The sequence below is a fragment of the Halichoeres trimaculatus genome, unplaced genomic scaffold (assembly GCF_033239565.1).
Source record: "Halichoeres trimaculatus isolate MK-OKI-2021-1 unplaced genomic scaffold, fHalTri1.1 fHalTri1_scaffold_17, whole genome shotgun sequence".
NCBI lineage: Eukaryota > Metazoa > Chordata > Actinopteri > Labriformes > Labridae > Halichoeres > Halichoeres trimaculatus.
Window position 1 is genome coordinate 23,233,082 of NW_027437195.1, and position 123,274 is coordinate 23,356,355.

The window sequence follows — 123,274 nt, forward strand, 5'->3', positions numbered from 1 at the left end:
TGTGTTCAGAAGATGTATTGTCTCGATCTACAAGTCATCCAGTAAGGGTGTTCTTAAGCTTTCAGCCGGCAACCTCCAAAATAGCAATTCCAGAGACCAGAGACCCATATCTTTTCAACACTAGATGAAATATGCAATGGTAAGTAGTAGGAGGGTAATGGTACATGTATCCGTGCCGAACCGCTCTATAAGGCCGTTCGGTTTGGTACGGTGCTGTATTTGAATGAGAGCAATAAGTTTACGTTAACTGCTGCACATGGCTCTCTAATATTTACCTGAGTACTCGTCTATGATTGGCTGAGCAGGAAAGGCGTTTTAATATTCAGGAGGAAAATGGTCTGTGATTCGTGCTTTGCGATCATGTGAAAATCATGTGGACGTGACGTCTCACGGTGAGCCAATCAGAAGATGAATATCAAAGAGCTTCCGTAGCCACAGGAGCTTGTGTCTGAATTGTGCATCATGGCTGCTGCTAACGACCAATCGGAGCTTGGAGAGCCTCCCCCCTCATTGTATAATGGCAAGTTTTTGGTTTAATAAACATGCTAAACAAGAAAATGGTTTTGCGTTGTTCCATACTGTACCGAAAATGTACCGAACCGTGAACCTAAAACCAAGGTACGTACCGAACCAAGATTTTTGTGTACCGTTACACCCCTAGTAAGTAGCCTTGGACTGTAGATGGTATCTTTCGACCCCCACCTTGGGGACCACCAGTCCAGTGTGTGGTCAGCCTCACTTGTTGTGAATATCAAGTATTTGAACTTTAATGGTGCAGGTGAACAACCGTTCAACCTTTTGATGTTTTAAGATGCTTTTGCTCTTGATGTTAAGCTAGGCTAACTCCCCCTTGATTCAGCCTCCATAGTTACAGCCTTTAAACAGCCAAACATGCTCTGTCTGGCAGGTGTCTTTAAGATAATAATAACTTCAAGTATGAGTCAAGGTTGGCCCTGTCAATGGTTAACTCAGCTTAAAGGAGGGGCTACCACACACACTGTCACAGGTCTCCACTGAGAATCTGGAAACTGCTTCTGCAGAAACCCACTGATCTGAGAGGCCGGCCTCATCCGGAGCTCCTAACGGGCAATTTTCATCACACAGCGGTTTTCTTTTGATTCTTTTAAAAGCTGCATGGTTGGTTTCCATCTGAGCTGAAACTAGACTTTAAATCCAGATTATTGTGAGCAATCACTGACCAGTGGAGCTTTAAATAGTTACAGTTTGATCCTGTAAATGACACAGAAATCCCACTTTAATCAATCATGGGACTAATGATTCACAAAGAGCTCCAAAATTACACGCTTGTATTTTTCCTTCTCCTCGTAAGTCATACAAAGGAAAGGCTGCAGGAACATTTACCAGTGACAGACTGTAAATTTCATTTAATACCTGGTGGAGTTATTAGATGATAAAAACTTGTGTTATTCTTTATCCAGGCTTTAATTTTACACCAGAAGATTTATATCACAAGGAATGGAAACTATCCAGCAGATGGATGTATTTATGGATGTTTTGTTTTGATTCTGATAATCAGGAAACACATCTGGAGCAGTGTGATGTACTCAAAGGCTAATGAAGCAGCTGTGTTTGCAGTAACACACATTATTAAAGCTATAAATGGTACTTAACTCTGTCAAACTTTACCCCAAAGGTATGAGATTTTTAACTCTCTACTGTGAGAGAATATTTACTGACGCACGCTTTTGTTAGATTTGCAGTTGTTAGTCCACAGCGCTAACCAATACACCACAGCAGGATTAGTCATTTCATTAGTTTAACACACTGAAAAGTCCACTTCATACTTTAATTAGTTTACTGAGTTATATGTAGTAACCAAAGATAAATAACTGAGGTCACAAAATTAAGAATTTTCCTTAATTTCACAATTTGGATTGAGTCAGTTTAAGATGACGACTGTAATAAAATGTATGGCCCAAATGTATACTTAAAAAAAAAAAAATTCATGAATTGAAATTCAGCCATGAACCTCCTTGCAAAGATAAACCTACAAATGCTTGGTATGCAAACACCACACAAAGAAACACCGCTCGGGCTCTTTAGCTTGTCTGTGTTTCTGGATCTAGTGTCTCTCATCTTCCTTTCAACAATACTTCAGAGATTCTCAGAGCGATCATTAAACCAGCTTTTAGGAATTTTGGTAGTGTCGGCAGGTGCGAAGTCCTGCTGGGAAGAAGATCAGCTTCTCCAAAGAAAGTGCTCTGAAATTTACAGGTACTTTTTTTTAAGTTTGCTGAAATAATATCATGATGCAGACAGAATGCTTGTTGTTACTCTTCGTACAGACTATTTTTTCCAGGGACCAGGAACTTTCTGACTATCAGGCAACAGCATTAACAACTGTACTATCACCTACACAGTGTTAGTTCACCAAAACAGTCCCCTTGGTACCTTCATTCATTTCACTACGTTTAAAAATGGTAACAAAAAGTATGTCTGTCTTTTTTTTGCATTAATTGTAAAACATCTCACAGTACATATTGTAAAAAAATAAAATTGATTAAGTGAGATGCATAAGTGACATATACACATATGAACCTTTAAAGCAGTAGAAACAGAAGGGATGCAACCACCCCTTGTAAGAAAATATGAATAAAATAAATTAAATAGCATGAAAAAAATGGAAACACAGTAAAGTGAATACCAGCTGCTGGATGTTTTTTGTGTTTTTATTATTATTATTATTATTATTATTATTATTATTATTATTATTATTATTATTATTTATTTATTTATTTATTTATTTATTTATTTATTTTCTGGTATATTTCTAGACTTAAAAATGTTTTGATCAAGTTTAAGAAGTCCCAGCAAAAGGAAATCAAACATTAAGATCAATGTTTGAATAAAACTTTATTTACCTGATTAAATCAAATCTGTCAAAGTTTTAATGGCGAGGACACATGTGAGACACTTCTCCATTAGTTGGAGAGCTGTGGCTCAGTGGTAGAGTTGGTGTCTTTCAGAGGGTTGTGGGTTTGAACCCAGTTCCTGAAGTCACATTCTGACATTTTCTTGAGCAAGACAAGATCTGTGGATTAATCCTGTATTCATGGCGGACACTGGAGCTGGACTGGAACAAAGAAAAGAAGAGTTAAAAAAAAAAAAAGATCTCCATTCATTTGCTTCAGAGACAAACACACACCGTAAAAAATAACATACTTATGACATGGTGTCTTTTTATTCTTTGAAAAACTCTACCAATTACGGCCACAAGTATCACAGCAATCAACACCAAACAGAGGGTCCTCAGAGCACCTTTAACATCAGTGGATGAAAGATCTCTCGTGATATTTTCATCCCCTCAATGTTAGAAAAAATAACTTTTTGCCTTTAGTTTAAGTGTACAACTGTCAGTGACAGTCAAATCCCAGCAAGTTAAGGTCTGTGTTTCCATAAACCCCCATGGAGTTTGTTAATCAACAAAAAATATGATGCCGTGTAGAGTTGGCCACAGCTGAAGAGTTGAAACTGTCTAAATGTAAGAATTAAGTTATGTAACAAAATAATGGAAACATGGAGTTTTATGTGTCTTTGTCTCTTGTGCACCATCTTATTTCAAATCCATAAACATTAATCCACGTATTTGCTGTTTTTATGTATCTCTAATCCTACGAGTTACACACAGTCACATGTAATTCACAGAAACTTGACGTTGGTTGTGTGAATTTTGTGCCAGATTTAAATCTCTGTGGTTTTCAGTGTATGTTTGCTGTTCTGTTCACCCTGGCTAAAGTAAATCAAGACAAGGTATGAATTGTGTGTGCAGTAATTCAAAACATTCACGCAAGAAGCAAAGCGTTGCTCTAAAACCTCCCAGCAGAAAGCATCTGTGAGTCCTGGAGTGTGTTTATTTGGTTGTCAAGGCTCGAGCGTTTGGTTATTGTTCTGACAGCACGCAGACGAGAGGAGCTCACCTCAGGAGAACCTTTCCCTGCTCCTTTGATTCGATTACATTCAGCTCCATTTGGATAAAGGTGGCACGAAAACTGTTCTGTAATGTAGTTGTGCCATGTTTGATGTGATCCACATGCAGCAGGTCACAGAGGCCCAGTGTGTGTGTGTGTGTGTGTGTGTGTGTGTGTGTGTGTGTGTGTGTGTGTGTGTGTGTGTGTGTGTGTGTGTGTGTGTGTGTGTGTTGTGTATCATAGTGAAGGATCTGGATGTTGAACAGGGCACAAGTTAATGAGAGGTGTTTTGAAGTGGGTATCAAACGGATCTTTTCATCGTGGCGTGTTCTTGTTCTTTAAATGTTCCGGAAACTATACCTCTAATGTGCCTTTTAGAATATGTGACATAATCACTCACATCTGGGGGCTCTTTTAGAGCTGCTGAGTTTGCTACTACTGCTGAGTGGACCTGTCACTATGGAGGAGTAAGTTACACCAACGGTGTATTAGTAAGGCCCACACTCCATATCCAACCACTGTAAAAAGTGGAGCCCAAAAACAGCCTCGATGAACCTTGGCAGATTGTGCTGGTGAAGTTAACCTGAAGCCAAGTCATGCACATAAGTGAAATTGCTGTTGGAGTCACAGAATTGACGTCATACCTCTCCTGCTTCCCAAAGCACGCTTTCAACTGACTCATATAAAGCCATGGATCCCTCAGGTGGGTCCAGTCCACAGTCTTCTCTTGAGAACTTCACCTCACTCCTCCCTCACTTAACCAGGCGTGAATAAAAAAAAAAAAAACCCTCTTAATTAAAGCATGTATTTGCACACCAGAATTGAACATCTTTCCTTGCTTAATTTTGTGTTAATAACTCATGAGAGGGGAGAGGTTTCCATTCCAGCCTGCTGTCATCCAACAAGGTTGGGCTTAACTACATTGTCAATAAATAAAAAACATTTTTGTGTATTATGTCAGTTTAACATCTATGCTCAAGGAAAAAAAAAATGTTCCAGGTGTATTTAAGGTGACTGCAGCCAGCCAGCAGGGGGAGCTCTAGGAGTAAAGACCTCACTTCCCAGGAGCTGTTTTGCTGGTCATGTTTGTATGGGGATTGTAGGGTTATTTTATTAATGGCTGCAACTGCTGATTTTCTGTTGAAATGGATACCACAAGGGTTCACTGACAAACAATAACGATACATAACATTACCTCATCATTTTGCATTCAAAAAAGTGTAAAATATGTGTGTATATATATATATATATATATATATATATATATATATATATATATATATATATATATATATATATATATACATATATAAAAATATTTGATGCTCTGTGTCTTAATGGCCTGACAGATTTCAGAGTCAGATGGATCCTCCATGTCTGTGACTGTGATGTTCTCTGGTTCTTTCCTGGGCTCAATATGGCTGCATGAAGGCGACTCCTCTACAATACCTGAGTGAGTTGTGGTGTAAAGGATATATATATATATATATATATATATATATATATATATATATATATATATATATATATATATATATATATATATATATATATATATATATCTTCAACCCAAAAAATAGTGTTGGATGCACTTTGCTTGCAAAACAAACACAAGCCATGTCAAGAGTCTTGACATCCTCATGGAAAACAGTGCCTTTTTATTCTTTGAAAAACACTACCAATGCCGTCCACGTGTATTTGAAAGCAAAACCAAACAAATAGTCCTGGCAACAACATTGGTATATTAAAGGGGGAGCTCTGGGGGTTAAGGCTTTACTTTCTGGGAGCTGTTGTGCTGTTCATGTTTTGTGTTGTATTTTTGCTGTTTATTTTTGGTTGTTTGTATTATTTTGTTTTTTGTTTGTAAGGTATTTGATTTATGGTTGTAAACATTGCCTTTATGTTAAGTGTATATCATAAGTGTTTGACTGTGAAGGCACAACACTTAGAGCTCCCCCTGCTGACTGGCTACAGTATAGGTCATAAACCCTTCTTCCAATGCTGACTTAGTTAGCTCTTATCATTTTCATCATTGATTTTCTTTTTTGAGTTTTATGTATTTATTTATATTGTCACAACCATTTGTTTGTCTGTGGACCCACCTCAGAGTTTTTCAACATTGGACTTTGTAGTTCAGCTACACTAATTCAATATTTCAAAGCCCATATAGAGGTTGTTTTTTTTTGTTTGTTTTTTTTGGATATACATATCATAGCGGGTAGAAAAGACAGGCAAGTTGTCCATGCTACAAACATTCAATGGTTCTGAGTAACAGAGTTTATCTATCTGAAAGGAACATTGCTATCAGATTTAGCTTCAGATGTAGCTAGCCTAAAGAGGCACTTTCACATAGCTACTTTAATTAATTTAATTTTGTGAAGCTAACTAACATTTTAAAACCATAAAGAAATGCTGGCTGTTGCTAATCTAACTTCTTAGCTGTATCTAGCTAGTAAATTAAGCTAACGTTTACATATGTGGGTTTAAAATGCTAATATCAAGCAGCTAGTAAGCTGTAAACAAGACATTTGAGGAGTAACCCTTCTGCCCTCATCAGTGTTTAAAATTAAGAGACCTATTTTGTAAGGCTATTGGATGCACAAGCTAATTGTTGGGCATGCTAACATTTCAGGCTTATAAAGAACAGTTACAAATACAGTTTGATGTTTTTCATACATTTCTGCTCTGAAAAATAATACTTCAAGCTAGTTTTAACTTGAATGGCCTCAGCTTGTTGCATGTTGAGCTTTGGCCATATTGGGAAAATTTTGCTCCCCAGCTACAACACAGTTTATACGACGTATTTAAAGCCAATTTATAAAATCTGATCAGACACACTTATCATCACAACCTCTGTCCAGAGGGAAAACACTGCACTGTACTTTCCCTCTGGACAACCCTCTGTTTTGGATGGAACAGCAGAAATCAAGTGGTTTTGGGAAAAAAAAAAAAAAAAGAGTCTTCTTGGACTCGACTGCAAAAAATATTTTGTGGAATGGGAATTTTTGGACCACCACACTGTGCCGAGCTTGTTTAACCACAAGACAGTGAATGATCACAAATAAATGATATGTTACTTTCATATGAAGTATGAACCTTCAGACATATTTGCATCCAAAGAAGGATATATTCTCATCTTTACTCTTCCTCCTGCACTTCCCACACAACCACTAAGTATATAATAATGACATTTTTTAATTTCCGCTCTAAGATCAGCTTAATGCTAAAAAAAAAAAGGGTTCAACCAATCATAGAAAAAGTGTGAGTTGTTAGAAATAACTTGGAATGTGGCTCGTCTGAGAAACTCTGTGGTCCCTAGCAACAGCCTCACCATAACACAAACATGCTTCAGGCCAGGCAAATAAAAGGCAAACGCAGAAAAAATGTTTTCTCAAGTGATAGTCTCCGGAGGGTCCCTGTGGTGGGCTTTCTCTATGTGGGAACACTCGACCGCTGAAGAGGTCTGTGAAATATTATCAGAGTAACAGCTGGCATCTTTTTCCGTCAAAGTATTCAGAGCTCAGATCCTGTTTGGAGACTTTTTTTGTCTCATATTAACTGTGGTATATTTCCATCTGCTGTTTTGTGTATTGGAAGTTCACTGGCATGTAGAGCATGAGAAACACAAGTGTGCGAGATGTTAAGTTTCTGGAACTGCAACTATTCTTCAATTTACTGTTCTTCTTTTGGAAGACTATTAACCTTTCTATCAAACCCTGTGACAAAGTTTTTCTGCTCTGTTGAACACGTCTTACTCCTGATGGACAGATTAGAGACCGTCTTCTGGTACTGGATTACACTGACAAACGTCTTGCGTCAAGTTTGACAGCTTGTTCCATGATTTTTTTGTTGTTGTTGTCATTGTCGTCTTCCTCCTACCCATCATCTCCTCATCATTAACATTCCTGCCATCTCCTCCTCCTCCTCCTCTTCCTCCTCCAGTGACTACAAACTGCTTACAACACTCCAGCTCAGCGCCCCTCCTCGCTTGTTTTCCATCTCCGTGCTGCCGTATGCACACTGAGTCCATTGTGTACAGTGGCACTTTGTCAATTTACTGCACAATGAGAAGCTGCAGCGACGTCAGCAGGTGTGGTCTTGGATACAAACAGAGGAGGGTGTCTGTTTTATGCTACAAGAGCAGGAAATAAACCTGAAATGTCAAGTTTCATATTTTGCTTTAAAGGTGCCAGGAATATTACAAGTATTTTTTACAGATTATCAGCTTAATATGGGCTTCCTGGTCCCTGTTGTTTGACAGTCAACCATTTTTCTGGGTGTGTTTGTGCACACAGTGGCTCCAGGCTCAGTATTAGGTCATTGTTTTTATATCTGAGCTCAATTACTGATAAGAATTAGGTGGAGCAATTCATGACTTGGCACTACATTCATAGACATTCACAGACATTCGATAGTGCTTACTCTTGAGTCATTAAATGAAGTCTTAATAGACGATTTCCATCCAAATTTGAGGATTAAAGATGTTACTTTGTCTCTTTTTAAATTCAATTTTAGCCAAGGGTGAAATAGTCTGAATATAATTCAGTCATACTCAACTCAATGGCTTATTGATCTTTCTTTTGGTAATTCAAGTGTGAATGCAATAGAATAGAATAGAATAGAATAGAATAGAATAGAATAGAATAGAATAGAATAGAATAGAAATTCTCCCATTCAGCCAACCTCCACCTCCACAGGGTCCAGGACTGAGCTTCTTCTGCAGTCTGTTCAGTCTCTGTCTCCTGGATCCTGTCTGCTCACAGCAGGTGAAGCTCTTCCAATGTGGCGTTGATGTCTGATGTTAGCTCTGTTAGCCATGTCTGTGAATAGCATGATGCTACTCTGCCTTCTGGTATTCCCTCTGTTGCTGGGTTAGCACAGCTAGCTTGTTCATCCTATTGGAGATACATCTTACATTCCCAATAACGATTACCTCCTTCTCCTCACCTTGTGGGAAACATCAGGCCTTGCACCAGTTAGCACTGACATGCTACAGGCTACTAACAGCTGATTTTACATGTAAACAATGCGGCCACTTTGAGAGGGGGAGTAGAATATTCACTCTCTTTTTACCTCTTGTTTTGGTCTCTCCCAATTAGTAAGATATCATCTAGCAAATTGGTCTTTATAAAAAAACTTTTACCACAGTGCCAAATCTACCATTAGGGTTGAAATTACGCAACCATTCTATTCATTTGTTTGTTGTTTCCTTTCCTCTTGATGACAGACCTGCTAACAGTACCATTTAGTGTTCATAGTCTATCTATTTACGCAATTGTAGGACCTGTTATTGGTGGGTAAAAATCAAGAAAACACATTTCTTTAATGGGTTTATATTGTTTAAAACCCTGCTGCCCTGACCGACACCTGCTGATACTCGAAACCGAAGAACAAGTGCTGTCCTTTGGGATCTGCTGGAACGAGTTATGGCTTGTCACATTACCAATAGAAACTCAGCACCAAAAACAAAATTTTGGCAGGAAATTCTTTTTAAAGACCTGAATTACTGAAAAGTTGGCATCATTTCTGACAGTTAATTATCACCTTTCAGCATCACAGTGATTGCTGATGAGTCCCAGGATTGGGTTTCCACCAATCCCTAAGAAAAGAAACATCCTCTAAAGTCAATGATTACTACTCACCTTCAGCATTTCAACCTTTTCTTTCAGCTAATAAAACTCAAACTATGGCCTAAAACTGGCTCAATACTTTTCTGGTCTCTCACATAAGTTGGACGAATCTTGAAATAAAAACATAAATCAAAGCAGCTGTAATTGTTCCATCCAAACATCTACTGGACAGACTTTATATGGATTAGTTTTGGATAGTTTTGGGGTTTGGATAGCCCAGAGCGGCTTCTACCGTAATTTACAACGGCTGTCTCCTGAGATGTTAATGGATTTTCTATGCTTCCGACAACAATGAGAGTAATACGTCCAAACATTTTCCCCGTCCCACAGGTATTTCCTCTCTGTCATCTATTTTTAAAATTTACATTTCGCATGAGGATGACAGGTCAAACTTCTGCTGGAGCCGGAGTGTGAGGAGGTCGCCAAAATTCCTTTAAAAGACATGAAAACCAAAGTCACTCTTCAATATGAATCGTTTTCATCCAACGCCCTGACCCTGAATGACCCTGAATGACCTTCTGTAGATCCTGTAACTCTTTACTCCATATCAAATATACACAATGGAAACCTGCAGAAAAGAGCAGGAAAACAGGAAAAGGTGACAAAAGAGGGAAAAGACTCGGGACAGACGTGATGATTAAGGATAGCGATCGCTCCAGCAGCTGCTTCCTGTCCGTCTGAAGGGTGTGGCTGGACATTATGTAAGCAATCTGACATCACTCAGCACGCAAAAGTGCATTTTGAGGGGTCAGACAGATCTGGGATGTGGTTCTGACTTCTATTCACCTCAGGCATTTGGCAACATGGTGAATTCAAGCAAAGACGTTCCAGACAAATAAGTTCAGCCAGAACTTGAAAAGCAGACTTTGAATGTCTAAACTAAGTAGATCCCCAGATTCTGCAGCGACAGGGTTTTTGTAATGGTACTGTAAGTTCTATCTGGAGATACCAGACTTATTTTTCATGAGCTGAATCATGAAATTAACATTTTGTTCCTTTTCTCCCAGATCACTTACAATCGAAACCACTTTATCAAGCGTCTCCTCTAACCAAAAAGAAGCAGTTTTTCCATCAGAGCTCACCGCCTGATAAATATGTAAACTTCTCTTCTCTACTTCTCTCGGCTGTGAGTACGCGGTATAATTTCCAATAGAAAATAGTCAATCATTTTTGCATTACACTGCTCTTTTATGTAGATACAGCATTTTGAGGACTTTTGGAAACAGGTTTCTTTGTGTTTTGTGATGTTTGTTTGCACTAAGCTTCAAAACCTTTTTCAACCAACTTTACTCCAAAAGAAATCTGATTTCTTATCCAAGTAATTTATTATTTGCATTAAATATGGCTCTGTTTTGGGAGATCCTTGCCCTTCCACAAGCCTATGTGGAATGCCAAAGCCTGAAGTAGGCAGAGTGGACCTCCCCTTTCATGGCGTGGTGCCGTGCCGCACTCAAGCACATATGACCCCCTGCGGCCCTATTCCCCACTGGCTAGTATGATAGTTGTCACACTACAAGTAAGAACCAGACTTGAGCACAGTTGTCTATTGTACACATTTTTAAATATTTAAATGCAACACACACATGGCCTGCCTACGTCATCATTAAGCATATGTTTGTAAGAAGCGTGGCCTCATCAGAGTCAGTGAACAGACAACTTGGAGAACATGGTTACAACTAAAGCGACTTTTGGGCTTATGTTAAGTCATGTAGGTCCAACACAGCCTTCCAACAGTCCAACACACACACCCTTATGCAACGTGGATTATATGTCATGTCTTTCAAGGAAGTGCCTTAGCACAGTATGGACTGGTTAAACTGGCCAAACAAACTGGACTTTAGGGTTGAAGCTGGCTGGGGCACAGCACAGGTGGCCAGTTTGACCATGCCCTCAGTCAATCTTTTTTTTTTTCAAAGTTTTTTTTGGGCTTTTGTACCTTTAATCAGATAGTCAAGAGGACAGTACATAGAGCAGGAAACAGGCCAAGAGTAGGGAGTGACATGTGAGTGAGTGACACAGGAAAGAAGCCTCAGGCTAGATTCGAACCTCATGGAGTGGGTTCTTAATCACTAGGCCATCTGTGCCCTGCCCTCAGTCAATCTACATTATAATGCCAAATCACAACAAATGTTATATCAAGACACTTATAGTATTATAACATCATCATCCTCTCTCTTTCAGTTGTATACATGAAAATCTAAGGCAGAGAGAGCATCAGCAAAGACCCCAGATGTACAGAACACAGCGAGAATCAGTAACACTGTGTATGAAACCAGACACAGCATCAAAGGAAGATGTGGGTAGAGGTGGTTAGTAAAGAGGTTTGTAAATGGGCAGAACACAGTCATCAAAACTTCTGTCCTCACAGGTTCTTCTCCAAAAGTGACTCAAAGTATGCCTGGTGCTCCCAGCCCAGTGCGGCTCCAAATCTCTAGCCAGACTCTTCTCCTCTATTGTTCCCAAATGGTGAAATGAGTGGAATGGTGGAATCTGAAAACTCATCTCTTCAGGGAACAATTAGTCTCTTAATCTGACCCTTCTCCTCTTTGTCCTCAGGGGGTAGAATGAGTCAGAAGGTCTCAGACCCAGCTCTGAGTGAATTTTCAGCGCTAATTTCTGAATGTTGTTGAAGGTTGTCGTACATTGTTGCAGCAATTGATTGTGGTTAGTTGGCTCGATTATTCTACATTATTTGGGAAAAAAAATCCAGCTGCTAATTAACTTATAGCACTTTGTTGCACTAACTAATCCCTTCTGTTTAAATTCTTGTTTGTGTTATACGTCGCTTTGGACAAAAGTGTCTGCTAAATGAAACTGTGGAACTGTAAATTGTCAGCTGATTGTCAGCCTCAGTTTTATCTTTTTTTCCTGACTATGTTGACCACATCAGTGAACGCTGGCCCTGTTGTTTTTGGATTTCCAATCAAAGGGGCCACTTCTGCGTACCTTGTAAGCCTATCTGTGAAATGTTTTGGCTAGCTTTAACGGGTTGAGCCAAAACAAAGCTCACCCTTACTGTCTATGTCACTGGCCTCTGACTACCCCTACCATGTGTGATCACACCTCCCAAGGCAGCTGGTCTCTTGGAGTTACCGATATCTGCTTGCTTTACCGAAAGCATGATAAAACTCTCTTCATCATGGGCTGGGCGGGCCCTGAGGGAGCGGTGGGAGACAGGCATACAGAGGATTCAGAGCGTAGGAGATGAGAGAAGGGGAGGTCTTGGCTAGAGGCCCAAACGGTGGCAGCTTGCCAGGGTTTTGTGTCTGTTCAATGTGAAACAGCAGACGGCCCACCTGTGTGGAGGGATTGTTCATGCGGGATGGAGAGACAGAATGTGAGAGGGAGCGTTTGGGCTGTTGGGGTAGCAAGGAGGTCCTGGGGTTCAACATATCATCTTGATCCTTATGGAAAGCTGCAGTGTCATCTAGATTACATTCTTGAGGCTTGTCTGACTCTGTTCAGACGGAGACAGAGAGGATGTTAGGAGGACAAGGAGGAAGAGGCTGCTGCAGAGTCATTGCTAACCATCATAGCACGACCTCATGATTATCAATATTTGTTTTTCTTTGTGTCCATTTTCATTTGTATCCGGCTGTAGTATACAAATATGGGACTAGTTCTTTCCTTTTCTTGATATTGTATCTTTAAATATGACAACACTGAGTCTAGACCTAATTGCTGGATGAATAAGGATTTATTGGTTGCTTGTAATACTTGATTTTTGATTGGTCAAAACACAAAAGTGATCACTTTTCATAGAAAGAAGCAATCATAGCCTTTGGTTTTAGCCTGTTACCAACAAAATTGAGCTATCAGAAACAAGTGACCTCCAAAAATTGCAGAAAAAAAGAAGAAGAAAAAAAAGACCATTAGCATTCGTAATTTAGCCAATTGCCACAAAACTACACTACCTAGATAAACAAAATATTGTGCTCTCTGAATTAATCTCCTGCAAATGAAACTGTTGTTAACCTGGTTTAGTCACTTTAGGAGTATTGTGACAACTGTGAACTGAAATAAAAAAAGATATTAAAAAATAAATCAATTAATCAATAAATTAATAAATCAATAAATAGATGAATAAATAAATAAAAATGAAAGCTTCAAAGATTTTATTTTTTATCTATTTTCATGGTTTTATTAAAAAAAAAATCTTTTTTTTTTCATATTTTTACAATAATTAATGAAATATGCAATTGTGTATAGTTTTTGATTTTGAAATTATTGCAAGACCCCTATAAGTATTTTTGAGACCTCCACTTTAAAAACCACTGACCAAGCCCATTGCAACACTGCCTGTTGACACTGTGGCAAAACTGGTCCTGATGGTGGACTCAGAATCTCTGAAACTGTGAAACTGTGCACCAAAAAAGAAAAAAAAGTGTAATTGCTCACTTTATATGAGTGCATTTAAATGATGATATATTTTGTGTTTACTCGCTCACTCCAGTGTTGTGTCAGTATCGTCTGGTTATCGAGACTGAGTTTGAATCACTAGAAGCACTTCTGTTTCCTTGTTTAAAAAAATATCTTTAAGGTGTTTTGCACTTCAGGGCCACCTTAAACTACAGATGCCGGGAGTTTCCTCATTTGTCTGTGAGCCTTGGGTCTCCACTGAAATATTAAAGGATACAAGTCTAAGTCCGTTCTGTGTATGTTGAGTGTCATGAGATAACTCATGATGTCATGGAGCATAAATGTGTTTAATCAACTGACATTTACATCACTGAAGTGACCACAGAGACATATACAACGGGTGAAAAGGTCATTTCTGAGGTTGGACAGCAGCTGCATGTTTGGGAAAACCATTGAGGAAAATTTGAATGGGAAGGATACAGATGGCTTTGTCTCTGTGATGAAGAGGACAATGCTTTTAAAGCCCCAGACACCATTTTCCAATAGGCAGGATCTGATGTAACTGTACTGTTAAACCAGACTTATTTAAAAACGAGGCTCGTGACGACATATGTGATTTACGTCCAACGGGAACCTCCTCTTAGCTGTTGGAAAAATCATAACCATAATGGCAGGGTAATGTTCTTAGGCCTGGTAATCACTGCAGATCAACGAGTGCCCTAAAAACGCTAATTGAATTAACGAACGGCGCCTCAATAATTCATTTAGCTAAGTTAATAACAGAAGGGGAAACAGGACAGGGATCCCCTGGCTGTCCCCCACTTATTCAGCTGCCGAGGAGATCCAGAGCTCAGAGAGCCCCGTACAGCTGCTTCTGGGCATCAGAGTCAGATTATCTATTTTTTAAAATGTGGTATTATATACGCTGAAACAAAATGATACAGTTAATTTAAAGACTTCGGAAACATTTTTCTCAGTCCGGCTTTTAAGATAGGATAAAGCAGGGGTGGCCAACCTGTGGCCCGCGAGCCGAATTTGGCCCTTTGCCTTTGGGTGTGTGGCTCTTCGATCCATTCCTAAAAAAAAATACAGAAATATAAATAGTTATGAGTAGTGGTGTGCTGATCAATCTAAAATTGATATATTTATGCCTACGTTGGGATCAGTATTGATCAATACATAGGTGATGAGATTGATACTCAAGTTTCAGTTTCTCTTCTCTACATGTGATCCTCTCAATCGCTCGAGCTCATAGCTATCTAGACAGATAGATAGATAGATAGATAGATAGATAGATAGATAGATAGATAGATAGATAGATAGATAGATAGATAGATAGATAGATAGATAGATAGATAGATAGATAGATAGAAATGTATTACTTTTCATTTTATGTCATTTTGTTTATGTCTGACCACATGTGTGATGTGGCTCTTTGTTGTATCGGTAATTTTTGTGGCTCTGGGTCTCTGACTGGTTGGCCACCCCTGGGATAGAGGGTGTAAAATGAACAAATCCAGAACGCTATTATTTTTGTTCGCATGAAGATATTTGATCCTTAAGTGTTGAAGTTGGCAGGGTTCATTCAGGAAAAGTCTGGATTTAACATTTTTAGAAAAATATCTGATAACGTTTGGTTTATTTCGTCTTAAGGTGCCAAGATTTTGTCACTGAAATGCTATCAAACAGCAGTTTCAAAGTTTTAGATGTTTGCTTTTGTTTCGATGAGACCATGTGACCTGGTAACTCACTGTATGTGTTGTCTGCTAGTTTTGCAAATGGTTGTGTTTGAATACAATATTTGCATAGTGCAAAAACAAATTGGCTCTATAGTGTCAGTGTAAAGCTTTGTAAATAAGGTGTACACTGACACCAGCATTTGTGTTTGGGTTGGGCTGTCTTGAAAATGGTTAAATGACAAGGTCTGGAATGGTTGATTGTCTCTCTAGATGATCCTTACAAGTTACTCATAAAACTCCATTTTTAAAAAAAATCTGAACTGCCCCTTTAAACGTTGCATATTGAGTCTTTAATATTTAATGAAAGAGACATACATTTTAAAGGTTGTGAAAGAACGTAACTGTGACATTATATACATGCATAGGTCATGAAGCCAAAGCCCTTTAGGGAATGGGAAGGGACTTCCTCCCAAAGACCAGCATACCACAGTAAGTGACAGAGACGTCCCCAGAGGCTCATCCTGATTCCATCAAAGTGACCTCTGCACTCCCTCTATTAATACATGTCTGGTTTGGTCACTCTACTAAAGCGTTAGGACATCTGGTAAATAGTTTGACTCCATGGAAATGTTCACAGCCCTCTTATGAAAAATCTATTCAGGGAATAACTGTAGAAGGTGGAAATATTGTTTTATGAAGTGAGACAAAGTCCTCCTCCCCTCGCTGTAGAGGAAATGGTCCAAATGAAAAGAGACACGGGGAGGAATTGATATTCTTTTATTGGAAAAGTAGTTATGAAAGACATTACATAAAAAGAGGATGGTTCCATACCTCACAGATTTAATGCAGAACATCACCTCATCTTTTAGCTTACACGTGTTTCACAAGAGAAAGTTTCAGATGTGGGTGAAGCACTTTAACATGTTCCTAGAGCAGTGTTTCCTTTAACTTTTCTCCTTAGTGAAAAAGTGTTGACTTGTGATGTCTCTTTGCAAACATAATGTATGAGCCGATAAACTATGGAGGGATTTCTCTTTCTACAAAAGCATAGTAGGTATAAATCTTGTTCTTGTGCCTGTAGATAGCAATGAAGCCAAGTGTTGATGCTAGCATGCTAACATATTTCATTGAGTCATCCTTTTACCTGTCTGTTTAGATAGATAAATGTACTGACAGAAAGTTTCTTATAATGAGTTGGTAATATTTACATTGACACAATCTCAGTGCTCATGTTAGCATGCTAACATGCTAATATGAAAACAGTAACAGCTTGTAATGTGAAAGTAAACCAGCATATCTTATTATGTTGATCATGATGTGTATAAAGACAAGCTAACAGAATTTGATTAATGCACTTTTTGATTTTTCTCTGCTTTTCAGGGGTTAGGTCGCAGAAGCAGCATGCTAGGCTGGCTATCCCAGATGTTTACCTGGAGGGTTGAAATAATGCTGCCATTAAATTCTGTAAATCTTCTCAGAGTTATCACAGATATCTTATCCTCGTGTTTCTCAGTATTGATAAACCAAGGGCTAACTATGTAGCCAATTCTGGAAACCTTTAGCATAGCATGGCTAAAACAAACCTGGGCTAATATCTGATGTGTAGCTTTTATTTTCAAATTAGGTGCAGATGTAGGATCTTCAACTGGTCGTTGTCACTGTTGTTAATGTTGTCTGTGGAAAAACAACAACAATAATAATAACAACAACAAAAACATGGCTATGAACTTGCTGTGCTAGCATAGCCATAAAGAACTTCAGTTTTCAGTTTCAATTTTACTTAACAGAACCACTTTTTCTTTTTCAACATTACATGTAAACACAATTTGAACACCAGTTTACAGCTGAAATTTCTTATTCTCAGGAATTAGCCTGAAAGCTGAAGCATGCTAACACAATAATTGTTGGTCTGTATTAAATGATTGGGTATTTCAAATTTTGAGCAACTCTAGCTGTTTAGCTAGCATCAAAAAATGACAATAAGCTTTAAGAAATGTGGTAACTACAGTTTTCAGTTATAAACAACCAAAGTAAGACCTGAAGAAGCTAAAGGCTAGCTTAAAAAAAGATTCAGGCTTCAGCAATCAATATAAAACTCTTGTCATTTCCCTTACGAAATAAAAATATATATACCAACATATTTTTTGAAATGTATTGTAATGTATTGTAATATATTATTTTTCCAATATATTATATATTTGATATACATGGAATAATATATTGAGGGCACATATACAACATATATATATTCATAAAATATATTGCAATATATTGCAAAATATACAAATGATTGAACCTATCATATATTGCAATATATTGGAAAATATAAATACTAAATCTCATATATGGGAATATATTACCTAATATATGATGTGATATTTTCCAATATGCTGCAATATATTTTTCTTTCGTAAGGGTTATAACCTGACAAACAGATCATACAAATAGATTCGGACACAAAGAAATTCAGAAGCTAAGACTGAGTGGACCTGACATAAAGCTGTGAGCATTTCAGTCTGGAGGTCAAAACATCACACAGGTGCTGACATCTGTATCCTCTGTAAGTCCTGCGTGACTAATTAAGTCTGTGACACATGGTTTCATTTGGCACTCTCTATTACAGGAGTCCAAGGTTTGTTTGGCTCCTCACTACTGACGTGGAAACAATAAAGAGTGCACATTGTAGGCGGCTGTGTGACGTGATATACACTGACATCTGTTTGGTTTCTAAGCAACATACTGGAGCAGCCCAAGTACAACGGTCAGAGACGTTTCCACTGTGAAATTAGAAGTGACCAAATGTGGGAAAAATTGTGATTCACTTCCTGATTCTGCGATTAAATGATGAAACAGTGGTGCAACTGTTAAGCCTTCATGTGAGTGAGAAATACTACTGTAATACTGTATCTGTAATACACTGAAACTTTCATACATGTTTAAAAACTGATGTAAGACTGAAACTGTGAGACAGGGTGAAGCTTGTCTTCCTGCTGTCAGTCAGTACGTTGGATAGGAGTGTTAACTGAGGATTAGTGTTTCCTCATGAGGCTTATACCCTCCAGTCATTTCAAACATGTTAAAGTGTCACTTTAAACCTCAAGCAATGCAGGACAATCCTGTTTTAAAGACCTGTCATTGTTGTCTGCTACCTGGTTTACCTCGTCTGTAGGACACAAGGTGCTTTAAGGAGAGACAGTTGTAGAAATATACACTTCTTGCAGCTGAACAAGAGCTCCATGCCTTTCCACATGCCTGTGTGGAATGCCAAATCAGTGATAATGCATATGAAAAAATTACAATATTGCATTATTTGCAGATTTTATTCGCATCAGGCTCCAGCTCACCTTATCAGGATTCCAATATGCATAACCCCTTCAAAAGCTTTGGTTCCTTATCCAGTGCACTTCAGTATGAGCTGTACAATTATAGTAGATGTTCGTGTTGCACACAAGTATCTACTAAAGGTTGAAGTATGTTGTTTTTCTGTACACTTTGAAGCATGACATCATTATTTTGCTTTCCACCCTGCCTTGGAGTACTTTATTTTTCTATCTCACATCGTTTACCAAAAACAGATAACATCAAGCTTTGAAACAGCTGTTAAACACCTGACTACAATAATTAGGAACACCTCGTATAACTTTATTCCCCCTCATGCACCACAGATTATGTAACAGTGCTTTCTGAGCCATAAAACATGCTGCAATAGTTGTGTCAGCTCAGACTTGACCTGAGATAAAGAGCGAAGTGATTTATCTATGAGATAGGAACCAAAGATAAAAATGTTGAAAAACAAAAAACAAAAACAACATCACGGCACAGGTGAAGAGTTTCAGCAATATTTATTTAACTGGGATTAAAAAGACGAATGCAGCAGGGCTGAAGTGCAGCGTTGTGAGCCCTGCAGTGTCTACAAAGCCCTACGATGATGTACGACAGGTCATAAACAAACACAGTAACAGTCTCACAATAATGATACTAGGATGCACATTCTGACAGAATGACTTGTCTGCAGTGTTTCTACGAGCTAAGCTACGGTTTCCTGCTATAATATAATACTTCAGACAGAAAACGTCATCTTTCGGAAAAATAACAGCAGGATTATTTATCTGAAAATATCAATAAAAATCTTGATCGTAGAGATTTGTACAGCTTATATTGCCATGTTTAACCTCCAACATAATCAGCCCCATTGAGGGAAGTAGTACAATGTCTGATGAAATGTAAAGGCTTTGAATTAGCGTCATAAATACCTCATTTTAAAAAATTGTAATCGTGTCATTGGTTAGCAAATTATACCTCATCAAGACTTTTGACCAGATATTTACAAATGCTCATAAACAAACTCATGCAGACTCATGGAGGTCTTGAAAAATCATGTAACAGTCATTTTTTTAACAATATGAGGACATTGTTGTACATTTTTTGTCAGGCAGCCAAACTTTATGGCATTACTAGTACACAGATTTTATGGCAACGTGCTCCTGAGCAGCACCTGTGCGTGCATCGAACATTCCTCTCTGCTTTTCAACAAGCTGCAGCTGAACCAACCCACAATGCACCTTTCCACACCTGAGGATGACTTTCATCACTTTTTTTCAGGGTGCGTGTTGAAATATAACACCTTTTTTTTATACTTGTGGTGACATTAAATGTGTTGACATACATTTATTCATGTGGAAACATGACAAAGTAGGTTGACATTATTTAAATGGTGGTTAATAGACTTAGTTTTTTTATGCTGGATGTGTCTGAGGATGTACGCACAACACATGTTAAGATTGAAAATGGTTCCTCATGGTGCTAGAAGCAGGTGAAGGTGAAGAAGGGGAGAAGGATCCGGTTGGTTGTCTCAGGTATGATCGCACAGGTGAAGGAGGAGAGAAAAAAAAACGCTATGGCTAATACTGCGGTCGATGTGGTCAGTGTTGTGTTGAGCGGAGGGATGAGGCTGAAGGGAGGGGGTCAAAGGTTCAGGGCTGGGTCACAGCACTGGGCTCCTTCTCATAGATATAGCTGCCCACACCACCAGTGTTCACGCCTGGAAGAACCACAGGGACAGCAGCAGCAGCGAGGGGTCAAAGGGTGGTAGGGTTAGCAGAGAGGAGGGGGGATAAAAAACAAGGTTCAACTTGAGCAGGAGAGGTTGCAAAACATTTCCTGTACAGGCTACAGAAGCTGCTGTTTTGTTAAGTTATGTTATGTTATGATGAAATGACTCTTGGGTAATAAAAACCGTTGAGTGCAGAGTGCAGCATGGATCTAATGCTCAGACAAATGACATTCTGTTTCAAGTGTAGCTGATAATCGGTGGGTTGACAGCACCCCCTAGCGGTTACCTTTGGGCCCAAAGAGGACGGCATAGCATGGTTTGTGGCAGTAGGGCTGGCCGTCATGCTGGTGAAGCAGAAAATAAAACATTAACATGATAGACGCTTTTCTCATTGAAGATGGGTGAGGCAAAGAAGATCCTTTGTTAGGTTACAGGTAATTAAATGACAAAGATATTTCCCCCATTTTCCCCTGAAGGATGTAGAAAAACTATTTCAGATGTAGGTAGGGATAGGTACCTTTCACATTTTAAATGATGCTGTATGGATGCCCAGTGGTAACAATTTTCTGTACTTTTTTGTTTATGTGGTTAAAAAAAATTTAGTTTGTTTAATAATAATAAAACATCTTTTTTTTTCAATTTAACATACTTATTCTTCAATATAGAACCTTACAATGCTGTGTTCATGTCCAGCCTACACTTCCGCTCCCTCACAGCCACAAGGATGCATTTAGGTACTTAAACATGGTACCTTTCACTTTTATGCAACAGAATTTGGTGGGTACCTATAAAAGTACCCCAAGTACCCATCACTAGATATAGGTATCAGTTTTGGAACAGTTCCATTTCTTTTCCTGTACTTCACTAGCTTTAAAATCATTGAAACGTTTTTATCCTATCAAAAAAGGGAAAAATTAAAGTGTTGCATTAGTAAAACAAACACAAATCACAGAAAATATCAGAATAAACATCTAAAAAGCTTAAGTCAAAAATGGATCCCTAATTGGACTTCATTTAAAACTGTCATATAAAAAACATTCAATGCAAAAAAATCAAACAAAAATGAAAAATAATCATTATAGTATCTACCTCTGCTTTCACAAGATATGAATGAAACAAACGTATGATACAACATTAGATTCTCATCCTGTTCAGTATTTCTTCATCCTCTCACCTCTGCGTGGCTGCCAGGAGCCAGAGTCTTGCTGCACCTCTCACAGCGCAGGCAGGGCCGATGCCAGTCTTTCCCCAGTGATGTCACCTTCTCAGCTTTTGTCACACAAACACAAACACACTTGTGAGACTTTATGGGAACCACTTTACAGGTTCACACCTTTTCCCCTTCGCTTTATTTCCAAGAGGTGTGGAACTTCTTACCAAAATACACCTTCTTGTTGCATCGGGGACACAGGTTAGCCTCTCCGGAAAAGGTGGTGATGCTGCCAGCTGTCGACACAGAGCAGACGCATTTTAATACTGGAAATGCTGAAAACACGGCACAAGGAATGTTCCAGTAAATGACTTTTCAATCTTTCCAGGAAGTTGTAAAACTCACAAACATACAATGTTGGTGTAGAGACTTGAGGTAAAACTTATTTTTTATTTTTTGAAGGGAACGTCCCAATAATTAGATGGAAGTCAGTGGATTTTAAAAGTGTTCGTACTGCACTGCTTTGAACTGCAGGTGGCGCCAAAATGCAAAGGTCATGGAATATGTCCCATACCAAGGAAAGCAAGCAAGATGTAATACGAATATGTTTGTTTTGTGTGAAGCTAAAACGTGATAGAGGAAAAAATCCAAAAGGATAACTCTTTAGAAACTGAAAATCTCAAATAACTGAACTCTCTGGCTTTAACATCTAAATCAGTGGCAAACGACTACACTCTGAAAACTGCAGAGCAAAGACAAATCGACAGAAAACATCCATTTGTTTCTGCTGACTGTGACATCCACAGACAAACACGCCTGATCTGACATTTGCGAGAAATTCCTCCCAAAGTCCCAGAAGACGTTTGACTATTGAGTCAGCAGCAGTTTTCCTTCCTACTCACAGCTTACACATGAAAAAACACAAATGTCCAGATTAAGTACACCCTGGTTCAGCACACCACTCTCAAGTTTCTGATGTACCTTTGGATGCTGGTTTTGGTGCAAACACTTTCTTCTCCTCAGTTTTGGGGACTGAATCCACGGTGGTCGAAGGCGCGTTGTTGTTGGCTGGAGTGTCGTATATGTAGGAGCCGGCTCCACCGATGTTCACACCTGAGAGCGGTAAGAGAAAGAGATAAAACATGAGGATGAGAATGCCAAAATGATTTGGAAAAAACAGGAAGTATTGATTGTCTGTGTGGTTTATGTCTTTATTCTTAACACTTTTTAAAAACCAACATGTTTCAATTATGATTATAATAACTGATAGGAATTATGTAGCGCTTCTCCAGGGTTGATTTCTATAACAAACATTTTCCAGCAATGAAACGGGACGATAGGGAGCTGAAAAAAATCAGATAAAAACTCAGATTAACGCAGCTTTTGTTTTTGTTAACAAGATGTAAATGTTTGTGGCTGACTGTCAGACATTGCCCTAATTTGTGACTAATCTGTCAAAAAAAAGGGATGATTTTCTGTCTATCAGACACATTCATTAAAACTGTGTGTCCAATTTGCACCTGTTGCAGTCAATGTATTGTCTCCATCGCAATTTTCTAACCTAGAAATTAGAGAGAATCAAAAATAGAGCCAACGTGTCCACAGAAATAATTTGTCTTGGAGCGAAGATGTTTTTATAATTCTATTTCTATCTGTGTGTAATGATTTAAACTCTCTCTAGTGGATCAGCAGCAATGCTCGGCGCGGTGGATGGAAAAGGTCAAAGCTGAAAAGTTCAAATTTTAGTTGAATAATAAAAAATCCATCGGAGGAGTGGATAAGAGCATTGTTGTGTGCAAATTATGCAACAAAGAGTTTGCACGTCACTGGAGCAAATCCAGCCTCTTGTATCACCTCAATGCTACAGACTGTATATGGTGGTGGTGAGCATGGTCGCCAGAGCTGCTCAGAGTACAAGCATGTGGCGCGGCTAACCTACACTCAAGTTTACGAAAAGTCTTTAAAACTTGAGGGTTTTTTAGCTATGTCTAAGGAACAGATCAGAAACAATGCCCACTCAAAATGCAGCAATATTCCTGAAAGTGGATTTTACACTCAAAAGGATTTTTGATTGAAAGTGAGGGTAGAAGACTAAGCGTATGTATGTGTCTAATCATTGGCTAGCTTATCATGTCAAATGTGTGATTGAAATGCAACTAATGAATCAACTAGAAAAGCACTCAGAAAGCGCAGACCTCACGCAACACTTTCGACCTACTTTAATGTTATACTCCCTTTCAGCAGACTGTCTGCTACAATTTGGTGTAAGTTGCAGGTTTGTAAAATAATTTGTTACCTGACTGTTGAAAATTATGATGACCCAGTACATATTTTATATTCCAGATCTTAGTATTCAGAATACTGATCTGGATCGTACTTTTACATCTGTCAGGAACTAGGGTGGCCTTGTCTTGTGTTGTTTTGCAAAGCAATCCGACCATTTATTGTTGTGAGTTATATACACATGGTGAAAACGGCTCTACCACACTATGATAAAGAATCCTTTAAAAAAGTCCTGGATCCAGATGGTGATCCAGATCACCTCCAAAATTTAATCACTTCTTCCTTATCCCATTTTGAACATTTCCTGAAAATTTCATCAAGATCTGTTTGTTACTTTTTGAGTTATGTTGTTCACAGACAAACAGACAAACTCTCCCAAAAACATTCATTCTGATCGTAAAGTGAAGAACTCCTGTCAGCGAGGAGGATGTTTGATTTAGGCTACTGTTTAATTATCTGTGAAGACGTGTGAAGCTGGAAGTTTCTGATTTTACTTTTCGGGTTGTGTAATGAGAGAAAACCATTTGTTGGCACAGCTTATTTACAAACAAAAGCTTATATGACTGAATCACATTTCTGTAAAGGTTTAATGTCTGTGAAGAAACGTCAAAAATACAACACATTCAGTCAGTCTACAACAACAGAACATCAAAGATGTTCACTTAAGAGGCTTAAGGATTCAGCTCACAAGACCATCTCAAATTTGGTAATTGAATTTTAAAGAAGTAGTTGATGTTGAAAATAACAGTTTGTACTTCACCTTTTGGCCCAAAGAGGGCAGCGTAGCACGGCTTGTGACAGTAGGGCCTTCCATCGTGCTGTGGATGAGACACAAAAACACCATGACACACAGACACAACAGAACGACTCAAAAAGCATTAAAGGATTTAAAAACACCAGTGACGCAAACTGAGACACATGATGGGAAGTCCTACTTCCCACGCTGTTTGTGACATCATGTATTTTGGGTATGAGCTGCTTTGTGGTTGGAAGAAGGGATTAAGTCCAAAAAGGAAGAGAAACCTCTTTTTCCATCTCAAGAGACGATAATGACACCAGCTGTATCCAAGAGACCAGACTCTGGGTCTACACACTCATGACTGTCTGACACTTGAGGTTGAGATGAGACATAGATGGCCTGTCCCTGATGCATGCTGGGAATGTGATGCTGGTTTCAGGAGCATGTGATCAGGTTTGGGATCAGAGCTGAGGGTCAGGATGTCCACTGGTCCAGAGCTTAATGCCCATAGAAGAGAAGAATGAAGCGAATGCCGCAGGCGAGACGCCAGGCCCGGGGAGGTAAGGAAAAAAGAAGGGACCAACTACCCACAATCCCTTCTGTTTGGCCACATGAGCTCAGGAGATGCTGTGACAGAAAAAAGGATTCTTCTCTCACCTTTAATAATGCATTAACTGAGACGGGATCAGCTACTGTCGAAGCAGCAGCGCACCTCTTTCACACTCCCTGCTTGACATTTATGAGATCCGTGAAGGTCCGGACGCTGATGCCAAGCTGTGACTGAGCACTGTGGGCTTTCTCAGGACACACACACACACACGCACACACACAGGGCTTCTTTGTAAAGTGAACTGAGTGCTCTGAGAACAGTCAGCTGTACAGTTACTCTGAGGCAGAGAGACCCTAAAAATGGATTATCCATCGCTGAGCGGCCCACTCTCTTCCCACATCCTGGCTCTAAAATCTGTCTCCTCCATCTATACGTCTTTCTCTTCTTTCCTCCTCTGGAGCTCTTCTCCTGCTTTCACTTTTTTTCCACTGCTTTTCACGGACCACAATGAAGATAAATAGCTTTGAACACTTGCGTGTTTTTGTTTTGCTTTCTACATCTTTTATTTACAGCAGAGTCTCCACATAATTAAGAGACTGTACTGACATGCGAGGGCCTAGTGCTCTACATGCTTTTAGCTTTAATGATTACATTTCCAAGCCTTTTTTGCAAGTGTCCTGGTCGATTTTAAAAAGAATCCTAATACCAATATTCACTCTCTTTTCTCAGCAGTAGTCCTTGGGAACTTCAAAACCATTACCAAATTTACACCAATTAATCCGAACATAGCTAACGGCTAACTGAGGCTACATCCTATTTCCCTAATGAGGCATGATCCTTGTGTTTTAATTAGGGTGAGATGTTGAAATAAATTGAATTGTATGTTACAAAAAACTCATCAAACTGTTAAAACTTGCTTTGAGTAAGAACAGTATTCAGTTGTTAGACTCTGACTCTGTACCCGAGTTTGAAACAAGCCTAAATCTAGTTTCATGAGGCAACAGTTCATGAGATTTCTTCACTGGCATATTTATGCTAAAGAGCCAAAAACTTAAATTTAAGATCTGAAAACGGTTTCATCTTAAAGCCCATTTTTGGTTAAGCAGCTGCTTCACTGTAGTCTCAAGAATCAATAAGGGCCTGTGTCCACTGACTGCATTTGTTGATGTCAGTAGTTGTTTCTTACACAAAACCAATACAGCTCCTGATTTTCAGTGTTGAGCTTTTATATAACTGCAAAAAACTGAAATCTTATCAAGTGTTTTTGTCTTATTTTCAGTAAAAATGCCTTTTTAGACTTGATATGAGCCAAATTTCTTATTTCAAGTTTTTCAAAGACAAAAATGAGGTCTAAATTGCCTGTTACAAGTATATAAATCTGCCAGTGGGGTAAGAGAAATGTGTTTGTATTAAGACGTTATTCTAATCTTCACAAACACGTTCCTCTTACCCCACAGGCAGATTTTTTTTAACTTGTTATATGCAGTTTAGACTTCATTTTTTGTCTTTGTCAGGTGAAAGAGGCTCATATCAAGTCTAAGAGGACATTTTTTATTGAAAACAAGAGAAAAACACTTGATGAGATTTCAGTTTTGAAGTGTTGTCACTATGCTTTAAATGCTCTGAGCTAGCTTGCACACTTCAGCATGTGGACTGCAGAACCTGGAATCAAATCTCACTTCTTCTCACTGAAATACGATCTTACCTTATCAATCAATCAATCATAATCAAGAGTGGGAGGGACTTCTGGTATTAAATTAGTCAAGAAAGTACACAAGGTTATCTTCTATCTACTATTTTTTGTTGTGTTGTTTGTGTTGGGGTGCTGCTTGTGCTAGGACATGGTTACGTTCAACAAGTTTTAATTTAAAACTCTAAATTTAATAAATCATCAAAATCAAACATTAAACATAAAGAGAAATGTAAAACAGACTTATCATGGGAAGCAGAAGTGGCTGGGGACAACTTTTGTGACACAGAAGTGCTATTAAGTTGATGTCACAAAAATGCTGTTAGTGGACACATGCCCTCAAAGGCCCTGTGAGGAACTCTCAGTTTGTTTGTATGGAAATTTTAAATTGTTCACAGGAGATTTTAAGTGTTTAGAAGTATTGTAAATTTTCCTGGTTTGGATTAATTCATAGAGATAACATTCAAGTGCAATGTCTGACTACAAGAAAACAGTATATCATGTCTGACTCAAACTGTGCTAATCTTGTGCTATGGGTAAACACACTCCTGATCTTACGGGGTCAAATTTGACTCGACACTTTGTCTTTTTAAGCTCAGCAGCCACAACAGTTCACAGAGGGCTTCATCTGTCCCTCCTTTTAAAGAAGCCTCAAGCGAGTGCTGCTCCGAGGGTCAGAACCCTCACATACCAGGCCTGCAATGACACCAAACATCCTTCCCAATAAAGCCCCAGTGTCTTGACATGCTTTAATTTTTTTTAAAAATATAACATCTCTCACTCTAGTTTCCATGACGATGATGAAGTATTGAGTTTTTGCCTACTAAAGTTGACATGGCGCTGCAGCCTAGGGCAGGATACAGAAGGCGTGCGTGGTGAGAGGGAGTATAAAAAGGAGGGAGAAGAGGAGGGTGGGCCTCAGAGCCTGTGTGACTGCATTACTGTAATCATGCAGAAATTAAACAGCAGAAGAGCATCCTTTGAGCTCTGCAGGGAAACTGTGTTTGTATACAAGGACGCTGAGATCACATCCCCTCTATGTTGAGAGCTGCAGACTCAGACAGGTGATATTCACTGAAGCACAAGGAGTGCAAGAGGGTGAGAACTGCTGTGGCTGGGTCATGAAAGGAAAAATGAAGAGAGGCATGATAAGAAAATCCCCGGGGTGGAGGTGCCAGATAGTGAGCAGCACGCACAGTAAGGGGAAATCATAAGTCCTGATAGACTGCAGTGTGATTATATAACAGACAGAGGAAGAAAGACAAGTTTTCTTGTTTCCCTGAGGGGGGTTAAAAACCCCACAAGGACGACTCAAACTGACAGACACAACCAGAATCACAACAAGGTAGGACGAGAGGCATGTACTCAGCAATTTCCTGAACCAAACACAGGATCTTTGGTGGAAATGAAAGGAAAGAACATCCTATCTTTCCTGAATGAAAACATTTGGTAAAGACCTGCTGCTGGTGTAAAGACCAGGTCATACAAGCTATGGTCAGTCAAAAACACTGGTTTCAACTGACCACAATTAAACTACAGCTCTTTCTTTCGTTTGTCTTTTTACATTATATGTCGCCAAAGGCACCCCAATCTATATCTACTTTTATTACAAACATTCTTTTATTTTGAAAGGACACAAATATTGTCAGATTCATTTAGTCAAACTAAGTGCCCCATGAAACCTTATTTAATTTATGATTCTATCTATGGATATGCTTTCCATCCTTCTTTCAATTTTCAACACACACACACAACTAAAGTTAATTAAATAACTCTAAAATGGTACAGATCTTTTGGCATCACACCAAGCTGTGGTTTATGTGTGGGACACACTCGTCGTAACGCCACTATGAGGGTCACAATAATGTCAAACAAGATGACTCAAACGCAGATAGCTATCTTTAATGTTAAAAAAAGGGTATACTGATTCATCAAACTTCTTGTCATTTTGAATAGTCACTTAAGTGTTCGAGTTTCTTTTGACTGCTTTGTGAGTTATTTCTGCATCCCTACAGGAAAGACTTTGTCAAAAGAACAACAAAAAGTTAAATTTAAGTGAAAAAAAAAGTCATTTAAGTGAACCCCCCCCCCCCCCCCCCCCCCCCCCCCCCCACATATTTGATCACCCATTAGCTACGCTGAGATAACAACAAATGCTAGCATCAAGCAACTTACCAGACAGTGACACAGGTAGCTAGGGAGGCTGATGGCAAATCCCTATTTATAAATTTCACAGGATTGCATAACACATACTTGATTTTCGAGCTAACATGACTTTAGATTGAAAAAAAAAAAGATCAAAATATTAGCAACTAGTGCTTGAAAGGTAACATTAACTGTTCTCTAAATATAGCTTATGAGCTATCAAAGCAATTGTTTTACTTTTTGAAAAATCACAAAATTTCTCTGTTTCAATTGTATTTTCAGTAAGTTTGTGCTTTTAATCCAACACTGCTTAAATAAAAAGCATTATCGGGACAGGTGCTATTAGCCCAAATATCACCGACACATTTTTACGTAGATGATGTTTTTGAATGTTGATGATTTTCAAGTCAACACAACACTGAGCACAGGAGGGGTCAAGGGAAGGGATATTGCCCCTTAATTGACTGCACATGGGGTTATTTTTTAGGATAATAGTAAAATGAATTTAAATGATTTAAAAGAATTCTTCCAGGAATTGTGTTTACAAGAAAGAACAAAGAAGAGCCAGAACAAAATGTTCTTTCCAAGAAATCAAGATGTCCCTGAGAAATTGACCTTAGTCTACTCCTCACTTCATCGTTTTATCCTTTCAGACATATGAATAGGAAGTCCCCTTTGGGCGATCCTTGGATATTTTATTTGCAAGAATGGGCCAAACAGATGTACAGACTCAGTACAAACAACCACAAAAATTGTGCCCTTGGTAAACCATTTCATTAAAACACATTAAAAAACCTGGAATAGTACCGTAGCAAACTTATGCCATTTTCCAAGACAGTTAGCATGCAAGCTAGCTAGCTGAACTAACCTATAATGAAACGGCATGCAACCTACTCCAAAATCTCCCGTACATTACTGAATTACTTCATAATTGTTAAACTCAAACAACCCAGCAGCCCTACAGGGCGAAAACATACTGGTGGACATATTTCATGGAGGAAATGCTGTCGAGACAAGTCAATAAGTCAATACACAACCAGGCAGCTCTGGCTTCCCCCTTTTTGGATCTCACAACAGCAGTCAATGTACTACAAAAAAAGTGTGAAGGTTTTGACCTTTGGCCCCAATTGACATCAAAATAACTTTCAAGAATGGGTTTTCAGAGAAAAGCCCATAAAGTCAATTTATGAAGCATCACATGAGCCATTTGGTGGACACTGTTAAAGAGCATCACTGAGCGCATACAACGAGCAGCATGAATGGTCTCAGTGGGGAGTCAACTCCCAACACCAGAGGCAATGTTAGTGACCTGCTACATGCACACAGCTATGTAGGCTACAAATAGTCTATATCACTGCCCCAGTTTTAAAGTTCAAACACAGAGAGTGGCCGTGGTGTGTCAGCAGTGATTCACATTGTTTTAACGTAGACTTACAGAGGATATGTCTGAACCAGAGTCAAACAAAATGTATACAAAGTAGAAAAAAAAATCATTCTTGAAACAAATACAAATCACCTTAAGGTTTTTGAAACTCATAATGGCACCAGTACTGAGTCTGCTTAATAAACCACTTGGAGTGCAAATGTGTTACTTGTGTATTTTCACTGACCTCAGCATGGCCTCCTGCATTCAGCAGCTTGTTGCATCGGTCGCACTTCAGACACAACTTGTGCCAGTCCTTTCCCAGCGATGACACCTTTTCAGCTGCACATCAACACAAAAGACAGAGACAGAAGGACGAGAGTGAGCGCCAGCATCCACATAAAGCAGCATTTGTGTTTATTCCTGCAAACAACAGATTTATTCAGGCTTTGTATCTGTTATAATGTGTCGTTCAATCAGTCAGCGCAGAGAGAAATGACGTCCCTCATTGCTTCACTCTGCAGAATAAAGATCAATTTGTCCTGTGTCTCCAGGACGGTGCCCTGGGGAAAGTCCTGTGCCAAGTGAGTGATTGTCTGTGGATGGGGCGGGGCTTTGGTGGTTGTAGGGGGATACTGGGAATGCCTGTGTGCCACACAGGATGCTGTTATGATGTCATCTCAGGATGGACAGAAAGTGGCGTGAGTCCCAGCCCAGCTGGAGCAGTGGGGGGTGCCCGCATCTAACCCAAATCCTTTGTGTTCGCCCTCCAAATATACACACACGCCCCTCCCCCCAGTTTACTGTATACCCATCCTGCTGCAGACGGCCCTTCAACCCCATTTCCGTGCCCCTTTATTCGCCTCTCTCCCAGACTGCCCACCCCTCCAGACAAGCTAGGGACCCTAATTATACCCTTTCCAATAATAAATCCCTGCTGCTCTCACACAATGGACCCTAAGGAGTCGTGGAGGCAGCAGAGGAAACACCTTCTCTTATCAAGGCAGGGCACAAATGGCAGGAAACTCAAGTCTGTTTCCTACATACCCTAGGTCAAAAAACGCACACAAACTCAGGCACATGCACACAAAAACACTGCATATATGCAGACGACTACTTCCTTTTATATTTCCGAGCTTTAGTAGCTTTCCCACTTTTACCACAACCGACACAAGAAGTGTGGAAGTGGAACAAATAAAATCTTAAGCAGACTTAAGAGTTTAGTGTTGAACAGCTCTAAGGAACAAAAACAAAGCGATAAAAGAGGCTATAACTTCACATAGATATCACAAAAGGCTGACACACAACCAGAACTTATAAGCTCATAAATGTATCAGACCTGTTCAAGCCAACCAACAGTTTTTGCTTTAAACAGTCATAACAGCACCTAGCATGAAAAGAATTTCAAAACACACAAGATGTTCACCTTTCACGGGGGTTTCCTCTAACTGATGCCAAACTGATTTAACAATTTCTGCTAAGAATCAGATTAGAGGTTTGTGAGTACCCCACTGCATTTACCGTCAGCTCTCTCTTTCAATTACGACTAATTGGAAACAACAGGGCCTTTGAGAATACCTTGGGACGGGGTGAGGGACAGAGGAGACCTCCCATGAGCACTTGAGAGCAGAGGAATGCTGACTTGGAAGAAGAAGACTCCCGGAAATGTTAAATCACCCCTAAAAGGTCTAGTTTGTAGGAGCTGAACAGTCTGTGATAAATCACTCTTTGAATCAATAACCTGCACTCCAATCAGAGGACAGTCACAATACCTCCAGACACAAACACTGGAGTTAAAAGAAATGAACAAATTGGATGAGCATGATTTGTCCTTTTTAAATTTCTTCAGCTTCCCATGAAACTCTTGTGCAAAGTGCTGATTGTTCTGACGTGTTTACTTGTCTGCTGTAAGATGGAACTAGAGAAGGGATTATCTCAAATACTGGATGACATTTACAGCAGCAAACTGTGCTGAAAGTGAGAATATTAGCACCGTCTCAATGGCTTGTTTGGTTAGATATTTGCACAAAGGAGACACATATGAAAAACCTACAACATTTATTTTGATGTATTAAAAAAAAGTGACTCCAACACTGACACTGAACTTAAGTTTGAGTCCAACCTGCTGCCTCTTACCCCCATGTCATCCCCATGTACTGTGAATTATAAGAACATAGTCTCTATGATGTCACCCATCTGTTTTTGATAAGGAATTTTGAAGCCTATCGTTGGGGAGATTATATTGGAAATGAGGCGGGCTTTAAGCTTCCTCACTAACAGCTACAGGGTGCTCATCTGTCCGTCAAGTGAGCTGTGTCTCTGATTGGGTAAACTTGTGATATTAAAACCTTCTAAACTGCAGAGTTATAAAGCAATTCACCCACCGTACAGTGTATGTGGAAAGAGAAATAGGCCAATTAGGACAAAGTCATCTTTGAACCAAGCAGTAAACCAGGAATGGGTGCCTTTCATATTTGTGAAATGATACGGTACAGATGCCCGGTACCTGGCAATCAGTATCTGTACTCAAGAGTACCAATTTTTGGTACTTTTTTGTGTTTATGTTGCAAAAAAATATTAATTTCTTTAATAATAAAATGGTTTTTTTTTTCAATTTAACATGGCTATTCTTCAATATATAACCTCTTCCACTCCCTCCCAGTCACTAGGATGCATTTAGGTACCTAAACATGCTACCTCTTGATTTTACATGAATCGATACCCGGTACTTTTGACAGAATTCAGTCAGTACCTATCAAAGTTCCTAACTCCGTACCCATCCCTACTGTAAACACTTTCATTTATGCTGCAAAAATCATCTTTTTTGGTTTGATGTGTATTTGGTTTCTGGTACTTCTGGAGCCAGCTTTAAAGGGACACTCAACAAACTACAGTTTAGTGCTTCTACCATTTCTTCATTCCTCACAGCTGGAAGTTACAACTTAGTCACTCCTAAACCCTGTTTTAAGCTGCAATCATTGTCCTGTCCTCTCTAGTGAAAAAAAGCATAAAAGTCCCAGGAAGAACAACTAACAATCCAACTGTGTGCAGTGTTGAATAAACTACTGCATGAAAACACAAAACCTGAAGCCACAGGACTGGATATGGGAATTGTTCTAATCATCTTTGTTGTTTTCTGTTTTACATAAGCTACGTCCATTTGGGAGGCGAAATGAGTGAAACGATGAGGTGTAATTATTTTGCTTTGATTACTCTGACTGGCTAACAATCCCCCTTTAGATTTAGTTTCCAAACACCAAATCCATCTTGCTTATCAAGTTGCTAGTTGGGCTTTAATCACAGGCAACACATGCAAAAGGAAGTCTTGGCCGGAAGTCTGTTACGATTAACTTCTGGTTACACCAAAAGTGTTGTACAATGGGACATGTCCCCAAGAGGCTACAATGCTGTCAGATTATAGCCAAATGCTTTCATAAGAGCAGAAGAACAGATTTTGGCTCCTAAACTTCAAAACTTGAAACTTCCTAACTCTGCCATTTTTAATTCTGGTTATAGGGTTGGTTGATGAAAACTCCCTCCTTAAAAAGTAAGAAAACTTGGGCTTCTCTTTATAAATTTAGCCTTTTCTAGTTTCTGCAAACCTCTAAACACTTTCAGAAATACTTAAAGAGATTATAAATAGAATCAGCAGGGGCTTAAGCTGACTCCTATCGAGGATAAGTGAGTGTGATTTATTTCCCACTAAATTGAAGGACACCCATAAACTTCCTGACACCTCCAGAGTGTTAAACATACAATCAGTGTGTCCTCAATGTGTCATGTTTAATGTGCCGGTGACTGACTCACGCCTCATGCACACACCTCAGGACTGGTTTGAATGAAACCAGACGTCAGAGTCTTGCTGGTACGTCCTCATTCCTGCGCACGTGTCTGTGTCTGTGTGCGGTAACAAAGTCCACTGTTTAACGGCTCGCTCTTTAAAGGACTGTGTTATTGTAAGAGGGGTGAGCCTGTCTGTCTGTATTATGTGTTGTTGGAGTTATAGAGTGGGGGAAGGTGGAGGGGGATCTGCTCCTGGCCCAGATGTTTATATCCCCAGCTTCAAGCCTCTATCCCTATTATCCGTTATATATCCCCAGCCTCTGAAAAAATAAAAAATAAAGCCAGAAAATGTGCACCTACATTGACATTTTACAAAAAATAAAGCAGAACAGATCGAAATGATGTAAAGGCTGCACCAATGTGCTGATGTCTCCGAAAATAGCTGACGTGTAGGCACGAATGATTCTGCTTAAGTGCCACCAAGTCCTCCTGTACCTCATTATAGCAACAACCCCAGGGTAAACGCACCCACTCGTGTAAACAAACAAGCCCCCGTTCGCAGGAAGGTCTATCCGGAAATTTACTTCGACATTGTCAACATCAGCGAGGATGTGCCAAATCCTTTTTTAGTTAATCTGTTTTCTCTCGCGACAGTCTGCAATTTCCTCTCACCGAAGAGCAGACAACAAAAGATTCCTCTGTGATTGGATGTAAACAGAGAGCCAGCTTTGGGAAACCACTGTTGAAGAGTTAAATTACATGTTACCTGACATTTGTGTTTGTTACTGTTGTATTTTCTCTTGAAAAATAACTGTTTACAGATTTGAAGTGTTGCAGCTGAAGTCAGGAGAAGTCTGTTTGAGTTTAGTCATTTGGAGCTTTTGAATTGCTAACACTTAACTGTTAGATGTTACAGTCAGCCTATATCAAAGAGCTCCTCTAACTGTCCACTATCTGAGCCCCTCTTAGCTACGCAAAACAACACAACACAACCTAAATTTTGAAGAGGATTAAATTCCTGCAATAATGCTTGCCTTATGTTTTTTGCCCTCAAGACCCATAACCTAAATCTTTTAATGTTTCATGTGGTGTTTTTACAGGGGAGATTTATCTATTTTAATTCCAGGGCTTACCACCCTATGTGCAAATATTCCACCAAGACACAAATTTGACAGCCTACCTCTGCTGCATCACAGCTTGAAGATAATTGAGATTGGTTTAAAGTAGGAACAAAAAAGCATGTTTTTATCCCCCAGTGATGGCTCAGCTCTCGTGAAAACAGTAGAACCATCAGTTTGAATGTAAAAGATATCAGTGTTTGAGTTACAACTGAAATAGTAGACGAGAAAGATGCTGAAAGGTGAGTTGATGAAACTGCTAAACTGTAAAATGTAATTAGCTGAGCTGGAGTTCAGGCTTTGAAAGGCTTTGAAGTGTCTTTTAAGTTTACACATGAAAGCATATAGTTTCTGTCCCCTGTAAAAAAAAAAAAACACACAAAAAACTCCAAAATTCCTGAAGCATTTAAAAACTAGCGGTGCAACGATCACAATTTTCTGGCTTGACCTACCGATACCGATTTGTATTTATTATAACTGTTTAACCTTTAATGTTCCAAACTTATTTTTTTTAAATCACTGAACAATATCTGTAAAACAATCAAATCTTTATGTTTTAACTTAAACAACCAATAAAGTGTCCTAAGTTTTTGGTCTCAGAGCAAAAAGCAAGGAAATGTCTAATAAGAACTATTTCACTCATATACTTACTTTAAAATAAACACAGGACTGTGCTTTGACATATACAAGACCCAAAATGAAACCACTATATCTATGTAGTCATACATAGATCATGTAACATTTCAGATGGACTTAAGTGTATAGCTGGAAACAGCCAAACCTTGTAACAGCCATACATGTCTTAATATTGGTTATTACGAACCCTGAGTCTCCTAATATAATTTCCATAGGTGGGTTAGCAATTGATAGCAGACGGGTAAATATCCTTATCAATGCTTTTTCCTGTGATTACACCCTGAAATCATGATAACCTAAAGGCCGGTAGACCGATTCTGACATGCACTCATCAGCTCGAGGAAATCACACCATTTCTGTCTTTGTTGCAAGAAACTATGCATTTTTTCCCGTAAAAACTAGTACATTACAAAGTGTACCCGACACAAATTTCCCCTCCTGGTAGGGAAAGACAGCAGAATGAAGTAGGCGTTTTATTTAGCTAACGTAATAAAATGTCTTTCCACTGGTCACTTAGGCCCCCAGCAATGACAGTGGCCGGGGGGAGACTGGACAGACTATATACCACAGAAAGTCAAATTCACTAAAAGTGGAGAAACTTTTTTTAATTGGACAGCAACAAGATGTAGTTTGTTTTAATTTGTGAGCAATGTAAAAATGACTTCCAAAACAGAAAAGTTGGTTTTGCAGTGTGCAGCCATTAAATTGGACTTCAACCTACCCACTGCAAGCTGTTTTGGACATTTACAGAGCAGAAATTGTCACTATTAATTTTGATTTGTTTCCAAAAAAACCTGTAAACTTCTCTAAATAGCTTTAAAGTGTGCAGGCAGATGAATGTTTCAAGAAGTGAAAAGCTTAAAGTTTGAATATTGGATGAATCCAGTCTTGATGCTGAAAGTGAGAGCAAAAAGTCACATCTCTTTAAGGTTTTATGATAAAAATGAAGTACTTATGAGATTTTTATTACAGTAAAATATCCTGATCTTTGGAAAATGTAGGGGCTGCAGTGGTCCAGAAAAACTCCTAACTTATTAAACTCACTTCAGAGTGAGAAAATATTGAGAATAACTTTCTGTATCAATTTCATTTCTGACTGTGTTACTGCAGAAACTCTGAGCTTCCAGCAGGTTGGAGGTCATGATCACACCCATATGATACCTGCACAAGTAAGCCGCTTAACTTCGTTTGTAAATTCCTGCTCTAAGCTCTTCCGTCTGCTCGTGTGCGCTCTGATTGCATTGTCAATATGGTTTAAATCACAGAGACAGCCGGCTGATGACTCTTCTTCTCGCTGATTTAGCCTCAGTGTTTTACAAGTGCTCACTTTCACTGATGCTGCTGAATATTAACACAGGAGAGGAGGCGCGACTCAACATGCTTGAAAAGTGTTCTTGTGATTATGCAGAGGTTTTTTTCTGCAAGACTGTCAAAATAAACTACAAATACCGCGGTTAGCTCTTGTAAGATTTGGAAACACATTATCACAGTATTATGTAAATGTAGCTGCAGAGTCTGTTTTCTGCTCTAACCTGACATGAATAAACACAACCTCGGCTGGGGCACTCCACCCACTGAGGAGTGAAGGTAATGTGGAGCCAGGAACTTACCAAACAGGCTCAAAAGTATTAAAATTGATTTCACACCCAACATTATAACAATATAAGTGCCACCATTTGATTTTAAGCAGTGTCATTGAAACACAATAGACTTCTCCGTTCAGAGAAACGAGTGAGTGACTTTAGTTCTTTTGCCTCAATCAATGAAAAGTCTGGATAGCTCCCTGATCAAGTACTACAGATTTGACCTAAGTTTATGATATCTTCATTGTCCCCAAAGGAAAATTTGTACATAATACATAAACAACCCAACCAAATCATCCACAACATGTGCATAAGTACATACGTGTCTTTTTTTTTCTTTTCTGGCTCATTTATTGGCCATGGACACTAAATTGGTTACATCTGTGGTGGTATTTTTTCTGTTTTTGTTCCTCTGTGTGTCAGGGATCCTTTGTGTAACCATGGTTGCATTGTTTACACACAAGATCAGCTGTTAGCAGCCTGTAGCAGGTCAAGGCTACCTGGTGCTAGACCGGATGTCCCAAGCGAGCTAAAGAGAAGGAGACAAGACCAACAGGCCGGTGCTCTGGTGTAAGTTTAGAAGAGACAATATCAACCTGTTTTTACATCCTTTGTTATGAGGAAGGTAAGATCAATCTTCAATAAGATGGATGAGCTAGTGGTGCTAACCCATCACCAGAGAGAATACAGGCACAGAGCTAAAACCAGACACGAACGCCACACTGGAAGGATTTTACCTTCTGTGGGCAAACTGGACGAAGGACAGCGAGACTAAACAGACTGATGAAGAAGACCATGTCTGTCTTAAGGCTGCCCTCTGGACCCTGTGGGCCCTCTGGCCTTATTGTAGTCTTATTTTTTTTCCTTTGTTACTCATATTATATTATTCGTCTCTTAATATTCCAATTGCAATGTTTACACTATACATGTTCTTGTTTGCTACTGTAACGGTAAATTTCCGTGTTGTGGGATTCCATTTTGAATTTTACTCTTTTACATAAGATAATCCACACTAACCAACACTAGAGCTTTCAGCAGGTTCAGCGTAAGTCCTTGATTAGAGGAAACTTGCACTGGTGATCAAGCCTGAGTTTATTTCTGGTCAATTGGAGTCACACAACGATAGAATGCAAAGCATAAAATGGACTGACTCGTGATCTTCCAGTCGGTAACAGCATCAGTTCAGCTCGCTGACGGATGGAGCTACATCAGAGAACTTTTATCGAACCATAACTGCATTTATTTAGTTTGTTCTGTAGCTTGATCCAATTACTTCAGATCATATTAAGAGTGAAACCAATCATGCTGTGTGTACAGACAGTCTGTAAGAAAAGCAGCATGGGAGCGGGCTTGAAACAAAAAGGCCCACAAACACACGGTAATTGGACGGGAGATTAAGCAACACAAGTTTAACAAGGGGTCTTCAGAGGGAAAACATTAACAGCCCATTTCCCCAAATCACTTAATTACGGTTGTTTCATCATGAACAGTGACGGGGCAGCTGTGGCTAAACACAAGTTGATGATGGATGGAGATTCACCTCGAGTCAGGAGGAAATCAGTCTCCTCTGTCTAAACGAAAACCTAAAAAGTCACAGGAGGTAAACAAGTGCTGAATAACATTTGTACAGCTGAATACCCAGCATGCAGCACAGCAGGAATGTCTCGCCAAGGGGCTGGGCAGCAGCATCGTGTATGGGTGCTCTCTTATTGCTCAATAATTCAGTCAGGATGGGGATGAATTAGAGGCTGCCACGGATGCTGTTTGGCGTGCTGCAGGGGGGTTAAAGTTAGAAGAACTTCAAAGGCTGCTTGTATGAAGCAGAGAGGTTAAAAACAATCGATATAGACCTCTTTTCATATGGTTTATGGTTATATTCTCCACCACATTGTCACAGATAATAAGGATATTAACAATCTAATCTGAAACGTGTAAACAGCTTCATAATGCTCATGATGTAACCACTGTTATTGTAAACATCTCTAAATCACAGTTGGCTGCCTTCTGCTCTGTTACACCCTCTGGTTATATGTGAACCCATCTGTTCAGCTCTTCCTACAATAAAGTCATCCAAAACACACAAATTCACACACACTGCCCGCCCTCCATGCTTGTTCTCTTTCCCTTCATGTAACACTGACAGCTGAGTCCATGCGGGTGTTTTCTGTGACAGCAGAGATAACAGCACGTCCTAATACACTCCATACACACCTGACTGACTTTGGGCCCAAATGGCAAGGCGGGAACAGAAGAGTACATTCAGGTAAAAAAGAGAAACTCAAGAATGTAGGAAAGGAAAAAACAAGCAGCCTGTGTTTCCTTCTCTGCATCCTCTTATGATTCTGATCTCTGGAGTACAAACACCCTCAAGGACTTGTGACCTTTTTACTTCACTTACACACAATGGCCATTGAAGCGGGCACACAAGGTCATTCAACCTCATAGAAGGAAATGACTTTGGCAGAGTTTTAAAGCTGAGGGAGAACTAACTTCTTCATTACACATCTGAATGCAACACTGTTTATTCTTAAAATGTCAAATTAGTTATCCCAATACGCTATATCTATCAAATTTTTACTCTGATGAGCTGGGAGTTCCTAAAGTCCTGAAAGTTATGGACTCAAAGAGCAAAATAGGATCAAATTACCTTCCCAGCATTACAGTTTCCATTCTGTTCAGCAAATCCTGCAATGTGCAGTTTCTGTGCAGCTGTGTAGCCCTTTGTTGTACCATCTGTTTACCATCTGCAATCCTGTCAGCTAACAGTAATGTTGTTAAACTCAGCCAATTGTTACTCTTAATAGTTACAAGGTGCAGACTTGAGATGTTCCAAAGCAACTCATTTACTAGCTGGCGAGGCTGGAGGCAAAGTAACGTCACGTAATGTCACACATACAGAGTATGAAGGCTAATCATGGCATACTGAAACCTCCTGTTAAAAATTTGGAATATACTATATTGGTTAATAAATTACTTAAGAACAACTTATTTTAGTTTATTATAATTTCATGTCCTTATTTTCTTTTTTTTGTCTCTCTAAAAGTAAATAAACTAATGTTCTATCATTGTCAGTACATGATGCAATCTCATTCCCACAAGTAAAGTTACTAAGGATGTCCTGAGACAGATTTTTTTACTTCTCATCCATCCCAATTTTTTCATATGTGATATGATACTGACTCAATACTGATCCGATACTGATCCGATACAGATACCTTTCTCTGACTAATCCTGTACTCTGTTGTAAATGATGAATCATATTTGTTGTATTACAGTGAGCCCTGTTGGTAACTCCTCGAGGAACACTCACTTTACAGATGTTGAAAGACGCTGTTTTACTATCATTGCTTTCCAAAGAGAAATAGTCCCACACAGTGGACATGTTTGCAACGTAGTTTGATTTACAGCAGCTGTAAAGCGTGACAGTGCTAAAAACATGTGAAAACTGGATCAGTACCGATCACGCAACAAAATCCGATACGATCCAATCCTCCAAAAATAGCCATATCAGGCGATCAGTGTATCGGATCAGGACATCCCAAGAAGCAACACAACAATCATTCCAGATCACTGGGTTAACAAATCATTGAAGAATTACTAGCTATAGACAAAGTTTGGTGTCACTGTCTGATTTTTTTGAACACTTTTGTGCTTTAATTTTCATTCAGCTAATATTTTTGCTGTTGAAGATGCTGCAAAGGCTGTCTTTTAGCGTTGATTGCAGCGACACCTGTGGCCAGAATTGGTTGCATTTTTGCAGGATTTTATCAAAACATCAACTACATCTCAACAAAATAAATTCAACAAATAGTTTTCTTCGGTAAAAGGAAAGATCCTGTTTTTCAATTGGTCTACGCAGCTTAACTTGTCCTGCTGGTGTTGTGTCATCAAAGGGACTTCTGGTCTACTTGCTGTGAGTTGATTAGTGTTCTCCTGGGAAAATAAGACCTGACCACTAATGCTATGAAACAGCATTTAGAAATAAATAAATTATGGTGCTGATAATTTCATTTTGAATTGGAGATTATGAAAAGACCAATTTATGGAAGTTAGACATGACTCAAAAGTTCTCAAAGTGCCTTAGTAATCCAATCTTTCTTTGATAAGTTTTGTAAAGAACTTCAAGACATTTGATTGAGTTTACGTACAAAAGTTTCCAAAAATCCCCTCCTGTCCTGGTTCTGTGAGTTGACCCTGGCAGCGGTGTGTTAAACATTAGATCTGATTTGTCCACTGTCATGTCTCTGTGCTGAGTCTGTGCGCTGCTTCCCATGACTGTGCAGGGAGGAGTCGATGCCTGAAGAGAAACTAGAAAACATGGAGTTGGATCTTGCTGTGGCTGATGCAACCCAGAGGCAAAACTTTGCTCTGGAGGTCGTCTGTCGCCTCAGCCAAGGCGAGGTTTCCTCCCCAGGCTCTCTCCTCTTTCCCTCTCCCTTTCCCTCTGTGAATAAAAGAGTGTGGCCTCGTGAATCTGCCCAGCTGACGTAAATGGGCTGCAGTTAACTCGCATCCTGTCTACGCTGGTCAGAGGAGCCGCAGGCAGAGCGCTGCTGCTCCACAGTCCCTGCCTCAGTGACACGCTCGCCCTCCATGAACCCTCGGGACTGCTTGCCCCACAATGCACCTCATCCTGAGCCTGTTTGTACACCGTGTCCCGACTACAGGGACTTCAAAAAGATCTATTCTGCATGGCCGCTTACAGATAAGTGGACTGTCTTCAAAAGAGGACGAAGGGCTGTATTGGTAGCATAGCACCTTCAGAAGTAGCCACTGGTAATTAGATCATCGGCCCCAGAGGGCAGACATCATATGACTGAAGCAAAAAGGTACACACGCAAGTTGACTTTGAGTGAAATCATCTGAGTCTCATCAAGCGCCATGTCAAGATAAAAGAATGGGTGAGGAAAGCAGTTTCCCCTGAAGTTGTCCAGAAATTGTTCAGCATTCAGAGGAGCTTCTATTTATATGTTCTGACACATAGTGACAATGACTTATTGTGCATTCATAAAGCCCCGTTTCATCTCTTCTTTGACTTGATTACAGAGTCTCTGTATCCAAGCTTCAAGGAAGTTCTGTCTGAATGGGATTGCATCACTCAGTCCTAAAGAATGCAGTGGCTCCGGGAAATCCTCATTCTCAACAATCATTGTACACTTGCACGTGAAAAAACAACCAAAGAATAAAAACAATGAAGTGGCAGCTTTGATACACATTCTTTCATTTTTCCTTGGGTGCACTTTATAGGTAAAGAGTCAAAGTGTGAAAGTGTCAAAGAACATAAGTGAATAATGCCAACAAAAGCCAGTGGTGTTCCCTGAATAACTCAGAACTATGGATGTTGTATCTTTTGCAATCAAAACTATAATTTTGATTTAAATTAACTGTTAAGGTGAGAAGTAAGAAAACAATCATGAGAACAGACAATTTAACATAGCCAAATGTAGGACCACATGGCTTACGGTAAAGTGATATCAAACTTCTTTGCTGCGTGAGGCCAAGGTTAGAGAAGCTAGCACCACCAGCCTTTAGTCCTCTGTACAGATTAACATCTGCATGTCTTTGCTGGCACTTCAAGTTATATCACAACTTAAACTTAAACTGATAGAGCTAACATAAGACCTTGTCTCCATTATCTGGGTCAAAATATTGCTAAACTGTGCCATGCTATGTGTGATATACACTACACTACACTACTTGTGATACGCTACGTGTGATACGCTATGTGTGATACGCTACGTGTGATACGCTGCGTGTGACAAGCTACGTGTGACAAGCTACGTGTGACAACCTACATGTGACAACTACGTGTGACAAGCTACATCATCTGTTTACATCCAGGTAGTAGAGCATCGTAGCTTTATGGTAGAATTCTTCAAGAGGAGCCAAAACCCCTAGTTAATGGTGGGTGACTGTGCAAAAGCTAAAACCAGAGGTTTCCAATCTCAACAGCTCCATTTTCAAACCCCAAAAATAGCATCCCTACTCACCAACCACCCTCTACTGTGGGAATAAACTATTAGTCTGATTAAAAAAAATGGATGAAAAATGAAAAAACAATGCTTAATTTAGCTGGTGGGCAGAAAACTATATTACCTATGTGCTCATACCTGTACAATATTGGATAAAATATGCAATTTAAAATAGTTTTTGACTGAGGAAAGCATTCCACAACCACCCTATCAGTGTTTTGCAACTCCTACTTTGTAAACAACTGGTTTAGAAAACATGTTCAGCATTAAATTATGGACCTGAAACATTGAAATGTGAATAAATCCTTTAAAGGATTAATAGTTCTTGTTCCAACTACCAAGAGTGATAGTATGTTGCATCTAATTTGAACACAGTCTTAATGACAACAGTGTTGACCAGGTGTCTAGAATTGAAAATATCAGCACCTTTCTAATTAGAGTTTAAAATTACAGGCATATCTTGAAGATGAGAATGTAAATTAATTTTATTAACATGCATCTCTTTAAATAAATCAATGGGAACGTAGGCTCTGTTTACATGACAACATTTCATCTGAAAACGCTAAAACGCAGTGAAAACTCAAGTGAAAAAAATCTGTGTTAACACGGAAACGCTGATGGACTGAAAACGCTATAGTGAGCATCCCAGGCCTATAGGTGATGCTATAACTGTCTTGTCCAGAAGCCGCTTTTGTGGGATCTCCACCGAAGTAGAGTTGAGCCAGTCATCTGGTGTGTTGGGGAATACTAAGATAAAAAGTGGAGCAACAGATGCAGATTTTGTTGAAAGACAGACAGCAGATACAGCAGATTGAGCAGCACAAGCATAACACAGTAGTTCGTGACGATCGTACCAATGGTACTGTTGTCCTGTTGTATGCACGCGCGAGGCAGACTGTGACCACAGCGTTTCCACTGAAAACGCCAGCTTACTGTTTACACGGCAACTGTGTAGGGAGCGTTTCAGAAAAATCCCACTCTGGAGGCCATTTTCAAAAGTTTGCATTTTAGGTCGGCTGAAACGCTGTTTCCGTGTAAATGCGAGGTTGAAACTAGTGCTGCACGATTTGGGGAAAAGGTGCGATTTGCGATTAGGTGGACAATATTGCGATTGCGATTGTGCTTGCGATTTAATAAAAAAAGTTGTGTCATGATGAGTCTACAGACTTCCTTGGTTATCATGGAGGAAAAATCTGAATTGCATGTGCTGACATTGCGATTGCGATATCCTCTTTTGCGATTACGTAATTGCATGTGCTGACATTGCGATTGCGATTGCGATTGCGATAATTGTGCAGCCCTAGTTGAAACGCAACAAAACGTTTGCATTTCACCCTAAAACCGTTGTCGTGTAAACGGCCCCTTAATTCTTAATCAGTCCAAAGCCAGTGATGTGTCTCTAATAAGAACTTTCATTCAATACAGATCACAGAATCACTTTTCAATTGAAACCTTCAACCCAAAAAGCAAGCAAACCTGGAATAACTTCCCTTCCAAGAAACAGAACATAAGAATAAAAACTTTTGTGCTCACTTACCCATGGAAAGCTAAGAGAATACATCATGTCGTATTGTTTTAATAAAAAAATCAAATTAAATCAGAATCAGGAAGATTGAATGTTGATACTCAACTGATGTTATTGCACATGAAATGCGTGCATGTCATAGCTTTCTGTCCACTGCATCACATCCTGTACATGCGGGCATTGTTCCCCAAGCATCTTTTGTGCATGTGATTTAAAATTCATCCATTTATTAATACAAAAAAAGCCCTCTGGACTTCTTCTACCTCATGTTTTTCTGATTTGTAGTTAAAAACTATTGGAAATGTGACTAGGTTGCTGCAGAGGCTGTTTACATGTACAACAATGAAGTTTTCATGTAATGAATAAAGCAGAAGAAGCCAGTGTTGGAAAATGTTAGTAGTTATGTAATTTAAATGCTAAAAATGTCATGAAGTGTAGCAATAAAGTGTTGGTCATTTCAATAGGGAGTGCGTTTTGTCCCTTTGTTCTACTTGCGATTATGTAACAGGTCATTCTCTCCAAGGTAGACCAGTTTCACCTGTGTTTTGGGGAAAGGGGACGGCCTTCCTTTCAGCACCAACTGTAATGCCATCTCCATTAAGGGATCATATTAGTGCCTCAAAAAGGCAGAGAAAGAGGACCCTTATTGAGTGGCGCACAGTAGCTGGCAGGTTATGCAATGGCAGCGAGCAGGAGGCAACGACTCAAGAAATGATGTTACATAACGAACGAGGCACATTCACACAACCCACCGGGCAGCCAAGTGGAAAACAGGGTACTCTAACGTTGACAGAGGAGAGGGGTAAAGAAAATACAGGTTTTGTGTGGAGGATGTTTGGGGGTGAGAAAGAGGTGTGTGGGAAACATCATCCGGCTGAGAGGAGGGAGCTACTCTGTCTCTGCAGAAGGACAAACGTACATGGAGACAGAAAGAGCTTTTGTGTGGATAGAGATGTCGTTTCTCATTATAATGCATGAGGCACTTTGGGAGTCTCTGCAGGAATAAAAGGAGAGCCATCTTACCCCAGTTCCCCTGGTCCTTGTGGTTAAAAAACTAAAAAATCAGAAGAAGAAGGGCCCGAGGCAAGAGAGCAAGTGATTGAAGAGGAGGAAAGAGAGAACTGCTGAATGAAAGAAAGAGAAACTCACAGCAGAGCACCATTAGTTCCCATTAAGTTGTCGCTTATTCACTTTGCTGCACAAAGATGCATCGCTGCAGTTTGGCGTGCTGCGTGGTAGCTGTTGCTGGTTCGCTTGGCTGAATTTGGGTCTAGAGCTGGGAGCCGTGCTGAGCTGTGCTGAGCACATGCTAACGTTGAATTTCCACTCAGGCCTGGTCACATGTCAGCCAGTCGTCCCCAGTGTATTCTAAGCATCTCTGTACCACTGGAACTGACAGATGCAAGGCCATAATGCGCATGTTGGGTTTACGAGTTCACTTAACCCTACAATTAAAAAAGCAACATGTTCACATTCTTTTTACACCAGCAATAAGAAACCGTTTTCTGTGGGTTGCAAAAACGCCACCAGCAGGCTTACAGTCACTGTTGGTGGCGAAATTTAACCATCGCTACCACAGAGCAGCTGTTCATTAAGGAAACTTACGGAAAATAATAAAAAGAAAAAAAATCCACAAAACCAAAAAAATTTCAACCCCAGACTGCGGCTCACATCACTCTTTTGAAATGCGTCTCCTCACTGAGGGAGCAGAGTCAAGTGTTTAGGAGCCGCTCCATGCCAAATCCAATATTAGGCACCAGCTGTAGGAGCAGATGCAGAGCGCGCCAATCACTGCTCTATATAGCACACCATCAACCACCACAAGAAGCAAAAGAGGGAGCAGAACGGGGCAGGAAACAGACAATTTTCTCTATCAATAACACATGTCCTGGCATAGATCAGAAGCGAAGGATATTTTTTCACTTTACACTCTCAATCCAGCGACTCAAACTTTTCTGCAGACCTGAAAAATCACCTTAGCAGACGGTTCCTTGAAACTGAGAGGAGTGGGTAAGTGGGTGGATCATCAGTACTGTACTTTTCTCCAACTTTGATCTATCTGAGACTGAGACAGTTATATTCTTCAGTGATAAATGTTGGTCCATTAGCTGTTTTCACAATCAACCCATAAGATATTGATGGCTTAAATTTTCTAGCAGCATCCACTAATATGTTGAGAGCTGAATAAGTGTCGCCACATCAGAGGAAAGGTGAAATGTCTTCATAACTTCTACCAAATACAGCTGCCTTCTTTAGATCAAGCTCAGAATTACCATGACCTAGACCAATGAGAACCTTTAGAGACAACCAATTTAAAACAAGCATCAAGAATTTAAAAAAAATTGTTTTAAGTGCTCTGGAAGACCAGTCCAAAACCCAGGCAAACTTAATTTACTGTCATCAGTTTCAAACAAAGCAGTCAATCTTCACAAGAGCTACTTCAACACCAATATAAGTGGGGTTTCATTATCAGTGACATTATTGATATCAACATCTGCTAGTTGTCATCTATCCTTCTATTTCAAAAAATGATCCAAGAAAAGCTACATTTTCATACGAGAATAAGAAAGAACAAAAGTCAAAGTAAACCTTTCAATTGTTAAGTCTTTGTATTGAAATTGGTGTTGTTGTCAATATCTAGCTGATAAGATTTTATTCCCTCCTGAAAATTTGGTGGTTTAATAGCATCATGTGAGAAATAACACATGAATCGATACCACTATAAACCAAACCAAAATGTCGAAGAGTTCTCATCAGTATCCCTGCAACATATCGATGCCTTTTCTTTGGGCTATTATAAATCCTAAGTAATCTTCATTGATCATCCCAGGTATCAAACAAAGCAGAAAATTGTCGCCACAGTTACTTTGCTTTTAATATCACTATAAGTAACAAGTATTTGTGTCTGAATCTGTAGCTTAACTATCGTCTAAGGGTATGAAACAAATAGTCTAAAATCAAGCTACCATTTGTTTGGACAATCCATATCATAACTCAAATTTCCTAGCTATGTCTCGAACTAACTTTTGTTCCAGTGTCTGTATCGGTATTGATATTGGGCTGATTAGCTGTATTATCTCTACTCAAAATCATCCGGTGTCTTGACTTGACTCCTAATACCAACAAGGTACCTTGGCTTTGTTATTGACTGATACTATACTGACCCATAATCAATCTCTATTACTTCATATGAGGACAAGACTGAGATTTAGGGATGAACCTATATAAAAGTTTTGGCCTACACCGATATTCGATATCTGATAATGATATTGCTGTCATGGCCGATAACCAATATTTACCGATAGCAACATAGGTGAAAAGAAAAGAAAAGAAAAAAAAACAATCTGAGATGATATGTCAAGGTAGTTCAGAGAGAAAAAGCGGTGCGATCATGAGAACAGATGACTATGGAGAGGATCAAAGGATGGAGCGCCTGAGATGAACGTGATCAAAAAGTGTTTACATAGTCATAGAAAACAATATTATTTGGGTCTTGAAAGATTGTCCAGATGCCCTGAAAATGGCTGGCAGGTTCTGAGTAAACATCAGCCCACTTTTACACATCAGCCAATTCCGACATGTTAGAAAAATGACCAACACTGATATTGATACCTGATATATCCTGCAACCCTACTAAGAATTGTGTTTTGGTGACTTTAAGCTTTTCAAACTTGAGTTAACAAGATGAGCCTGATCTGCCCAATGGATTGCTTTGAAGCTGAAATTTAATCTACATTTTTGAGTCTTGGAGCATTGGAACAGTACACAATACTCAGATCAGATGGGTGCATTTCTAGCCTGAACCTGTTAGTCAGAGCTGAATGTCAGCAGTTGATGTTGCCCCAGTAATATTTTGGATATTTTAAATCACATGGGAACTAGCACTGAATTGGTATTCGCAAAGAGCTAAGTCTAGGTATTGGGTGAAAATGATACAGAAAATCTCCAATTCCAAATAATTGCCTCAAAACCTAAAGAACCAATTGAACGACTAATTGTCAATTAGTTTCTTTTTGGTCAACCAAATTATTACTGCAACTCTAGACCTCTCCTTATCTGTCTCGTACATTTCCCAGCCTCCTATGCAATGATTTCTGCTTCAATTTTGTCATCCACCCCCTTTTTTCTTTCCCCACCTTCCCCATTTATGATGTGTGCAGCTGAATCCTCCCAAACTGAATCCTTTTTAACCATACATCATCCTTACAGTGACCTCAGCCCTGAGTGCTCACCACCACACAAAGGCACACCCCAACTAAAAATAACTCCATCAGGATGATGCTCAGCACGTTATATAAAAAAATAACATTCATCACACTGGAGCTGTGACTCATTCTTTTCTGCAAATTAAGGCTACGGTACAAATGAATACTTAGAGATGCATAAATCTGAGCAGAGAGAGGCGAATCTTATTTGTGTACGTATTATTCCATGCCAGTGGCTCTAGAGAAACATAGGATGAGCAGCAGCTGTGATGTTTGTTGCCACTCCAGTTACGTAAGAGGACTTCCATCCACTCACATAATTGATTTTGACCCCCGTGACAGCTCTGATGTGCGCTGTGAAGTGGAGGGAAGATCAGCGTTTAAGAACGCTTTTTTATTCTCAGCATGGAGCCAAATGTAAACACAGGATTACTCTGAGTCTCACAGGAAAACCAAAAAGTTCCTTAAATAAACTGACCTGGATGCACATCATATGTAATCTTAAGATTCAAAGCAGCAGTGTTAATTTTTGTTTATCTGCATGACTTGAGCTCCTTTAATCCTGTGCTTTGGTCTCATCTGTGTGCATTTCTTCCACTGTAAACATCACTTATAGTAAATACACGATGCAATCATACTTGATCTGGCTGAAGATGACTCAAGTGTGTTTTGTTCTTGCATCTTTGTTTACAAGGATGCACGAGATGCATGTTTACAGGTTTTCATCCCACTGACGCAGCATGATGTTGCCGTGTGGGCAATCTCAGCATATGGCATTTCTGCACTCTTGGCGAGGGTTTCAATCAGGCACACACCAAAGCCAACTGTCATGCTTGGATGTTTACCAAACACAACAAATTAAAAATGGCACAGATCAGTGTCAAAATAAGATAAATCATTCAAAGAGTTCTGCAGGGATGGCACAGAAAGGGTATGTTTTATCTTAGGCACATCCAAACATTTTACATGTTGAAATAAATGCATATTTGCTGAAATAACTCCATTTGGGGGTTTTCTTTACATGGGCCCTTTTTGCCTCTCCAGCTTTGTGTTTTCCCAAAGTTTGTCTCTGTAAATGATTCACATTAACAGCAACTCTGCCCCTTAAAAAGGAGACTAATCTGAGGAACACTGTGAACTCTACATGTATGAAATTCCTAAAGTGAATGTATGAAGAAGGCTTCACATTTTTCCCAGCACTAAACAAAAACCTTAAAGTGATATTCGCTCCATACCCATTGTTATCCAAAAACAGTCCAAAAAATTAAAATATGTTTTGGATATTGTACAAGCACAGAGAAACAGCCACAAGTGAACATTAAAAAAAACCTTATTGGAAAAATAGGCAGTTTAGGAAGGTGAAATAATGTACAAAGAGCTTAAATGCAGTTGTGTGCAACGTATTTGTTTTGAATGAATGAACATTAACTACTTTCCGTTCTTGCAGGGAAACTATGCATGACATTTGTATTACAATGAGCTCAAGCCCCCCCCAAATGCTGTGGAACAAGCTGTCCCAAAATGATCGATATTCTGTCATTAGTATCTTTTGACTAACAAGCGGGATAACCGTCATGTCCCAACAGGAATTCCACATGAGAGTAAAAAATAACAGCAAGGATCACTTACCGAAATACACCGTCTTATCACACTTAGGGCACTTTGAAGACATGGTTGTAGAGTCGAGTGAAAGTGGTCTGTTTTGTTTGTGTACTTTCTCCGTGTCCTCGTCTCTTCTTTCCAACAGCAAGTGTCCCGCTCCGCTCACAGAAGCTCGAGCATCTATTCACTCAACGGCTCCTCATTTGCATGGCCCCGCCCCCCACTACGATACCCGTCCGCGTGCTCACTTCACGTGCGGTGGGAAATGGCGCCACTTAACGGCTGTCGTCGAGATGAAAATTTGAAATTGGTTGTTTCACTTCAATGAGAAGATGAGGATAAATGAGTAAAGCTGAACAAGTGAGTCTAAAAATGTTAGTCCCCTTTTTACTGTAATTGTACAGCCAACGTTATTTTTTGTTCTTGTAAGAGTGAAATTTGTTGTTCTCCTCTCGTTTAGTCGTCAGTTAGCTTGTTCAACAGTTTGACTACCTAGCAGTTAATACCTGTCAAACACGAAGCATTAAAGCCTAAAACTTTGGCAGTTGACTCTTTCTTAATACATTTAACAAACAACGTTAAAATCTGTATTACTTCTTCTAAATTTTTGTGGAACAGCTTTTTGATTAGACAGAGGGCTCCTTTAACGTGAAAAACGAAGCTTAACTGAAAATATCCAGAAGGCAAAGTTCATGGAAAGGTAACTCTCATAGACACCAATTCAAGCTTTAATATCGACAGCCAAAAATGAACATGTCTATGTGGTAGCACCTGTTTTGGTAGTTGATATACTTTTTCATACTGGCTGTGCAGATGATTAGTTCTACACTATGTGTGAGTTTGAATTATATTAAGACTACTTGTCATTTTTGAACTCTGCTAATACCTGCTAATGACTACAGATTAAAATCTGCCCTGTGGCTAACTGGCATATTTACACAGATGCTTGTTAAAATCTTCACTAATATGTACCGTGCCATTAAATAAATAGATAAATTAACAACTTGAGTTATGGTAGCTTTGAGTGAGACAACTTCATATCTACAATAGCCCTTGTCTTGTAGCTAGCATTTAAGCAAATTCAAAAGCTCTTCTTGAGCTTTTCCTTTCAATTTCAAGCAGTCATTTTTTAACGTGGATGTTGATTTAAAGATTATACAGCACTTTTTCTGTCTTTCTTGTACCTTTTATTTCTTAAACCTGCATTTCCTTTCTGTGTAACTAAGTTCATCAGCTGCCATGATGCAGTTTTCTCACAGCTAAGCTCACTAAACCTTTCTTACAACCCACTTTGTTTCACGCAAACTCTTATTTACAATCTTCCCTGTTGTAGACCTGTACCAGGCTGTAGGTTTTCTATGCAGCACTTGAAAGCAGCATATTTATCCTCACAGACCAGTCTGTGGTCTGTCATAGCTCAGCTAGGCGGGAAAGCCTTTGGTTCAACTGTTGGGGCTGTCTGTGGCACATGCACTCCCACTTCCTTTTTTCCCCTTTTTCCACAAGTGGCGTAGGAGCAGTGTTTGGTTGAATCACAATGTACTCATTCAGAGTGAGTGACTTGTAGGAATTTGTTAGCCAGAGGAGGAGGATGAGGAAGAAACGTGGCTGGGGTGGCTCAGCTTTCCATTAAAGAGAGTACTGGCTTCGTGACAAATCAGGGCGTACTGAGGGAGACACGAGGGAAGAGAAACAGCTCCTGAATTTCTCACAAGATGCTGCTGGATTCACTTGTGATGACTAATTAACAGACTCATTGACATCTTATTATCGTTTCTTCCAGCAGAATGCGTCTGTCTCTTTCAACTTGGGCCTCGTCAGTGTGACTGAGGTCATCTCTTTCACACATTGGTGCTGTCTGGTCTGTCTGCTTTGAGACACTGTGCAGATCCTGGTCCAGGAACAGTCACTGTGGCATTTCCCACATCTGTGTTGCGGCTGATTAGCACTGGTTCCTCCTTATCTCTGGAAAAAAAAGCTGTTACAGGGTCAGCTAAAACTTAATGTCCCCTTCAACTATACATGATGTAACTCTGTTTTTGTAAATCATAATCAGGTGGGGATGTTTCAGAGGATTTCTCACCGGCTGTACAGCTGAGGTGTGTGTGTGTGTTTTCAGAGGACATTAGTTCATTGTCCGTTCACCTCCAGTTGTTTGCTGTGGTTGCAGGTTTATTGGCCGTTCAGCAGTGGAGCAGTATCAGACTCAGACCTGCTGAGAGAAGAGGAGAAGAGGAGGTCAGATATACTACAGAGCACAGACAAAGAGGAGGTAGGAAATTGAAACTGAAGGGCCAATGTTCTCTGAAAAGCCTCAGCTCACTAAACCTGTGTGATAAAGATGAAAGGAGGGGAATTAGATCCTTTCTTCTGTAAAATAAAAACATTAACACATGGCTGAGAAAGGGGATGTTGATTCAGCAAATCTTGGCCTTATGAATAAAAAACAATTTGTAAAATTTGCTCCCAAGCACCAATAGAGACAAAACGAACAAAAGCTAAACAAAACATGCCCCCAACAGGTTTGGGCTCAAGCTATGTGATTGTTTTAAGGAGGAATTGATCATCCCTGGTAGTTTGAATAGAACATATCCAGGCCAGTAGTTGTACTACCAACTTGACTGCGCTGTTTCTCAAAGCTTCCAGCCCCAAGAGGAAAGACAGGAATAGATAGAGGGGAGGCTGAGGTGGTCCTCAGGGCTTAAAAGCATCTAAGTACTTGACTTTTATACATGTAGTGCAAGCCAGAACAGTAGTGGGAGAAGAGCATATAAATTTGGTACATCCTAATCAGTGATGCCGGTAACGAGCTACTAAGTAACAGGTTACTCTGATTTCACCACCTTTTTCAGTAACGAGTAATCTAACACGTTACCATTACCAAACCAGTAATCAGATTAAAGTTACTTATTCAACTCACTGTGTGTTTTCTTTTCATTTTTCATGTAAAAAAATCTAAATGCTTTTTTTTTGTGTCTCAGGGATTGACGGGAGTTTTCAGCATGAGGACAACTCACAAGTAATAGCTGCCAGCGACACAAAGGTAAACAGAGGAGGAGAGGAGAGATGTTTGTTATTTAGCTGGAAACACAGTCACTGTTTTGAGTTTGTGTCAGCTTAAGATGATAGTATTATGGTTCGTTGTTCACTCTGCACTGGCAGTTTACTTAAGAGATTTGACTCAAACATTTAGGAATCAATCAGAGAGAGATTCACGCACTGCGGCCATAAACGCTTGAGAAGTTGTTTGATTTTTACCTGGGGAAGGTGAGTCCTGTCTTTCATTGTAACTCCCTCTTTTCCAAGAGCTGAACCCTCTATTTAGCACAAATCCATCCGCTGAGGAGCAGAGCAACATAACGTAGGCTACAACGGGGCACCCGTTGGCAAGCAGGGGCGTGCCCAGACTTTTTAGACTGGGGTGCCCCGAACAGGGTACTGAGGATTATGTGAGCCCTCACTCCAGCAAAGTTTATTTTTGCTTGTTGTATTACAAATACAGGTCAAATAGACTACAGCTTTAAGAAAATAAAACTGACAAAAAACAAACTAGACCAAAAAAAAAAATTTAAAGAAAATAATTTAAATAAAAAATTGTGCAGTGCACCAAAAATGGTACTGTAAAGCATTCGTTGGTTGTATTTTGAAATTCAAAATGTGTAAAATGAATATTTTTGTTTTTAATTGTAAAGTACACGTTTTACAACTACCAATGTCTGCATGTTACTTTAAAACAAAACATGTGGGCTCATATTATAATTCATTTTAATTGCATTGTACAATTTTTGCCAAATTATGCAGCTGCAGGTGTTGCCAGCAGCTGCTGAAAGTAACTAACAAAGTAACTTGTAATCTGATTGAGTTACTTTTAAAATCAAGTAGTCAGTAAAGTAACTAAGTTACTTTTTAAAGGAGTAATGAGTAACTAGTAATCAGATTACTTTTTCAAAGTAACTGTGGCAACACTGATCCTAATCTGTTATTACCTCCGAGGAGGAGGTTTTCTTTTTGGGGAGAGTTTGTCTGTGAAATGCATAAATCAAAAAGTTACAAACAGATCTTCATTAAATTTTCAGAAAATCTTCAAAATGGGATAAGGAAGAAGTGATTAAATTTTGGAGGTGATCCAGATCACTGTCTTAATCCAGGACTTTTTTAAAGGATTCTTTATCATTGTGAGATAGGGCCGTTTTCACCATACATGCAAATAACTCCACCATAAATAGTCAGCTTGCTTTGCAAAAAAATACAAGACAATGTCATGATAATTTCTGACAGATGTAAAAGTATGATCCAGATCCTGGCAATATTCTGGATAATAAGATCTGGAACACAAAATGTGTACTGGGTCATAATTTTCAGCACTGTCAGGTAACAAATTATCGTACAAACCTGCAACTAACACCAAATTGTAGCAGACAGTCTGCTGAAAGGGAGTATAACATTAAAGTAGGCCTTAAGTGTTGCATGACAATCACAATACGCTTGGTAGAGGTCTGTGCGCTCTGAGTGCTTTTCTAGTTTACTTAGAGAAAGCTCAGAGAAAAAAATATGTGTTATTCTGAAATCTGAAACGAACAGCGTGTACCAGTGAGCTCACTGAAACCTAAACCCGTTAACTAAAAATCTCCACAAACCTCAAGATCTGTAGCAGCCAGCAGATGAAGGATGTTTATGAATTTCAGCTGCACACCTGCCCATAACACCACTCTCTCCAACACACACACATTACATAACCACAGTGCCCCAAGGCCAAACAGGTGCCAGCGCTGCCTTAGCCCCCAGACAGTGACAATCCAGTGTCTCTGCCTTCAATTCCTCCCTTTTCCTTCCTTTTCATCCCACTCCCCCTTTTAACACACACACACGCACAAACTCACACATTCAGGCTCCACAGATGCAAATGCACACATAATCCACATGAGCCACGTGACAAATCTGTTTTCTCTAAGGAGTCCCACAGCCCAACCCTGCCCAAAAAGACCACAGCTTCTTCTTTCAGCAAACGGGCACAAATGTATACGAGAGGCAACCGGATGATTTGGGTCAGATTGACGAGTTCCGTTGCCTCTATTTAAACTGGACAAACACGTCATTTAAAAGACCTCAGACAGCTGTGTGGTATTTTTGAAAAAGTAAGAACACACTGTTTTCATGGACAACACGTGATCTGTCTGGTGAGCATGTGCGTCTTTGAGGAAGGGAAGAAAAAAGAGCCTGAATTAATTATTGAAATGTTCCCACAGCACACAGTCTAGAGCGGTGATTATTTTAGAAACAGTAGCCTATGTTTAGCTCTGCAGGGAGACAGGCATTAGATTAAACATACCCAGCAGATAATAATCTATATGTTGTGTGACAGACAGGCTTGAAAGATTTTAATAGAAAGTTATGAGTAAGACTATGAGGATAACTAAGCTGGCATTTTAATTATTGGGGTTTAAAATATTTGTCTGAAAATGAGAAGAACCTGAGCTCCCTTTGGGATGCTGTTGTGTCTGTTAATAGTATTACATCAGCAGGTCTAGACATGTTAGTGTTGTTGAAAAGTGTCTCAAGATAACACTTTATTTATTTTTGTTTTTGTGATTTGGTGCAATCTAAATAGAGGTTGATTGTTTGGTAAAAAATAAAATAATAATAATAATAATAATAATAATAATAATAATAATAATAATAATAATAATAATAATAATAATAAAATAGAAAGCACACAAATTTTCAAAACTTGTGAATTTGGGGGATTTTATCTGATTTACATTAGCAGCCTTGCTTTAGCCACACCCTATTAACTTTTGACAAGTAAGATTAAATTTTAAGACATCTTTGGAAACTCTATATATTCAATAGAAATACAAAGAAATTATATGTAAAAGAAAGATATTATGTTGCCAAGGAAGAAGACATAGAAAAATAATTATAACACACAAACAGGAGTAACTCAGGAAGAAAAGCTAATTTCTTAAATTCTAAGCCACCTGCTGTTGGCCTGGGTTCAAATCTGGCCTATGCCCTTTTTTCCTCTCCCCCCGTGTTTCCTGCTTTATCCACTGTCCTGATTTAAGACAAAAAAATGTGAAAAAAAGGAAAAAAAAAGATTGCAGCTCCCATAGTGCCCACTTGAGGCTGACTTCAAAACCTCACGAATCCCCATTAGGTTCTATTTTAAAATTCCCAACTTTGCAATAAAAAAACATGTTTACATTCTGGTTCAAATACACTTTAGTCAGTGGATCTGTGTACTGATTTTTTTTTGTGACAATGAAATAATACACAAAAAATTGAATGTCTAGACATTATTACTGCACACCAACTTCTCAAATTGCTAAGTGGACTGTAATAAAGGCAAAACCAGGAAAAGGAAGTCCATGTTGGAAGAACTGTCGGTTACAACAGAGAGCATAAAAGCAAGTCCAGAGGCTTTATTGTAGTCATATGGCTACATCAAGTGAAACGACTTGATTCAGTTGTATGCAGATGTATCCCAAAAGGGCTGAATAAGAGTAAAATTGTCCTTGACTTATAAACTTTTCAATAGCCTACAGCATTAGTACAGATGGGTTTTGCACATTACACTCTTCACAACAGTGTTATTCTGCATACAGCAAAAAGCCAGTTGAAACACCAGAAGATAACACTGTTTTTACTACAAACTAAAACCAGAATGCTTCCAATCTTCCTCGCCTTCCCTCCGTGTTCCTCACCCACATATCATTCTTTTGCTGCAGAAACTGTTGATACAGATTGGGAAAAAAGGTGATTATGAACCCAAGGAATAAGGCTTCTCTTCCAAAGGTAAGAAGTACCAACGGAAAAAGTACTGGCCCTATCTTTTAAACGCTCTATATGCAACTTGCAGCCCTTACCATTAAAGAATATGATTCTATAGTTTAAGTCAAAACAAGTCTTAGGGACTTTTACTTTTAACCATGGTCCCCACTTCGCGTGAGAGAAGTGCACTCTTAAGTTTAGGCAAAGACGATATAAGCTTTCAGTGTTCTGAATTAAAATTTAAAATGTTGAAGGCCTGTTAGGATAAAATGTTCTCTTTGTGTTCCCTCAAATGACTTTTCTCTGCTGCGCCTTTTGCAGAGGGACCCAAACAGGAGAGGGAGTTCAGTACTGAAGATGCTGTCACTTTGTGACTTATCTGTTTGACAGGTCAAATAAGACAGCTGCAGCCTTCTATTGAATATGGCTAAAATTTTGAAAGAAAATGGACTGTGGAGACAATTCCAACTTTTAACTGAAATTGATTTTCAGAAGGATATTTTGGAGAAATTCAAGTAAACAATGCTTTTGATACAAATTTTAATGTTTATCATGTGATGAAAAAGTTGAACTATCCTCTAAACTTAGCATTAATAATGTAATTTAACTGTAGCAGATACATCATGTGAGAAAAATATCAAGTGAAAATTTGAGGTCTTCAAATTCAATTTGGATACTTGACCTCTCTTAAACTGAAATGAGAATGACTCATGAGGCATTTTCTGTCTGGGTTCTTGGAAATATTCTTTATAAAACTGAAAAAAAAGGACTGAAAGACTTGCATTCTCTATCAATGCCAGGTGAGATCTCTCTATTAGAGAGAACCAGTTTGATGAAAAGGAGGAGACTACCTTGTGTTTATACAGACTTCAATGTCTAAGGCCTTGGGACGATTACCCGTTTCCACAAGGCTGGTAATTCAACCTGGATTTTATATGGTGTCTAACTTTCTTATGGTAACTTTGCAGATACAGAAGTGGGTTACCAACAATTTATTGAATAATTGGTTCAAGAACAAAAATATTTTTATCAAGTTTTGTAATAGTCACAGTCTTATTGATGGCTCTCTCCCTGAACCACGATCAACATACTGTGGGACTTTTGATCCAGACCTGATCCAGACTAAACGACACTGTGTTTGTGGCTCCATGGCCATATTTCTAAGAGCAGAAGGGAGAGTCACTCCTGTGTTTGCTTTAGCTGTAGACAGTCAATTTGAAAGTATTTTACTCCCACTGTGACTCTCAGGGGTTTCAATTCCAGTCAGTGCCATTTTTAGCAATGTGGGTGTATTGTTTTTCTTGGCAAACGTATTTACTGGTCACTTTCAGTCAAAAAAGCCACTTTATGCAGTTGGACCGCCCCTTTTTCTAATCTTAAAACCTATTTTAAGCTGACGTACTCTGTATATATCAACAGTTTACAATGTTTATTTACAACATGAAGAAAGTATTGAGAGGGAACATGTGCTCTGTGCTTCCAATGGTTGTAATAAAGGAGTGGTTCAGTGAAGTCCCTATGGAGGGAGGGTGTGGTAAAAGCAGCTGGCAGAAGTTGCTGAAGGTTTTGATCTCTCTATCCTCTTTCTCAGAGAGATTCCCAACATCTCTCAGGAGAAGCTCAAGGGAGTTAGGCTTCTAATAAAGACAGCCTGCATGTCCTTAAATCAGCCTGATTAAAATATTATTACATAAAAAAAAAAATATTAATTAACTATCTACTGGAGGCTGACTCAACAGCAGTGACTGTGCTATATGTAGCTGGCATGTTCTGGAGCTACCAATTTCTTTGTCCTTCCAGTAAATATTTGAATTCTGAGCAAACCAGTAAGTCCAACAATAAGAAAATAGAAAACACTTAGAAAATGCCAAAAATTGTGCATAATTCTTTAAAAACTGTGAAACATAAGAGCACCGTATTTCTGCCATAACAATGTCAAATGAATTTGAATGTTACCTAGGTTAGCAGAGCTAGCACTGCCAGGCAACCAGTCTTACATATTGCTCTTGCAGATACAGCCTATATATAACTTTATCTTTGTTTTTATAGGTCAAAAGGCTGTTGAACCACTTTGCATTATAATGCTTGTTTACATCCCACTAGTGGAGCATCACTGTCAAGTGATTGTAGCCATTAAATGGAGTTAAAGCCTTGATTAGTGGCAGGACGTTACATAACATCGTAGAAAAACGCATCACTGTTAATTCTGGTCTAGAATTATAAAACTATTAATTCATTAAACTGACAAGTAACTTTGGTGCCTACCAGCGTCACATTTAATTGCCTAGTTCCTCATTCCTAACTGGAACATTTCCATTTCCAGGAGATGGGCTTAAAGCCTCCTCAAGAACAACTACAGGGTGCCAGACCTGTCAGTCAGCTGAGCTGTGCCTCTGATAGGGCAAACTTGTGGTCTTAATATCATCTTAACTTCTGTGTCAGAAAAATTCGCCCACCCCATCTGCACAGTGTGTGCTGACAAAGAATTTAGCTTCTGAAACTTAAGCCGCTGTTTGAACCAGACTGTAAATATGTTAGCATATGCTTCATTTTTTTTTTTAACCTGATGTTGCCCCTTTGAGTCAACCCTTGATTTGATGCAATCACTTGAATGCCAGTCCAATCAAAGCTGTTCTGTTTGTGTGTGGGCACGTTACTGACGATTAATGATCAATACACCCCCAAGACTCTATCTTACTCAGCTAATGCATCAGTGTTCAATGTGCTGTGTTAGCTTCATTCATCAATGAGCAATTAGGCAGACGGGTCACTCAACACCACAAACACATCAAGTACGTTGATCATACAGCATGGAACTTAAAAATATTTGCTGCTTTTTGCATTTTGCTTTTAAAACAATCAGGCACACTGCATCATCTTAAGTAGGCCACACTTGCATTTAAAATGGTAGCAGGAATTCCCAATGAGAAACTGTCCACTTCCACAAGCCCACAATCTGACACATGCTCCCCAGCTAGGAGTGTCCACAAACAATCAGTCACTGTGACAAGCTCTTGCCTACTAGGAACACCAGCCCAGATTTCATCATAAAAAACACTGGAAAGTACTCCGCACCTCAGCATTTCACAAAGCTTGCCTGTTTCTTCAGCACAGACATTTAACATGTTGCAGCTTTACGCAGATTTGGTCCAACTCAAACCCACATTTAGTACATAAAAAGCTTTTTTCCATTTGATGCTGTGAAAGCTGACTTCAGCTCTTGGAGTGTATAATTAGAACTCCTGAACTTGGGTGGTGCTACAATAAAGAAGGATACACTAAAAGATCTTTTTCAATGGAAGTTGTTTGCAAGACAGACTTTTTTATATTCTCTGCAGGATTTAAAAAAACGGAAACCACCATGCAATACTTTGAGGTTACTAAAACTACATTTGGTTGGTTGAAACAAATTGAAATTGACACTGATACCCTCTTGCATACGGGCAAAGTAAGGTCATTGATTCCGTAGTTAGGGCCAGAATTGTTGGAACATTAACTGTAAGTTAAAGGCCAGGGTTATGGGTTGGGGTTATGAATAAGGGGTCAGGGTTTGTCCTTGGCATGTGCAAAGATAGATCAGCAAAAATTAGAGGTCCAATTTTATCTACAACGACAGCCAAAATCGAGACAAAGGAAAAGTTCTTCATAAAGCTTCGAATTTCTTTTGTCTGGACAGACAAAGGTGTTTGTCCCAGTAAATGCATTTTTGTGTCCTGTGCTCTCAAAAAATATCACACGACACTGAATTCTTCAAGCATCCTGGCATCAGTTGGAGCAGGTCCAATGGTCTCAACCCACAAAATGAGAAGCATCCTTGCTGGAGAGAAATTCAATACGTGACTTTCTGCTGCCATTTGCCATTCCTGTGATTCCTTTTTCATGTCTAAGTGCGGTGGGTTTCCCCCACACAGCACACCCCTTTCACCAACTGCCAGTGCCTTTGCCTCTGAAAATGGAGACATGCTTGTTACTTCACCAGCTGTTTCACAGAAAAATGTGTTGCTCATGTCTGGCAGCTCCTAGCATACTTGTGGTGGATGCTATGGCAGCGGGATTCCTTTGCAAGGTAGGACCAGGGATCAGACAGCATCTTTTCATGTGCCACTCATTCAAGTGTCTGCATCTTTGCCGGACTCTGTCCCTCTTCTCAGTGTCATACTTTCAATCCTTGAAGGTCAGAGTATCAATAACCCGCATGTGCAATATTGTTAATCCCTTTTGGATTAGAGCCAAGGATTCTTATGAGGCTGCGAAATATGGCTGCGTTCCCAGTTGAGCCATGTCAACAGTAACAAGTGACAGAGCAACAAACATTTTAAAGTAGCTTTTTAGCCCTCTGACAGAATACTAAAGAGGGCATTATGATAGCACTTGTTGTACATTTTTCTTGATGTTTATTGTCACACTTTTTGTAGAGCATCTTGTGACTACGCCGCCGTCCTCCCAAAATGCATCACATCTCACTGAAGCATCATTTGCACTGTGAAGAATGGCTACATTCCTGGCTTTTTGTCCCTCTCTCTACATTACTGCGAGGGAGCAGCTGAGGACAAAGACAAAGGTTTTGTGAGGGAGGACCCCTGCTGGTGGAATTTGGTAAGTGCAATGTAAAGCATTCTTTTATTTTCAGTCATTGTTTTCAGACATTACTGCAAAGTAATTTTGATGTCTTCATGATTCAGGGTGTCATTGGATGCTTTACAAGAGTAGGAGATGACAGATCTCTGTATTTCCAGCTATACGCACCAGTGGTTGCAGTTTCCTTTTGCACTATGTGGCTGTTTTCGCAAAAGCAAGACAATACCTCCCCCTGTTGTCCTGCAATAATAAATACATCTTTATATATCTTTTGTGGAAGGCTCTTCACAGAGGTAGTGTATCTACTATGATACTTGACTGTGAAATCTGTCTGACATCTCCCCTACAGCATTGATTCTTCATTAAAGAAGTCAGTGCTGCCTTTTGTCAGACATTTCCTGGCCATAAAAACATAGTCATAGAAACAACCTGTCACTACTGGGTATAGTAAACAATCATAAGTGACACTTTTGTCACTTTTAGACATCAGCTTTTATGAGTGTTTTACTGAACAATGTCCCAGTCATGCCGTATCAGTAAGAAGTGAGCTGAGTGTTGTGTATAGATACAAGAATATAGTGCTGTATAGCTGCAGTGTGAGTCTAAGAATGGGGTGTAAGACTAACACAGGTTGTTCCTCATTAGTAATGTTTGGAAAATGGGTTTTCCAATGTTAATAGACATTTACCTGTGTACTCCAGTACAGAAAAGATTGTTCTAACATTAATACCTATATTTCTTTTCCTCCCATAGTGTCTCTTGAAGAAGGGCAAGCCAGAACCCATGTGAGAGAACAAATGAGGAAGCACAATCAAAGATATGGCTTCTGCCAAGACACAGGCCTAATTGATTTCCTCTTTGTCTTTGTCCTTGCTGTGCACTTTTCCTCTAAATAAGAAGAGGCAAAAGGGTGGAGATAGAAGAAGAAAAAGAGAGGCCATCAAAGGTCATCCTCTGGGACTTCACGCGTCTGCAGGGGATTTTCTGTGTCTTGAGCAAATTCATCTCCACAGACTGAGATTTCATCAGGGGGGAAACACCTGCACTGCTCTCTACTGTACCGTGTTCTTCCCGTATGCCTGCCCCCTGTATGCCCGAATGCAGCAACATCTGGAGGAGCGAGTGGATTGAAAGGGAACATCTGCACAGCAGCAAACAACCAGGTAAACAAATTCTTCTTATGAAAGTAACAGCCCCAAAATACAAGGTGCACTGCTCACCACACATTTTTTCTAGCTATTGAAGTCAAGTCAAGATAAATCAAAACAAAGTGCAACATTTCAAACAGCAAAATCAGCCATCTAATATTTATGCTGCATGCAACAATACTACAAACAGCAGTAAGCAGGTTAATAGAGCAATAAAACATAGTATGCACAATTACCCTCAGGGTTTTAGTGCTCTTTTATTCCCCTGAGCAACATTATAGTTTACAACTTAAAACTTACATTTTTAAACTGTGACCACTGTTAAAACTTGGCTGTATTTAACCAAAGTTTCACACCTACAAAGACTTACAGAAACAAGCTGTCTCTCTTCTTTTTTCATTAAGAGCCCCAAGACACAACACAGGATCCCTCCATTGCAGCAGAGCTCCAAGATTGAGGCTGCACACTTGAGCAGGAGTGCGTACAGTAAGTACACACGATTGGCTTAAAGCCGTCATGTGACTGCAGACTGTAGTCCCCTGTGCTAGGAAACAGTAATTGAGGCTTCCATATGGTATAGATCAGATGTAGCCCTCACCACAGCATTCCTCCAGCACAGAGGAAACCCACTTATATCCACAATGAAAACTGAGCTAATCAAACAACTACCACCACAAGACTGTAACATTTGTTCTTTGTTTGCTCTGTGTTTTACATGCACCATGCTGTGCAACAGTATTTTATGTGACAAAAGCAGCATAAATACCTTTAAGAGAGAAATTCACTCTGGTTCTGATCAGTAGCGAAATAAAAGCATGCTTTATGACTCAAAACAGCTTTGCATTTGTCCATATTAGTGCAGATCTTACATTTGAAGAAGATAGTTGTAATATTGCATGTTAACCTCAGTGTGATGCTGTCAGAAACTTTGTTTATGTCATTAATCACGTTTATATCATTAATCACAGTGTTGTTTTTATTGCACACTGAGGGTGTAATGTTGTGCAACTCCATTTACTCCATAGTTCTGCTCTGACAAGTATGGCATAATACAGCAGTTAAAGTGAGCTGTAAGATTCAAGTTATCAACTTGGGTACTATACTAGGAAAAATACCATTTCAATCATCAGGTATTTAAAAATCTGCATGTACTGGAGACAAATATATCCCCTCATTAAATTCTGATAGTTCATGAGCAAATGAATGCAGGTTTTGTGGAATGAAACATTAGCATTCACTAAATGAACATATAAAACAACAGAGTTCTACTTTTGCTACCAGGCCAGGTACCTTACATTATCTGTTGGATAATTGAGTAAGGGAAGGAAGGATGGATCTGGCTTTCGTAATTGTTTTTAAATGCATTAATTAAATGTAACTAAGCCTATTACTCTTTGCTGATGGACCCGAGGGGCCCTCCACTGGTAGTTTGTGGTCCTCACTTGACACCACTGAGCTAAGAGATTTGGGAAGCTCTGGTTTAAAGGGAAAGGACAAGGAATTAACATATTACTCATCAGTTCTAAGTGTACAAATACATTGGAAAACATATATTTTATCGTATAACTTATGCTCCTTTCTTGTTGTACTGTGTACGGCATAGTTTCACTGAAACAAGTTTCACTGGCAATGTACTAATGTATGTGTATATATGAAATGAAATTTTTGAGAGTGACAGATTTGATAAATGCTGTAAAGTATAGATAGATTTTTATTAACCTATATAGGTAAAGGCTTTATTGTAACTCTACTTGTTCTATGCCACACACAGACAGTTGTATCTTTTTTTGTTTGTACTTTTGTCAATACCTTATTTGTGGTTTAAAGGGAAAAAAACTGTATACTGCAAAATACTTTGTACATGCTGACCAGACCTATAGATATTTAAAACTACAGTTTATCTGTGATACTGCAATCATTTGATACCTGGAATCAGGAACATTTCTGCATGATATTCGCACCTTTATACATACAGGCATTTCTGTATCATAATAAGCCAGTTTATGAAAGCAAGTCCAAGGTCCACATGAAAGCAGATACTTTTTCATTAAATGTAATGCAAGATAGCACTTGACAGATGATAATACATATAAAAACCGCTCCAATTTACAGCCGTTCTACAAACCCATGATCGAACTGTAAAACTATTAAATACCTGATAGAAGACCTGCATAAGCATACAACTACAATCAATAAACAAAGAGCAGGTAACACAAACAAGCTCCCCACAGAGAGTGCAATCAGCCAAATAGCCAAACATGGCATCATAGCAAGGGTTACCCAATACCAACATATAGTTGAGCAACCACACACCTAAATTCATTTTACAAAATATATGAATTAAGTGCAAGGACACAACAGTGTATTGAAATTTCTAAGTTTTTACTTTTCCCCCTTGTAATGGCAGCTAGTTTGTATTCTCTTTGAAAAGCTTTCTTAAAACCTGCAAGAGGTTGTGTCAAGCAGCCAAAATTTTATAAAACTGCAATTTTTGTTTTCCCAGCCCAATGGGTTCAAAAGAAGCCCAATTGGGCAGCACTATGTGACACTGATTAAGATATCATGAATAGGAGAGCCATTGGATTTTGGTTGGCGAATGACGTCACTCTCTGGCTAAAGCTAGGCCAGTGGTGGGTGGCTTTGTCTAGATATATTTTACATAAACGTACAAGAAAAACTAACGCAGACAACTTCATAACTTAAGCGATTTCAACACTCCGTGCCCTAAAATTCTGCCGCCAAACTTGGAGTCTGTCAGTAGAGTGTACTGTCTCTTTAAGGTTCCTCAGCTAGTCTGTTTCGTATTGATCAATCCACCATTTTCCAACACACAGCGGCGGCAGTGCTAACACAGCTCCGGCAGCACGAGAGAAGAGAGCCACCCCTCTACCTGGAGAGGAAGCCAGGGACCGGGGGCAGTCATGGCAGCGAACATGTACCGGGTTGGAGGTAAGACTTGGGGGCTGACATTTTAAAACCTCGCCGTGATGTTTTTATGGCGGACTCGCTCCGATTCGCCTCTGGTCTTTTATGAATTTACAGAGCGTGGTCCGTCTTTCCTTCCCTTCTATTATTTCCCTAAAGCCAAAGAGCCCTGTGCTTCACAGATGATGATGGTGACTGTGAAGAGGAGGATGGTGATGAAGAGTAGTGGGACCGCTGCTTGATTCCCTCGTCTCTTTGTGTTGGTAGCAACTTACGTTGATTCCAAAACAACTAACTTCAATGTACCGATGCTCCTAAAGTAACATGCATCGTGTTTCCATAGATTGAAGGTACCATTGCGAAGTTATGCGAGAAGTTGTGCGAGGAATTGAACCAATGCACTGCAACTCCTTGATAATGATAACTAACATAATGAGTGACCTCTTTACCTGTATGAAACCCCTTGCTGCCTGCAAGTAGATATTTTAAAAGAGAAAGTGCTGAGGAAGGCACGGATACTGAAAGTTACCTCCAAGTTTCAGGAGCTCATATGGAAAATTGTCGTGAAATCTTTTCCCTTAGTTGACGGTGCATTTGTGTCCTCGTTTAGGCTATTTATTTTATTCATGTAAACAGGCAGGTATCTAATTCCCTTTTAGCAACAATGTAGGTGCCTGATTCCTTTTTGTGTTGTTTATTGACCCAAAGATTGTGAGTCTAAAGAAACTCATGCAAAATATTAAACAAAACCATAGTCAAAGGTAGTTATTTTTAATTATATCATAGAACTTGTTTCCTTGTGTCACAACATATGGAAAGATGGGATGATATACACAAAACTAAGTATGGCATAAGCATTATAAATGCAGAGCACTGACATCTTATCAGGGACTACATAACAGTATTTTTCAAAGTTTTACAAAAAGTGTTGAGACATCTGCATAAAAGTGCGTCATGCTGGGTTATAAGACATTACAGTTGGCAGGTGAAGTCGCTCACTGTTCCCTTTGCATGTATATTAATTCATGTGTCTGATAACTCCTGTGGTCATGTAGTGGAATTGTGTACAGTGTTTTAGCGTTATGCCTACAAGTGCATGTTGAATTGACAAGTAAGAACAGTGGAGGTGATTGATCACATTATGAAATTACATTTACACACACTCACTGTGAGTTTTCCCATGAAACAGTCATGCTTTGACTCTCCTTAGTTTTAAAAATAGCCTGTTGTAGACGTCATAGCCCTCTTATTTGGTCAAATGCAACAAGGCCTACCTGAGTGAGAACAGGATTATGTCCAAAGCACAGCAGCAAGTTAACACTTGATCACCCAGATATTTTTTAATTCATCAGGTCTCTTTGTGTTTCGAACACTGACATGCTCAATCTTTCTAAGCAGGAGTAAAATAGTGAAAATAGTCCAGCACACAGTTTCCTCACCTGTCTGCCAACTGGGGCTGTAAGATTTGCGCTCTTGCCCCAGATCTGTGACACCCTTACACTAACCCCTAACACATTTATCGATCCGTGTTAAAAATCCTACAAAGTACTGCTGTGACTGTTGTGAATGATGCTGATAGAAAGCTACTCTTTTAGAGCAATGTGTCAACGCTCAACGTGTTTTTCTCTGAATGGTGCTGTCCATCTGTCCATTTTGAGTTAATTATTTCATCAGGACCTTATATAAAAGTTTCATGCCCCCTTGCAGCAGAGAATTTCTGTTCCTACTATATTCCTTCTTACTCTCAATAAAGCCATCAAGGATTCCTTTTTCATTTAACCAACAATACCGTTTATTGTTCAGTCTAAGCGGGAAAAAAAGCAAGGTCAAATTGTGTAATAATCTAAACTAATCTGAAATTTCCCTGCTTTAATATTGAACATTTTATAATAACACCACACACCAATTCACAAACATACAATCAAGATTGCTTTGATGGAAAATGAGCTCAACTTAGCCAAAAATAAAGTATCATAATTAGCTGAAGCTTCTCCAGAGACCAATTAAACTCAACATCAGAACAAAGCAGAACCCCTCCAAAGATGGCCACCTCTTTGTGAGACAATGCTGGAGACAATGCTGGATCATCTCAGAAAAGCAATCACTTCCCTCCCCTTGTTGCCACTGAACCGCGGACAAAAGCCGGCTCCTCTGACTCTGATGTCTTTGTTTTTACCGTGCAGGCCACACGACACGCTTCCTGTTCCTGCAATGCTTCTTCCCAGTGCTTTCCCCACATACACAGAGAAGAGTTGGTGACTAAGTGGAAGCTGTACTATGTATATTGTATCTTTAGAGTGGGAAGGGGTGAGAGAAGCTAGACTGGAGTGATTCTGTAAACAGGCTATGGATGTTTCAACATCTGAACATCAGAGCCTCAGTGCTCTGACCAAAAACACTCACATAAGAAATGTTGAGGGGTTTTATTTGAGAGCATTAAAGGAAAGGTTTACAGTTTTTCTGGGATATCAAATACTAGTATTTGATGAGTAACTGAGCAGTCACTGGGAACTATTGAATAATAAATCGAAGAGTCACTGGATACTAATGGACAATTGATCAAATAGTCACTGGGAACTATTTGATGAGTACTCAGATTGTCCATTGGAACTATTCTCTGATTAACTAGGTAGTCACCAGGAACTACTTGGTGATTGATTGAGCAGTCACTGGGAACTATTGGTAGATTAATTGAATAGCCACCAGGAACTTTTCAACGATTAATCTAATAGTCATCAGGTACTATCGGACACTTGATCAAATAGTAATTGGGAACTATTCTTAGATTATTGAAAAGTCACCAGGAACTATTCAGTGATTAATGAAAAGTCACTGGGAACTATCTGGCTGTAAATCAGATAGTCACTGCTCCTACTGCTTCTGCTGCATAGTTGTTTTTGCCTTATTTTATGCTAGTTTGCTTTAGCAAAATCAGATTTGTTTATGATGCTGAAAAAAATCTCCACTGAGACTTTCATTAATCAACAACTTCCGTGTGTTTCTCTGGTTCCAGATCTCACAGTACCACTCCAGTTACACTAGCAACCTGGCATTTGTACTTTCTTCATCTCAAGATTTTATTTGGCAGCTTTCAACAGGACCACAGTCACCTTGTGCCAGTTGCACAGCTAAGCTATCATAAAAATAATATATAATTTTTTTTCCTAAGGTAGGAAAATAGTCACATTAGCCATTTGAGTCCTTATTTATTTGAATAATAAAAAAGCATGATGCAGCTCTAATAGCTTGAAAGGTAATGTATCGATGCAAATACATCTCACTCTTTTTGACTTTCAAATTGAATTGTCATTAACTGTAAAGAAATTATGCATGTACAGCTACAGTTCAAAACATGAACGCTAGAGCAATAGATTGAGCAACTGTGTTGCAAGCCTTAGTAAATTTCTGTTGGTTTTGTGCAGGAGTTAATGGAAAATTCTTTTCTTAAGAAACAGGTGAGATATGAAATGTGATTCAGGGAGTTCAGCATGATGAACAAGTGGGTCTGAAAGTGTCCTTAGTTTAACAAAAAATGATCATGTTCCACAATTGCAGATGTTTTTGTTTCAAAAGTTCCTGTTTCCTCAAAAGTATTCCAAACAAAGCTACAATGGAAGGTCCATTTTGCTGTAAAATCAGTACATTTAATAGCTACACACCTATCGTGACCTGCTTTTGTCTCCCTTTGGGCATCTGACTCATTAAAAGCCAGACTTGTAAACTGGTGACGCTCTCCTTTAAATAAAACCTTACACTCAGGCTGTTGGTGTGTGACAGCTCTTGTACAGAATGTGCTAAATGTGTTGCAGTGTTTGCAAACTTAAAAGGTGACAAACTTTGTTGTCGATGCCCACATTTCTCTTGGCGGGTTCCTGGTGAGGATTTTCTCCGTGCTGCCAGTTATGACTCAGAGTCTGCTCAAAGGTGTTGTAGTGTTTACTAATTTACAAACTTTGACGGTGCCCACACTTTGTTTGGCTGGTGGCTGGTGTTAATTTCCCACGCTGGAAGTGGTCTCGCTCGCAGGCCTGGTGGGTGCGCTCGCAGAGTGAAGTTCTGAGGCTCGATTGCAGCTCCTCCTGCCAAACTCAGAGCGGTCAGTTGGACGGATGCATGACAGCAATTACATCCTTTGCACAAAGTGTCCCCATCACATTTTGTAGAGGCCCGGAAGAACGGCACACAGATCCATCACATTAAACAGAATTTAGCTGCAAGCTGGCTGCTTTGTTGCACCCCAGCTGTTTGGTATTCAGGATCTGGTTGTGTAAACTTCTCTTAAGTAGTTGTTTGAGAGGGAAGTTTTGTGTACAGTTTGCACACAATTGCAGATAAATCACATTTGAATAAGAACAAGCTGCAGTGGTTGCTGCAAGACAAGTGCAAAACAGATGCGTGATGGTTGTTAAGATGGTGAGATAATTCCCCTTTGCTTGGACTAATCTTTCCCAGTGTGGGTTGAACTGGATTATTTCTTCACTTAGCATTCCCATAAGCTCACATAGAAGTACCGGGCCACAGAAAGTCCTACATATAAACTAAGATTGGGACTGACCTTCAGGAAGATGCATGATTATTTTGGCTTTTCCAAAGCATAAGTGAAAAGAAATATGTTTATTTTCTGCCAGAACATGTTCCCTGTCGTGTTGAGAAATAACTTGGCTCTGGAGAGATGGAAAGAACAGGTAGTTTCTAAGGTGCAAGCTTGAGCCTAGGTTAATCACGCCGTTCGGAGTGAAAGTGAGTGATAACAAAGTGTGAAACCGAGGTGTGAGATTGATGAAATTACCTGCCATTACCATAGAAACCTCCATCCATACTTTGACAGGCTGAACCGTAATCTCTTCCACAGTTGCTGCTCACGACGACAGACACACCTCTCAGTGTGAGTGTATGAGTAAGCCCTGGATGGGGTGTGGGGCGTGGGGGTATGTGCGCATGGTCAAACGTGGGCGGATGTTCATATTTCCTGCCTCTCCATCTCTCCCTCACTCTAGCCCAACCCTTTTCATTACTGTCATACACATATATATTTATATATAGTACACAGCATAACCTATAGACTGCATCACTGTATTTCCATCTCTGCTAATGAGGACTCTGTGGTTTAAACCATGCAAACAGGAAACTCCTGAGCAGGTTAAGTTAATATGAGGTGCTGTAATGTTGTACAATGAGATGCAAATGCAACATTTTTAAAAGACAGTTGTAACATGATGACTTAAAATGTGGCATCAAAATGAAGTTCTGAAACTTATATCAACTAGATAAGTACTTCCAAAAAGTTCTGTACTCAAAGCTCAACTCAACAGGCCCTTTATCAGCACCTTTGAGTAACACTTAAATTTATCTCGCGCTATGTGAGTTGGTGATGCTCCCAGTTTGTGTTTATGCCAGCCAGAACTGGGTGCGCTCCCATTAGGCTTTGCTCCTGGCATGGCGTGTATAGTATGGCAGCAAGGGCGGGGAATACAGCTTACACAGAGTCTGTGCCAGGGCAGGTGATCACCGAGTGCTGGCAGATAGCACGGCTAAATCTGTAACAGGTCTGCTCCTGATATGTAAGATATAATACACTCGAGCACTACACAACCTCAGTGTAGCCAAACATTGCCTACTCACAACCTGTCTTCACAGATTGCAGAATTTAACAGTTAAAACAAAGAGTGGTGTTCCCTTGATTTTTGTTTTTTTTCAATGCCTTGAAGAAAAAAGTCTCCTTATTTAAAAATAATGAATAATTGATTTTGATATGTTTTAATAATTAACTCTAAACCCTTATTTTATTACTGGTAACCTTTGTGCCAGGTTTATACTGCACTGCATATAAATCACCAACTCTTTTCTTCAAATTGTTCTTTTCTACTTTCACCTCTTATCAAAAAACAATAGCTCAGATTTGAAAGTCTTCTTCGAATAGGGGACTTTGGACTGTCTTCCTTCCAGGTAACAACATAATAAATAGAAAAGGATGATACTGTCTGTTTTGTGTTCTAAAAACTCAGAAACAATTCAACGTGACCTTTTCTTTGTGACTTTACAGCAGCAACATCATCACTCTTCCACCTGTTGTTAAATGTCTAGGTACAAATTGCACTATTTGCTATAGAGGGCTGATTCATTTAGACACCCTTTTCTTTCTTTGGGACTTTCTGAGGTATACTCTGTGCAGCATCAGTTTTTATCAGCCATACATCCAGCTGGATTCAACCAATTGTTCCTCTCACCACATTCGTTTCTGTATTCCTACTGCACTCAAACAGTCTGACATTCTCAGTAATATGCAATAGAAAAACAAAACTGTACTTTCTTACAAAGCATCTTTATCTAGTTTCAGTTTAAATCATCAAAATTAAAAGTAATCTTAAGATGAGTTACAGTTATGCAAATGGACTCTAAATCCTGGAATTTATTTGACATATTTTTTAACTTGAAAAGGAGGTGTTGTGCTTTTTCTTAGGTTAATACTGTCCCTCTGAAATACCCATCGCAGCTTTACATGACTTAGAACTCAAAGGAATTCATGTGTTCTCACACTGGTGTTTCAGAAAGCCCTCATTTCAGCCTCTGTCTGAAATGCCTTTTTTAAATTGCTGTCTCTTTAAGGCTACCTGCTTCACAAACCCCCTTCCTTCTGATTGGCCAGCCCTCTGTTGGCCTGTTGGGGGCAGAATTTGGTGTTTGAGGCCCCTCCAAGCTGTCACGGACCAGTTTTAGGAGATCCTTACGCAATGACCTCATTATTTCAGCCAGTCCTGTGAAGATCTTGTGACGATCTTGTGGAGATCTTGTGTAGAAAGGCACATGTAATGCATTAGACAGTGCTTCCCAGGCATAGACTGATTGCCCATTTTTATACCTGACTGTCTAAGTATAATACTGCCGGCTGTTTTAACTCTCTTTTATTCCATTCAAGATCACCATCAATCAAAGATGGGAAGATCTCTCGATAGTCTCTGCCCCTCGAATCTGATACCCTGCAGTGCCTACCTCATGCCCTGCAGATAATCAGACTGAGAAATCCTTTAGTATGTCCCTCTCTTATTAATGAACTAATTAAGGTGCAACGTTTCCTGTTAAAAGTGTTCCCTCTTATTCACCTTCTTTTGATTGTAATGTGTAGCTGGTTGCTGCCAGTGTTACTTTACAGTGTTTTAGTTTGGAGTTATGATTAGTGCTATGTCATTAGCAATCTGCTACAAAGGTCACCTGCTGTGACAATGCATTATCGATTTCAAAATGCAGGCTATTATTTGGGGTGCTCATATAAAATGTGCCTCTGATCGCTATTGTTAAATTCTCTGACACAGACAGAAAACAGAAGAAAACAGGGCTTGTTTTGAAAGCAGTACCCACCACGACAAGCTCAATCTTTGGACCCACTGGCTTTCGCTGCCACAGTGCGTGCATCAGAGATTGTTGGTCAACACTCTGTCCATTACAGAAAAGCCAGCGGTTAGTTATAACTTTAAAATCACTTCCTTTTCTCTGCACCGCTTTGTCCACAATCCATTAGAAACTTGAGAAGACAAAGTATGTTTACACCAAAAGGAAATCATCCTAAACCCCTACAAAATATCCTTCACTTTTTGGCACATGACAGAACCTGAAGCAACTTCCTTTCAGCTGTTTTTGGTAGGTCTCAGTTTCACTGTAAGTGTTGTCCTTTCTCTGGCTTACTTCAGCATTATGGGCCCAAACTGATGTTAAATTTTTGCAGATATAAAACTACTTGTCAATAGTACTTTGAAAAAAAGCACCACAAACAGAAACCATAATGCATTTTTTTTTTTACAAACCAGTGTAGCCAGCAGTAAGTGATAACTTTAAATCACCTTTTTCCCTCGTACTGCTTTGTCTGCAAGCCACTGACAACTTGAGTAGACAAAGTCTGGTCTGTTTAAAAGCAAAATGACACTACCCCATCCAAGGCAAGGCAAGTTCTTTTATATAGCACATTTCCGCAAGGCAACTTGAAAGTGCTTCTCAGAGGAAATATATTAAAAAGAAAACATTTACAGTTCAATTAAAAAGCAGATAAAAAATAATAAGATACAACAAAAAAAATTGCAAACAAAAAAATAAAAAATTATCTACCATTTTTTGGTTTATTACATACCCTGGAGTGAGTCCCTTTTTCTGTTTTTGATAGGTCTCAGTTTCACTGTAAGTATAGTCTTTTCTCTGGCATACTTCAGCAGAACAAACCCAAAAAAGGAACTAATTGAAAACAACACTGTATAGTTCTACTTTGACTACAAATTGAAGCTAGAGCACATTTTTAGTTTAGGTCTCAGTTTTGCTGTGAAGAAAGACTTTTCTCTGACTTACTTCAGCAGTATGAACCCATAATGGAACTAATGTTCTTGGGATTTACACATTTTTTAAGTTTGTAGAAAACAAAAAAACCCAATGTAGATTTTAATCAAGCCATTTGATTTTGGCTGCTACTACTTCTGTTTTTATATAAGGTTTGACTTGACTGCCATTGCCCTGCAGTGGGTTGCCAAGGTTCCAGTCTAACTTGCTGCCCCTTTCCTACATGCCTCCTTCTCTACTCCATCCTGGTTTCTCGCTCTGTCCACTTTCTTATGCTCTATGATTGTAGACAAAACTTCTTCCACCTCTGTGTCCATTAATACACCCATAATGTCTCATCTCCCACTAGACTCTGCCCTAAACTGGGTCCAGATGAACCCATATGCCCTCTCAACATCTCTACCAAACTGTGTGAAGCCTTGCTAGTCTGATGTTTCTCTTTCTGTCCGTATATCTCACTCTCCATCAGTTCTCCCATGTTTTCCCTCTCTCATCATTGCCTCTCTCTGGCTGTCTGTCTTTCTCTTTCTGGCCTGGTTTGAATCAGCCCAGCAGACACTCTCTTTTGGGGCTCAGTAACATGCCTTGATTGGCTCGCACAAAATTCAACTGCACTGTGACATCACAGGTGCCAGAGCCCGCCGATTGGCCAACGCTTGCAGTAGGGGATGGAGAGTGGGGGAGGTTATATACGCGGTTATACGCGGATCGAGGTTGGCGGGAGGGCTGATGGGAAATGGAGAGACTGAGTGACGCTGCTCAGTGCCTACAGGCCCCTTCACTCTCTTTCTCTCCCTCTCTGTCTATTGCTCTCATTTTGAGTTCCTCTCCAGCTCGCGCTCTCCCAGGCTTCAGCTCCTCACATAGTGGAAACTCCAACTCTCAGACAACCCACTCTTGACTGTCACTTCACCAGGTTTCTTCCCATATTTGCCTTTTTTTTTGCAAAGGGTGGACACTAAGAGTGATGCTATTTTTGGTGAGTTCAGTTCCCAGAGCCAGGAAAAAGGAAGAAGGCAATCTGTGCCAAGTATCCCACCTTCAGTGCTACTCTGAATGTACTGGAAGAAATGTGCTGCCACTAACCCAAAATGCGTCTTCACTGTTCCACATTCAGACCTGAAGTGAACATTCAACGTGGGCCTGAGCTGCAGTTTGAAGTGGTCATGACGCATTTTGTTTTTTTTGTTAACGGGTCCCATTTAGCGTCATCAGTCCTTCCTGTGGTTTGTTACAGGAGCGGTCCTTATTCTGGAGCGAAACATAAGTTTTCAATCAAGATTCTTTAAAAGAAAAAAAGCCTATCTTGCAAGACTAACCAACATCGTTGAACACTTGAGTTACTAAGAAAATTTGAGGCATCTGGAGGCGTCTTTTTGTGACATATGCCCAACTTCTCATCAACAAAGCTGTCACTCGCTTTCTCGCGATACATTTAACGACTGACTGACAAATTACTTTAACTCCTGCCAAGACTCATCTGTGGTTCTTCACTGTCAGGATCAACCAATCAATCAATCAATCAGTCAGTCTTTATTTGTGTAGCGCCAAATCATAACAAACGTTATATCAAGACATTTTCCAAAAACATTAACATTAACTGGTCTAGATCCATTAATGTCAATAAAATTTTATTAACAGAAAGCCAACATCAAGACATGATAAGGAGTCATCTCATCTTAACCCACCTCGAGTACAGGACTTTGCAGCATTTAACAAGTGACAATGGCAGGGAAAAACTTAACGGGCAGAAACCTTGGACAGAACCAGACTCATGTTTGACAGACATCTGCCTCAACTGTGTTGGGATAAGGACGTCAAGCAGGAAAGTCTTTTCACTTTTTGGATCAGTGAAGCCATAGCCTAGTTCGTCAGCCACGCGTCAAAGCTGGTTTCCTCTAACCCACACTAACTTCCAGCCTTCAGCCTCCCCTGTATTTCAGAACAACTCAGACATCAAGTCTTCATTTTCTGTCTCAGCGCCGCTCGATTTCAAGTCGGCCTGTTTGATATTCAGCAGCAGGACAAGGAAGTCAGTGTGGCAGCGCAGTCTAGTAACAAGCTGTTACAGGGGGAAGAGTAGACGGGCATGATGTGACGATCCCTCTCTGTCTCACAGCGATGTTGAGTAATGAGGAGAAGCTGTTATTGAAATTACACTGCACATGCTTACTGAACTGCTGCTGCTGCTGCCTCGCTGAACCCAGGAGAGGAAGTGATGAGTTGTTATATCGTTATGTTCAACACATACAAAATATTGGGATTATTTAAAGAAATCTTCCTTGTGCTGCTTACTGTCAGCTTTTGGTTTATGTACTTGGGGATAACTGACACAAACTCCGTTCTACAGGAAAGTTTCAAAGAGGGGGACGCCAAGAGCTACCAAGCATGACAAACAAAAACACGTCAAGTGTTTTCACTCTCAATTTGCTCATTCTCTCATTTAAACTGATATTTCTAGTTAATATGTGATTTTTATTACTGTCATAGCTGTTGGAGCTCTTTTTTCCTCTGATCTATTGTCCAGATATTTAAGTGATGTGAAAAAAGTAAAGTATACAAGTCCATGTGTAGACCCACTTGGCACCAAGATAAGACAGAGAGTTGGATTAACAAGTCAAAAGTTCGATTTAAGAAGTAAACATGGAGTAACGTAAGTTTGTCAAGCATTTTTTTCGTCTGGTGTCCTAAAATTGGGGCAAAACACACAAGGTTGAAAGCTGAAATGGATAGAAACTCAAGAATCTCAGACCATTGAAGTCCTTTTTTTTAGCTTGACTAAAAGAAATGATTTATTTTCTTAGCTTGTTCTTCAAGATTTTTGGTTTAATGTTGTCTGTAACTTTTTTTTTTTCGTGTTTAATATTTTTCTAACTATATACTAGAAGAGTAAATTGGCATTCTTTTCTTTTAGTCTGGTACTGGCATCAGATTCAATTATGATGCTGAAAATGTTTTCAAAGTCAATTTTTGGGCTTTTTTGCCTTTATTTAGAGAGTACAGGACAGGGAATAGAGCAGGAAACAGGACAAGAGTGGGAAGTGACATGCAGGAAAGAGGCAAAATGTTGGGCCCTAACCCGGGCCAACCTCAAGGGATAATCGATGTAAACTGCAAGGACACACCAACATCCCATGGTGATGACATTTTGTTGGTTTATTTATAAAACCAGGTGTAGAATCTTTAAAATGGAATGAAACAATGGTGTTAATGGTGAATTAAACTTGCAAAATTATGACTTTGCAAAGGCACCCTGAAAGCTTCTTCATAGAGACACAACTTTATTTCAACTTTATTTCCAGAAAATAGGATAGTGCTGATGTTGGGATGAGGGATGAGAAAATCTCTCAAATATTCTGTTTGATAGTCAGTGCTGACTGTTCATTGATTATTAGAACAGCTTGACATGCATTCATAAGGTAACCATTAGCCAGGATAACACCTCAACAGAGCAGCAACACACCGTTACCGGTGGCAGGATTAGCTTTTTAGGCTGTTTTAATGATGGTGGACATTGTGCTTGAACTTGTGAAGAGAACAGGTATTTAGGGATTGAATGAATCCTTTAGGAAAGTGTGATGATATCAAGATAAGTTGCAAATCCAAATTTAGGAGACACAACATTTTTCATTTTTAATGCTGTTTATGCAGAGGGGGCATGCCTAGTTTCAGTTTGTTGGATAGGGATTTCCCAGAAAGTTCCCAGGACACGAGGCTTAGCACCTGACTTGTGGTGTGTTTATTTAAGCGGTCATATTTTGGACATTTTCATGTGGCTATTGCTACAACCAAATAGACCTTTTTCAACAGTATGATATGACTACTGGTCCTGTTGTGTTGTGATTGGATGGGCGTAAATGTCATAGAGATAAAGATCTATCTAATGACTATGCAAGTTGTAAGCAGGTTAAATATGATATACAAATTGATATAATCCAAGTTTATACTCTGGTTTTCCAAGGGGGAAAGTTTGCATGTAACCTGATTTTTAGCTTATACTTTATAGAAGTTCCATCCAGAACTTTTTGACGCTGCAGAAGTTTCTCTCCAGGAATGAAATTCACAGTACTGCTTCTATTTTGCTGTCATCACAGAAATTATCACGTTATCACTTTACTATGAAAGGTTTTTAGGTATGTCAAGGCAAAAAACATTGTCTAGCAGTTATATCACATTACAACCAGAAGCTTATTAAAACAACCAAAATTGTACATTTTTTAAAATTTAGTCACATTACCTACTCAGTTTCTGGTATTATTGAATCATTACTTGGTAATTTGACAATCCCAACTCGTCCTTTTTGGGATGACGTATTACTTCAGCAGTATATTGACTAAAATGATACTTTGGTTTACAGATAATGCAGTTCACACAACACATTTTCCCCTTGATTAGACTCAATGAATCATTTTGTTCAGGATTTCTGAATGGCTGTGTGTGGTATTTAATTTATTGTGTGGTACAGATCAGGAATTGTTTCATCTTGTGATCCACCCCTTGAAGTCTCCATCAGTACCAAACAATTCTGTTGAGGACTTACAGTCCTCTGTGGTGAAATGTGCTGCAGACTGTCCTGTGAGTAATCTTAAATAATGAGTAGCGTCACTGCTGGAGGACAAACTGTGTGATCGTAAAATCCCACTGCTATTCTGGCATCACATTCTCTTCAGAAAGATGTCAAACTGCTCCATAGAGGAGAATATTTAAGCTGGGACTTGGATATTCAGGACAGGTCTTTATTGACTCATAACACTAGCTATTTAACAAGAATCAGTCATTTTTTTAGGCTTTCATTTTATGTTTTTCTTAAGCTTTGCAGTCAAGCTTTTGTTTAAGTATAAATCTCCCTTCTCTTTAGCTGTCTCTTCCAGAAAAGGTCTTCTTCCAACAGTGTTTGCAGGTAGATTTCGCCTTGAAGTCTGGCAGTCAAAGTAGCACAGGATAGATTTGGATGTCAGTGCACATCCGTGGTGTGCGAGAATGATGAGTGCATGCCTAAACCAGTTAGTGTTGGACACAGGAGGAACAGGAAGTAAGTGTGTATTGAGGTTATGCTGGTGGAATTTCAGTCGATCTCTGGCCCGCTCGGTCAAGAATACAGGGGACCCTAGGGGTGAGTGCGTGGGGGGAGGGGTGGCGGGAGGTTCAGGGTGATGGGAGGATAGCTCCAGCTCCAGGCAGCCGTCCAAGTGTGGGGTATAATCTGACAGCACTCAGCCAAGACACATGCAGGGCTAAGACCAGGCACCCTACCAAGACTAGGGCCTGCGGGGACATCCTGGTGAGAGCTAAACCTCCAATGGGCCTGGAGCGGTGCCAGGAGCCACACACACACACACATTTGAAAAACATAGTAAGGTCACACATGCGTGGTAAAGCTTCTCATATGCACCCACTCAGATGCATGCAAACAACAACACACATGGAGAGGGATGAACGGGCTATAAGACAAAGGGAGCACGAGGAAACACAAGGCTGCAGTCTCAATGGGAGCTTCAGAGGGCCTGTGTGTGTGTGTTATTGAGTGTGTGTGTATTGGTGCATTAATGTCTCATGCAGTCAGACCATCCAACCACACCTCATCATCTTCTGTAAACCTTACCTGGCGGACATCCATTTGATGTGTGTTTTCTGGCAGGCTAATTAACCCTCTGGTATGACATACAACAGGAAGTCACCGTGAACGTTTGGGAAACCTCACAAACAACCATTGACTGAAAATTTTCTCTCTTTTGTGCTCTCTTTCTCTCCCTCCTCTTTGCTGTTGCCTCTGCAGATTATGTTTATTTCGAGAACTCGTCCAGTAACCCACTGCTGATCAGGAGGATAGAAGAGTTGAACAAGGTGAGCGTGTGTGTGAGATTGAATGAGTGCACTTGAATGCAGCACAGACACTTCTGTGGAATAAAAGACGACACTGTTGCTCTTTTGGATTTTTGTTAAGCAGACTATTTTAGGTTCTTTTAAGGGGCACACCCTGCTTGTTTTAATACAAGACCCATTTTCAAAGGGAGATAAAATGTTGAACAGTGCAATTACTTTCCTCCAGTTTTGGTGATCTTTTTAAAAACATTATTTAGTTCATTAAAATACAACTGTAAATATGATAGGAATTTGACTTTTTTTTGTTAAAACTTTTTTTTTTGCTTATATATTTTATTACATTTGAATTTCAGTGTACTTTACTAATTTGGGCATTGAGAAAAATCAAATTCAGATATTTGGAGAAAATAGCATCAAAACCCAAACTATTTAATTTAAGTAACAAGAAATGATGCTTATGGGTTTTTCAAAATAAATTATCACTACATATTCAGGATACTTGCTGAAATGAGGAGGTCATTGCATGAGAATCTTCTGTCTCTGGTTCATGATACACTGGAGGGGCAGGCCTCAAACACCAAGGTCTGCCTGTAGCTCTGCATGCAAGAGGCCTCCAGAAGGCTGGCCAATCAGAGTGGAGGGGTTTTTAGGGTCAGGGAGCCTTAAAGAGACAGCTTCTAAAACAAAGGGTTTCAGACAAAGGCTGAAATAAGAGTTTTTTAGAAATCACCAGAAAGAAAAAATATGATTTTTTGAGCTGTAAGTCACATAAAGTTTCTGCTGAAGTACCACAGGGACAGTACAGACTTAAAAAAAAGAACAATACCTCCTCTTTAAGCTTCCATAGAAATTACAAATTGAAAATGAATTTTGAGACACTATTTATTTTCTATTGCCATAACACTGATAAAAATAACATTAACTGATAAAACATTTTCAATCTTTAACTCCTGTGGAAAAGTGGAAAGTGAAATGTAACAAGTTGCCGTAAATATATTTATTTGGTCCTGAAGCAGTCAAGTCAGACAGTGATATCTCACAGTTATGATGGACGGTTCCTCCAGATGATGACAGGAGAACCTCTGCCTGCCATCACTCACACTGTTCTGTAAAAGCAACAGTTTAAGAGGCCCGTCTCAGTAGACTGGTTACAGGTGCCCGCTGTCTGTCCCCTGTCCCAGGCCTGTACTGGATAATATGGAGGCTGTTTAATGTGATTGACACAGAGTGCAGAGTGAGCCCTCTGTTCTGCCTGTCACTGTCAGTCTCTCCGCTCCTCAGGGATCTGTGGGGTTTCTCCTTCGTACAGTTTGAGATGAACAGTGGAGGGGAAATCTGGAGCTGCTCTAAACTACTGATAAAACAGGAAAGCTTTGTGAAAATGATTGAAAATCACTGTTTTTTTTACATCAAAATACTGAACATTAAAGAACAGATCAATGTTTTTCACCCAATGCCGCGTATATGAGCGCAAATATGAGAGATTATAAGACTTTTTTTAACCCATTTAGAAAGAATGCAACATTAACATGTATATACCTTTAAGGTCCAATCCCTTTTTAGACCGGATGCGACATGTGGGTAATTTCAGACGATGTCATCGATACAAAAAGAAACAAAAAGGAAACACCAACTTTCAGCTCCCTCCACATGAATTAAAATTTCCCAAAACATTCATTTCATTTCCCTCCACATGTATTTCAGCAAATGCATCTGGTCTTAAGGTTAGAAAGGCAACATGTAGCATCCGGTCTAAGGTTAAGTAACATCGAAAGTTAAATTTAGTAGCACTGCAAGTAAGTATTCTAACACGGTTCACATTTTCTGGCTCCTGCGAGCTGTACCTGCTGAATAAACAGACTCACATTAATAGTGAAACGAAGGGGCGCCAGAACTGTCTCAAACCAGAAGTTCCTCACAGGAGCTTTAACCTAAAGAAAATAGTAAACAAAGCACATCATTGTTTCTTGAAACATGTGGCAATGCTTACAGGTTTCTTGATAAGTGTAACCATGACTCAAAGACTCATGATACTCAGTTTGAGAAAAATCACTTGGTGACCTAAGTTGATCATGGAACAATTTCCTTCTCACTCAGTGTTTACCAGGCAAGTCTTGAGGGAGAACACTCCTGCTGGGCTGCTTTGCTGTCACATGCTCGAACAACACCTAGATGCTCCCATGTGATCGAACTAGAAATGCCCCTTTTTCATTCTCACTCACACCCTCATGTCGACCTCCTGCCCTTAGCTGGTCCTCTCTCCCCCTCTGCTGTTAGGCCCTGCTTTGATTGTGCTTCTCAACATGTTGAAAGTTTCAGCATGATTTCCCGAAAAAGATGAAAAGAAGCATTCTGCTGGTGTGAGCAGAATGTGAAAGAATTACCATCCAAGTTTTGCATTTATATACTTAACGCAAAATCAAAGAAGCTTTATTTGTGCTATCCATCCAGCATTTGTAGAGAAGATACAGACATGTACACTGCAAAAATCTAAGGAACTGTTTGTGTCGCATTTCTGATAAAAACGTTATGTTAGACTTGATATGAGTCAAGTCCTGAGTAATGTCTCATTTCAAGACATTATTAGACAAAAAATGACCTTAATCACTTAAAGTGAGTAAAAAAATAGTGCCAATGAGGAACAAAAATAGCTTGTTAGGTTTTTTTGAAATAAGAATAATGTCTATATACTCAAACAATTCAGATGTCATTTTCGTCCCGTAATATCTTGAAATAAGATGTTTTTCTGGCCTTCTCAGGTGAATATGGTTCATATCAAGTCTGATAAGATTTTTTTTTTCTATAAATAAAACAAAAACTTGCTTATGCCTTCAGTTTTTGAAGTGTATGCAGCGAATTATACTAAGGCAAGTACTGCACATGGGGTTGAATTAAAAAACACATCACCTAATTATGCCTTCAGGTTATCTGCAGCTGTATCTGCATTTACATATAAGCTTCCACAAATTGGCTGCTGTTCAACAAAAAGAGACAATCTGTGACACATTTTTTTTTTTTAAATTTTCTTTTGACCCCTCCTCCCCCATATATGAAGAAAATAATGATAGAAAATGTTATTTAAAAGAATAATATGTAAGATAATATTTTTACTTCCTTTTTCAAACATGTAAATAGAATTTTAAAGTGTTTCTTTCCCAGGAGAATTAAGAGTCTGAATGTAAAGAAATCCGCTGAATGTGTTTTCCTCTTCATCTGTCTTCCTCTCACTTTACATCCCACTAATAGGATTCATGAGAGAGTTCCCAATCCGATATTTTCCGCCTATAATAAGATAGAAATGAGATTGTCAATGATGTGTAACACTCTGCAGAATCACAGTTTATCAATATTGCAGGTTAACTCTATTATTCCCTCTTCCTTTATGTGTGGAGAGTGACAAACGGCTGCTAATCAATTTCTAAATGAGCCTCATTGCTTTGAAGACCTAAGGTGATATTTTTTTCATCAGGTAGAAATAGATAGAACATTGTCATGCAGCTCTTGATTTAAAAACAGCGTCACTATGAACAAACCTGTGTAGTTTTTCTGACAAACACAGCATTGAAAAATCCACCCTGTGATAGCTGCAGCCCTGTTTTGATTTTGTAGAATTGTCGTAATCTCACACTGTTTTCAGCCCTAGTTAAGAACTATCATCTACGGGGGTTTTTTCATCTGTGTGTGTGTGTGTGTGTGTGTAGGTGCTCGGTGTGTGGCACCACTTGTTGCCTTGGTAACGCCGATTGTCTCTGGTTTGCAGACAGCCAATGGGAACGTGGAGGCCAAAGTGGTGTGTTTTTACCGGCGCAGGGACATCTCCAGCACACTCATCGCCCTGGCAGACAAACATGCAAGTGAGTGACCGACCACATCCCAGCGAACATTAAAAACCCACATAAGACAACCAGGACTTAATACGGCTCCTTTTGGCTGAGCCTCTGCAGTTATTTTCCACTCCAAAGTTGTACTGCTTCACATCCAATCAAAGTAGATTTCCCAGAACTGGAAAACACAGCTCTGTTTGTTATCGTCCTTGATTGTAAGGCTTGTTTGCACACTGGGGATGAAACAAAATTGAATTCAGTTTTTGCACTGTCGCTGAGACGAAAAGAAACAGTCCAGACTGCAGCCCCTCCTCTGACGGGCCTGGTTGTAGACAGCTTTCGATCTGTGGAGTGTATCAATGTGACAACACCTGGGTCTGTTTGTGTCGATGCATATGTGCCTTTTCTGTTATAGCGTGGGTGTGCGGCGTGTACGTGCATGTGGCGCTTCTCTCCTGAGCTCATTCTGCAGTGTCTGGAACAGCTGGTCGGCTTGTGAATGGGCTTTTTCTGAGGCAGCATGGCGCGACCTGCTAATGTTTTGGGTGGAGAGAAAAAAGGGTTCAGGCAATGATTTGTAACAATGATGGGGGAAAAGGAAAGATACAGAGAAAACGAAGGAGGAGGATACACAGATGAAAGGTAAGCTTAGGATTGTTAGTGGTAAAGGAAGTCACAGGTGCAACACTTAAAAGGCCGGAGACGTACATGCTGAGGTCACCTCCACAATGGTCAGCTGGAAACGATGCCTTCAGGGGGCTGCGACTGAGCCTGAATTTAAAGAGCAAAGGAGCACAGAGTGACAGACGATTTTTCAGACTTGAGGATATGGGAGTTTTTTTCCCCTTGTGTTACATAATATCATTTCTATACTCTTTACATATTCCTCACAATCTGTATCTGAAATCTGGCTTCATAATTTGACAGTGCAAGGATTGTTTTTAGTTTAATCTTTGCTTAATGAATCTTTCAGGTGAACACCCCCACCCCACCCCACCCCCACTCCTGCCTTTAGCCCTGTTTCTACTAGGGCTGGACATTAATCGGATTTTAACCGTGATTTCAATTTTGCCATCTGACAATCATAAAAACAATATAATCGAAGAAAAACAATTAATATGCCACACAGTGTAGATGTATGCAAGTTCCTGTGCTTCATAGCTCTTCTGTGTTCCATGTGCAGCCACAGCGAGTGTGTGTGACTAAGGTTTAACTCTGATTGACAGCTGCCGTTCTCGTGTATTTTTTCGGGGATTGTAAAATATGTCAGGAGGTAGAGTCAAGAAGTGATTGGACTCTCGAAAGAAAAAAAATATTATTATTTTTAGGATTTTTGCCGTTACCGATACCGATACTGATACCGATAATCACAAGTTTGTTTGTATTTTTCACTGTAAAGAAAGCTAAGTCTATCCTGTACTGGAATTTATATGTTACTCTTATTGTGACGGTCTTATTTGTTTAAGAAACACACATAAAACAAGACAAAAAACATTTGATTTTACCATAAATAAGAAATATATTATTTTTTCAAACTCAAGACATTCAGTATTGAAATACAGAAAAATCATTTCTTTAGATCACATGAACTTTAAATGTACAATGCATTTTTAAACATAACCAAGTTGCATTTGATAATTTAAGAGCTTCTGTAACAACCTGGTGACAGACACAGAGCTCTGCAGTGCAAATAAATGAAGTGCTGCATTTTATTTAAGGAGCTTATTTTTCAGATGGAAAATAATAATAATCCTAACTGAATAGCACCTTATCGGCTGTGCCTATTGGCAGAAATTTTCATATCTGCCGATACCGATAAACGTGTTTTTAAGCTTTTATCTGCAGATACCGATATTGTGACCATAATATCGTGCATCCCTAATTATTTTTGTCACCCAGCTCCACTCAGATTCTCCCAGAATCCCTCACAGTCTCTACTGTGCAGACTCTGACTGCATTGCTGCCAATGGCTGCGCCTGTGACGGGGGTATTTTGGCTTCAAAACCGTACAATGATGAATGGCGGGGCCACGCTGTCCACTCTATATACAGTCTATGGTAGAAACGCCTTAAAATGCGTGCCATGCCGAGATGAACCGAAGTGAACCGCTTGGTGGAAACTGGGCTTTTTTATTCACCAAATCCACCTATCTTTTGATGATTTGTTATGCAGTTAGATTCTACTCTAGTAGAGTGCATTTTTAGTTGATTATACATTTTCACCCTTTTTGATTAGAATCAGTTGCATTAAAAAATAACTCCGGAGCAATTCTGGCTTCTGGTATCACCTCGATACTTGACGTGTAGTGGCCATAGACTGTATATGGCAGAGCCAGAGGTAGTCCGAGTATGGGCATCTGTGGTCACCATGACCATGTCTATGAAAATAAAAATGATTTTGTTGTTTTATATAATGTATGTGTATATTTATTGATTCAGTCATCTTCCAAAATTCATGGAAATTGAAAAATGTTGCTTATTGTGTGAAATGTTTGATTGAAAAGAGCTAATTATGATTAACTCTAGCGCCCAGTGTAGCACTGGCGCGATAATTTTCATGTTACGTTTCAGTCGTCGGTAGTGTTGAAACTAGATAAGAAACGGATTATTCTTTTCGCGTTTAAAATCAGGGGAGTTACACTACCATATTTCTTTTTCAGCATGTTGCACAGCATTGTTTCCTTCCACTGTGTTTGTAAAAATCCACTTTAAAGAATAACTCACACAAAGTGTTCACATTGCTTCCTGCGTTGGATACACATTTTCACGTTTTTTTTTTACATTTACACTTATTGAGCATACCACCATAAAATTTCTGTATTTAGAAAAGTATGTGTAAATTTTCTTTTTTAATGGTTTATTGCACTTTTTAGCCCTTTATTTAGTTTGACTGGGCATTTAATTTAATTTTAAAGTTTGGGATACACAGGTTGTATTGATATAGCAAAAGTTTTATGCAACAAAACAACACAACAGCATGTGAAAACGTTAAAATATGCTCTGGCAAACTTAATATGGTAGATCATAAAGGGTTAATTAATTACAAAACCTCTAATTACATTTTTTTTCCACCACTTCAGTATACACAATAAGTCATATCCAACATATGATGGGAGATATTGACATCATGTCTATGTAGAAAAAATGTGACATTTGAAATACAAACATGTGCCTTCAGAGTTAAAGTACGTAATTGGTAAATTTTTCTTAAAAATGCTTCCTGACGCTGAATTCTGTACCGTTGAAAAGCTGTTCCCTTTGCTCCTGAATGCTGCAGCATCTGTAGGAGGCATTCAAACAGCTTATTCTGCTGTTGCTATTGGCTCATGTCTTGAGCTTCTGGTATCCCCAGGTGCTGCCAATCAGGTGCCTAATTAACACTTGATTGGCAGCACCTGTGAGCAGGAGCCCTGCAACTACACATTAAGTACACATCTGGACTCAGATGACAGGCTTTGGTCAGGGGTATGTGGGCTCTGAATGCACTTTTTGTGTGTATGTGTTGCTGTCCTGTCCCACATTCGCAGAAATTCTCCCCCCCTTAAATACACAAATTATCAATAACCTTTAAAGCAAACAAATTAACCAGTGTTTAATCATTATAATGATGTTTGGTGATTGTTGGCGCATTTCGATTCAGGCACGCCAGCTGTGCTGTCACACCAACAGCAGAAACTCTTCATCCTGTCGTCTACGGCAGCAGAACTAACCACTAGACTTTGACTGGGTGTGGCATGCTGAATGTTGGCTCAGGGGGTGTGAAGTGTGTAAGTGTGTGTGTGTGTGTGTGTGTGTGTGTGTGTGTGTGTGTGTGTGTGTGTGTGTGTGTGTGTGTGTGTGTGTGTGTGTGTGTGTGTGTGTGTGTGTGTGTGAGAGAGAGAGAGAGAGAGACCTATTTGAATAGTGCAGATGTGTATGCATCAGCTTATGTCCATGTAAATGTTTGTGTGTGTGAGTGTGAGGCCTGGGGGTGTTTTTGGGGGGATTGTTTGTTCTGTTGGACCACACAGCATCAGTTTGTCACTGTGTGTGTCTCTCTCAGAGAGTCTTTGATTATTTTTGAGCATGCATATGCTGCCATTATGTTTTTTCATCATGTCTTAGAAAAAAAACACTTATGTGTGACTTCTAATAGAAAAACAAATAAAGAAAGTAAACTGACAGTGAAGAATTCATATAAAATCGCCTCCTTTTTTCCTTTGTCAGCAGACAGGCATTGATATGCAACTGTGATCTTTAATTCGAAACAGTTTTTGATTAAACACATGCAGAACAGTTAAAGGATAGCGCACAGTAAACCTTGTATGGCCTGTCCCTGTGCAGGCCTTTGGTTTTAGCTGATCTCTGCCAGCTGCAGTTTGGGTAAGGGGCTCCAGACATTTGCAATATGTAAAAAATGCATGCCAGGGACGGGCTCTGTGCTGCATGGGTGTGGGCTGTATCCTGTGTGCTGCTGCAGCCTCACTGCATATGCCTCTCTCCCTGCATATGTGTGCGGGGTTTGTTTTTCTACACTACGTCTTCTCGTATGATGGACTTGACTTTTTACCTCTGGGTCTTGTCACAAGAGTTGCTGCAGGGGTGTCTTTAACTCGGTTTTCTTATGGATCAGTGGAGAATGGCAGGCGTGTGCGTGTGTGTGTGTGTGTGTGTGTTTGTGTGTGTGTGTGTGTGTGTGTGTGTGTGTGTGTGTGTGTGTATGTGTGAGCTCTTGTGTCTTAAAGTGCGTCGGCTGTGAGTCATTGATCAAATATTTTGCTTGCAGAGATTCTGAGCACTCCCTCAATGGGGCCTCAAACTCCGGCATAAGCCCCTCCCCAGTGAGCCAAGCAGCCCCCTGAGTGGTCAGCTTCTGTGGCGGACTTGGCATCCTACCTCTCGGCCCCTCCCTTCAGACGTTTGATTTGCCATGACTCAAACCTTTTTCTATTTTTGAGCTCCAGGCTCACATAAACAATGGACAGAAACGTTGCCAGTGAACTGGGGCACCGAAGTAAAACCAGTACTAATGGAGTCAGACTGGTTGTGATTACTGTGTGAAGTGTATTGTAGCATCAAGTCTTGGCTCCAAAGTAGAGCATTAACCTCAGGATTCTGACTTTTGGCTGCAGTTCTCTGCAGGATGGTCCCTTTTTTAAACCAAACCCCTCAACAAGTCAGCAGTGGTGCCATGTTGTACCACTTGAGCTCTAAATTTGATAGAGAGGATGAATTTCTCATTTGCATAGCTGCCTGCAGAACTTCAAGAGCTGTAGCCTTATCAGTAGCATGGGAGGGCAGCATCCTTCCCCACACACTTGTGTTGTGTCACACTCGTGCAGGTGCGCTATGAGATACCATGTTGTTGTCAACAATTAGAGTAGAGCTTATTGATCCCTGATGCTTTATGTGTAATTACTTGTAATTTATGTCAAGTAGAGACAGAGACAGAAGGCTAATCATGCAAAAGTAGCTTTTATGTGCAAAAGTTTTGTTTGCGAACAATAGAAACTAAGGTTGAAAATACCTTGTTATGTTGCATCAGAGTAAAAATATGAGTTTGGGGATGCTGAAGGGCAAACATTTGTATCTTCTTTATGCCAGTTATTTTATTACCTCTGCCAAGTGGGTTATGTTTTTTGGAGAGTTTGTTTGTTTGTGAACAACATAACTCAAAAATTAACGAACAGATCTTGATGAAATGTTCAGGAAATGTTTAAAATGGGTTAAGGAAGAAGTGATTACATTTTGGAGGTGATCAGTATCCAGGATTTTTTTAAAGGATTCTTAATCATTGTGAGATAGGGCCGTTTTCACCGTATTTGTATACAACCTCACAATAAGTGGTCAGATTGCTTTGAAAACCAATACAAGACAAGTTCACCATAATTTCTGACAGATGTTAAAGTATGATCCAAACCCTGACGATATTCTGGATACTAAGATATGGAATTTGAAATATGAACTGGGTCATCATAATTTTCAACACTGTCAGGTGACAAATTATCGTACAAACCTGCAACTAACACCAAATTGTAGCAGACAGTCTGCTGAAAGGGAGTATAACATTTAAGTAGGACTAAGGTGTTGCGTGACAATCACAATATGCTTGGTGGAGGCCTGTGCTCTCTGATTGCTTTTCTAGTTATTTCTGAAAATGTTTGTTTAAAGTAAGGTGTCTTGAGTAAAAAAGACTTAAAGAGGGGTATCCGGCTTTGTCTTCCATCTGATTGGCCAGCCTTCTAGAGGCCTGTTGGGGGCAGAGCTATGGGCATGCCCTCCCTTCCTCCAGCCATGTCATGACCCAGTTTGGAGATGGTTATATGATGAAATCATCATCTTGTGAAGATCTTGTGCTTTTTTAGAACCAAGCTTTTGAACAGTTTAAAGACAAAATTAGAGATTTCAACAACATATGAATATGTAATGGTTTGAAAATATGCACACCTTTTGAATGAGCATCAGCACGGTTACTTTATATCCATGTTTAAAGTACTGAAAATTGTACCCCCTCTTTAATTTGTTGCTCAATATACTTAAACTATGTAAGCTTTGTTTTAATTTCACCATCTCACTTAGTCAGACTGTTGAACTGAGGCTGCCTGAGGCTCTTCCACTGCACACTCTTAGTTGTATACCTACTCAAAATCCTTAAAGTTCAGATTTTTTTATTGAAATGAATGTATTTTTTCTGAATGGTGAAAAATCCAAGAGGAGACGCTTATTTGTTTGAATGTGCACGTGATGGTGTAGTATCCTCTTCTTCTCCTCAAAAATAACCAAATCATTGACTAAAAACTGGCAAAACACTGTCAGTGAAAAGTAGCAGCTCAGCCTGCAGCCCCTCTCGACATCCTTTTGACCTCGTTTATTTTTGGAGTGGAGGAGACCTCTGCAGGTAATTTGGCTCATGGTAGAAAGCCTGTGAACCCCTTGACCCTAAAGGAGTCCTAATCCAAAACCAAACTGTGTTCCTGGAAACAAGCTGAGCTGATGTTAGAGGCAGCTCAGCTAGCATCTGTGTCATCATGGAGGGTCGAGTGGAGATTAGGGAGACAAAGACTTTTAACCCCAAACTTATTGAGTCGAACAAACAGAAAAGCTAAAGTCACGTTAGCTTTGTTAACAAACTATGCTAAACTAACATCTCAAACAATCATTACCTAAATAACATCGTTTTTTTTACTTTTTGTCACTTCCTTACTTCTTTGTAGGGTTATACTTCTAAGGATTATTGGATACAAATCCTCTCAATGTCTCGATCCTAGCCATATTTAACAGACACGAAACAGGGTCAGCCTTACAAGGCAACATTGTGAAGATGTTTATGTTGTTGTTGTTGTTGTCTCATGACCATGCTTCTCTTGTTCGTGCTCATATTGGAATGTGCCTTGTATGGAGAAAAGAAATGTCAACGTGCCCACGATGAGAATGAAATGAAGATTAAAATACCTCCTGGAATCATGCAGTCTTCATTCAGGATTGGTCTGGTGCGTGGTTTTGCCGGTGCAGGAGGAATTTAACTCAAGTCACAGTATCTCCAACACCAGATGCTTTCCTCTGACTTCACAGTATGGATTTATTATTGATATGTGTCTCTGCTTTGCAAGTTGCAGGTCACCAGTTATTAGGTGTTTTATGATATTTCAAAAGAAGTGTCTCCAGCGGCCTCTTTCCCACCACCACTTCATAAACACAGTGTATCATAGAGGTGCAGTCAGTTTGTTAAGGTAATAACACTCTGCTGTGCTCTCCTCACCTCCTCCTCTCGCCTCGGGCCCGCTCCATCCTCCCCTCTGCCTCCCCTCTCCTGGTCTCTCAGCTTGGTAAGGCGACCCATTCATCAATAATTGATAATTGGCTGGGACAGGTGAGATGGAGAGGCAATTTGTAGAGAGTATGGTGTGGGTGCACTGCCAGGAGATTGGCTCCAGGGAGGAGAGGAGAAGGAGCACTGAGGTTGGGGAGTTGAGTTGCTACTTGAGGTTGCACAGCCACGGGGGGCAGCTGAGCTGGAAGGGCTGGTCTGCAGACAGACTGTTAGAGAACCAGGTAGCGGTGCAAATCCGTGAGTCTGTGAAAATAGATGCAGGGAAACAGATCCACGCGTAGACTCAGGCTGGACCAAGCCAAAGTCACTTATTTTCCAAGAAGTGATTTTACATCTTGCACCAGGTAAAACTCACTACATGCATCTGGGCTAAGCTGGGCCAATGAAAAACCTTAAAAAACAATCTGTATGAAATATGAGGAAAATTAGAATTATGATTAAAAATAATAGAAAAAACAATTACACCTAAAAAAAAAGAAAAGGAAAAATGATTTGAGGAAGAAAACTTGATTCAGTCAAAACCAAGAAAGTCAATAAAAACTAAAGTTCTTTTTAAAATAAATAAATATATAAATTAATGATATATAAATGCATAAGATACTTGAGCTAATCAACAGAAAATGTGACTTTCTGTGTTCACATGTTGCTGTATTTTCAAAATCACCTGCCACCTCTGATACTGTGGTCATCTCAGGGGTAACGAAAAAAGTGTAAAACAGTTATTTTTGTGTGTTTGCGCATTTAAATAAAATAAAAGAAACTAATTTTTGTTCATATTTTAGAAATTCTGGATGAAAAAATAGTTTTTGATTTTCAAAGACCTTCACAACCCCCACAGCAGTGTTGACTGATCCTCCACTTCAGTATCGACTGATTTACATGATTGAATGTTTGTCTTGGCTTTTTCCTGGTAATTTTACCCCTGGCCAAAAAAACTTGAACACTTTTTTGGATAATTTTGGTAATTTTAAGTTTGTGCAGAATGAAATTCAACTGCCAAAACACAGCTCAACCCAAGGTCCTCCTGACTACTGATTCAATTTGTTGACTTGTCAGGCTTTGGTTCAACTTTTTTCACAGCTCGTTTTGCCTGTTGCACATGCATGCTTTCAAAGTGTCAATTAATAAACCCCTCTTGCAATTTTAGTTAGATTAATTAGCTAAACCTCAAAACGAGCAACCCAATGGAGGCTGGGTGGGCTTTGAGGCTTCTGATGTACAGTAACAACACACTCACTTGTCGATCATCTAAGTTGTTTCACTGATACCACTAAAACAAAATTTAAACTCGTACTTTTATATTATCTTAATTAGTTCCTTCAAAACTCACCTCTGTGCTGTGTACATGATTAAACAAATGAGCTACATTCCCAGGCTGTAAACATGTCTAGTCTAATGATTATTTGACATTTTAACATGAAATCTTATGGGGATTGCTCGGTTTTCACAGTCAGCCTCATGTGGACTCTCTAGGAACTGCAGTTTTTTGCAAGTTTCCTCTTAAACAGGTTCCATATTTTATGGTACCATGCCCAGTTTGAGATCCCTCACAAGAGCTATAAAGCCCCATTCATACTCACTTTATGTACGAAGATGGGTCCTTTTCAAACAATGTTACCGTCATTGCTCTCATACTTCTGCGTGTCCTTTATGTCGGCATTTCTGTTAACCAGAACATCCACCGGGGGGCAGCCCAGAGTCAAAAGTTTTTAACAACAAATTCAAAAACAAACATGGCGACTGTGAAGGAGGTACTGTTAATGTACCTCTTGTGTAAAAGACAAAAAAAAAAAAAAAAAAAGAGGCAGGGTTGTAGGAGGCGGTGGTTGGTGAGGATGTTGAATATATCGCGAAAGTTCAGCCATTGTTATTTCTTCTTTGCGTCTCACTAAAGCTACATCTGTAAGCTTTCTGGAACTGTGCAGAAATGCAGACAAAATTAACGCAGAGCATGGACAGAAGGCTCCGTCCGTATCCGTATCTGGATCCGTATGTAACGTTTAACATATATGGGCCTTAGAACAGTCGGTTCAGCTTTTCATAGAACTCCTCATGCATAGATCTTACTAACTAGATTTCAAACAGCAACTCTTCTGCAAGACTTGATTGGATGAACGTTAAAAATGTACCAAGAAGGTGAAGTTTAATGTTAATCATTTGTCAGGCCACATGTATAAGTCATGTAACACACACTCATGATGCTTTAGACATCTTTCTAACCACAGTTAATATCTGCGCCTCATTTTTCCCGTGCACTCCACCTTATTTCCTGTCCCATTTAATCTTGTTTTTATTCCTTTTATTAATAATCTGGGTCCATATTGGGCTACTTTTACATGGCAGAAGATGGAGTAAGGCTCATGCTGTGTGTGCGTGTGTGTGTGTGTCTGCTGGGTGCTGAGTGCTGGGCAGAGTGAGGGAGTGAAGGAGTACTTATTGATTTTGGCCACACATCTCTTCTCCTGAAAATCCCTTGATTGCTTTTGTTCTGCTCCCCGTCTCCCTCTTTCTGTCTCGCTTCCTCTAATGAAACTCCAAATGAATTGGAGCACGTACTGACTGCTCTCTTTCTCTCCCACCACCCTCTGTCCCTCTCTGTCTTTCGCTCTCCTCGCCGATTTCTCCATCTCTCCCCTTCCTCCTCCTCACCCTCTCTCCATCTCCTCGTCCTTGTGTCTCTCTGTCTTCATCTTGCGCTCCCTTTTGCTCTTTATCGCTCTTGTCACACTTAGTCCCTCTGTGATCGTCTCGCCTATTTCATCTGTCTCTCTGTTTTATCTCTTCCCCTGTCCATCTTACCTCCTCTTTCCTTACTTTCCAACCTTCATTTCCTCCTCCCTGCTCGTCCACAGAGGACGGGCTTGTGCAGAGGAGATGTTTCTACCAGCAGCAGCTCAATCTTTTCTTTGCGGGATGACGCAGACACATGACTGGCTCAAATGGGCTGATAGTCCTTCAACAGTCACTCTGTTCATTTATTCCTGCTCTGCTTCTCCAGGGCTGTTTTTTACCCTCTGACTCCTGATTCTTGATTTTTCCTTGACATGATCTGCTTTTCTGTGTGTGTGGGGTGGAGATAATCCTGGATATTTGATTTAATCCATGGTGCAGGGATCGATCAAGGTTACACCTGGAAAGGGCACTGGGTGATTGCAAAATACCAATTGCAGAATCTCCAATGAAATTCAAATCTGCAAGTGCAACCACTGTTTGGGTCTGGATTTTTCTTCACACTGTGGGATTCCTGGAAAATATTATGTTTTGCTCAAATGTCATTATCTCAGTTTTATGTCCCCTCTGTACAAAAATTTGTGAAACACAAAAAATAATTTCTTAGAAATACCAACTTGACTGATACAACCAGAAAGCTTGCAGTGTTTCTCCCAGGTTTACAGCCTTGGGAGGGGCGGTGGCATTGTCGTGTGGGTCGTCTTCACAGAGAAGGCGTTGGGAAATGTTTCTCGTGGTAGTTTTCCAGCTCTGTGTCCACTATACAGAATATGCTTGTCTGTGTGTGGAAATCCCCCCTTGTGTTTGGGTGTTTGTGAATGCGTTAGGTTAGCATTTCCCCGTGCACGAAACATCAAGGAGCAATGTGAACGTGACGATGCACAAATGACATCCTGTCATATAAATTAGATGATAACATAAGGCTGTAAATCTGTTAAACCAAAAAAAAGGTGGGTGCCTTCATGGGGGGTGTGGGCCACCCCCTCTGTACAATGGTTGGGGAAACACTGGCTTGTTACAAAAAGGGTGAAAATAAGGATTGGTGCTAGGTCACACAGTTTTACCCGGTTCATTGAAAATCCAGACCAGTCTAGTCACAGTAATTTATTATTTTCATGCAGTATGTCATACTTGATGGTATGGCTCTGGTCTGCGAGCTCCCTGCCCTTCCACCTGTCCATGCAGAATGCCAAAGCTTCTGGTGCGGACAGCATATCTCCACTCTGTTTTCATGTGCATAACACATGAAATGCAGAGGCAGGGAGGAAAAAAAACTTCACTTTGTCGCACTAACTAGGTTGTCCCTCCCGTTTAAGTTCTTGCTTGTGTTGTACGTTGCTTTGGACAAAAGCATCTTCTGAATGGAACTATTAAACTGCAGGGAGAGTATTTGCAAAGACCAGTTGGTGATAGATTTCAAGCATGTTGAAAGTAGAGCTTCAAAATACAAAACAGACAAAAGGAAGAACTTAAACCAACTTCAGCAGCTGATTTTTTACTCAACCTCAAAATGAGCAACCCAGTAGAGCCTGGGTGGGCTTTAAGGCAGTTGATGTACAGTAACAACATATGCACTTGTCGTTTATCTAAGTTTTTTCACTGATACTACTAAAACAAAAATTTAGACTTATATGTTATCTTAATCAGTGCCTTAAAAAGTTACCTCTGTACTATGTTTATAGTTAAATAAATGAGCTACATTCCCAGGTTGTAAACATGTTTAATTTGATGTAAAATAGACATTTTAACATGACACCTTATGGGGATTGCTTGGTTTTTGCAGTCAGCCTCAAGTGGACACTCTAGGAACTGCAGTATTTTGCAGGTTCCCTTTTAATCAGGTCCCATGTTTTATGGTACCATGCCCAGTTTGAAACTCCTCACTCCTCCTTAAAACTCCTTCTTAAAGTTCTCTTGTACTCCCTTTCTGGTCTACAATTTTAGTGTTTGTTGTTTTTCCTTTTTCAGTGGTAGGTGAGAAAGTGTCTCCTTTGATTTTATTTTTTTTGTTTACAACAGTGAATTCAGTTTCTCATAGAACTCCTCATGCTTGAAATACAGAAGCTTACCCACAGATAATAACAGTAATGGTGATACTGAAAACCCATTTGTTCCAGGTAGGTGAAAAAGGAAGGATGAATTGGAAAAGGAAACCTCATTGTAATGTTGTTTGATTAACATTTCGGGTTTTGTAGACATCGTCATTGAGATTTTATGTAAAACACATGCACTCCTGTAAAATATTTGCATTAGTATAACAAATTTCCCCGAGGACTTTATTGTTCCGTCTCATCAGGTGTGCATCCTACTGCTTTATATGCTGTGCACCGAGACTGTTTTTGGCTGCAGTCAATGGATTTGCAATCCCCCACATATTCCTGTTTTCCCCGAGGATGTCATTGTTCCACCTCGTCTGATGTGTGTATATTTGACCTTTGCCCCCCACCCCCCACCCCCTTTTTTTTTACCCCCCTCAGGGGAGCTGGAGGAGGAGATGGAGAATCCAGAGATGGCCAACCTTCCCGAGAAACAGAAACACCAGCTCAGACACAGAGAGCTTTTTCTGTCCCGGCAGCTGGAGTCTTTACCTGCCACACACATCAGGTACGCAGCTGTACACCGCTGGATCAGTGTTAATCAAGTTATAGGTTCACTGATGGTTTAAACTTCTGCTTTTCTTTCTGTTAAGAGACTTAAACTCACACACAGGGCACTCATTTGGTGAAAGAAATACTGTTCCCAGGCTGTGAATAAAGCCTTTTTCAATTACGTGATACATCATCAGCAGTGTAAGATGTATGCTTTCCTCAAGAAGGGATTCTGCTGGCAGAATTTATATACAATAAACTTGCGATTGAAAATGTAATAATTAGGGAAGCAAAATAAAATAGGGAGGTTATAAACTCACAGGTAAAAGCAAAGGTTGAGAAATAAGAATGCATAAAAGACAGAATTCACTAAAGGAACTATAAAGTTAACATTTTGGTCTGTTCAGGAAAGGCTTTTAGTACGAATTTGATTTAGACAGGGACAGCATTTGTTTTTTTTTTAGTATAAACTGAAACATTTATTTAAGTTGAAAACCTCAATGAAATTTAACGACATTCTTTTACAAATGTGTCCTGGCCAAAACGAACAGCAACACATGATTTAAAAAATCAAAACAAAACAGAACATGTCAATTTATCCTGGAGCACACAACAGAAAGTCAGTGAAAGCATCTACAAGTTGATTCATCTTCTTCTAACACCTTTAGTCTGCTTTAAAAACATTCAGAGGGGCCAGCTCACTAAAACCCAAATCCTCCTGCAGAACTATGGGGATATAGAGAAAAAAAAACAAGTTTTCTTAATGGGTCACGGAGAATTGTAGCTTGGCTGAACTTATTTTTATTTTTATTTGTAAAAAGACAAAAGCCCCGTTTCCACCAAGTGGTCAGATCAGTACGGTTTGGTTCGAGTTGGCTCGGTTAAGCCTGGTCCTGTTTGTGCTTCCACAACCAAACGTGGTAGGCTGTGTATAAGCCAGATAGCCATATTAGCCAAATAATATCATGACGCCATAGTAGCATGACGCCATAGTAGTGTGATACCATAGTAGCATGACGCCATAGTAGCATGACGCCATAGTAGCGCGACACAGTGTAGTTCGCTAATATATCTAACCCAGAAGAAAAAGCGACACAGTAAACAAAGAGCAACAATGGGAAACTTTCAGCATTTTGTTCTCTTTGTGATTGGCATGTGGCTCTTTGATACAAAGCACAATCAAGGCTGTGAGCCGTGAGGAGAAATACAGCAGCTGTCGCACGGTAAGTGACGATTCTTTCGGCCAGTCAACCAACTGCAGTGTTGTAGCTCCACCTTCTGGGATTGGATTGGTTTAGTCTGGCACCCCTACAGAAGGGCACCAAAAAATGGGACGGCTCATCTCGATTATGTTGGGATCTGCCATGGGATTAGTCAGTGGAAACGCCATAAAATGCATGCCGCGCAGAGACGAACCGAACAGAATCGCTTGGTGGAAACAGGAGTTAAGGCTCAATCTCATCATGTTAACTTCTGTTGACTTTCAAAACCAATTAACTGTGTCAAAACCAGATTTTATTTAGCTTGACTTTAACTACAAACATACATAATGAGCCCAGCCAGGCTAGGAGTCAACATGTTTGAGGTATTACAGCCCAACATCAACGAGATGGAGCTCACTATGAACTCCTTGATCTCTCGACTCCAGCTGTCTGGTGGTCCCGTAAGGTGCTGGACTAAACACTTAGCTAGTGTAGAGCACATGCAGTCATCATGCAATAGAGCTGGACAACCGAGACATCTGGTGTATTCTTGTCACGAGACTGAGTTTGAGTAGTGCAGTAAATAACAGTAACATCTGCCTCTAAATTGAAATTTGCAACAGTACAGCTCATACTGTTGATATAAACTGTAAATAACAGTGGTCCCAAGACAGATCCTAGGGGCACCACTTACATAGCAGCATTTTAGTGTTTTAAAACAGAAAAATCTGAAACAGTTACAATGAAATTTGAAAGAGTAAACTTTTAGATTTTGTGCATCAACCATCCAAATGCTGATTAAATCACTCCAGCAATAAGCCCAACTTTCTGAAGAGCAGCTGTCTTATGAGCTTACAGCGCAACCACAGACTCACAATCTTTTTTTTTTTTTTTTTTTTAATAAAGAAACAAGTCAATACAAATTTCTGCTGCAATGTGATCTCATGCTGCCCACGGTGTGAGGAGTTTTCCTCATACCAGCAGGACTGAAAAGTTCTGTTGAAGCATTTCAGCCGTGAAGTCTGTTGCTTTGTAACTCCCCATTTAACACCTCATTGTCGCTGTGATGGTGGATTGTGATAATCAGGACAATGCACCAACAATAGTATGATTGGAGGGACTTTTCAAGTGCCTTAGGCATCATTTATAAATCAGTTTTATGCTTGTATTATTGATAAGGCTTTGCCCTTTGAATCCAGTGTACTTCTCTGTAAAACTAGCACCCCCACCCCAGCCTCCCCCACTGATCTGGATGAAGATGGGATCACTTATTGATTCCTTCACTCACATCCTCTCCTGCCTGTGAGCTCTCCTAACCCGTCCTCTCTATGCAGTCCAACAAACTCAAAATAATCCACTCATCTTCACCGTGCACATCAAATGTCAACACAGAGCGGGATTCCTCATATAGAAACTCCTTTTTTTCTCATCAGTAATCTCCCGACAAACCCACCTCATCATTACCACATTATTACTTTGACATTTCTGCAAAGAAGCAGGAAGCACAAACTGACATCTGCTCTGATAAAAATACACTGATTGGTTTGTTTAGTGAAGACTTGGATTTAGATAGTTAGGATTTCAGGGTGATGTGAGTGTTTGAGTTCATCATCAGGCCAAATTGTGTCTGCTCCAGGCTGGAAAGGTATGACTAATTACTTGGCAAATAATTTGAATTTCGACTGTGGCATGGGACTTAGATGAGCGCTTTCAGTGTCAACAAACTGGACCATGATTCAACAAATAACAGGCTGAGCCAGCTGGAACTAAATCAATATTGTAGTTGCAGATTCTGAGTTGCATCCTACATCAAAGAATCTTCTTAGACAGCTCTGAAAAGAGTAGCAGTCTTCATCTGGTGCTTACGTAACGTGTATCCCCCTGGACTCCAAGACTTGAAGGTTATTCTTTGTTACTCATGTTAAATATTTACTCCTTCTTCCCTCCTCCATGTCCTCTCTTTCTATCTCCAACTTTTCCTTTTATTTTTCTCACTCCTCCCTTATTTCCTTTTCTTTTCCCTGCTCGTTTCCTTTCCTTGACTCCAGGGGAAAGTGCTGTGTGACGCTGTTGAACGAGACAGAAGCCCTGAAGTCGTATCTGGACAGAGAGGTACGCACACCACCCAAATACCATGACGGGGTCTTCTTAACTGTGATTAGGTGTGTTCGATTTCAGGATTAACTAAGAGGGAGTTAGCGGAAGGCCTACGAGTTGAGAGATTCTTGTTTCCAGATGAATAATTCAGCGTGTTGACCCAGAATGTTCTTTTCACGTACAGTAATGAGGAGACGAGAGACTAGCAGAGGGGAGAGTACACGCTAACACACACACACACACACAGAGGAAGATGCACTCAATCTCTTTCACTCGTCTCGCTTCCTCTTTCTTTCATTCCCACCCTCACTGCTTCCTGCCTTCTTTATTTCCCAGGATGCCTTCTTCTACTCGCTGGTGTATGACCCTCAGCAGAAGACTTTGCTGGCTGATAAGGGGGAGATCCGTGTCGGGAACAAATACCAGGCTGACATCACTGACCTCTTGAATGAAGGTACATCATATTTCAATCTGGGTGTTTTTTTTTCCCATAACTATTTACAGTGCAGACATGATCATAATGTAACATTCAGCTGTTAATGTGTGTATAATTATTCAATTTTCAGGAGCACTGCATGAACTTTTACTGCCCTTTTATGCCCCAAACCACAGCCGAGCATATTCCCAAGTCATGAAAAAAAAACAATTATTTGACAACCACAGAGTGAAAACAATCAATGTGTTGATTCTGACAGGGGTTAGCAGTTAGAGAAAAGTTACTCAGCTACTGCCTTGAGCTGCTTGGATTTAATGCAGCTGAATCCTGGAAGGGTCAAAGGAGCAGGCAATTAATGTAAAAATGTGAAATACTCCATCAGCACGTCTTTAAATGCAAGAGACTGAACACAAGATTATTTGGTTATATCCTGATCAGGGTGCCAGTTTGGCTTAAGCATTAAAGAGTGCACTCCGTGTACAGAGGCTACAGTTGCAGCACTCTGGTTTGACTCATGACCTCTACCATTTGCTGTTTGTCTTCACCCGCTCTCTATTCTCCACATTTATTTACTCAGATTTCTGTCTTATCTAAAAGGCCTTTAAAAAGTAGCTTAAATACCAAAAAATGTGGAGCCCCGTTTTAGCTATGTCAGTAGAATTGATAGTATGTGGCTACAGTCGCCATTGCACTTTTCATGGGATTGATTCCCGGTCTTGTCATGATTTGGCCAATATCCACCTAAAAGAAGGAGGTGCAAGATGGAGACCCTTCTATACCCTCCCAAAAAGGTGTAAAAAAGAAAAAAACAAAACAAAACCAACAACAACAAAAAACATTAAGCCCATGCAGCAGTGCTAAAAATCCAAAACAGCCAAAATTCTAAAAGTACTATAACAATAATTATCAAAGCATTAAAGTCAGGAATGAACGAATAGGTCAATTAGAAATTATATAAATTAAGTGAGAAAAAAAAATAATACTTAGGATAATAATAACAATAGCACACACTACTCAGGCTTTGATGATGACGATTAATAAAGGATAAACATATGAAGCCCATGAAGAAGTGCTAAAAACTCCAGTTCCACAGAAAAAGTTAGGAACTACATGCACACCACTTGAAAAAAAAAAAGATTTTTAATTGCTCATTAATAGCTCATTTCTCTATTTTCACACACTGTGTGGGGGAGGGGGTATTTTTTTTATATAATTGTTTATTTGGGCCATTTAAGGGCATGGCTGACACCCTGTAGCAAAACTCTGTATCAGAAACAAATGGGTGATGTCATAGAGGCTCGTCCATGTGTTATACAGTCTTCCATTTGGGTTTTATAGTTTTCCTCACAGAGATATATGGACAGGATAAAACAGATTTATTTTGCTTTGATTTAAATCAACGAATCAACACTGCTTTCGATTACATTACTGCCCATAGTTGTAAAAAGTTGAAGCCATGCATTGTCAGGTCTGTCGGCAAGAAGACATAAAAGATAACTTTGAAACACAGATGATTGTGTAATGTGGCCTTAATGCGAAACCTTGTTCTTGCATAGTGAGTTCAAACATAGAATATCACACAGTAAGTTCTCAAATCTTTGCTGTCATTCAACACTCTTTCTATTAATCAGTAAATAAATAATTATTCTGCATCATCAGCAGTATAAAGTATATTTTCCAGACACTTCTGCCAGGGTTTGGTGCAGTTTTTTACTATTTTTAAAAGTGACTATTTTTCTGCCAGTTGAAGAGGTTTTTAGTGTTAAGCCAGAATTTTATTCTTAGGTAGGAAAACCTCTGAATTTGCAATTAAGGCACCATGGGACTCTAAGCTCTGTAATTAAACTCATGTTAATGAAATTCTGTTACATGTGTTAGAAGCTCAGGCAGGTTGGCTGGTTTGTTGCAGGCTGGCAGCTTGACAGTCCCCCTCCTATTCATCTCTGGGATTCATTATAGCCTCTCATGAGGTAGTTGTTTTTAAGAAAGGGAAAACTGGAGAAAAATGTGGAGTGTGATTCTGGATTTTTCAATGGTTTTCTTTGTACAAAGGGACTGAACTGTGCCTGTGTGTCTTGTTGGTTGATGTAGGTGAGGATGATAACAGAGACCTGGAGAAGCTAGAGGAGAAGGTGTGGGACCCAAACAGCTCATTAACGGAGAAACAGATTGACCAGTTCTTGGTGGTTGCTCGGTAAGTCCAGAACGTGAAGTGAAAGCATTTAAGGCATAAAAAGTGTAATAACCTTTGACTGAATATAAAGCTTTGTAAAACCAATAATTATCATAGCAGAGTATAAATACTGAAAAATGAAGTTAACTTTAAAGTTTTAGATAAACTCTCTTTTGTTCCTTTGAAGTTTTCCTTTGCCCTTTAAGTTCATTCATTCAAAGTTTTTCATGTAAAATACAAATTTTTGAAATCCTGTATTCTCCTTTAGAAAGTTTTAATACAGGGAAAGTTTGGAAGGATTTTGCATGTTAAACTTTTGAATCAGCAGTGTAGCCTCTTTTTAACTCTTACACAGATAGCCTGGCGTGGACTTCTTCCAAAATGTAACTACCCATTGAAATGACTGGGACCACAAGCCTTGTGATTGGTCAGCTTGGCAGGATTGTATTTCCCGGAAACACCAACATCGATATAGGGCAGCATGTATTGGCTGTCGTTCATAATACGCTCCATTATGCTGTAAAGGCAAAAAGCAAGCAGAAAATGTAACGGGTTCAGGAAGTGACAATCTAATAACCATAGAGCCCACACTGCCCCAATGTGTTTGGGAGGAGTATTGCAGAGCGTATGGTCAGTGCAGACGAAACTCGAGACTAGCTGTTTTGCTTTTGCTTTTTTCTTTTTTACATGCAAGCAAACTCTCAGGTATCAGCCTTTTTCCAAATTAAGGGGAACCTTTTATGTAAATTTAAACCTAAGTCTTGGTATCGCTTTTGTTGGTTGCCTCAACCAGCTGTTGCACAACAGGCTGCAATGATTGCAGCTTCTCCTAGGGATCAAAGTAGGTTCCCTTAAAGTGTCTTATTGTTCTGGCAAAGGTAAAGTTCTGACACACTTCCAAAAGTTTATCTTTTTGTAAGGACTGGTACCAGATTAGGTACTTTTATAGGTACCAACTGCATTCTGTCTGTAGTACTGTTTTATGTAAAATCAAATGGTGTTTCCATACCATAACACATTCTTGTGACCGTGAGAAAAGAGTTGGCGATTTTCCATGCTGGACATGAACACAGCATTAAGTTCATAAATTGAAAAATAAATGTTTTTAATTGAAAAAAAAAGTTTTTTTTTTTTAAATAAAACAGATGTATATTTATTTCCACAAAAACACGCTCAAAAGTGCCAAATCTTGGTACTATTGAGTACCACTACCCATTGCTAGGTACCAGGCATTGGTACCGTATCGTTTCAGATATGAAAGGTATCTGTTTCTAGCTGTGTGTTATTTGAATTCTTAGATATCTAGAAAAAGGGTTTGAAAAAACTGAATTTGAGCAAGTAAGACAATTTTTCATGAAATTATTTACGTAAGTTTAAACAGCCACATTTGATCACTCAGCAGTTTTAGGCACACTCTGCTCTAATTGGCCGGAGTGATATCTTTTGCTTCAATCAACTACATCACTGAATGTTTAAGGTAACAAAAATTCAGGACCATATAGAGCACCAACTCCAGATGTTTGAATGTGACCAAAAGGTTGTTTCTCGCTCTGTAAATCAATCTTTAATGCTGCTTCTTTATCATGTGTGTATCCTCACAGGTCCGTCGGTACATTCGCTCGAGCCCTGGACTGCAGCAGTTCTGTCCGGCAGCCCAGCCTCCACATGAGCGCTGCTGCAGCCTCCAGAGACATCACCTTGGTGAGTTGCACATCCAAACCAGCCTTGGGTTGAATCCGCAGCACACCCTGGATGTAATGTGTAGTGGGAGTACAGCGATGTTAATCAAAGAAAAGGCTTGTGGTCCACATGTGTGTGTTTGTGTGTGTGTTTGTGTGTGTGTGTGTGTGTGTGTGTTTGTGATGATTGAGGCCTGTGTCTGTGGTTCATTCCTAACAAGCACTTGGCCCCAGAAGCCTGGTGCGGGTCTGTTCTGCCCCAGATCTTATCCTCATATATAAAACATAGATGAGAGGCCTCTAGCTACCCACATATCTACACACACACACACACACACACACACACACACACACACACACACACACACACACACACACACACACACACACACACACATCCTGGAGCAGGGAGCTGCTTTTAGACACTGTGGACTCAACAAATCGAATGTGTTGTAACAAATTTAACAAAATATTGCAAAAATTTTGTTTTAAAAAGAATCAAAGTGTTGAAAAGTCTTAGACACATTTCTGTTTTTGTTTCAGTTTCACGCCATGGACACCCTCCACGCCACAGGTTACGACATGACTCGAGCCATCGCAGCTCTAGTGCCTCAGGGTGGGCCGGTCCTCTGCAGGGACGAGATGGAGGAGTGGAGCGCCTCTGAGGCTAACCTGTTTGAGGAGGCTCTGGAAAAATACGGCAAAGACTTCACCGATATCCAGCAGGATTTTGTGAGTAGCAAAGAATTACGCTGCAAAACTGAAATCTGAACCAGTGTTTATGTGACGTTTTCAGTCAAATTTATCTTTAAGACTTAACAAGAGCCCCTTTAAAAAAGCTGTCTTGTTTTAAAGGCCAGGCAATTTACATACATAGCTCAATCAAAGTTTAGTTTTAAGTTTTCAGTGTTTCTTTGCCAGATTTGATGACATATATACACCTTGGAAAGGAAAAGTCAACAATCTACAAGTGTTACAATCGTACTGTTAAAAATCAAATGATTTATGTTCTGTTTTATCACAACAAACACCTTGTTCCCCCTTAAAATCTATAGGAAAGATGACAGGAAAAAAGACTGTTTTTCATATAAGGAAGTCCTGCTGCCCCCTTCAAAGGATATTGAATTTAGAAAAGATAGAAAACTGTTCAGGAAAAAAAATATTGCAGCATGTTACTTTCAACAAAGACAATTACGCAATGCAGAAAAAGTAGAAATTGCAACACTTTTTCTTCCGAGTCTCAACTGTTGTATGTGTTATATTTAAATCTACAATCTCCACACAATTAAGAATCTGTGAGAACACAAAAACAAATTAGAATGAAATCAGAATATCGTCTAAACCTTTTAACTTGCTGTTCAGCCTGGTAGAGCACTTTTTGAGTTGCCCCTCTCCATTGAAAATGTGTTGAACTGAGCAAATCCTGATTGTGTCAACTCTACAGCTGAAATCATTTCACTGATTTTTGTGTGTTTTCTGATCTTGGTGCTCTCACAACGTAAAAAAAAACAAAACTTTTTTTTTGTCTTGGATGGGACATTAAAGGGTTGAAAATTAAATAGAGTTTATAACCCTTACATTGAGAAATTTAAATTTAAAGGATTAAAAGAGGTGAACATTAATGGGTTAATACAGCAAAGAAGTCTAGATAGATCACCCTCTGACCAATACATTGCGACGTAGTGCATTTGACAATCCTTTGTATGTGCAGGGTATCAATCAGTTGGCATTAGTGGGATATGAAGTTTATCTCAGCTGCATCAAGACCTGCGGGTATGTTGCAATTTTGTAAAAACAGACATCTTAACCTATTAGCAGATTTTTTTTCACCTATCACCAGGGAGTCAGGCATCATTTTTGTCAGTAATATATTAATATAAGACATTTCTGCTGGACTTGTCAGTCAAATGTGGCCCATTTTAAGTTAATAAGACATTTTAATAAGATATAAAGACTTGCTCAAATTTCAATTTTTGCAGTGTCAAAGGCAAACTTATTTTTATTTTTTCTCTCAATGTGACTTTCCTTAGAATCTAGGATGAAATATTTAAGTATTTCACTTTATAGTCAGTAGCCGAGCTTTTCATTTAGTTCTGAAGTTAAAGTTAAAGTAAAGCAGTAGTTTAACCTAAAACTGTTTTGGTCTCTTCACACTGACGATAAAGAGTCTAGAAAATAACCAAGAGTCTCAGGGAAAAGTCAATTCTTGAGATAAACAAACAAGACCAAAAATGTTTACATGGTGAGCTAAAAAGGATGTTTGTAGGGGTTTAACAGCACTACACCCCACAGCTGGAGCTGATTGAAAGAAGTTTCTTCTTTGAGTTTCATAAAATTCTCTCAATGAGATAAAGATGGAAAAACAAACAAACAGGAAACTGTATGAAGGATTTTTAACATAGTCAAAGTGCCTCAAAATGAAATTAGGCACAGTTTTCATCTTAATAAGAAAGTTTAAAATCATTTTTTTTATTTTTGTAAAACTAAATCTATGTCTGTTTAAGGGTCATATTTCAGCCTTATGAAAAAATGTAGTGGAGACCAGTAAGGATCCGTTACCAGTGGCTTGTTAAGCTCCTCACCACTTTATACATTGAAGTCCGTTCTGTAATTGTGGGACAACTTCAGAAGGTTTTCAGTTGCTCCTTCCGAGTGCAGAAACCACAGAATTAGACTTCTGCTGCACACGTTTGGACTTCATCTAGTGAATTTGGATGATGTTATGCAGACTAACTGTGAAGTGCAGTCGAGTCCTGTGAGCCAAGATTGCAGCCCAGCCTTCAGCAAAGCGGGAAGTTGTTAAAGTGAAACTAAAACGACGAGCTACCCAGAGAGAGGCTCTTCAGGAACATCTCTGAGACAAGCGAGTGAGTTTAAAGCCAGGAGAAGTCTTCCAGCTCCTCACACTGCTGCTTTCTGTGGACTCTGTGCTCAGCTCCCACTGTGTGCATCACTCCACCACCTGGTGGCTGGCTGCTGTTAGTGCCTCTCGCTCAGGTTTCCACCCCAGACCTCCTCCTCAAACAACAGAAGTACACCACCATGATGGGTGGGGCCTCGCAACTTTACGGCTCGTTCGTCTTTCAAACTCCTCAGAGGGAACTTCACGGTCTGTGGGTTCAGCTTGTTTGTGGCTGATTGCGTTGGTCATTTATCATCAGGATCCCATGGCGTCTCAGTCCTAACGAAAGGAAAGTTTGTCCAAAGCCAGATCCGTTGAGGGTTTTAAGTAGTTGAGCAGAAGACTGAGAACTTGTTAGAAGAGGCACTGACAGCCAGGTGTGGAGAGAAATTATTGCACTCAGTGTTTCCATAGATTGAAACTGGCCACTCCTTTGGTTCCAGATCTACACTCACCACTTATACTTTCAACACTGCAAAAGGACTCATGTAGAAAACTCAACAGTTCACCGAGTAGTTTGGATTGTCTTTTTTAAATAGAAATAATTTGTGAAGTCTCTGGTTGCAGCTGCTTTAAGGGGTTAAATTCAGGGCTAAGCTGAGGCAGCAAATACAGAAAACAGACATGTCATTTTGAGTTTTTAAAACAATAAAAATAATCGTCTGATGGAAAAATAATGGATTTTTTAATCACTTGTTGCATCACACATTAATAATTGAATTTGTGCTCTATCTCTCCTCCCACAGCTGCCCTGGAAGTCCCTGACAAGTATTATTGAGTATTACTACATGTGGAAGACCACAGACAGATATGTACAGCAGGTGAGGACATAAATTATACACCAGTGATTCAAGATGATTTTCTGAAGCATGTTTTTTATTTATTTCAGCTGTATCATTCAGAGTTTTTCTTTTCTTTTTGTACCTCTCTGTGCTTTTAATTTGAAGGGTCAAAAAATATCGAAAGTGGTTTTTCCCTCATCAACGTTCACCCTCAGGAGTATTCCCCAGACTTTGTGAATAATGAGTCACATCCACATGAGGCTCTAATGCCTTCTAGTAGATGCTTCTTCCTCTTGAATGGAGGTGTTTTAGCTAACTTCTCTAATCACACCCTTCTCTCTCCTGCTCCTCTGTCTCTGCTCCAGAAACGATTAAAAGCAGCCGAGGCAGAAAGCAAGTTGAAGCAGGTCTACATCCCTAACTAGTGAGTACCTCTGTACCACTTTCTGTGGATTGAAACGTATCCACCAGAGATCATTTCTACTACTCCCTTTCATCTGAGTACTCTGTGATATCTCTGGGGTATTAAACTTGTATCTGCTGCTTTAATTAAAACACAAACTGCTCTTTCATTGTCATGACAGCTCACAGTACAGTATCTGTACAGCTGCTGCTGACTCACGGCACACACTGATGAATGTTATCTTCTTTCTTTGGCCTGTATTATATGTGCTGCTCTAACAACCCCCCTCCTCTCTTTGTTTATCTGTTTGTGTGCCCTCCACAGCAACAAGCCAAACCCCAACCAGCTGAGTAATAACGTCAAACCAGCTCTGGTGAATGGAGCAGCCGGTGCTGTGGTCCCAGGAGTTCCAGGCTCAGGGCAGACCCCTGGTCTGGGCAGGGCCTGTGAGAGCTGCTACAGTGAGTCTTTCTTATACGCAGCTCTGCTGACATGTGACCAAATGAGAAAACACAGACAACTTTATCTGTACAGTGATTTAAAAAAAAGGTTTACAAACAAAAACCTGAAAACAGAAAAGTCTAAGACAAAGAGACGACAGCAAATGATCCAACCAGCAATTAAACACTCCAACGTAGGATCCTCATCATAGGGTAACAACCCAAATGTACATCATGAGAGGAAATATAGAAACCCAACAGCAGGTGAAGAGGACCCAGGCAGAACAAACACCCACTGAGAAAGACTGAGATAAGTAGGCAAAAAAGAAGAAATAGAAATGTCAAGAAGGTTGAAATCAATAAATGCAGACCTGTAGCTTGATAAAAAGATATAAATTATGATAAGACAACAGTGATGACGTTAACTTAAATGATGATATTGGTAAAATAAATCATGATAATTCTAAATATATGAATAAGATAAAACAGCATCACAACATGTAGCAGCAAATGATGGTAAATTAAAGAGTTTGATACTGTGATGCTGAACTATTTAACAGAATTTCAACATGTGGAATTTAGCAAGACTTGAATCTCTTGAATTTAGGTGGAACCTTTTTTGTTTACGACTTCCTACTTTATTATATTTATCTAATTTTCATCAAAAGGTGGATTTGTTGGGAAAAAACCAAACCCCTCAATTGTTACACAATAAAGTGATCTGAAACAAAGGCCTCTTGAGGAATGTGTTAACTTGGGTGGGATATTTATTCCAAAATCTTAAATAAGTCCTAAAAATAGTTCAAGACTTTGCAATTTTTTACAAAATTTTATCAAAAACAATCATGTCATGGTAGTTTATTTAAAATCTTTTAACTCTAGACGCTGTCATCACACAGTAAAAAAGTAATACAGGACCAACTGTTGATACCTAAAATGAAGAAGACCAACAACCAATCAACCACAGGAGATTTAAAAAAAACGAAAGGGGAAACCATACACACATGAGCAAGTACATAAAGCGAAAGGTGAAAGAGAGATCAGGGATCAAATAATTATTGTTATTCCTTCATTCTGAGAGGACAGGATCGTTCAGGAACAGTGGCAATTGCTCTAAGACTGCCAGACTGCTAAGCTCAGCTTCCCCTAAAGTGTCCCCAAAAAAAGTGGTGATACGTACTTCTGTGTGTACATTTCATTGACAAAATATGTGCTAGAGTTCCTTCATCTTTTGTTCAGAATCAGCTACCTATCACAGGTAACTGGCTTGACCTCCTTCTTATTCATCCCCGCAGCGTCTCAGCGCTTTAACACAGTTGGACCCTGAGCGTCTTGTGACTCCAGCAGAGAGGCATAGAGTGGGTTGTTCCACTGTGGAAACTGGACAGTCATTGGATAAACGCTGGGCTCTCTGGGGGTCTATGAGGCAGTGGGCTGGCCTGGATGCTGGGCTTCTGCATGATGATTGGATGATCTGTCTGAGGCCGAATCCCTTTTTGATTGAAATGAGCCAGTCAGCGATCTTGAAGTATAACCCTCCACCGGGGTATCTTCTGAGTTCTACATTCAGTTGTTCTGCACTGGACGGAGGGTAGAATTTACGTTTAAATAAATAAACAAATTTATGATAAAGGCCAGAAAAAAATGAGCTTCCCCTCCTTGACTGAGCAGCAGCCGCCACTGGTCAGGAAATAGAGTGAGAGTGGGAAAGAGGCTGCAGGTTGGATCCAAACCCATGCTAACTGCTTTGCAGCAAAGGCTTCTGAATTTTTGATGCTAAAAATTTGGGTTTAGTTTGTATGAAGTTGAAGATAAAGTATCAAATGTGTTTTTATTTCTGTTTCAGTTTAATCAGCCCAGTGTCTCCTTGAGGTATTCATTTATTTATGAGTTGTTGTTGAAGTGCTTGTTTACATGGTTAACTTATGAATGCAGGAGTAGAACATACTTAAATTCTGGATCAAAAACATCCCAAATGTGTACGTTTGGGTGTTTGCTTCTCAGTTTAAGAAGTATTTTGCGATAAAAAAAACATCTGTGGCATTAATTTTGAAAAGTTTAACTTGATCAAAGTCAAAGATTGAAGTCTCCAGATTTTTGTTTCCTTTTAACACACAGAAAAAAATACTGATACCACAGCACTCAATAACAGGTCGCATTCTAATGTTAAAGCCTTGATTCAGTATCTAGTAATACTTCAGCGTGTGTCAGTTTTTGAAGTGCTCGACTCATATTTCTTCCTCGTGTTCTTGCAGCCAGCAGCTCCTACCAGTGGTACTCGTGGGGACCTCCCAACATGCAGTGTCGTCTGTGTGCTTCGTGCTGGACTTACTGGAAGAAATACGGCGGGCTGAAGATGCCAACGAGACTGGACGGAGAGAGGCCTGGACCCAACCGCAACAACATGGTACACACACAAACACACACACACACACACACGCTTTACCAGGCATTCAGCTCACTTAATCTGCAAACAACACCTGCACTGTTGGCCTAAGCTGTGCTCCACCATAAAGGAATACTTCATGCACTTTAGGGAACACTTTTCTTCTGGTCCTCGTGCAACTCCAGCCTCTGTAATTTTATTTCTTAAGGCACAGTCTAGTTGTTTATGCTAACTGTGCACTGACACTGTTGCTGTTCGCAGAGCACTTATCACGGCTCACAACCACCCTCTAAACCTGAGCGCCATCCGCTTCCCTTTGGCTGCAGAGTCAGACAGCCCATCTGCAGGAATACAAAGAAAGAAACTTCTGGAGGAGTTTTGTGCCCTTAGCTAAAAGTTCTTTAGCATGTTGCCTTGCCTGGGCACACCTACTTAAAGTCGTAACATTTTTGTTTGTTTATGCCTTGGTTTGAAGATATTTTTGAGTGGGAACTGTGAAAATATGAATTTCCCCTGAAGATTAAATCACAAAGTTTGTTTACAATTGCTTCCAGCTAGAAAACCCTGCATCACATTCATGTTACTCACTGGGAAACGAACTGGAGTAAAGAGAAATATTTTTTATGACTGAATCGAGGTGCCATAAATTTTGGAGGAGGGCTCGAGGCCAGTGGTACTTTCTGTCAAGAGCTGAAGCTCATGAGCTAACCAAAGTTTGAACAGAGACACCGTTGTTTAATGACCAGAGTCTGTGACTCCAACGTTTGCATGGAGTGTGGATGGTTTTTGGTTTTAACAAAGAAATCAATGAATCAACACGCTGCAAAGAACAAATCAGATTGTTCAGACCGCTGTGTTTGACTACATGTTTTTAAACCATTCAATTGCGCTGAAAATGACAACAGAACAAATCCTCTTTTCAGTTTTGTAGTCTCTGTGCCATTTGGCCACCCAAAAAGAATAACAAATAAAGAATCTGGCACCAAAATATGATTAAACAAAGCCCAAATTCATAACAAATGCTGGACTAATCAAATATTTTCTGTTTTTAGCTGTTAAATGTGAAAAGTTGATGATAAACACAGAACATTAAGAACCATATTACCACTTTAAGCAAGATATTTCCAGACAAATTTAGGTAAATAATTCTCTCTGTTTATACACATTGTTCAGCTTTTCATTGTGCTTTGCTAGCAGGCATTAGCAGAGCTGGTTTTCACTTGATGATACATTCAGGAAGCTTTTATGTCAGCTCTGTTTGCCGACCAGAATCAATAGCTCACCGAGTCATTTAATTCACTCCAGAAAAAAAAACTGCTCCATATTTTTTCTTTGCAAACATTCAGATGGTAATTAAGTGAGAACAGTCACACCCACACACACACACACAAACAGATCTTAATGGTGGATTTGTTTGTCTGCGCAGAGCCCCCACGGCCTCCCCCTGCGGCACAGCGGCAGCCCCAAGTTTGCAGTGAAGACACGTCAGGCTTTTTACCTGCAGACCACCGCCCTGACACGGATGGCCCGTCGCATCTGTCAGGACATCATCAGGCCACGATACCTGGCCAGGCACCCCTACCTCCCTGTTAACACAGCAGCCATCAAGGCAGAATGTAAACAGCTGAATTCTGTTGACTTTTTTGTTTTCTTCTCTTTAACCTTTGCTGGTTAACAGTCACTTTTTTCCGTCGATGAATTTCTGCAGGTGCCCTCCGATTGCCAGATGGGCCCAAAAAGCCTCTGTCACTGAAACCTGTGGATCGTAAACCTCTGGAGTCAGTGGTTCGGTATTTAGGTGAGAAGAAGTCACAAACCTCTTCTCTGATTTTTGAGTTTTAATTTCGATTAATTTAGATTGTAGTAACTTTGTCAATCCTGTGATTTTCCTTCCTTCAGCTTAATGAGGCAAAATTTACAGCATCATAATTTGATTAAGACACGATGTGCAACACTTAATTCACAAACACTGGTTCTTACATCCCTGCACAGCTGAAGTGAAATATTAATTATCTGTTGGGAGCTGGTGGTAAACCCTGTCCTCAAACTCTTCAGTGATATAAACAGTTCCTCCCCTGGATGACTTTTAAAATATAATACCTGTACATCAGGTCTAATAATATTACTTTGACATTATGATTGCTATAGTAATCAAGGGTTAAATACTTGAATCTGATTGATCAAAACCCCCTGACAACACATATCAATCCGAAAGTGATCCGCACTGTGTCAAATCAAGCCGCAGAAAATAGTTCACTTTGAGCTTCTGCTTGTTGACACCGCAAACTGTAAGGTGATGTAAAACCCTTAGTAATCATTAGTTTCCGACCTCCGCCAAGCATATTGTGATTGTCATGCCACTCTTGAGTCCTTCTTTAATGTTATACTCCCTTTCAGCAGACTGTCTGCTACAATTCGGTGTTAGTTGCAGGTTTGTACGATAATTTGTTTCCTGAAAGTGTTGAAAATGATGATGACCCAGTACATATTTCATATTCCAGATCTTAGTATCCAGAATATTGTCAGGATCTGGATCATACTTTAACATCTTTCAGAAATTATGGTGACCTTGTCTTGTATTGTTTTGCAAAGCAATCGGACCATTTATCATGGAGTTATATACACATATGATGAAAACAGCCCTATCTCACAATAATAAAGGATCATTTTTAAAAAATCCTGGATCTAGACATGGATATTTTCATTCTAGATCCTGTCCAGTAATTTTTCATGTGGTGGTTCAATTTCCCTCAACCACCCGCTCACTATACACTTTCCCTTACTTATCTGAATGAGCAGCTTTTTAGAGCTTGCTGCATTAAGTAAGCAAGATACAAGCAGTAAAATTTGTGTTACTTCAGTCATAAATCAGCTCCATAAATGGTGAATATTCCCCTTTTCTATTCAGATTATTCTATGTGGATAGAGGTTGGTGGACATCAGGATGAGAGCGCACAATGCATCTCTGGGCTTAACAGTGGAGATGCAACAGCTCGTCTCAGGCACAGTGAGATGCAAAACTGGAGCTAACGGCACTGAGCTACAGAACTTTGTGGGTGTTGTTGCACCGTAATGTCACCAGACTCTGACATCAGATATTTTTCCCTGAAATGCCTTACAAAACATGAAAGAATCGATACTATTTGCTTTTATTAAACGGCTAAATCTAGCTTTTAGATGTATGATTGTCTGTGTAAGCTCTTGGGTCATTTCTTCCTTTCCTTATACTCTTTGTTCCCCTTCACCCCACAGAAGCACATCCCCGTCCAGCCAAACCAGACCCTCCGATTCGTGGAGCGACCATCTCCACAGGCAGCCTGACGCCCATTAAGTCCTCCCCCATCCTCAACAACGGCTCTCCCACCATCCTTGGCAAACGCACCTATGAACAGCACAACGGGCTGGACGGTGAGTGAGAGGCGAGAGTGGTTTGATTTCAGAGTGTTTCGTTCTTTCTGAGCTCTGCTCGCTGAATCATCATGACTTTTTGGCTCGCGATCATTGTGCCTTTCTCACTTTAATTTTAGTTTCAACAGTTATTTGTTGCAGAGTATTTGCACATTTGTTTAAAGTCTGTGCTGCAGTTGAAAACAGGAATGTTGTTTAGTGAAAAAATACACATTTTGTTCTGAATCTTGTCTTATTTGTTTTGGTGGATTAACTGAAGTAAAATAAAGTTTTGTTGATTAAATTTTGAAAAATTTGATTGAGAAATAAAACTTAGAATTGAATGTTAAGCTAAAATACACCACGGTACATTTGAAGCTCCCATCAGTGACATCTATCAAAGCCAAGCATTGATTATGTTAATATTAAAGGGTGAAATATCGAACTCCCCCACTCACTCCATGGCTACACAACCCAGTTAAGATCCACTGCCACTGGGTTAAGAGTTCGTATGGGGCTCTTATTTTTTTGGGTTACGTCCCATTTTTCCCGATCCCCCGTAAAACGAGAAACGAGGAAGAGACAGACTGAGAGATCAAGAAGAGTACGAGTACACCAGAGAAAGACTCAGAGGAAAGGAGAGAGACTGCAGGAGGATTCGGATCAGGCTCGGCTGCTTTAGCTGGAGGCTACAGTCTATGTTGTCATGGTAACAGTGGAGAGGAAGAGGAGGAGGAGGAGGGCTTGGTAAGTGTATCCTGAGGGAGAGCATCTTGTGAGCCCACCGCAGGCCCAGGCTGGAATAACACACAGAGAGGGAAGGGGGGCAGGAGAACAGACAGGATCAAGAATTTAGGATTAGATGAGTTTCCACCAAATTAATCACCCAAGCAGTGACGAAAAGCTATATCTGAGAGGTCAAAGGTCAAGTCTGCTGTCGCAAAATCACTCTATCCTGAAACATTTCTGGTTGTTTTTTTAAATGCTGAGCTCTGTAGAAAAAAAAAACAGATGTTGACTTTCACATTTGGTGTGATAGTGGATTGTTGTTTGATTATGAGTAATTATACCTTGGAAGCTCATTAGCCATTGGCCGATCGTTATTGTTGTCTGAAAGTTTGCTTTCAGAGACTGCTATTGCTGTACATGCAAAGTAGTATTCAAGAGTATTTATTGTTGATAAAGAAACCCTGAAACCCAACTCATTCAGAGAGCGCCACGCTGTGAGACGTCAGCTCTGCCCTGCCAATCTGTTCCCATTCAGTACAGGTAGCGCTGTGACGTGTCTTAGCTCCATCTCCAGCGAACTACCGCGCCCCACTTCGCTGAAGTTACACACCGTGTCTGGTTTTTACATAGCACTTCAGTCTGAGCAGAGATCAGCCTGAATAAAAAATTATCAGAGATCATTCAGTTGATTTAAAAAATGCCCAATACACATACTTCTATCTTTTTTTCAGACCATAGGGAGGACAAATACTCATGAGCTGGACTTTGAGCTGATAACTTTGTCAGAAAGTTACAGCACGACATTCAGAACAGATCTTTTGACATTAAACACCTTTAAATGTGCTTTAAACAAAATGTTTAAGTTATGCTGCATACTCATCAATGATATGACCACGGGTGTCATGGAACAATCGTTAAATGGGCAGAAAATTCAAAGGCACTGTAACCTGTTTTTTCTATGTTGTTCTTGCTGCTTCCTGTGTAAATTGGGCTCAGAAGGCAGGGGGCGCCCTAAGGGAAAAGGTAAATTTGAACAATTCTAAGGCCTCAAAAAACAAGGGCCCTGAAAACCATTAGAAAAAAAAGCAACAACTTAAAATCAAGGGAGTATACTTTGTGAACCTGGAGTGATGTTGACATATAAAGAAAAATTGAATATGAAAACCTGTCATCAGTTATGCCGAGGTAAAATGTTGGGATATTTTATGAATGTATTTCTCTGAACATAAAACAAGAACAAGCAGGACAAGAATATGTAAAGATTCATTCATGCTTTTATTTAGCACAGGATTTAGTGCTTTACAGAGCCACCAGGGGGCAGAAGACATTATCCCTCACTGTCTCCAGCAGCAACACTGAACTGATGAGTGTGTGAGCTGCATCCTTTTTCCTCTCCCTCTGCAGGCTCCAAATCCAAAGGACTGACTCCACAGTGGGACATCATGGCCAAACGGGTGAGCGATGCGGGGCGGCCTTCAGTCTCCCTGCAGGACGAGGTACACGAGCTGGACTGAGCGCTCTGCGGGGATGACCTCTAGTACAAACCCCAGTGAGGTGAGGTGCACTGCTGGGAGGGTGACCTTTGTTGTTGGTAATTTTTTCAGGTATGATGAGCTGCTCTAACACACAGACTGAGACAAACTGTGCACCAAGGTTTGTCAAACATTGGGTTTAATTGATAGTCGATAAATATCACATTTGTTGTGATGCACATGCTCAGTTTTGCAAGCAGACCAAGAGCTTTAAGATTTGAATTTTACTGACTGATTTTCTTTTATTTTTACAAATCAAAATATATATGCAAATAATAAGTAGACTCATGTTAAAATTTTATATTAAGGTAAACAAAAGGTGGATGAGTTGTTTTGACTGTAGGGTGAACAGGGGGCTGTGATAACAAGCAGCATTAGTGGTCAGCAAGGTAGCTTCACGTCTAATTAAAGTTCAATGAGTTCATTAAAAAAAAAGAAATCAGACCAGTGCCCCCTGCTGGGAATTACATGAGTAGGCCAATCCAAAAACGGACCAAAGCAAACATAACAAACTAAACTAGATTGAGCAGATTGGTAGAAATTAAGCCTACCTGTCTTCACAGTAGCTTCCTAGTGCAGTAGCTTCCTAAATGAAGCTACTGCACTGATACTGTCACTGGCTTGGTCACCTCAGGGGTCTTGTTGCAACAAATAAAAGTAGAAAACTGATCAAAGAATTTCTGTTTTCATGGCTTTATAACATAATCAATGACCATTCTGTTTATATGTTTTGCTTTTATAGAGGAAATAAGTATTTGTAAGTAGTTTTTGATTTTGAAAGGCGATCACAATGCCAGCTTTGAGAACTGCAGAAGCTATAAAAGCTTTAGAGACTTGTAATTGAATCAGGCCCAACAATATATTTGTGAAATTAATTAAGTAAAATTGTCCGTAGATTTGATTAGTCACTCTTATTTTTGTTTCTCACATGAATGCGCTCGTAGAGACATTTGTGTCATTTCTAAGGTTGCCTTTCAGTTTCACATCAGTGTTAACTGTGATCAGCATCATCAGGGTTAGTTGAGCCAGGTAACCAAAACATACCCAGGTTTAATCTAACTCAGAGGAACTGCTCTCTTCATCTGCTCTGTTCTGTGTGTGCTTGTCCACAGCACTGGGGGACATTTAATGGAAAGGACGTTTTCCAATGAACCAATGCCAAGGGCAGCTGACGGGAGTTGTATCTGAATGGGGACGACAGCATGGCCACCTTTCTTCAGTCAGTACGGGTCTGTCACTCTGCTGAAGACCAATTGATAATCGCTGAGTTTGGCTGCAGTCAATCAGAAGATGAGCCTGACTGTACAGGACTGTGTTTATTACTTACATTTCTCGTTATAACTGTCATTGTAATTATTGTTATTGTTATTATAATTTTTTTTACCAACTATAACTCAGTTTATTGTTTGTCAATCAAACGATGGAACTTGTGAAGTTTCATGAAAAATGCTTGCAGAACCCTGTGGAAAAGGGTGGAAGGACTGTAAAATAAGCCACTTGCATCTTCTATGTTCTTTTTTTTTTAACAATTTAAATTCAACAAGGAGACGCACTTTGATTTCAGCTTCACGAGTTAATTCCTTGTCTTTTGTTTCTCAGAATTTGAATGCTTCATGGGGAATCTTCTGTTTTGTGTGGAGGCCTTCTCTTGGCCCAGAGAGGTTTAACTTATTGAGAAAGACTTGCTGTTTTTTCTACCTTTTTCACAAGCAGTGCATCTATGCTTAGATAATGTAATTAAAAAAAAGAATTGATTTTCCCTCTTCTTTTGGTGTTTGTGCACTGAGGTGTCAAATCTCACACAGGTATGCAATCCGAGTATATGCAAAAATAACTGTTGCTTTTCATTCCAAATTTGCCCCAGATGTTTTGTTCCATGAAAAGATCAATTTGAATTTTAAGTGCACAAAAATATTCATGTTTTGTAAGCAAAGGTTAAAAAATTACTTAAAGCAGGAACATGTTCTGCTCTCACAACCACTTTGTCTTTGTGTTTTGTTTATTTTATGTTCATTGGTGCATACAACACCTCAGGTGTCCTTCTCGGCTAAAATGTGACATTGTTACAACTTCTAACTCATCTGCTGACAGTTCTGTATGTCCATCTGTTTTAATTGTAGGCTCAACAACGTTTAATATTGACCTTGTTTACAGTTCTAACAGTGACAAAAACCTTAATATACACCTTTGTAAAACAGACCCTTACATGTCTTCTCTAAGTCAGAACATTCCTGTTTAGTATCTTGTTAATTCTTGTCAATGATTTGCGTTTCTAATTCCAATCTACCATTCTACCACATCCCAAAGGTGCTGGATTGGATTGGAACAAACTAAGAGTCCTTCAGTTAATAAAGAAAATCAGCTTGTGCTGCCAACTTTGGGGGCCAACTTTAGCGAAAAGCTGCCCTTGAGGCCCTCTTAAGTGAACATAGCAAAGTCAAGGGCCCTTCATTGTGCCCTTCCAATGATACAAATCCACTTGGATGCTCCTCTTTTGGAGGGAATGCATCGTCTATGCAGATGCCCTACCTGTAATTAAAATGTGCCGTCTCTGGTTCTCTGTTGGTGAGAAAATGGATTGCATGATGCCTCTGGTGGGCTGTACACGAGGCAGTCCTTGAAGAGTGTCCTTGCAACGGATAAACATAAAGCAGTGCCAACTTGGATGTCTCTACAGCAGCGAGAGCAAAAAACTTGATGCAGGACCCTCATGGGAGGCCTCACGTCAGGGAAAATAAACTGGAAGTGCCCACTTGGGTGCTTTAACAGAGTAGAAAATTATCTGAGAGCCTTCTCGAGAACCCATCAAGAGGACAAAACCTAACTGAGAGCCATCAAAAGGGCCCTTCCAGTAAAAACAAGACGCACTGCTGACCTGGACGCCATTCCAAAGGAAAGAAAACGTCACAGGTTCCGTCTTGGATTTCATTCCAGTGGAAAAGGTGTGATGCAGTGGCCCAAAGTGTGTACCTTTAGGGAAGACAGCATGACGCAGTGCCCTCAAGGAGGACACATGATGGATATGCAATGCAGTCTTGAAGAGAGTTCCCATCCATTATTGCCCTTCACACAGAATAAAAGGATGAAGTTCCCCCTATGAAGCCCTGAGGCAAAAGAAAATGTGAGGCAGTACCCTGTCAATGATGCAGTGCCCACTTTTGTCTTCTCACAGTTGTGAAATCGGGTTTGGGTTTCCCCCTCCAGCGAGAAAAAATGCTGTTTTGGGGATGATATGGTGCAGTGCCCTCTAGGATGCTCTTACAGAAGGGGAAAAAAATGTTCAGTTGGGGTGACATAGTGCAGTGGCCCCTGGAATTCCCTTCCAGTGGAGAAAAGGTGATGTATTTAGGCTGAAATGGTGCATTGCCCTCCAGGATGCCCTTCCAGTGGTGAAAAAATGACGATGTGAGCATGACATGGTGCAGTGCCCCTTATGATGCCCTTCCAATGGAGAAAAAATGACGTAGTGGGGGTAACATGGTGCAGTGCCCTCTAGGTTGCCCTCTGCATGAGGAAACATGACACAGTGCTCTTCACAGTGCTGAGACAGGTGAAAAAATATCAAGCAGTCATTTTATTTTTTTCTTCTGGGAACACCAATTTTACCAATCACAGGATTTTCTGTTTTGCATTCATTTTCTGGAAGTTTTAATCCCTAAACTCCACCACACTGTATGCACAGATTCTATAAAGCACGATCAGACTAGAGGTCAAGAGCTTTCTTTCTCGGGTCTCAGAGGTCATAGTGTTTATCCTCCTCTCTCCCTGAGATTGTTTGCGCTCTGGTGAAACTAAATATTTATAGTACCTGCTTATACAACTCCTCTTATCATAGATTGATGACCTAGGCTGTTATTATCTGCCTCAGTCTACTCATCTGTACTCATCTGCAGGACCAGGTCGATGCTGATTGTTGGCGTAATGGTTCTGAGTGAACATCCTTCCAACCTTAGCAAGGCTCTATAGAAAATGGCTTCTGTAAGGTATTTTTGTATCCGCCATTAATGTCTGATTGAACCAATATCTGCTTGGAAGGCGCTCAGATTACGTTATTACAGTGCTCTTTAAATCACAGAGCAACCATTGTGTCTTTTTGATCAGAGCGTTTTCCTTAGAAGACCACTTAAGGGAGCAGACGCTGTATATACACAGTCGATAGTACAGATCGGTTTCAGTTTTCAACATCCTGTATTACACTTTCATATGTTGTAATAAGTTGAATCATTCTACCCATTGTGTTGTGAGTCGAAGTGGGATTTAGAGGGTTCATAACACATAACTTTATTATTACTAGGAGAGCATGGGTAGAGTTCGCCAAAGGTGAAAGAGTTGTCAGAGAAAGCAATTAAAAGGAGGTAGTGGATTCCAATAAAGAGAATTAATCCCAGAAGGAGGCCCAGACAAATGTGAATGAGAAACTGTTCTTCTATTCTCTTATTAAAACAGGAGAATGCAGAAGTAGCCTTACTTCTCGACAGTAAGTGGCCCAGTTTCTTTCAAATTAAGCAGTAGTTGTTCCAGTGTTAGTGGTACCTTAAAGCAACGTTGAGTTCCCAAAATTGTTCACCTAAGAACTTCCAAACCACCCACTCACTGAAAGCCATATCGGTTTTGGTGAAAGTACAGCATATTGGTGTAATAACTATCTTCAACCTATTACCTGCTGATACATGAATAAAGCAGCCACACCACATGATTAAAACACCTGACCTTTATTTGCCCTCCGTCATTTCAGAGTACACATCAGTGAGGTCATTATTTATGAGAGGCCTAATGATACTTGGCATCAAAGGCTCAGACACACCTACCAACCATTGACTCTTCCAAAGTAAACATGCGCACAGGTGTCTCTTCCCCTTTTGTCACTGGATATATGTGAAGGTGCACACCTTACTAGTAAGGTTTGAAAGTGTGGATAACCAACAAGGAAATTCCTGAAAGAAATAACTTATATTTAGTGAAACAAAACTTCAATGTGACGCCCCTGCTTGAAATGACTGTGAAATGTAAGCCTCCAACAATTCTCGTCTAAAATTTCTTTTAACTTTATTCATTGGGTTGATAATAGCAAAAAGACCTTAAAAAGGCCTAATATGATTACATTATGAAGACTTATTCTCTGGAATTTGCCTCAGGGTGATCTAGTCCTCCCTTTCCTCAAAATTCAGGTAAAAAATTGTCATGTCTCACTTCCTGTCTGAATAGGCTGTTTGTCCTTTTATGGTGCAAAACTACCATAAATCTACCAATGTACAATGTTCTTCATTTACATATTTTTATTACCGAATTGTGTTGATATATAAAATAAGTCTTAAAATACACCATTAGCATAATGTCTGCAAGGCTAGGCTAACATAAGGTAAAATTTTAACTATTTAGCTGTTTTAGTCTTACTGAATTCATCTCTAAAAAACTGAGACATATATTTTGTAAACGTCTTAATTACAAAATCTTAATTAGTGGTATTGTAAGATAACTCAAGTAAGTTAATTCACCAAGTTTAGCCACGGCCATGTCACTAGCTAGCTCAGACTTTTTGCTTTGAGGCTAACTTTTGTTGTGGAAACCTGAAGTGAGGGCAAATACTCCATAAACTATATATACAATTTAGGGCCAC

General features: G+C 39.7%; 2 protein-coding genes across 2 annotated transcripts; one reads left to right on the plus strand and one right to left on the minus strand.

Annotated features, from left to right (window-relative positions):
* Positions 1-19,422: 19,422 nt before the first annotated feature.
* Positions 19,423-51,180, minus strand: crip2 (cysteine-rich protein 2). Its single transcript, XM_074691716.1, has 8 exons — positions 51,022-51,180; positions 30,818-30,912; positions 24,844-24,901; positions 22,782-22,913; positions 22,028-22,096; positions 21,825-21,919; positions 20,937-20,994; positions 19,423-20,638 (listed from the first exon to the last, which is right to left on the minus strand). The coding sequence occupies exons 1-8, from the start codon at positions 51,062-51,064 to the stop codon at positions 20,571-20,573; spliced, it is 618 nt and encodes a 205-aa protein (XP_074547817.1). The 5' UTR covers positions 51,065-51,180; the 3' UTR covers positions 19,423-20,570.
* A 12,185-nt stretch (positions 51,181-63,365) lies between these two features.
* Positions 63,366-119,411, plus strand: mta1 (metastasis associated 1). The gene is made up of 20 exons (XM_074691715.1): positions 63,366-63,506; positions 63,896-63,977; positions 66,326-66,440; positions 80,512-80,579; positions 84,319-84,412; positions 97,399-97,525; positions 100,760-100,823; positions 101,145-101,262; positions 103,336-103,438; positions 105,019-105,118; positions 105,640-105,828; positions 108,745-108,819; positions 109,146-109,204; positions 109,508-109,644; positions 111,879-112,030; positions 113,436-113,625; positions 113,718-113,807; positions 115,262-115,417; positions 117,530-117,679; positions 118,770-119,411. Exons 3-19 carry the CDS (start codon positions 66,413-66,415, stop codon positions 117,637-117,639), a joined length of 1,860 nt encoding a protein of 619 aa, XP_074547816.1. The 5' UTR covers positions 63,366-63,506; positions 63,896-63,977; positions 66,326-66,412; the 3' UTR covers positions 117,640-117,679; positions 118,770-119,411.
* The last annotated feature ends 3,863 nt before the right edge of the window (positions 119,412-123,274 follow it).

Excerpts from the sequence above, each read along its gene's own strand:
- crip2 (XM_074691716.1), bottom strand. The coding sequence starts at position 51,064 with ATGTCTTCAAAGTGCCCTAAGTGTGATAAGACGGTGTATTTCG. Across the intron at positions 30,913-51,021 it reads TGATAAGACGGTGTATTTCG|CTGAAAAGGTGTCATCGCTG; the intron begins GTAAGTGATCCT and ends GTTGATGTGCAG. Across the intron at positions 22,914-24,843 it reads TGCCCTCTTTGGGCCAAAAG|GTGTGAACATCGGTGGAGCC; the intron begins GTGAAGTACAAA and ends TACCGCTCTCAG.
- mta1 (XM_074691715.1), top strand. The coding sequence starts at position 66,413 with ATGGCAGCGAACATGTACCGGGTTGGAG. Across the intron at positions 66,441-80,511 it reads GAACATGTACCGGGTTGGAG|ATTATGTTTATTTCGAGAAC; the intron begins GTAAGACTTGGG and ends TTGCCTCTGCAG. Across the intron at positions 100,824-101,144 it reads AGTCGTATCTGGACAGAGAG|GATGCCTTCTTCTACTCGCT; the intron begins GTACGCACACCA and ends TTTATTTCCCAG.